At 38.1% G+C, this 121,896-nt stretch overlaps 6 protein-coding genes across 7 annotated transcripts; 4 read left to right on the top strand and 2 right to left on the bottom strand.

Moving 5' to 3' along the window:
* The first annotated feature begins 17,629 nt into the window (after window positions 1-17,629).
* On the top strand, window positions 17,630-21,430 carry LOC100374179 (uncharacterized). Its single transcript, XM_002737253.4, has 3 exons — window positions 17,630-17,880; window positions 20,342-20,555; window positions 20,983-21,430. Exons 1-3 carry the CDS (start codon window positions 17,820-17,822, stop codon window positions 21,284-21,286), a joined length of 579 nt encoding a protein of 192 aa, XP_002737299.1. The 5' UTR covers window positions 17,630-17,819; the 3' UTR covers window positions 21,287-21,430.
* Window positions 21,431-24,705: 3,275 nt separating this feature from the next.
* On the top strand, window positions 24,706-27,761 carry LOC100373125 (uncharacterized). The gene is made up of 3 exons (XM_002737246.2): window positions 24,706-24,966; window positions 26,540-26,768; window positions 27,082-27,761. Exons 1-3 carry the CDS (start codon window positions 24,909-24,911, stop codon window positions 27,359-27,361), a joined length of 567 nt encoding a protein of 188 aa, XP_002737292.1. The 5' UTR covers window positions 24,706-24,908; the 3' UTR covers window positions 27,362-27,761.
* Window positions 27,762-39,221: 11,460 nt separating this feature from the next.
* Window positions 39,222-43,839, top strand: LOC100373272 (uncharacterized). The gene is made up of 3 exons (XM_002737247.3): window positions 39,222-39,474; window positions 42,816-43,044; window positions 43,295-43,839. Exons 1-3 carry the CDS (start codon window positions 39,417-39,419, stop codon window positions 43,572-43,574), a joined length of 567 nt encoding a protein of 188 aa, XP_002737293.1. The 5' UTR covers window positions 39,222-39,416; the 3' UTR covers window positions 43,575-43,839.
* A 35,332-nt stretch (window positions 43,840-79,171) lies between these two features.
* On the top strand, window positions 79,172-83,219 carry LOC100373425 (uncharacterized). The gene is made up of 3 exons (XM_002737248.4): window positions 79,172-79,355; window positions 82,413-82,629; window positions 82,884-83,219. Exons 1-3 carry the CDS (start codon window positions 79,307-79,309, stop codon window positions 83,167-83,169), a joined length of 552 nt encoding a protein of 183 aa, XP_002737294.1. The 5' UTR covers window positions 79,172-79,306; the 3' UTR covers window positions 83,170-83,219.
* A 5,454-nt stretch (window positions 83,220-88,673) lies between these two features.
* Window positions 88,674-95,723, bottom strand: LOC100374327 (uncharacterized). 2 transcript variants are annotated; one of them, XM_002737254.4, is made up of 6 exons: window positions 95,616-95,723; window positions 93,687-93,840; window positions 92,919-93,086; window positions 90,728-90,874; window positions 89,304-89,327; window positions 88,674-89,183 (listed from the first exon to the last, which is right to left on the bottom strand). In XM_002737254.4, the coding sequence occupies exons 2-6, from the start codon at window positions 93,808-93,810 to the stop codon at window positions 89,110-89,112; spliced, it is 537 nt and encodes a 178-aa protein (XP_002737300.1). In that variant the 5' UTR covers window positions 93,811-93,840; window positions 95,616-95,723; the 3' UTR covers window positions 88,674-89,109. The 2 variants fall into 2 exon arrangements, with proteins under 2 accessions (XP_002737300.1, XP_077867493.1); XM_078011367.2 differs by having other exon boundaries at window positions 93,687-93,837.
* Window positions 95,724-104,194: 8,471 nt separating this feature from the next.
* On the bottom strand, window positions 104,195-116,539 carry LOC102808021 (uncharacterized). The gene is made up of 9 exons (XM_006819588.3): window positions 116,434-116,539; window positions 115,883-115,915; window positions 115,407-115,540; window positions 113,989-114,247; window positions 111,108-111,287; window positions 110,635-110,859; window positions 109,885-110,082; window positions 108,934-109,065; window positions 104,195-104,647 (listed from the first exon to the last, which is right to left on the bottom strand). The coding sequence occupies exons 1-9, from the start codon at window positions 116,537-116,539 to the stop codon at window positions 104,277-104,279; spliced, it is 1,638 nt and encodes a 545-aa protein (XP_006819651.3). The 3' UTR covers window positions 104,195-104,276.
* Window positions 116,540-121,896: the final 5,357 nt, after the last annotated feature.

Here is a 121,896-nt window from a genome sequence, read left to right as displayed (position 1 = left end):
TTCGAATGAGTTAAATAGTTTGTAAAGTATGAAAACCACCAAAATATCTACCAGCCCTCACTGAATATTTCTAGGCCTACCAACACATGACTAATTCGTATACAAGTATTTATGACATGGACTATGACTATACGATCTGGAATGTAATGCTTTATGTATCATGCTTTCGGTCGTATGTACCCCCCCCCTCTCTCTCTCTTTCTCGTGAAACTTCTAAAACCCGATGATAAGCCTCGTCTCTGGGGCAATGGTCGCAAGGTGGTGCAACACTGACGATATTCTACAGCACGCCCGTCATTACGTTTTCGGAACAGCGAAAATGATTACACAATTTACCCAATTTTGTTGAACATTTACACGGGATTACAGATTCCTTGCTATCTTGTATTGTATTCATTGTATTATACGAACCGTTTTCGATTTTTTAAAGTTGAAGAACGCTTTTTGTTTTTTTCCTCCGCTGAAAAGAACGTTTTGTGTTGATTTTCAGAAGTTATTTTAAAATGATTATAGACGCTGAATGTAAACCCCTTTTCAAACTGTGACTGAAAAAGTGCTATTGTGAGCCACTTTTACGGATTCAAGCCATTTGGCGACCCGCTGCCGAATGCCCGTTTAATGGAAGTGTACCTCACAGGAGATGGACAAAGGTTTCCGACATAAGCAATGTAATGCGGGCTTTAAGGCCGCAATACGGGAGACATTCACAATGATAGTGTGAACGTGGTTATACACACCGCAAGTAAAACAATAGTCCTATCCTATCCTTCATTCAAATTCCGGAATGTTAGGAATCTGCGAATTACACATTTTTCGTCATTTTCAATTAATCGCTGATTAACTTCTAAAACGAATGGGTCTTTGTTTTGACGCATTTTAAGCGTGGGTTGTTAACTAAGGTCGCGTTATTCACACGTTTTCGACATACCATAATTGCGTTATTCCATTCTAAAGTATGTTGCAATAATTAAATCTAGGAGTGGGACGCTTTTGCAGCAGGATATGCCGAATTTTCTAGTTCACTGCAGCTATCAAACTCTGTCTCAAACAAAATGTAGAGTTTAAAAGACGGCAGTCGTCGTGCCGCGTCCTGTTCATATGGGACTCATAGCGACGTATACAACGCGTGTAAAATACATTGTTTATTTACATGAAATTCGAACACGCGCTGCACGACGACCACCGCGCTTTAACCCTTTGAACGCTATCATTTTTTTCCACCAAAACCTTGGTGCAACATTTTGCCTGTTTTTATACATTTTTCGTCAATTTCTTCGATTATTTTGGACCAAATAGACATAATATTCTACTTGCTACAATTCTTGATCAAAATGTAAGAGAAATTTGAAGAAAAAAAAATTATGGGCTTAAATTTTTAGAATGGTGACAAAAGTTGACTTTGGCGCTCGAAGGGTTAACGATACTTTCTAATGACGTAATCTGATTAGTTCTGTGACCGTCCTGTGTCTGCTTGTTGGCGCTCAGACCATTAGTGGTCTCAACTTGAATGAGGTTTGCGTAACTCGGTTAGAGAAGACCGTGTTACGACACAACTACTAGTACTACTAGCTCGTATCATGGAAACGAGAAAAATCGGACGAATCTTGTGCATAAATGAAAAAAAAATGATAGCAGCTCACATCACACGCATTCATTAATTCTGACAACCGTTGGAGACAACGAACAGTTAGATAACTGTTAGTCGCTCCATGGTCACAGCCATTCATAAAGATATCGTTTTTTGTAGAAACTACAAAATTGTTCTAAATCTTCCATGACGTAATGGCGTGTAATTGTTTTAAACCAAACTTTCGTGAACACTTATTATCATGTTTACGAGTAAGGTAACTGAATTCCTGAAAGGACCATTTTATCATGATGGAGGGTCGGCAAGAGGTATTTTCGTGAGCTGTAGTCAATTGTTTTTATTTTCGTAATGTAATTTAAATAAATACAAAACGTACATTTGTAGACATGGGCAAGGTGTAAAATGTAATCACCTATTTTATTCGTCCGTAATTTGTACAAAGATACTATTTTTTGTAAGCGTATAAAACATTTCCCACATTATGAATGTCGTAATTCGAACGCAATTTCCAATTTTGTTTCTTAAACGCAAATTATCAAAAATATTATAAAAATGTAAAATGTAATTAAGAATTTGCTTTACCTGTAAAGTGTAAAAACCTATTTTTTACTGTAAATGGAACTTTCATTTTATTTCCTGTAAAAACGTAAAATGCCGTTCGTATTTCCTGTAATCTGTACCAGCTATCCCCCGCCCCCTCTCATGATGATATACTTGTAGTCTAGAAATAATACGCGGAGACTAGTACATGTACCAGCAACACACCGTTGTTAGATAGCAGAAGATGTTGCCAACACGAAGGTTGCGAGATAATACAATTTCCACGGAAACATTGACAAAGTTATTTATTACCCTATCGCCGGTTTTGGCCAATTAGGGTGATTTTAAGAGAGAAAATGTATTGTGTTCCTAAACAAGGTTGTTTTATTCCCAAGACAGTTTTTTCTTAATAACTGTTAAATTAAAATTTCACTGGATCAATGTTGGGTGGCTAATAGGTGACTGCGGCGTTTAAGATGACGGGCAGCGATGTTTCGCTTTATCACCACAGTCACGGTGTACGTGGCCGTGAAAAAAAAACAATAAGCTACAGGACCATTCAGTGGGGGAGTGCCGAGGGACAATTGAAGAGCTGTCAGAAAACAATCCAATTGAATGATTAATATGAGCTATTCTTTTATTTTATTTAAACAAAGTGCCCGGTAGTCTCATTTTTAGATGTCAAGATGTCAAGTCCGTGGAAGGACCGGGACAACGACGTTATATTCAAATGAGTTCGCTAAATTCCGTTTGGATTGTTGTCTATACAGCAACTTCAGTCGTCATGGTCTGACTCGATTGGAGAACTTGAAGTTTACTCAAACTTCGGCAGTTGAATTGTGCGTGTAACTTTATAAGGTCACCGCGGGCCACATGAGTTTATCGACTCAGTTCCAATGTGTATTTAACGTTCGCCTGACAGTCTTATGTCAACGTACAGTCCGCCAGTGATTGAGAACCGTTGTCTAAGCGGCCCAAGCAAGCTCGGTCCGTGTAACTTGATCGCATAGAAAAGAACTGTCACGTCATACATCAAGTCCAGGTGTGCGCTGAATAGAGGAATAGTTGCCGTGTCGCTTAGAAAAGCGCTTTTAAAACACAATAAAAGTTTGGAAGCGATAAACAAAATATTGACGAACGTACCGGTGATAAAAGTGCAGTTGAACGTTTTGCTGTTTTATGAACTTATGATACGATGTTTGTTGTCGGTATGGTGGAGCTTATAATTCTGCTTGAATGAGGTCTTTTTCGTCTTTTCTGACATTTCTGTGATATTTGTGACTCATTGTCGCGTCATTTTGGGGTTTTTGTCGCTGAAAAGTCACGAACAGTTGCACATACCGCAGGGGAAAAGACGAACATGTTCTCAAGTTATGGAATCACAGTAACGTAACGGTTTTTAAGGGGAACAAGGTTCAATACAATACAGGCAATTTTTGCACTGCAATTATTTTTTATAATACTAGTATTGCAATTGAATGTTTTAATGGCGAGCGGACGCCATCTAGAATAAAAGCAATATTTAGTTCAATACTGTCAACACAACACACCCATTCTCTTGATTTTTATAAATGTTTATACATTTAAATAAGCATGGTGGTAGCAGTATCAGTCAATACAGTCAAAATAGATACAGCGGTATAGCACCTGTTAGTTCATGCAAACCATTCATTTTAAGTCAGTCTAAAATTTGCTGTACCACTGTAACTTTATAAATGGCAGTTGAATCCAACTGGCCAATCAACGAGAGCAGTGCGCAATGACGTCATTTGCAAATGTTATTCCATAGGCCAATAAAGACCTCTCGTTTTAGTTTGAAAACATTTATAATATTTATACGAAGTTAGAGGAAAGGGTTTGTTGTGTCGTCGGTGGTTAGTTTTCTTTATATTCGCCACATTCTTTCTAGATTGACAATATTTATGACGGATAAATGAACCTAGACTTTTTCAAACCTGTCTTCATCTCCGTTTCATTTGTTGGTTACCGTGACGTTTTATGCTGTCGTTCAGCGCGCGTTCCGTTTCCGGACAACCAACAATTTACTGATTTCACACGCGTTGTACTCATCGCGTGGGACCCATGTCGAACACGACGCGGCGGGACGATCGATACGCTTTATCAACCAAGTTGAAGTTCTCCGTGCGTATCCTAGCAGAATAATGATGAATTTTAGTGCCCGTGGCAACTGATGCAGATAACGCTACAAACAAGAGTTCGGTTCACCCAATGCATGTATTGAAAATCCCCAGGGCGGATTTACGGGGCCGTACGACGCCCAAAAACATTTGTTACTCGTACACGCATCAGTCAGAAATCCACCAGCCGACCCTATCCCCATTGCGGTCAATGTGGCAAATAGTTTATGGTGACAGACTAAGCATAAACGGGACGGATAAAACACAGAGATACAAAATCACAAGAAATTCCTATTTCATATTGACGTGTATGCCACCGCATTCCAGTTTTTTTTTTGTAAACTCACGCCACGCCGCTTTACAATGGCCAAACACGATTAACAGTGGAACGTATAGCAACCACAAAATCACCGATGCATTCCACGTGAATTTGGGCAACGGTGCCAAAAGTCAATAAACTTTATTTGGCCGTGGGGGGGGGGGGTTCACTTATATAAGACAAATATACGTGACGTGCCGTCGAAATGAGGTACTTTTCCAAGATTATTCCCTAAACATGAGTCAATTGTTTTCAGAGATAATTCCTAAACTTGTGAAAGATTTGAAAAAAAAAAAAATAGGGTTTTCAGGGTAAATTTGCAAAAGAATTGCCGACCTGAAAATAGTGTTTTGTATGTATTTTTTCAGTCCAAATTTTCGCTAGCACAGGGGCGATGTTTTAAGTTCCGTCGGGTGGAAGACGCCGTCAATTATCTTGAGTGCCCTCTTCTGAGTTGGCCGTTATGTTACGTCTGTTCTCGTCGCCGGATCGTACTATTTGGGTGGCACGGTCAAGCTGCTGACGGGCTATATGCGTTGGAGATAAAACATTCTTATGATCTTTTTCTGCGTGCACGCACTAGCAGCCTCGCCAGCTGACGGTGGTATCATGATATTGTACGCGTTGGTGACAAGGGCCGACGATGACTAGGTCCCAATGAACTTGGATTTGGAAATTAAATCGAAACAGGAAGAGTAACATATCGCCGTATTTATCAACTACGAAATACACGCACATTTGATAGAGGAAACAAAGAGTAAAACCACCCTCACCCGGGACCCCGGGACCCTCACCAGGCCAAAACTACGTGACAGGAAATTGAAAAAAATGATATTTTCACAATTAGTGTCTCCACCACCTCATCTTCTGTGTTTTCAATGTTCTATTATTATACTTTATTGAGAGTAAATTCCTGGTGAGACTTTTTCCTTTCTTTCCCAGTTTCTGAAAACGAGTTGCAGTCACTATGATGTCGGGGCATTCTGCCCACGCATGGGAATGTTTGTCAAATACGTATTTTTTTTCGGGTACATCGGCGAATCAGGTGATGTCAGAAGTGCCAGGATGTGCGACCTTCAGGGGTCATTTACAAGACATATTCATGAATTACTAGTAGTATATTGTCTTGGTCTTTGTAAATCACTTGTTTAAGTATTTACCTACAGGTTCATGCAATTTAGGTCGACACACAGGTCTCTAACGGGCATCTGACACAATTTTCACAAAACACATCTTCCTTTGATGTCATCACGTACTCTCGATGTGTGTGCTGGCCCTTTCCTGTTTGAAGCATTATGGACGTCGACTACGTTTTCAAGACAACTTACAAAGCTGACAAAAGAAATACTATTTGTTTTGCTTTCTAACATTTATTTTTCCCACATCAAAATGCACAATGCGCCTGTGTCAAATATAGCTTTAAAATGTATCTGACAAATATGCCGCTATCATGAGAAAACTAAGGTGTCCGATTTGCCACCTCGTTCGACAGCACTATTTGTATTCCCCCCGCCTGAAGTGAAAAACACACTACTTCGGTCGATCAATTTTGAATATAGGTGACGTATGTCACGCACAGTCAGTTGATGGGGCTCAACTTGAACTACACAGCATTCTATGTACAGTCGTTGAATCGTTATATCATTACACATTGCGAAGTATTTTAAAGCAGTAAGTTGGAGCGTGTCCACTTGAATAACAAAGTGGGGGACTATATCCAACCTCTTCATGTCTATTAAGTTGCTTCTTCTCACACCTGGCAATCGAACACTGCAAATAGTGGGTCTCATGTGATAACAGTCCCAGGTACATTTCTATTATTGGTTTTAGCGAAGTTTTAACAACGTTGGGAATTCTTCAGTTTGAAATCAGTGATTCGGTGTCAGGGTGTGTCCCTCTTTACCCTGAAAAATGGTTAATTGTTTTTACTTTACTTTAGGGGTCGACTATTAGAAATTCTAAGGGTAGTAAGCGAGGGGTCTGCGCCGACATATTTGCTAACAAATTTTTACAGGGAAAATGACAGTAAAAGCTGTATTTATTTGTTTTAATCCCACTCACATTTAACAAGAAAAATAAAAACAAATACACCATAAAAAAACAAATTTAGTTCAAAACTACGTGAAGGAAACAGATAATTTTCACAGTTCTCCAAGCCCAGAATGTATAATGGTCATCCCCTTAACTTATCAGGATTTTGTACACGTTCTGTCCAGATGAAAATGACATATAGGAACGTGTTCGTTGTGATGGAAACTTGCACAGGATCTTGTTTGTTATTTTTTGATATCCGATTCAACCTGTTGATAGCAAAACACACTTTCTCAAAGTAATGTACACGTTTCTAGCTACATTCTCCACAGTAGTGTATTACAGAGTAAAACTTCCGAAAAAATACGAAAAAGAAACGAGAATCGAAACTGTGGTAGCGAACACGTGTATGTTCCTTGGCAACACATCAATAAGAAAGTATTTCGGAATCGTCAATTGAAACACAAACACGTTTCTGTATTATTGATAGTAGGCATTAAGGTTGGTCTATGTGCGTATCCATTTTAACTGCACAATTCTGTCATCACGCGAACAGTTTATTTTGCGCCGGAGTGTGACGTGAGAGTTTACCTGAGTCTAGCTCGGCAACTTAAAGGTATGATAAGTCACATATACTGTTTACGCAGCCGCGGTCCCAAGGCTACGGTGATGACAGCGTATATACTTACCTGATAGTACAGGTAATATAATTCTTCGCAATAGCTATACGGGGGGGGGGGTGTAAGTAAGGTAGTATTACACTTGCATACAGTCTCTTGCTTGTTTTTTGGTGTTTTTTTCAATACAATAAAATATTATTTATGAGTGTATAAATGCGAAAATCGGTAAGAAACAAGAAACTGTATGCAACTGTCTATCACGATACGTGAAATAAATAATAATAACCAAATATGTTAATACCACCAATTATTAGTTTATCTCCGAAATGCAAGAAAAACCTCAAAAACTGTGCTCGACGGTATCGGCGTTCTTTTTAGTGACAATCAATTTCAATTGTTATTTTTTTTTTAAACCTTTAATTTTTTTTAATTTTTTTAAGTTACTCGAAATAGGTAGTTACAAATAGATTTTGAGATAAAAAAAATGTATATACAGATACCGAATTTCACTTATCTGCGAAATTAAAACCCGGTCAATAATTAATGTCACAGTAATACTAGTTGTCATGGTGACACTAAGGCCCAGACAAAAAAACTATGCGTTTCTGGTCATCGCGCGCATCATGCGTTACAGCTTCTTTTTATGCCAGTGTGTTTTGTTCGAATTTTTGTACAAAAACAAAATAAAAAGTACTATTTTAAAGATAAAATGATAAAAATGTGCGTATGCGCATCGATTTAAAAAAAAAAAATGACTAGTAGAAACCTTTTTCAGGGGCCTGGAAATTTACTGTGAAAATGACATGATCCCAAAACAGATGCATGGGGCTGATATTTCAGTACATTTTGCTTAAAATTAACTTAATACTACGGAGTCAAAGATGTTGACAGCATCAAGCTGCCCTTCTCAGTCGGCACCACCGTCGTCAGGGAAAACATCCTAGTAGTGCACCGTAAATTCCACAGACTCTTTGAGTCGGCCGTTTTACGGTTTGTTCGGTGCAATGGGACAATACACGAACATGCCTCCGCGGCAATGTCAACGATAAACTTGAACAAGACTGTTAACTTCTTTGTGTGCTGATTTTATTGGTGTCTCCGGTGTGGTCCTGACGTAGATACGAATTCCTTGCAATGTTGTAATTTTTTCGTAAACGAATCTACAATCGTTGGATGTCTGTTTCCCGGTCACCTGGCATTCATTCTAGAAAAATGTTCAGCGTTGTCGCGAAACATAAGAACAGATACGGTGAGGACACTGCAATATTGAACAACTTGAACTCTCTTAGACGGTAAATTCACTAGCGATCTGTGATTCATCGAATGTGACGTCACGTGACTGTTATGAAACGTTACGTGCCATGCGTGATTCACACGTAGATCCCGCGAGAACAGAGTATTCAGTGTAGGTATCACACTACAATTAAACTCCCCATAGACGCATTAAAAAAGAAAATGACATTAGTTTGTTCATTGAGCCAATGGGTCCAGTACACTAATGTTTAAATATTACAATTATTTTTGAAATTAATCCTTACTTAATAGAAGTCTACTTGTAAATAAAAATATCCAGAATTTATTCATTTTGCTCTTGAAGGCAATATAAGGATATTGACTTTAAAAAGTTGAAGCCTTATTTTTGAGAAAATGATGTGTGTATCATCAAATTGGTTGATCTCATCTTGTAGGCTGGTCATATGCTGAAGAAATTTTATATTGTGCCTGATGGGGTATTTTATTTAAATTCTGGATATTTTCTGATTAGGTTTATACCTCAACGTGAACAAAATGATCCATATACATGCATGTGCCGTGATATAGTACGAAACATATGCATGTAGCCATTTTTTGTCATTAAAAATGTGATGCAGATAAATTTGAATATTTTTTTGCATGTTTTTTTCCCCCGACATTGCGTCTGTATGGAAAAAATCATTAAGGTACGAATTTTCATGAAAATTAAACTCTGTTTTGACAGCCACGGTCTCTTTTTTACATCAGGGAAGATTGCGGCATTGTTATGTAACTGCGTTTTACCCTCGGTAACTAAGTATAATAATAATCTGTAAACCAACAACGTTCCAACATATAAAACAGAAAAAAAATGATATGTAGTATAATAAAATAACAAATAAATCAACTTGAAAAAAGTTCACATTATTACTATTTCCAGCCTGAGGAACGAGGCTAGAACAACACCCGAACAATTTGAAGAAATTGACATTAAGTTCTAAATTGGCGTGCTTTGGCGAAGTTTGCGGTGCATCCGTTTTTCTACATCACTTTACTTGACTTCCCGACTTCTTACCCATATCTGGACTCCTGGTTTGTCACGAAATCAAAGCCCACTGATTTTGTAAAGCAAAAACCGCAGCAGACCGGTAGCTGCAATGACTTTCTGACACACTGCTCACTTTGAAACCGAGTACCGCGTGAAAATGTACCGGACAGCTGAAAGCCATGTTCATTTCGTCTCAGTGGTCATATTATCGAACACAAAGTGAGTTAGACCATCGCCGATATTGTGTGCATTGTTACTATAGCAACGGAACTCAAACATTCAAAACAATTTTGGTTGTTGTGAAATGAAGTCTAACAAGACTCGGCATATGTGGACAATTACAGTAAACCAACAATGGAAGGGATGCGGGAAACAGTTATCGTATCTTAGCTAGGCTCTTTGTTTCTGCTTCACTCCTTTGACATGTGTCAGCGAAATGACTTTCTTCCATCCTTTGTTCATTCATCCCATCATCTAACCGACCCACCATCCCCCAATCTGCTCAACGGTTTGGTATATCCCTATTATAGTTCTTCAAGATGGGCGATACTATTCGCTTCACGGGTCAGGCAGCTATATAATATTGGTCAAGCTGACACCGGCTGTTGGGCGGGTTCTCGCTAGAGTTGCTATAAAGTGATCTCATATTCCCACGGAGCCGTCGCGCACGTTAAATGGCAAGCATGCGGTGTGTTATGTCCTGTTCCTATGGCAATAACTAAAGTCATCGCCACACCACGATTCAATGCGCGCGTCATCTCCATTCGCTGTTTCTTGCCGTCGTTTAAAGTAATTTAAACTAACTTTTCATTGGTCTAAATAGTTGTCAAAACATACAAGGACAGATTATCCGGATGACTGGCTGATGGTAATTGGACATTCTGTGCAAGTGATGTCATCTTTTTGTCTGCGCATCCTCAGTAGTGTTCAACCACAAAGATATATGCCCAAATAAGTCTCACAATGCCTTATTTGGAAATGCAGTTTTTGTCTGCGCATCCTCAGTAATGTTCAACCACAAAGATATATGCCCAAATAAGTCTCGCAATGCCTTATTTGGAAATGCAGTTTACGTGCAAGCACATCTCGATCTTATCAGCATTTCCTTTGCATGTTTCCCGCTCAAATTTCGTTTTTGTCATAATTGGTGAATACAGCCACACTCTTGTGGTGTTGTGTTATGTTGTGTTATTTTAGTCTATTTCCACTGTCAGTGGCTGCTTTACTCGTTTAGTCAACATTTCCCCCAACGTTTACAAATAAATTCGCCTTGTTTTTTTCAAAAATGTTATAAGCAATGAATAATTAAGTCCACTTGGGCCAAAATTATTAAAAAAAAAATATTGAAAGATATATAAATATGTGCAAAAAGTTGCATTGAAGTGGTTTGTCTCAAACTACCACTGGACGTCATCAAACCTACAAAATATCTTGACGGACAATTTAGCGGTAAAATAGGGTATACCCCCGAGGGATTAAAGCCTATTTCCCCCCAAAAAAATATTTGCGCAGCAACTATTATGAACGTTTCACTGCATATTTTATTATTGTTTTCAGACCAAACGTAATTTATTATTGGCTATAGGTCTTGATCAAAATTGTCCCAAAAAAACTTAGTTTTTTGTGAAATATGATAAAATTGAGGTAATTCGGCGTTCATCAGAAATCATGATTTTCCACTCCTAAATCCCAATTTCGGAAGTCATTATTCGACTAAGTCGTGACCTGATTGGCTACTCAACCCTAAGGCCTATTAATCTGACCAATCAGGGAGCAGCTTGTTTATTGACAGGTTTTTTTCGAAGTATCAAACTCTGGCTTGTATATATGCTATACAACTAATGTGATATCATGCTACTAAAGACAACGGCAGGGAAATCGTTTTTTTTTTCTTATGGGACTACAACGCACCATGTGCTTTCAAAGTCACGTACAATGTCAGACAACGTCCCTAAATGATTGAACTTCAGTGGTGATGCTACAGCATCTGTGTTTGATCAGAAAGGACAAAGACGGAACCTGGTCAAGTATTGAACTGAATAAAGCCCACTTAAGGTCAAGTTGGGATGTGAGAACGTTAACTTGGTCATATGACTTGTGGTACTACTAACAGCGTTTTTGTTTAATGCTGTCGTACCGGGAGGAGGGGTTGCTTGTTTTAATATTCAACGTCAGACCTGGAAATCATATGTAATTAACTAACGTTTACGTCATTCCTTCCACCAAGAGTGAAGAAATACCATAAAAAACAACACGTGCTGTCCAACCCATCGCTGGTAACGAGTGCATTGTGGGTAAAGAATGAGGCGCCAATCGAATTCTTGTTACTTGCATAGATGTTGGGGCATTCAAATTGTTCAAAAAAAAAATGGTTTATCCGAAGCAGATTTAGTGGCACCACGCTTTGGTCGTGATTTTTCACTTGACTGGAAACCATTTGCATTGTATTTGTTCATGTTGATCGGTGTAATCCGTATTGTAACTTCTGTAATCTGTTCATTGTTGGTGAAAACGGTCAGTTAGAAGTGACTGTCGTCTGCGAGATATTAATAGTCTTTGAACAATGTGCGGACATATATGTTGAATCAAAGTCTTGTTTTTTGTCCCACATCAACTAAAGTTTTTTTTTTTTCATTTAAAATGAACAACCAAAGAAACAAATTTATAAAATCGTGAACTGAACTGTGTCGAAACGTTAACGAGCTTTTATCGAAATGAAATGAACCATTGTTTCGAATGGCTTACTTCCAAGTTAGTGTCTCCTGTCATCAAATCAACGCTGCGAGTTGTTGCCGCGCTTAACTGCATGGCACATTTAAAGCGCGGTTGTCGTCGCGCAGCGCGTGTTCGTATTTCATGTAAATAAACAATGTATTTTACATGCGTTGTATACGTCGCTATGAGTCCCATGTTGAACAGGACGCGGCGCGACGACTGCCACGCTTTAACTGATCATACAAGCCGACGATAAAACGGGTCCAAGCGGCAATAATAAGTGCACGTCTGTTTCAGAAAAGGCCGTCGGGGATTCAACAAGTGGTTCTCAGTTCCTGACCGCTTTAGTATTTCGTCGCTTGATGAAAAGCGTTCCAAAGCGCAGCCGCTTATTTCCAAATCTGTGTTAAGTGACAAAACATGTAATTCTGAAATACTATCCCAAGATACAAATATATGGCTTTTACCCCCCAAGGAAGCTCAATCAAGGAGTCCATCTCGCAACAAAAATGTTTGATTTTCCATCGATAAGCTGCATGGTCGTTAATAAGAAAAGGAGACACTGGTCGTTCACGTTTTATGGGAGTAGGGTTTCAACGCTTTTAGCTAGCCCGTCACTGATACAGTTTAAGTTTTCATTCCGTAGATCAACTGAACATGAGTGGCTATTCTCGGTACGGTGTAGTTAGTAATCGGCTCCAATAGAAGGGCGTGATCTCGAGAGCACTTTAACGACCTCTACCATTCAGTTTTAGAATAGTCCCCCTCAACACCTGGAAATCTTATCCTAAGCCGTTTTTTTTCGGCAGACGTCTAACTCCGTTTTCAGCTAATGGGGTATTTAGTTTGTTAAAAAGGTCACGATTCTGGCATTCTTGTGTGAAAGCAGTTGAGTATCAGACCCAGTCAATCGCTGGATTTTCTGGAGTGTATAGAATTTGGAATTTCGAATATCTCTTAAGCACTGGCGGCCAACGGAACGATGTTTTTTTTTTGTTTCGAGTTGAATGACTCATAATTGAAAACGCCCTCAGTGTTACGAATCGTCCAATGATATCGTATAGCTAATGATTTATTGGTACTCCATGCTTTTCTAATTTGGAAAAAAATACTAGATAATAATAGATATGCATTACGGTGCCCTCTTCTTGTTTGCGTCCTGTAAATAGAAACTGGTGTGTTTACTCGTTTTACACAACATCTAGTCGACACAAGTTCATACTCGCTCGCAAATCAACAAACGTCCCCCACCCATTCTGCATTCAGCACGGTTTCAAATCGATATCCATTCATACGACAAAAAATCTACCAATCAGTTGATTGCAGAAACGATATGTTTTTCTGTAACCGGTGAATAATTTTGAATCTATTTTGGTCCCGACATCTCATAAAATAAAATAATTTACTCTCAGCGCAACAAAAGCATTCCTTTCCTCATTATAAATATTTATAAATGTTATGAACTGAAATTGAAACAAGACTGGAAGACCGAATAACATTTTCAAATGACGTGGTTACACACGACGTCCATTGATTGGCTTAACTGCTGTCGAATTTCATAAAAATGTATAAAAAATAAGAGAATGTTTTTGTTGTACAGTACAGTACAGTACAATGAAATCGAGCACAAAATTCAATATAAATACACTGGTAAGTTGTATACTTGGTTCGACAAATCAAGTGCGAGATCACCGTACGTACCAGTCAGTGGTCACGTGGCTTGCTTCTAGTGCAAAGTTGCTTGTTTTTGACTACATGGGACAATAAACTCGTGATTGTACAACATCGATACTGAAGTGGTTACGTTTCTTCCCGTCGTCGAGTGCAAACACAGACTCGAACTGGTGATGACTGACATGAGGCCAATGAACAACACTCGACACCGGCAAACCGTCGTAACTCAATACTCGCCAGACGAACAACAAAAGAAAGCGATGTTTTCATTTTCGCTGTTGGTTTTCACTTTTTTTTTGTTTACATCGCAATTGTTATCGTGTCCCCTCCAGGAAAGTTTTGAGAGCACTATAAAGTTCCTTTCGTGTCACGATACTGCACTAGATGTCTGAATATAGTGATTTTGACATCAACTGTTTTTTCCCAGGACGAAATTTTGCAGTTTTTTGGGAAATATTTTTAACCGGAATTCACATGTGACTATTACTCATTGTACTTATATTTAACATATTTTAAAATCCGTTTCTTCACCAGACTTTACCATTTGTTGAATGTTTATTTATTGTAAAAAAAAAAAGAAAGAATGGCAACGAAGACAACAACACGGCAGACGGACTCTAAACAGACGTCAGTTTACTGGAAATGAACGAGGCGTGGGAGTAGGCGATCAATCACGTAATAATACGAGGAATTCTTAGTGCCATAACAAGCATAATTTGTGTGTCACCTGAGTGTTATGTAACACGGAGCAGATAAAAACCCATACCACCACAGTGTTACGTCATATACTGCCGAACATTTTTTACGCGCTGCCTGGAGCCGAGGTTCTCCTGAAATTTCGGGGTTATATACGACGGTCCGATAGCTAAGGATTGTGAGGTAGCAACGGTTCATTTTGACAAGTTCACGTGTGTATTTTCGGAATTTATATTCAGTCCCTCCAAAAAAACCGACTGAGATAAAAAATCCTGACAAATTGGAGCAAATGATAAGGCGGTGTCAACAAAATTAGCATACGAGGCGCGTGCGATGATTATTTGCGTACGGTGTTTAGCGCCAGAGTAGCATACATTTTGCGACTGCGGCTCGGATTGATACATACATGTAACTCTGACGGTAATTACTCGTGTCCTCTGCTGACGTCAACCTAAGATAAATTATAGCGGGATTATGCATAACATTTCAGATTTAACAGATTTAAACTAACGTGATCAGGTAGAACTAACGTATTTTTAACTTTTCGAGTAGCAATATTTTTGAAGTAACTGACAACGAATTTTTCAATTGAAATTAAACTCGAAAGTAGGTATGTAATAAATATTTTTATAAACAAAATCAAATAAATTCTTATGCTTCGATACACGGATACGTGAGCGACAACTGGCTAATGATTCCTTTAATTTTCCGTTGAAAATCGCGGGAATAATATGGGTAAATCGCTAAACTTTTCGAAATTGCGAGAAAAGGATGGCACTATCGCGAAAAAAGCAAATCAACAAGTGGTTGTGATGCGCCATTACCCACGTGGTTATCTCGCGATCTCGGCACACAGGTCACGTGACTCGGAGTCGTTGTTTTATTTATCCAGGACCCAGTCTCTTGTGAACCGGTCTGGCCAGATATCGGAAGGGATAACTTTATAGACAGCTGCACGGAGTAGTTAACAAACTGTTAAAGCTTACCATATGTGCGCAAATGACATTCGACTCTAATCCAATTATTTCGATGTTTACAAATAATATTCGCTTTGGTGGAAATAGAGAAACGGCGTCAAGCTCTATTCAGAAAACGCATGCACGGTTCGTGTGTTTTAACACAGATCCTAGTGGCCTGTATTTGTCAGCCCATGGAGCTCTAAGGTCAACTGAACGGTACAAAATATCCGACAATGACTGGAACAGAACGGCTTGTCCGGCGTTCAGGAGCTATCTTCACGTTATTTTGTTTTTTATTCAACGTAAGCTTATTGTTATCGGCCATTCTCTAAGTTTTATTGATTTTCTTTCATTGATGCAGTATTAACGCTTTTTACACGAATTCTTGTGCAGGTGGTGTAAGTTCAGTGTGGTTTTCTTAGAGTATATACAATGTACGTCATAACTTCGAAACCAATTTGAAATCGGAAAGACCGTGTGTCAATATACACATACATGGAAAGAAGGATAAACACAGGGTTATTTTAGACAGTCGAACAAAAGATGACCCGATACCCCTGCTAGGCCCTATGTACATTGTAAGACGGGCAAGCGTTCTTTTAGAATAATGCTGTATATAGTGGTATTAACATATTTTGAGCCAACTCCGGCAATACGGACACCAGCAAGCTTCGCGAATGATCATTTCCCCCGCATTGAATAAATTGACAAAACAACAACAAAAATCAACTCATGTTTGTCAATCCGAATGTTTTCGGCAACACCTTGTGTCATCCGATCATGTTCGACAACATCGTGGGCCATCTAAAGAGTGTTCGGCGGGCAACATCGTTGGCCACTCGAAGCGTGTTCGTTTTTTTTCTTTTAAATATATTTCTTTATATGACGAAGACGATTATTATTATAATTTTAGCAAGTCTACAATGATATCACACCCTTTTTTTTATATTTAATTATTAAAGTGACATATAATAGAGCAACACACTATTTCCCCAACACGGCAAATCTTTAGGTGTTCTACACCCCCCCCCCCACGTTGCTTCGTGAAGGACACTAGCAATATGTCACCGTATAAATTTCGCAGTCGATTTACCGGCTGATATATTCTGATTAAATTCAAATACTCATTTTGGATTATAAATGACACATCAAAAAACAAGCCTACCCGAGCTGACGTGCGTTATTCTGTACCAATCGGGCTGTTTGATATTCGCGTTTTGATTTTACCGCCGAGTATCCGGCCCATGTCAGTAAGCTTGGTCACGTGGTGCTGAGTTAAGATGCGTCACATTTTCGTTACGTCACATACTTAACGTGCACAGTATTTGAAGCGCATTATTCGGTCAAGATATTCTTTTTAGTACCATTATTCGAAACATGATGCCAAGCGATCATTATAATCAGTCCTCAAAGAAGTGTATGTTTAAATAGTAGGGTACCTTTTGATATTGGGGGGGGGGGGGTTGAAAATGTTTTATTTATGACTTTTGCCCAATTTGCATTATCCTGTGGCCGTGCATATTTTTCCTTCATTCACTCATAACATTTTAAACCCCCCTCCCCCCACTTGATGTAGAGGAATTCCTAATACTAGTAATGCTCTTTACAAACGTAGTAAGGGAGACGCTTTACTTCCGGTGTCACAATTGGAAAAAAAAGTATTTCATTTGTTTTGTTTTTTCTGGCCAGTGGTTTTTTCAAGTTGCCGGTGTTTTGTTTTGTTGCTAAAATCGGCATTTAATCACAAGCCTAACAAAAAGCCGAGTGGTCTGACGACCAGAATCGGGCATGCGGAAAGTATGCAACCAAGCTACGTGCACCCACGGCACCCATTTGATGTAAAGCGCCACCTATCTACCATACGCTGAAATGTTTGTCTCATTAACTATTCATCGCCCCCGCCCCGTCATCAATATTCACGAAGCATTCAAATACGGGGTCAAACTGGAAAGAATACCCGGATGAACGCGCAGTAATTTCGCAAACCAGGTGAATAGCGACGCGGTTTTTGACGTTTTGAATATGTATTGGAATCGGGGGTCTCGCTTTGATAATAGACATGTAAACAGAGTGGCGTTCCGGGTTGACAGTTCGTGTAGCAAAATCATCGTATCGAATGACAAGCGTAGAAGTTGTAGGCGATCTACGCAGGCAATTGTTCGAGGTAGTTTGTGCAAAAGCTCTGCTCGGAGTATGTCACGGGCTCGGAAATCACAAACCTAACGTGCAACAAGTTGTCAGTTCAACATCACCGCGAAATGACGCTCAAATGTAACATTGGAAGGAAACTGATCGTCGTACTATTGATGTTTTTGCATGGTAAGTATCTTGTCGATCCGTTATTTACCAACGGGGTTGCGTTGAACTGAACTTGTTTTGTTATATCCAATACACCCAATATCAACTTCAAACGGCCTGAATGACAAAACAGACTATTTTGGGAATACGTTTTAATGAAGAAGCTATCAACACTCGCTAAAAGCTAGAAATTCGAAACATTCGCTCTAAAAAATTATTCGACTTTTTCGAAGCCGAAAAGTTCCCTATTAACACACCTAACCATTGTGTAGCTGGTGTTTAACACACACGGGTTACGCAGTTCGAATAACAACTCAATAACGTCATTTAATAACCGAGGTGGTTTCGCATTGCATCTTTCACCGCTACAGTCATGATTGATGTTTCGATTTCACACTATGAAAACAACATCAAGCTAACGTGAAAAGAGATCACTTTAAAGGCAACACTCGAAGTTTTTCTCCCAAAACGCTAGATGTCGCCCACTTTCAAGTTAAACGTTAGGTTACAGAGATTTGTTTTTTCAGCACTCCCCGTCGTGCGTGATGTGACCTCAAATCACCTTGTCGCAACCTTTGACCCCTAGACGTCAAGATGCAGGTGATTTCTGAATTAAGTCGAGACGTGGTCTATTATTGCACAGTCAGTGAATTTGCGGACGTGCGGTGACACAACGAATAAATGCGATGACGCAACATTTTCTCCCGCAGCCAATGAGCTTAGATGATGAAAGGATTCAAGTTGTGTACGCTGTGCGACGACCGTGGCGTACCAATATTCATTCCAGTGGAAGAGCTATTCGACGTCACGCAAATATTAAAAAAAAATATCACAGTGTAAAATTACAATAACAAATTTCGACCGACGTGTATAACAACAATGGCGTTGTTGTCTACGCAGTTTGTCCAGTATAACTCCCAATTCTTCAAATACCCACACACACACATAATAACGTAAACAGGCACGTTTCTTTGCAAGTTTCTTTATCTCGGGTTTCTGTTATTATAGTTGCGTGGCAAATAACATAGACATACATCCGCTAAATATTTCATTTTAAACTCTCGTGAAAAAATGCCAGAATCAGTCTGTTTTCACAGGTGTCGTGGTGAAATAAAATAAAGCTGTCACCGTGGCAACAGCAGGGTGTGATACTCCGAGCTCGTTTGCTTGAATTAACGCACCACAGATACACAGAAAAGCACGCAAAACTTAACGCGTATAAATTCGTACAACTAGTCTTAATATGCCGTTGCGTGGGTCCAGTTTGCAAACAACTTGACTCTCCATATAGGCGGAAAGGTTTCCTTGAAAACGAGCAAACACGACATGCAAAATAGATAAACTTCTCACGGGCAAATTTCTAATATCCCTTTGAGCATGTGCAGTAGCAAACAACAAGAAACATATTGTAACTTTTAGACTTGCTAAAGAAACACTTCGCCTATATTAGACAATAATTGTGAACCAAGCTCTATGCGATGTATAATGTAACTGACAGACCGAACAAAGAAGTAAATAAAGAACGCACACACATACGATCAGACAGGCTTGATGTACGTAGTCGAATACGCGTGACCTTAGTGACCGACCATGGTTCTGTTATTAGGCGGATTAGACATCGTCTTTGTCCCGTGCTCCATTGCACATTTGGCCACAAATGACCGTTATTGTCGGGCCCACCCCAAATGGTAAATTAAACAAACCATATCGACGTCTTCGAGTACAGACAGGCTACAGGACCGTTTTTTTCAGACTCATAGCCGTTGATTTAAATACGCGTTTTTTGTATTAGAGGCGAGACGGGGAGGGGGAGGGAGGGTTAAAGCGGGGGTGTCGTCACCTACGCATGCGTTAGGTGTCCGTAGCGTGTCATTTTTACAAACATGCGTCTACCCATGAGCCTTTGCGTTTTTAGCGCGTGTTGTTATCGTCGTTTGGACTCAATTCCCGCGCGTGCGCAGGTGACGACCCTCCCGCTTTAAATTATTGCACTGTAATTCATTTGTATAATTAAAGGCACATCATTTTATTTAGGTAGATTTTTGGAGTTTCAGTTTAATTTTTACTATAAGCATACATTCGAACCGACTTCGGCACGTACGTTGGTATATCCATCCGCCTGAGTGCGTTGGTCCAGCATATAGACGGTAGTATGTAAACACATGTTATGATGAAATCGAATATATTTCAAGTGAATCCGGTTAAAGGGCGGTAGTCGTCGCGCCGCGTCCTGTTCGATATGGGACTCATAGCGACGTATACAACGCGTGGAAAATACATTGTTTATTTACATGAAATTCGAACACGCGCTGCGCGACGACTGCCGCGCTTTAATTCCAAGGTCGGTCATGGCAATGAACCATTTCAATATATCACTGTCTGCATATATTATATCAAAGTCATTTTTGACCACCAATTTACTATGTGTTTTTTTTTCTCAAACAAAAACAACCTTTCAAACTCAATTCATCTTTTTTCACAGCTTCACTGTCGTTATCCGAGGTAACAGTTTTCACAAACTCAGTTCTAACGACCGAAGATGGAAACGACGAACAACTTCTTTTCTGTGGTTACGAAATCTCACCGCTAATAGAGGGCGCAGTTATATCAGTTGATTGGAAGAACGGAGTGCATCTTCTTGCTCGAAAGACAGTCGGCGGTCCGTCGGCCGGGCATATGACGACCAACTATCGCAAGTACGTGGATAGTCTATGTAGCGAAGGACTGTGCCTTTTAATGTCGTTTATTGGGAGTGACGACGGTGATACTTACGATGATATTATAATGAGGTTGAACGAAATGAAGATGAAACAGTGGCACTCAATGTTTTTTTCTTGGCGGCGGCGGGGGGGGGGGGTCGTTAAGACATCAATATACCAATATTATTTGGAGCATCCGTATTACATTAGTAATGCGTGTAATCACAAAGTACTAGTAATTGTACGGGAAGAGCGGGCAACGAGCCTGAATGTGGCGGTCCATCATCATGATAAATCATCTTCTGTGGTATCATGACCATTACGAAATATTTTTTCAGGGGCGATGTTCTGCAATTTCTGTAACCTGTACCGCAGTATTTTATAGCTGTATTAATACGAATTGTTTTTATTTATTTCATTCTAGGTATAATATCGTTAATGACGCTACACTGCAGATTATCAACATCCGACCGACTGATACCGGTACATACACGTGCCTCGTGGTTGTATCCACGCCGGCTGGGGCTTCGTTCACCGACACGGCTACCACACAACTCACGGTGGTCGACGATATCACGGACAGTGGTAACGCTAACCCAAATGGGGAGAACACCAATTCGACGAGGTCAGTCGCGGATGCCGGCGGTACAGCCGCTCATGTGCGAGTACGAACTATGAGCAAGATTTTTATCCTCGGGTGTTTGTTGTTACGGAGTATCATGTTTTGAACATGTGTAAATGCGAGACTAAGATATCACAAGCTCTCCTCCACTGAGAAGAGTTGTGCCACCAAGGCGGGGCCAGGGGATGGGCACATTGGGTCGACAGTTTATATTCGCAGTGACTTTATAAGTCTACCTAAGCTAGTGACAAATCGCAATACCAGCCATTTTAACTTAAAGGAGCTAGTTTGTCATTTAGAAGAGTGAAACATGTATGTGATTTATATTGTCGCGTGTCAGCTAGTGTTTTTAGGTGAGATTAGGTCTACTAGTATTTATTGCGAAATTAAGCGTACCTATTATTTGTGGATATATATAATTTGACGTTGGTGGCGCTATTACAACTAGGAGCCAACCGGTACATATATATATAAATATATTGCATGGCTTTTGAAGTTGTTTGCTAATAAATTACAATGTGTAATTGCTACATTTCTTTTTCAATGAGTAGTATTTAGTCTTTACATTTGCCGTTACATGTGAGATTCGGACGCGTTGTTGTTATACCGACTCGGGAGTATAAACAAGGTATCTCGGGAGAGGCCCCGCTACTACCCGCTACGATCCTGTGATTTCATGGGCGCCCGATGAGAACTTGCAAGCGAAAGTCAGCTGGCATTGAATACTAAACTAAATGGCACTACTGAAATATACACCATTGAGTCGGTCATTTTGAATCAGTCCGAACCCAAAAATGGTAAAAAACAAATCTCACAGCCACAGTGGCGTTAAGCCATCCGTCAATGAAATTCAACTCATGAGCCAATAAGCGACGGCCTTACAGATGCACGGTAATATTTCGGTTTCACCTGGGGGGATTGTTCCAGGATCTGTACCACCCGTATTTTTGTGGTAATAACTTCGACTTAAAAATGAAATAGAAACGAACTGTTCTGAATTAATTACCCAGGCAACCTCGAAGAGTGCAACAGCGCGTGTGATTTGGTTGCCTAGGAGAATGAAATCAACACGGTGCAATATTGTACAAATTGGATAGTTGTCTGACTCTTTTAGCTTGCTAGGGGTGTACCATTATTTATGGGGTGTGATGCGGCAGAGTGTGAGGGGCAGAATTTGAATCCCTTTATTTTGAAAACAACTTGCAAAAGTTGGCTTGCAGTTTCACTAATTTAGGTTGTGCCATACTGGACCTAGTTCATGACCGCTCCTATTAAGTTGAGCGCTGTTGTGCGATTTATTACTTTCTATAGTGGTAGTGTATTCATTTGCCGATTTTTTAAAACTCCAACACGGAATGTGAGAGACCAAAATACAAATAAAGGTGATTATGTATTGTACTTATTTGTGTTAGTGCATCTGTGAATACATCTCAATTTTTAATATTATGTACACTGTTGTGTAACAAAAGAAATCGGAATATTTGTACGAGCTCGGTTATACTAACTCTAATTATAATTGGAGTAACTAAGGTTAGCAAAAGAGTTGGAAAACAACGATGACAAATTGCATATCGTCTGTCTTGTCACCGGTGTTGCAGTTATAATAGTTTCATGAATAATTCATGTGGCATGATGATGTTCTATTATAAAGAATATAAATAATCTGTTTACTACTTGACATTAGTAGAAACAAAACAAGACAAGCGAATGGCAATCAAAATGCACAGAATACGTGTAAGAGTAAAACTCTACTTTCAAGTATTTTACACTGTCGTATACAGTGAGTATTTTAGAATGTATTGCACATTTTTTTCGGTGCGAACGAGACAGAACATTAGTGACGTACTCGGACAATGTTTCCACGTGACACTTAGCGCGCAAGTCGTTTGTGATATGAGCAATTATAGAAACACCATAGGCCAACAGAGGGCGCCTACGGACGTAACTGCATGAATTTCGGTCACGGTTGTCTGCTGCATTCAAAGTAATTGACATCGTGATTGGATCGTGACGAAATAGACACACCACCATTGAAAGATTGGAAACGCATAACTGTGCTTAAATCATAACATGGGACGGTCATGGACGTTAACACCGTGCGTAAAATTTGAATTTGTAAATGAAGCACTGCACTTATTTGGCTGGGGAATATTTTGTTTATTATTAAATTAATAACAACCCACTTTTAATGAATTTGACGACGTTATTGCAAAATGGCGATGTACACACGAAATGGTGACGTATTTACGGTAAACAAAAAACAACATAGTCTATTATCTGTATTCGGAACCGTGCGTCGTTTTTCAACATCGATTCTGTCGTTTCCCAAAGTCTCCGTTCTCAGTCAAACATACTCAATTCGTGATATGAAGTGACAGACTGCTAATATACACTGAAAATTTGAAGTCAACTTGTTACAAACTTATAATACATACATTACCAATATATATAAAGTTTTCAGCCATACACCAGGCAATGTTTTTACATTCACATTTTACATTTTTACACGTCGCGGAATTGGCACCATCTTGGGACTAAACACTAGCAGTATCACTCGAACTAGTCTAATAAAATCCTCACGTGACTGTTTTATAGATTTGTTTACATAGGTATGTCGATAAATGTTTTTGCAATAAAAACAAAACTCAACTTTCACAATATTGACAGTAATGCAAGCGCACCTGTGCTTAGCCCTAAGGTTTAAACTCGACTACCGGATGTTTGACTACTTGTTAAAAACACATAAAACAATTCCAATATTTTCATATATAATTTTTGTTTTAAAAAATATAAACAAATTATTTTTAGTCATAGCACATTTTATACTATCTTCCTGGTTTCGTAAGTTTGAAATGGTTGTCATAAAATATAAAATTTGTTGAAAATAAAAAAAAAATATATTAAACAAATTGTTTTTTAGTCATAACACATTTTTGTAATTTATAAATGGTTGCAATTGTGTTATCTCTGTCTGGAGGGCAGATGAAAATATACTCCCTGAATCCAAGAAATATGGCCACGAATTTACACCCCAGTACGTGCTGCCTCTATTATAAATGCAAGGCGTTTTCCAGTTTTCTGAGATTTCATACTTTTACTAACCCTGTATCTATAAATAGCACAACATGTCTAGTCAAAACAGAAAACCAAGTACCTTGTTACTTACTGTTATCAATATTAAGAAGTCCTAACTCGACCCCTTACTATAATACAATACGCTTTTGGGACATGGTTCAGCAATAGGTAACGATCGTCTGTGTGCGTGTTGGAGTGAAGAATATGGGGTTAGACCGACAACATATTAACGAAGGACTCTTGTGATTATTTAAAAATATGCAGCAATTATAATCAGTTTAAGCGCCACCACTTTGTGAACGGGAATTATCAACATAGTACAGTATTTACTACTATGCCCATATAAGGAAATGACCAAAGGTCGCGCATTCTTAAATAGGCGTGAACAGGCTATTCACCTGAGTGTTTTTTGTTCGACCAATCACAATTCTTACAATTCATTGGAATCCTCTCCTTTGACGATGAATGAAGCTCATAAGATAATGACGTCACCAAAAGGGCGAGACCTGTTTGTGCTTTGAGTAAACGAGACAGTATGTAGAAATGTTGATACACTAGTTTGGATTGACGCGAGCGAGAGTACACATATCCTGAAAGTTGTTACTGGTATCTGAGTACCCGTTCATCGAATCGAATCTATATCCAGGAAGACAATGGAACGTTTACTTAGGACCACACTCATACTATCGTGTCTGTTAGCGATTTTTCAAGGTAGCGTGTAATTTTCTTTCAATTCGCACTTTCACCAGACCACCCAGTACTTCACCGATTAGCCATGGTGCCATGGATGTGCGGTTTCCCGACACGGATCGCAATGGTGTGTGTATGTATTTGCGTGTGCACGTAGAGTGACTGTGGTATGTGTGTGTGTATACAGATTGTAAATTACTCATCTAAATTCTCCAAGCATGACTAAAACTCGTGCTCCGAGTGAGCGTAAGTGAATGATGTGGGAGGACTTTAGGTCAGTGTACTGTTTAAAGACTAATTTGCCTATGAAATACAGTCTAACAGTCGGTGTGATCAATCCATGGTCAATCATAGTGGATGTTTTGCATACGGGTTCCAAAAACACTGGAGCAGAGTCTCAAGGTTGCCAATTATGTCCTAGCGGTCAGACCAGTCTCCGGAACTGAAATTATCATGTCGGGTCATTGACCAAGGCTACATTCATTTGTCAAAACCGAGTGAATAGCTGCGAAAAAAAAATCTAAATGGCCCAGAGCACTTAATAGATTCACAACACCAACATCAAGGTGATGTCTGTGTAAGCACTGTCGTGCCTCGAGGACTTGGTGTAAACACAAGTGACTGTGGTGCAATGAAACGTTTCATCTAGACTATGTAATATACAATACTTTATTTTATATACTAGTAATAGTTTTGACACTAATGGGGCGGCGGGTGGGATAATTAATAACAATAAAATAATCTGACGTCATGTCACACCTGGCCGTCACAAATGATATACACCGCTATTTTCATTAATAGGAAAGCAGATAATGTAATACCTAGGACGGTGGACGGTATTATAGCCAACGTTTCAGTAAGTTTATTTGGGTTCGAGGCCTTGTGTGTGAGGTGAAGCCCCGACAGTTTCTCGTCGTAAATAACCAGCAATAGACCACTTGTGTATGTTGCGCCATCTATCGACGATGCGTGTGTGTGTGTGGCGTAAATGTCTGTATATTGCGGCATCCATATTGTTTTGATCTGCTACCGTCTGTAAACAAAATCTTGTTTTTTTTTATATAAATATTTGCAGTATTCTGTAACGTCATTACACCCACTCTGACGTCAGAGAAGCGTGCTGTTGATAGAGGGCGCGACTAATGGGCAAACTTTACACTATTGGCTAACAACACTTGGATTTGTAGCCCAACAAAAATGGAGCGTCGTTCAAACCATGATCACACGTGACACATTTGAAAGTTCGATGAAAATTTTAACTTGTTAGCTATGTCCCATGTCTCCATTTTATATTAGTTTTAGACGACAGTGACGGCGGTACGGGGGGCAGAGGGGGCAGTCACCCCCTCGAAAAAAATGTTCAGGGCGTCGCCTCTCCAAAAAGCTGAAACCCTTTGTGTCGGCAAAATTTGCCCCTCAAAATGCAGGAAATAGCGTTTCTGAGTGTCTAGATTTCAGAATATTTATGGGGGAGCATGCCCGGACCCCCCAGTAAAGCTTTTCACCTCCCGTGCACAATTTCTGTACAGACAGTTTAGAACAATATGTGACTGTTGAATTGTAGTTGAAACGTGTAAGTATTCTTCATACACAGGTCTGTTCTGCAACGGCGCCCTCACCGTGTTGGTCGATAACGACAAAATTGGTTACATTGGCCAGACGGAGCTTACGCTCTACTGCAGTTATAGCGGCGGCCCTGATACTCCGGACACGGTGACCATTGAATGGCACAAGGCTGACGATACTTTGGAAAGTGGCTGGCATTTGGTGGCCCGAGGCGGAGACGGCACCGGTGTTGTTCATACAGTTACAGACGATGACAAGTAAGAGACGTTCTGTTTTTCTTTGAATATGTAAGAAATGAAAAAGGTGAATGTTAGTGTGCCATCAACGACAGACATATGATTAGCATCAGCGGGAACCAGCCAACCAAATGACGACCTTCCTTTCACTCATTACGTCATATGAGTACTTTGTCACTAGAGGGCGCCACTAAAAAGATGGTAAATCAGTGTTTGAGTGGAATCGATACTAAGTTACCTAGCGGGAGTGGAATGGACACTATCATGACAAAACTATTAAACTTAATAAACTAACAAACATGTTTATTTATATTTTTCGTAATTACTTCCATAGATACGAACTGATGTTGGCAACGCTAAAAATTCTCTCACTGGACGAGGCTGATACTGGAAGGTACAGGTGTTCAGTAACCGTTGAATATCCGAGGGAGTCGGCGGAGGGCGCTCTAAGCCTGAATGTCATCGACGGAAGTAACCAGCCACAGCCCACAACAGGTGCCGAGGGAACATCTGGAAATCAGGTTGTCGACGATAATGGTGGCACCGCTCGGGGGAAACCCACAAACATTTTACTTGTTTTTAGTGCTCTGTTACTGTGCCGTTATCTTTTGTAAATTTGACATATATGACATGAATTTTGCCTGAATCCCGTGGCAAACTATTTACTGAAATTGATTACAAACATTGCGTACCGAAATATATCGTCTGCCGGGTTTTCCCGCCAATCACTCTTGTTTGTTTTGTAAATGAAAATTTCGAGAGTTGTTATCACATACAACGTAGCATTGCGCCACCGTTTCTCTGAAACCTCAGCCCAGATATATAATATTTTAATTTTATTTCGGTGTTTAAATTAAATAACTCGAATAACCGGGACTTTTGCCAGAACTGATCAAAAGTCACATGGTCGTTTTATAAATGTTAAAGGGGAACAAAATAGAGCCTATTTTGGTGTTTGTATTTATCAAGTTATGTATATTGATAATAAATTTGAAAAAAAAAATGAAAAAAAAATGATTATCTTCAGAGTTATGATACTAATACTAATACTAAAACGTCATAGCTTTGAAAAGTACCCGGATGTTAAATATGTTCGTTCGTTAATTATTCCCCTCCATGAATGGCCTCCATGGCAAGCACTTCAAATGCCTATCCAAGCTACAGTTATAATTAAAACAAAATTAAACCACTGCAATATTATTTCGAATACAGTTTAGAATATACACAACTATAAATTAAGGCCGCATTTAGGTTCGCTTTAATTATGACCTCGCATCAAGTTATTGTCTCTAATTTCCTCCAGTGTGTGAGTGCAGATCATAACAAAAAGCGACACTTTCCAACATTTTTTTTTTATTTCGATTCACAGTTTACTTACTGATTCTTTTTTCTATTTCGGAATAATAAATCAGTTACTGGCCTTGGCTTTGGCCAATGTCAAAATTATCTTTCCCCATGTGACTGTTGTTGGTCTCTTCCTTCGGCGTCGAGCAATCACAACCAACTGGGGTCGATAATTCATCATATAACCGTATAACGTCTACCATTCTTCAGACATGCGCAGTTACATCGCTCTTGAAAAAGCGATGAACTTAAGTATATTTTGTTTTGTTTTTATTTTTGTATTTAGAAAAATACACCTTCGTGATATTAGGTAGTATCAAATCTGAATTATGTTTAAAAATGTGAATTACAGTAAGAAATAATGTTTTTTTTTTTAAATGCATGTTTGTGTTTATATTTAACTGTTACATTTTTCGCTTGAATTAAAAATATGAATCAACTATTTTGCATTAAGACCAATGCATGATGGTTAAAGGTTTTCATTAGGAAAATAGACTTTTAATTTGGAATTACGTGACGATATTTAAAACTCCATGAATTGACATGACGATCGGGATTGTTGGCGCCAATTTGTCTCATTCATTCAGTGGATTAATTGAGAAACGCCTTTCACCAATTCCATGAAAAAACCTTATCAAAAAAAGTTCAATGAGTTTCATTAAGAAAACTACCGGTATGAAATTGGTAGAGTATAAACATAGGTAAACACCGCACAGAAGATTATGTCTACTGCGCCCTCTTGAGAGACTATAATTCTATAATTACTACTATAATTCTGTGTTATTAGGAACGTATTTGTATTGAAAACATCTTGAACTTGATTATATCGCGTAGAATTATATCGTACAGCTTACATCACTGTACACTTTATATGAACTTGATTATATCGCGTAGAATTATATCGTACAGCTCATATCACTGTACACTTTATATGAACTTAATTATATCGGGTAGAATTATATCGTACAGCTCATATCACTGTACATTTTATATGAACTTGATTATATCGGGTAGAATTATATCGTACAGCTCATATCACTGTACACTTTATATGAACTTAATTATATCGCGTAGAATTATATCGTACAGCTTACATCACTGTACACTTTATATGAACTTGATTATATCGGGTAGAATTATATCGTACAGCTTATATCACTGTACACTTTATATGAACTTAATTATATCGCGTAGAATTATATCGTACAGCTTACATCACTGTACACTTTATATGAACTTGATTATATCGGGTAGAATTATATCGTACAGCTCATATCACTGTACACTTTATATGAACTTAATTATATCGCGTAGAATTATATCGTACAACTTATATCACTGTACACTTTATATGAACTTGATTATATCGCGTAGAATTATATCGTACAACTTATATCACTGTCCATTTTATATGAACTTGATTATATCGCGTAGAATTATATCGTACAGCTTATATCACTGTCCATTTTATATGAACTTGATTATATCGGGTAGAATTATATCGTACAGCTCATATCACTGTACACTTTATATGAACTTGATTATATCGCGTAGAATTATATCGTACAACTTATATCACTGTACACTTTATATGAACTTGATTATATCGCGTAGAATTATATCGTACAGCTTATATCACTGTACACTTTATATGAACTTGATTATATCGCGTAGTATCGTACAGCTTATATCACTGTACACATTATATGAACTTGATTATATCGCGTAGAATTATATCGTACAGCTTATCTCACTGTACACATTATACGAACTTGATTATATCGCGTAGAATTATATCGTACAGCTTATATCACTGTACACTTTATATGAACTTGATTATATCGCGTAGAATTATATCGTACAGCTTATCTCACTGTACACATTTGAACTTGATTATATCGCGTAGAATTATATCGTACAGCTTATATCACTGTACACTTTATATGAACTTGATTATATCGCGTAGAATTATATCGTACAGCTTATAACACTGTACACTTTATATGAACTTGATTATATCGCGTAGAATTATATCGTACAGCTTATATCACTGTACACTTTATATGAACTTGATTATATCGCGTAGAATTATATCGTACAGCTTATATCACTGTACACTTTATATGAACTTGATTATATCGCGTAGAATTATATCGTGCAGCTTATATCACTGTACACTTTATATGAACTTGATTATATCGCGTAGAATTATATCGTACAGCTTATCTCACTGTACACATTATATGAACTTGATTATATCGCGTAGAATTATATCGTACAGCTTACATCACTGTACACTTTATATGAACTTGATTATATCGCGTGGAATTATATCGTACAGCTTATATCACTGTACACTTTATATGAACTTGATTATATCTGGTAGAATTATATCGTACAGCTTATATAACTGTACACTTTATATGAACTTGATTATATTGCGTAGAATTATATCGTACAGCTTATATCACTGTACACTTTATATGAACTTGATTATATCGTGTAGAATTATATCATACAGCTTATATCACTGTAAACGTTATATGAACTTGATTATATCGCGTAGAATTATATCGTACAGCTTATATCACTGTACACTTTATATGAACTTGATTATATCGCGTAGAATTATATCGTACAGCTTATCTCACTGTACACATTATACGAACTTGATTATATCGCGTAGAATTATATCGTACAGCTTATATCACTGTACACTTTATATGAACTTGATTATATCGCGTAGAATTATATCGTGTAGCTTATATCACTGTACACTTTATATGAACTTGATTATATCTGGTAGAATTATATCGTACAGCTTATCTCACTGTACACATATGAACTTGATTATATCGCGTAGAATTATATCGTACAGCTTATATTACTGTACACTTTATATGAACTTGATTATATCGCGTGGAATTATATCGTACAGCTTATATCACTGTACACTTTATATGAACTTGATTATATCTGGTAGAATTATATCGTACAGCTTATCTCACTGTACACATTATATGAACTTGATTATATCGCGTAGAATTATATCGTACAGCTTATATCACTGTACACTTTATATGAACTTGATTATATCGCGTAGAATTATATCGTACAGCTTATATCACTGTACACTTTATATGAACTTGATTATATCGCGTAGAATTATATCGTACAGCTTATCTCACTGTACACATTATATGAACTTGATTATATCGCGTAGAATTATATCGTACAGCTTATCTCACTGTACACATTATATGAACTTGATTATATCTGGTAGAATTATATCGTACAGCTTATATAACTGTACACATTATATGAACTTGATTGTATCACGAACATCACAATTTGTCATTCAGGAAGTAAAATTAATGCGGGGAGTTCTGATATGTACATACATACATCCTCGTCCAACGACGCCAAAAATAGAACAGTGTAAACGGTCAAACGATTTCCACGCTTGGCGCATGGTCTGTCACAGTTGGTGTAAACACGTATTATACCAAAGTATCAACAGAGCTATGAAGTGAAAACAAAGAAATCGGACTACATGGCGTCCGATTCCGCACGACACTCGCTGTCTTTCACGAAACGCCATTATTCTATAATCTATTTTGAATAATCGAAATGATAAATGACACAAATATAGAATGCGGTGGTTGCTATACACCACCTGCCTTGGTACACAAACCTACCACGTTCATTACCCGAGTTCCCTTTTACAATGGCCATTGTCGTTGATGAATACAAAAAAATACAATACATATACATGTACGTGTAATTTGCTGCTATAGACTTCGTATGTACGAGACTTCACGCAATTATAAGCAAGATTACTTATTTAAAGCGGGAGGGTCGTCACCTGCGCACGCGCGGGAATTGAGTCCCAAGCGACGATAACACACGCTAAAACGCAAAGGCTCGTGGGTAGAGGCTTGTTAGTAAACAGTGACACGCTATGGCCATCTGAGGCATGTGCAGGTGACGACTCCCCCGCTTTAACTGATAGCAATTAACATATAGCAATTATATGTTAATCCACGAGACGTATATAATTCCTCATTCTTCGCAGCTTGCGTAAATTCAAGTTGAGTTGAACCTCCACATGCCGCCACCTACTATACGGAGCCGGCTGCTCCAAAATCATTATTTTGCAAAACTGAAGGTGTTTTTCATTCACTACAATGTACGTACCTATTAATACTGGCAACACGCGTGTTCTGACAAGTAATAAATGAACGACATTTTATCACGGAAATACAGAGAATTTTCTGGGGCCATGGGAATCCTCACTGATACCGCTATGGCCATGATAATCTGCCAATCACGTTGAGGGCGCTGTATTCAACTACCACCAACATCGAAATATTTTTAGCAGAATCCACATGTCATAAAACATGATTGATCGGTAAATATTTAGACTAATTATCATGATAAATATTGTTTACATTAGACCATATTGCGTATTCATGGCCTTATGAAGTTGTTTATAAATTGAAGGTAAATATAAAAACGTTTATTCATATAATATTATACTAAATGCCGTGAGACCGACATTAAAAAATACATGTACAGAAAGTGGAGAGATAATTACATAATAAATCGAAGGGAGTGTTAAATTCGACACTGTAGTTGAGCAACGAAAAGACGGAAGACGTCACCACGCCGTAATTTTGTACTGGCAACCATGTTTTAATATTCAATTTAAAAAGAAAGACCGATTAGGAGGCTAGCCGAACCTTCAATCACCATGTATCAGTGAAATGAACATGTCACTTTGCGTGGAATCCAGGGTTCACGTTCTGTTTTGTTTTGTTTAATTAAAATTTCCGAACATATGTTGAGTTAATTAATTCGGGATACTATCCTCGACATATTTTCACGTCCGTATTGGTAGCAGGTGTCAACACGTCGCTGGGCTTTGAGGTCATATCTATTCTCGCAAATACCTCGGCTGGTCTATTAATAGCACGTGACATCATCAGGTAGGAATGTGTCGGGTCTATTGTCTGTAATGGAGTGTTAACTTGCCCGGATACAACGTGAATGAGTGACAGTTTCCGAACTGTCTGTCACCGTTTAGTGTCTGATTTCATGACGACAAACCCCTAATAACATTTCACTCTCAGAGCACTGTAAAATATGCATATGTATTACTGCGATGTTTGTTCCACGAATCAACTATGGGCTTAATTTCATTTCCGAATATTTGAAATATGCGAACACCTTGTTTTCTGCTGTCACCGCGCTCTGTGGAGCGAATTCCTTGTTCTTAGTCACGCCACAGCCTATCAACAAGACGGATTTGTTGTCATACTACGATATGCAATACCTGCTTTCTGACAACACGATTTTCAGAAATCGTTTGGGGCAATGAATTTAAAAAAGGTCCTACTTTATTTTTTCTCATTATTTAATATATTTTTAATTATTTATTTTCATCATACACTATCTTTTACTTCATTGACCGTTAGACAGTCGTGAAATGAGGGTATGAATTTGGAAAACGCATCCACACTGAGAACGTTACAGAAATAAAATTATAACAAATAAAATAAAATAAAAACACGTTTACAAGTTTTTTATAACAACATCGTCACGAACCCGTGAACACGTGTCTGGCTTATGTCAGATGTACATAATGTTAAGCTCCTTGGATGTAATGAGAGTATGGTCGTTTTTTACGACCACCCCTTATCGGCTTTAAGGACGACCGAAATACTGGCTATTTTGTATGTACTCAGTGGCGTGCAACGAACAACATAGTTACAAGTTCATTGTTTCGAGGAAACAATCACACCCTTTACATGTTGAAGTTTAAAGGGCGGTAGTCGTCGCGTCACGCATGCGCGAGATATATGGGTCTCGTATAAACAAAAATGGCGACTTTGACTGTTGCGCAGATCTACGAGTACAAACTAGAAGGTTACCTAGCTTTAATTAGGTATTTGTTTAGGTGATTGGAAGGTATGGAAGGAGTCACCGGGGGTAATCAGTGCAAGTCGCACCCAGGTCAAACCTCATACTTGTGATTTCCACCAGAAGAGCGCATTGGATTGTGGGAAGATCAATGTTTATCAACACAAATGTCGGACATGCGCAGCGCGACGACCACCGTCTTTTAACTACTAGTATTTGCCAAATAAGTGAAAACGGATCCTTGTTTTTTTCAGTGGATAATTATATTCAACTTTTCAACAATGCACGCAGAGATGAGAAGAACAATACGTAATCGTTCTAAAACTATGCTATTGTTTTACCGCATTTTTTTTTTAAAACGACGTCCGATTAATCACTATACTACAGTGGATGTACGCATAATATTCATGCAGTACTATCGACAACGACTAATTCCACACACAGTTGCCAGATGTTGTCATGGGAACAGCCGGACGCACAAAGACACGTCTGGCAGCTCACTTAACAAGAGTTACGTACGAATGTTACATTTGGCGAATACATTATCTAATATGGTGTGCGAACACGGTGTGAATTAGAGAATGGGAGGTGGGTGTCATACACAGGTGTCAATGTCATACGCGTAAAAAGCAATCGTTTAGCGAGGAACTGAAACACAGAGATTTACACAATCGCTTTTGCATCTTTTGCACACTGTGAATTGGCACAACCACTATAATATAATTTAACCATAGTTGACGTCATCTGTGAGCAAATCCGTGATTTCACTCACATGATTACAATGCACAACATTAAACAGTCATCCAGGCAGCTACCTTTTTTGTTTCACAACGTTGTCCTATCGCCATCAGTATCGATGACCACCCGTGATATTCCGTGGTAACAGATGGTTCGTCGTATTTTAATTTGCAGACACGGAAGCGAGTGAGAATCATATTATGAGTTAATTTATTATTAATATAATTATATTCCACTTGTAATTACGTTGCCAAGGTAACCGTATTGTTGATAATTTGACGTTCTTTAAACACCTCGGAAATACATTTACCTGCAATTATCCAGAGCCATCATTATACTATAAAATTATACTATAAATTTATTTTCACTATGATTGGAGCAATATTTCTGGGTTTTAAATTCACAGACTTTTATTTCTCATGTTCACTTGCATTTAATTTAGCAGATATTACTTATCAATGAGAACAGTGAAATTCAAAACCAGTGATTCAGTGATTAATTGCCACATTAAAAATGTAGCTGATTATTCATCGAAACTTCTTTCGCCGATGTTATCTTTATCATGTAAATATTATGTGAGTGATAAAACAAAGCCCGAAATACGTGTACGCATTCGTTATGTACGTGATTAGCCTGTACAAACTCCGGGATCTGGAGTACTTTTGTATTTAGCCTGACAAGGTTGCGCGAGTTGCGCCCTCCGCGGTGCTCCAACTCCAACACAGTGAGGTCTGATGCCGTTCGGCCGACGAGGGCGCCATTCACGCCTACATTTCAGGCTATTATGTATTATAAACAGTCAATAAGTACTGGTGCTTGCGTTGGAATGGTGGATTAGGGCTACGGAATGCTTCAGTTATGTGGGTGGATGTTTTTCTTTGAACACGGTTACCCCAAGAAGAATGCGGTGGCAAAATACCGCATTTGTCTGAGAATGAGCCAATCATATGGAAAGTAACATACTTCGATTATTTGTTGTGACTGGTAACATCATTAATGCAATTGGCAATGGAACCACACAATGTTGGTTTCATAACATACTGTAAAATACTTTATTTTAGCTGAAATTACTGAAAATGCTTTTTGAGTGTTTTGTATCGAATTTATTTTCACTGATTTTTGATGAGTTGAATGTGAAATATAAGAAAAAAAAAGTATATTCGCTGGATTTTATTTTCACTGAACCATCCTTTCAGTGAAAAATAGCGAAAATAAACTCCAAGCAGAAATAAAGTATTCTACAGTAAATTATCATCTGTATCACGTAAACAAGAAACATGTAAATTATAAAAAAAAATGACAATAAAATATTATTTTATATTATATTATGAAGGCCTTTGCCGCATTCTGGCCATGCTGTGTGGCGCGTATCGCGTGGACGGGTTTCACGTTCTCTGCACGTAATAAGCTCGGTTATTAAGCATCCTTTTTTGGGGATGCCCGGTGGCCGAGGGGAAGACGTGTAGTGGCGTGAAGCTAGGCGATTAGGTGCCGTACGCGAGCGCCGGTTCGAGTCACGCACGCAGTACGTATTTACTATAATTAGACATAGTCTTTACCTTGCCGTTTATTCGGTGTTATTTGCTTACTTTACTTCCTATGTCGACAGCAACTATGAGTTTAAAAATTATTTCTCAGTACTTATTCACTGTTAAAATGCTGTACCATTACTTTCACCATCCTACTACAGCCAGATCTGAAGGCCTTTGCCGCATTCTGGCCATGCTGTGTGGCGCGTATCGCGTGGACGGGTTTCACGTTCTCTGCACGTAATAAGCTCGGTTATTAAGCATCCTTTTTTGGGGATGCCCGGTGGCCGAGGGGAAGACGTGTAGTGGCGTGAAGCTAGGCGATTAGGTGCCGTACGCGAGCGCCGGTTCGAGTCACGCACGCAGTACGTATTTACTATAATTAGACATAGTCTTTACCTTGCCGTTTATTCGGTGTTATTTGCTTACTTTACTTCCTATGTCGACAGCAACTATGAGTTTAAAAATTATTTCTCAGTACTTATTCACTGTTAAAATGCTGTACCATTACTTTCACCATCCTACTACAGCCAGATCTGAAGGCCTTTGCCGCATTCTGGCCATGCTGTGTGGCGCGTATCGCGTGGACGGGTTTCACGTTCTCTGCACGTAATAAGCTCGGTTATTAAGCATCCTTTTTTGGGGATGCCCGGTGGCCGAGGGGAAGACGTGTAGTGGCGTGAAGCTAGGCGATTAGGTGCCGTACGCGAGCGCCGGTTCGAGTCACGCACGCAGTACGTATTTACTATAATTAGACATAGTCTTTACCTTGCCGTTTATTCGGTGTTATTTGCTTACTTTACTTCCTATGTCGACAGCAACTATGAGTTTAAAAATTATTTCTCAGTACTTATTCACTGTTAAAATGCTGTACCATTACTTTCACCATCCTACTACAGCCAGATCTGAAGGCCTTTGCCGCATTCTGGCCATGCTGTGTGGCGCGTATCGCGTGGACGGGTTTCACGTTCTCTGCACGTAATAAGCTCGGTTATTAAGCATCCTTTTTTGGGGATGCCCGGTGGCCGAGGGGAAGACGTGTAGTGGCGTGAAGCTAGGCGATTAGGTGCCGTACGCGAGCGCCGGTTCGAGTCACGCACGCAGTACGTATTTACTATAATTAGACATAGTCTTTACCTTGCCGTTTATTCGGTGTTATTTGCTTACTTTACTTCCTATGTCGACAGCAACTATGAGTTTAAAAATTATTTCTCAGTACTTATTCACTGTTAAAATGCTGTACCATTACTTTCACCATCCTACTACAGCCAGATCTGAAGGCCTTTGCCGCATTCTGGCCATGCTGTGTGGCGCGTATCGCGTGGACGGGTTTCACGTTCTCTGCACGTAATAAGCTCGGTTATTAAGCATCCTTTTTTGGGGATGCCCGGTGGCCGAGGGGAAGACGTGTAGTGGCGTGAAGCTAGGCGATTAGGTGCCGTACGCGAGCGCCGGTTCGAGTCACGCACGCAGTACGTATTTACTATAATTAGACATAGTCTTTACCTTGCCGTTTATTCGGTGTTATTTGCTTACTTTACTTCCTATGTCGACAGCAACTATGAGTTTAAAAATTATTTCTCAGTACTTATTCACTGTTAAAATGCTGTACCATTACTTTCACCATCCTACTACAGCCAGATCTGAAGGCCTTTGCCGCATTCTGGCCATGCTGTGTGGCGCGTATCGCGTGGACGGGTTTCACGTTCTCTGCACGTAATAAGCTCGGTTATTAAGCATCCTTTTTTGGGGATGCCCGGTGGCCGAGGGGAAGACGTGTAGTGGCGTGAAGCTAGGCGATTAGGTGCCGTACGCGAGCGCCGGTTCGAGTCACGCACGCAGTACGTATTTACTATAATTAGACATAGTCTTTACCTTGCCGTTTATTCGGTGTTATTTGCTTACTTTACTTCCTATGTCGACAGCAACTATGAGTTTAAAAATTATTTCTCAGTACTTATTCACTGTTAAAATGCTGTACCATTACTTTCACCATCCTACTACAGCCAGATCTGAAGGCCTTTGCCGCATTCTGGCCATGCTGTGTGGCGCGTATCGCGTGGACGGGTTTCACGTTCTCTGCACGTAATAAGCTCGGTTATTAAGCATCCTTTTTTGGGGATGCCCGGTGGCCGAGGGGAAGACGTGTAGTGGCGTGAAGCTAGGCGATTAGGTGCCGTACGCGAGCGCCGGTTCGAGTCACGCACGCAGTACGTATTTACTATAATTAGACATAGTCTTTACCTTGCCGTTTATTCGGTGTTATTTGCTTACTTTACTTCCTATGTCGACAGCAACTATGAGTTTAAAAATTATTTCTCAGTACTTATTCACTGTTAAAATGCTGTACCATTACTTTCACCATCCTACTACAGCCAGATCTGAAGGCCTTTGCCGCATTCTGGCCATGCTGTGTGGCGCGTATCGCGTGGACGGGTTTCACGTTCTCTGCACGTAATAAGCTCGGTTATTAAGCATCCTTTTTTGGGGATGCCCGGTGGCCGAGGGGAAGACGTGTAGTGGCGTGAAGCTAGGCGATTAGGTGCCGTACGCGAGCGCCGGTTCGAGTCACGCACGCAGTACGTATTTACTATAATTAGACATAGTCTTTACCTTGCCGTTTATTCGGTGTTATTTGCTTAAATTATAAAAATGTTGATGCTGACTAATGGAAGAATGCAGCGTCGTCTGCCATGCCTTAAATTGGGGGTCACACAGAAGGGATCAGCAAATAAATTACCTGACTTACACCCTTTTATGATCCAACAATGAAAGAAATCGCTTTACGAAATGAAAGGCGAATGGCGTTTCAGTGGAACAATGGACGAGGGACCAAAATGGGCGCGTCGTGCGGGGGAGTCATACACAGGGCTGTCTGTCACAGCTTTGCATTCTGGGATAGTTTGTCAACAAAGGTCGTTCTGTACACGCATTGTAACAGCGAGAATACGGAGAGAACTGCCAGTGTATGGGGGATCAAGAGTGAACACAGATTCCTGCGACTCTGAACCGCTAACTTCGGATATCTTCGGTCAGAATAACCTATTCGTGAATACCCGAGCGTCCTCGAGTCGTCGGAAATTTCGATTACATCCATACGCCGAGAGGGCAAGAGTGTTTTGGGAAAATCGCTAAAATGTTGTCATTTTTGTCACATATGTCGCTGATCTGTTTTCTGTGTATATTGTCATCAGGTAAGAGTTTGTCATTTTTTCTACGATTTACCGGTATTAATAATAATGACTTCGTAATCGATGCTATATGGGCGAGGCGGTGACACTACATAGAGCCGTAACATTCTAAATATTTTGGTTCGTACGTGTCCAGGGTACGATGTCGATTGAAAAGAGATGGATTTGCCGGGCCCAAGCTGGATCCTGCATTCAAATGCAAAATAGTCCATTGTTAAAAAAAAAACGTTCTATGGCTATATCGTCTAAAACGGGAACTGGGTTCATGCCGGTACTAGTATTATAATGCATGGGACGACTGCATATATATATATATATATATATATATATAGCGAGATAGAGTGGACAATCGAAAACGGTTTTTATTACCATTCGATCTCTCTTTATTCACATATGTTGTGATGAAGCACACCCCGCACCATTCAGGCAATAATATAATATTACGCAACCTCGCAGTAAACACCAGTACTAATGTTTAGAATAACATCCAAGCAAACCGTATGAACCGAATATGCACACGGTGACCTGGCGAATGCTTTCGGCTTGGAGAAGCGCCCACAAGGACATGAATTTAATATAAGCACTGTGGCTGATTTTCGCATCGTTGTTGGTTTATATTAATAGATAATGGTGGAATGCAATCAATAAAAACGACATGTTTTATTGACAATGTTGACGACAGCGTATATTGTGCGGAATCGGCATTTTAAGAAAGACAAGTACGCCCTCCTCACCGCCGATAAAATAAACGCGCCCAATAAGAATCCTTCAACAAAACATTACGTACTCATCGTCAACGAGGCGTCATGGACATAACTTGCTAGTTTAATGCCTACAAGTATGCCGTGGGAAGCCCTGAGGAACTCCCGTTAGGAAATACACTTGGGTGAACTCAATGAACGCGTGGCTATATAGCGTACATTTCACGCATTGTTTAGCAAGTCTAGGACACTTCAGTTCGTCATCCAGTAATGACTTCCAAAGTTACCATTCGTATTTTTTTTGCGGTGTTTGCACAAGGTCAGACTGTGGATCCATTACATCTTTGTATCGATCCGTGGCTGTCGATGCAAATACATACCCGTATAAAATAACACAATGCACAATTATAGGAAAGCTACTGATATTAAATGAGATCGTCCCCATAAAGACCCCTGTCCCGATATCACTACCTTTAATGTAGCATAAATAAACACAAATAACGGCAACATTTATACAAGTTAAAGCGGAGGAGTCGTTACCTGCGCATGCGTCAGATGGCTATAGCGTGTCATTGTTTACAAACAATCGTCTACCCCGTGAGTCTTTTGCGTTATTAACGCGTGTTCTTATCGTCGTCTGGGACTCAGTTCTCGCGCGAGCTCAGGGTCACGACCCCCCCCCGCTATAAGTCATATGCCCGAATGCGCTATTCGGATAAGGTAAAAGAAAACCAGTGTTAGCAATGTACAAAATAGGGCGTAAATGGCATTCTTACGAGAGGTCAACAAACGTTATATAGGTAGCTGTTAAATTATCGGTGTTTACACCACCAACTATACAACAAAAGTATTTCCGGCACAGTATATTAGCCAGGATATACCTATCAACATTGCTAAGAATTACTTCCTATATACATGTATATATTTATCAGATTCCATACCAGGCGTTGGCGGTGGTCGTCGCGCAGCGCGTGTTCGAATTTCATGCAAACAAACAATGTATTTCACACGCGTTGTGTACGTCGCTATGAGTCCCATATCGAACAGGACGCGGCGCGACGACCACCGCCCTTTTATTAATGTAATGGCATTTGAATGAGTCATTTAAGTGATAAAATTTATTCAAATTAAATGCATGGAACTAAAAATAAAATGTTTAGCTGAATAGACCATTTTCCGTTCACTGCGAGAATCACGCGTTATGCGTGAAATCGAACGTAAAAACAGGACAAACAAAGGTCATAGCGTTGTAGTGGCGTCAAACATTGCGTGGGATTCGACAAACGCGAAAGTATTTTGGCGACATTTCCATGCTTAATAATGTGCTGTCCACATTTGATGATAGGCAATTTCGATTAAGTAAGGATATTCGGAAGCAATATTCCTCTGTCGAAGATCGGCCGGTCGGTGTGAGCTACGAAATAAGGAAATTCGAGTTCAAAATCAAATCGTTCGATTTTTGCGGCAGACGTTCGACGCGCGTCTTTCATGCATCTCGCGAGATCTCGCAATTGTACGGAAAATCAATTATTATCAAATGGAACCACGTGGATAGGAAAACCGACTGATTACAAATACAGATTACAACGAATAGATCAATATAATAAAATACTGAACAATGTTAAAATCAGTTCAATAATCTTGGCAAGGCACAGAATTGGACGGGAACGTCAATCTGATTCACATGCAGCTGACTAATACGAATGAGCCGTTAAGCCAACTTTTCAAGCGATGACCTCGTTCAACTACAAAGTTAAATTGTCAATTGTAAAGAGCTATTTAACGTCATTGTGTATATAAGCATTGGTTATACGACATAACGTTCGCATTTGTCACTGTCCCATGAAAGAGAAACGAGGGCAATGACCCCACTTACAAATAAATTAGTCTCAGCGGAGTAATTGCCTGAAGGTGCATCACAATACAATTAGATTTTACACAGGCGACAAAATTAAGAACATCTTCAAAAGCAGGGACATTTTTAGACATGGGGAAAATGATTTGGACCACCATTTTGAATGTTATAAAACAGTATTTTTTTTAAATAAATAAAAGGTAATCCTCAATGTCCAATGCAGCAAAATCAACTACACTGGTCACGGTACTGGGAGTACTAGTATTAAAAACAAGTTCACTCACCTGTAGTTGTATCACTCCACCATTTGAAAACTAGTTCCGGTATTACATTGAATTATACAGTTTAGAATAAACAATAGTATTTCTTGCAACAAGCTGGTTCAATTTTGAAAATAAAGGAATTACATTTGTGTATATCACGTGACCTGGTGCGAAAAGATATATATTCTGTATGTCGTCCGAACAGTTATGTGCAATGTAGATCAAGGTGTGATAAAATTGATGGCATATACTAACTGGGTTTACTGGAAGAGTTCTTGATCAGGCACGGGATCAGACAATCGATTCTTTTGGTCGACCAATCACGTGAGTGGACCCCTTAAGTGACGTGAATTGAGAGCGTGCATCTTATAGAGAATAACTTTACGCTGTTTGTTTGTTCTCAAATTCCCAGTTTTAAATTGCACAAATTTTCTCGTTGCCACGTCCGATTCCGCCATATTATTATCAAACCGTTGTAAATACGATCTGCGGCGTGCTAATACATATTTTTTTTTTGTATTTCAGGTTTCTTATGTTATGCCGAACTAACTCTGACCATCGACAACGACAAGACAGGTTTTATTGGCCAATCAGATATTACGTTATATTGTGAATTTAGCGGTGCCCCGGAGGCTGGCGAAGGTTTTGTGGTTGATTGGTACAAAGCGGACGAGTTGTTAGAAGGCGGTTGGGACCAGCTTGCTAGAGGTGGCGAAGGAACTGGCGTGGTTCCTATGGTCTCCGAGGACAACAAGTAAATATTGTTTTAGCAATCGCATACGTGCTTTCGTTGAATTACTGGTACTCTCTATCCATTCGATGCGCATGCGCATTTGTAAATGATGTCAGCAGTCGTTAGGATAGGAACCCGGCGATTTTTTTCCCATCATGCTTATATACAACAAGTGACTAGGGGTTGTCCGAAATGAGATTGCACGTAGCACTTAGAGTTATTATGTTATGTTAAGTTTCCTTGAAGTTGAACATTTTTTCTCTCTCTTTAGGTACGTAATAATAAATACAGCGTCTCTGAAGATTTTGTCGTTGGACGAGGACGACGCGGGCGTATACAGATGCACTGTGACGGTTCTGTCTCCGCTCCAGACAGCTTCTGAGGAAGTCGCGCTTGACGTCGTAGATGGCAGCATGTATCCTCATGATGACGGTAGTCAAGAACAAGCATCAAACACAACGGTCGTAGATGGCGCTGTTCACATTTCGACGAACATCTTTTACGTCACTGCAGCGATTCTGTTTAGTATATTTGGATTTTTTGCATCGTAGTGACTAGTTGAAGGCAGTGTATATTTATAAAGGACTACTACACAAAGGAGTTATACCACCGTTTATGGATATACCATGACACTTTTAATTTAAATAAGTTTATAAGCTACAGGGTCGATAACAAACTCGAAATGACTTTATTATTATCTGTTGAACGCGAACGCAATGAACTTGAAAGAATACATAAAATATTCGTGGTTAATTCGAAGCATATACATACAAGGCAGAATTTTATACATCGAAACAAGACCTGTCAACAAGCTGCTCTCTGATTGGTCTCAATATTCGGTTTTAGGGTTGGTTAACCAATCAGGTAGCTTCGCATTGGCTCAGAATTCGTATCGGTGTTAACACCGCCCTCAAGCAGAAAAGGACTTGTCAACAAGCTGCTCTCTGATTGGTCTGACTATTCGGTTTTAGGGTTGGTTAACCAATCAGGTAGCTTCGCATTGGCTCAGAATGCGTATCGGTGTGAACATCGCCCTTAAGCAGAAAAGGGCGTACGTGTCAACGAAAGGATTGGTACACGGTCGTTTATGTTAAACGGCTGCTGCAATTTCAAACCATGTCAGATTTGCCTTCACATAACTTCTGGAAGGAATACCTGTTTGTGTCAGCTATATTTTTACGTGTCGGGGCTCAGGTTTTCTAAGATGATTTTAAACCGTCAAGGGAAAGCATTTTACCGTTGATGGCGCTATACAAAGCGATTAGTATAGGAATGCAAATTTATTATAAATATTTATAAATTTTTTATCAAGCTACATCAAAATCATAAGAAGAAAGTTTCTTTAGTTGAACCAGACCTTTACTCAATCAAGACCGATTTACTCAGAGCATAGGTCTCATCATCACCACAATGACAATTAAAACCCTTCAAACTAATCTTTTGGAGATATATTTTTCGAATATTACAAGTAATGGTAATATTGTCACTACAGTTTGGTACCTAATATTTAAAATGTTAAATATATCCATGCAGGGGAATTGTCACGATGGGTCAAAGGTCACATTCAACGTGAAATGCTGGCGGTATTCATCCGCGGTAATCATCTATGCTGTGGTCTGTGATTGGTTAAATTTGTTGTTTACCATCATTTGAAATGTATGAAACATTTATGAATACTTTATATAAAAAAATCACGCCTATTCTAAACGCTAATTTGATTTTGTAAATAACATTGATGTTTATTTGTTCGTAATTTCTTTATTCAATTTTTAGATTGGTTGATTTGTAAGCTTCTCGCTAACAGTTATTTCAATATCAAAATTCCCATAGATATTCGTCTCTTACAGAAAGTACCAGGATGTGTGGGTCTAAATAAATACCAGGATGTATGAGCTGTATGGGTCTAAATAAGTACCAGGGTGTGCGACCCTTAGGGGTCAAAATAAGTACCAGGATGTGTGACCTTTAGAGGTCATAAATAAGTACCAGGATGTGTGACCTTTAGAGGTCATAAATAAGTACCAGGATGTGCGACCCTTAGGGGTTATAACTAAGTCCCAGGATGTGTGACCTTTAGAGGTCATAAATAAGTAACAAGAAGTGTGTCCTTTGAAATATATATATCCGCTTCTCCAAGCGGTTTGTAAATACAACTGGAAATGAAGATTTATGTTTAAAAGTATTTTTGAATTATTTTATTTTACACAAACACTGCCTGTTTGTTTTGTCATCCTAACTACACAGCGATGTTAATTCTACCATTTTTCTTAGGGTTTGTGTTTGTATTGATTTGTTTAAAATTTTATTCATGTTTTGGTTATGCCGACCTAACTTAGTCGACAGGTCGTGCATTTTTAAGCTGTGTTATTTTTCAGCATGTTTACTTGTTTAGAAAACTGCTATTTACTTGATATAAAATACATTCTTGCCAACCATTCTTTGTTTTATTTGTATAATTATAAAATAATCGACACTTTGAATTTTATAATTAAGGTAAAATTTGAGTACAGCAAAGTGGGAACGCTCGCCTCTGTGTCCCTTCAAATCCACCACTGCACAACTCCCATAAGCGAACACGTGATAATCAACCCAATGCAACTAATTTAGCGTTATTTACTATATCCATCTTGAATACGACAGTTTATTTATATCACGTTTCATTCTCTAGATATTCAACTTTTCACCAGTATTATGTATTCCACCATTTCGGTTCTCAGCAAAGGAATATGAATAAAATATGACATCATATTCACTGTTGTGAGAAATTGAGAAAATTATTTCGTCTATAACTTCAAAAGTTGTTTTTCAATTTGACTGAAAGTTTAGAACATGGTAGCACATACATGTACTGGTGCCAAACATGCCTATACAATTTCTTGGCAACAAAACTGATAATATTCATTTTTGTGTTGTTCTACCAAATGCTCAAATTTCCTAATACTTTATACAATTTATTGATGCAAGTAGGTTATATAGATGGTATATAAATCTGTTGGCCACAAAAAGGGGACTAAAAAGTGTCATTATATTTTTAACAACTAAAATAATGATTTTAATTTTGTTACATTTGTGGCAATATCTTCACTTTATGTGTATTTGTGAAATTCTAATTTCCATTACTATGAGTATATACATGAGTTATATGCACACCGCAAATTTTAACTAATTCGCATCAGTATTTCTCACGTTATAGATGAAAGCATTTTCTCAATTTTTCACATCAGTGGATATGATGTCACACTTTACCCACAAACAAGATGGCGGACGACATAGTATTGGTGAAAAGTCGAATATCTGGAGAAAGAAAAGTGATTTACAAAAACTGTTAATTGCATTCTTCTACATTTGTGGAGCTCTTTCCTTGGGGAGCATCATGTTGTTGGGCTTGACTTCCTCTTTAAGCGGTATTCAAGATGGCTGCCCCATATAGTAAATATCGGTAAATTAATCACACCTGTAAAGCTAACACTGCATGAATGTCACTGCGCCATTACAAGACCGACTGAGTTGTTCTTCCGTTCAATCAGCAAATCAAACATAAGTTGTAATCACTCAAGGTTCATTTATTTTAGAAATTATCCTAAATTAGATTTCAACTGTGAACACATGTCTTGATGCTTAAAGTAGGTTGTTACCGCGAGCATTCACATTCAATACGGTACAACCCTGTCAAGAGGCTCCAAAATATAAAGACACCGTGACCAAACCGTACTTTTACCCCGATTAATACAATGACTCAACATCCCAGAATATAGAGCCTCAGGCCGACACGTCTTACAATCTATGTCTGGTATACGAACACATACCCCATTGCATTATATCACAGCACAGTATTAAAACGGGGGAGTTGTCACCTGCGCATGCGTCAGATGGCCATAGCGTGTCATTGATTACAAACAAGCGTCTACCCATTAGCCTTTGCATTCTTAGCGGGGTAATATATTTTGGAGGGCATGCCCCACCGTCACTTAATATATAATTAGGACCAGGCGTTGATTGACAAACAATCTTTACAAATCATAGCAGACAGTTGTGCTGCATGGGAGGGTTATTATATTTTGGAGGGCATGCCCCACCATCACTTAATATATAATTAGGACCAGGCGTTGATTGACAAACAATCTTTACAAATCATAGAAGAGAGTTGTGCTGCATGGGAGGGTTATTATATTTTGGAGGGCATGCCCCACCATCACTTAATATATAATTAGGACCAGGCGTTGATTGACAAACAATCTTTACAAATCATATGAGAGAGTTTGCTGTATGGGAGAGGTATTATATTTTGGAGGCCATGCCCACCGTCACCTAATATATAATTAGGATCAGGCGTTGATTGACAAACAATCTTTATAAATCATAGGAGAGAGTTGTGCTGTATGGGAGGGGTATTATATTTTGGAGGGCATGCCCCACCATCACTTAATATATAATTAGGACCAGGCGTTGATTGACGAACAATCTTTACAAATCATAGGAGAGAGTTGTGCTGTATGGGAAGGGTATTATATTTTGGAGGGCATGCCCCACCATTACTTAATATATAATTAGGACCAGGCGTTGATTGACAAACAATCTTTACAAATCATATGAGAGAGTTTGCTGTATGGGAGAGGTATTATATTTTGGAGGGAATGCCCACCGTCACCTAATATATAATTAGGACCAGGCATTGATTGACAAACAATCTTTACATTCTTAACAATATTGCGGAAACCAGATTTGTGGAAAGTATTCAGTTTCATACATGATCTACATTCTACACATGTACTCCTACATCTCATCACCAACCACCGCGCTAAATTCATACACCGTATACTTAACGTCTTCAAGAATAAAAATTGCATAAATATAACGAGTCAAATTGAAATTATGCTTGCTTTTCCAAATTGAATTATGTAGTTTATAGTTTTGATCATGGCAAGAATTTATGTCTAGTCAGTGACTAATAAAATACGCTATATACTACCAGTATACTAATATGGGAATATTACTGAATACTCCATTTTTTTTAGAGAATTGGGCAAGATTTCATCATCTACAAAGTTGACCCTAAGTGAGGTATAATACCCAATGTCATTAAATGGTGGTAAATCACACTGAGAGATTGTTCATCTGATGCAATAGTGTGAGAGCAAAAATTCAATCAAAATCCAACAGTTACATATTTTTTTATTTCTGAACTTCAAATAGTAGCATTGTATATGTTAATATATTCATTAATCTACATCAATTATCTGAGAAATGGATGCAAAAGTAATTCCTAATTTATAGATTTGCTGACAAGTTGAAACCCTTACAAGTTGCATGATTTATCTACAGAGTACTTTGACATAAATGAGTATAATAAAATGGTCTGGATATTGTCTTGATATGTCTATCAAATTACAGTTTGTTATATTCAAGATTATAAACAAGTACAATCAAACAATCATAGTTTTGAATAATGTTGCTTTCACCACCTACATCATCATCAAGTGTTACAGCGCGACTTGTATAAAAGACTTATTACATCTTCTTGATTCCAAGAAATTACAACACAATGTAATAATGAAAATAAAAATAACCAATACAAAACAACAATTTTTTTTTTAGTTATACTTTTCTATATTAACCCTTTAAAATAGTTAGTTATTAAAATAGTTAGTTATTAAAATAGTTAGTTAAAATAGTTAGTCAAACGTAAGGCCAACAACAAAACCTGATCAAATCCTGTAGCCATTATAGTATGTTGTTATATGGTATAAATGTATGGTTCAAAATAAATTGAAAAAAAATCACAAATTTTTGCTGGAAAATAATGGCATTAATACTAAACTGGATATGGTATATTTGACATAAATGCTGAAAAATAAGCAATATCTGTAATTCACAAAATAACAATGTTTCTCATGGTTGCACACTTTATTTTTTTGTTGTTATTACAAGTGTAGTAAAAGACCCCCTGGGTGTATGCCAGGACGTGACATTAATGTCTTTATTGTATCAAAATTGGGGTGGGCTTTGCCCCGGCATGAGCGCTTACCTGGATAAATACGGAAACACTAAACTGAATATGCAATAGCTGATTTTGCACTTTTTTTTATAATAGAAACATAATGACTTTAAGAAAAGGTTTAGAACTTTCAAAGACAATGTGGATGACAAGAATCATTATGTTAAAAAAAAAAATTGACATAGTAAAATAACTGCCTAAAACTATATAAGTGAATTTAAGTTGATTTGATACCTCTTCTTGTGCATGGTATCTATGCACTCAGGGGAATCCAAAACTGGTCTATTCATTATTTATAAAAAAATAAATAAAAGTTTTGATGAAATACACTTCTAATACTTAGATATTCAATCCCTCAAATAATACTGCATCGACTGTATTAATCTCAATGTCCCTTGCAGAATGATATAACATGAATTGTATAAACATTCCGAAATAATGGTGCAGTAATGTACAAGGAAAAATACACTCGCCATTTTATTTTATTTTATACTTGTTCCCATTGTCAGTAGTATTTCTGTCAAGTTTGACCCCATATATTGAAAATTAAACTTAATTGACATTTATAATAGTGACTGATAAGATTCCCAAATTTGAAGATGATCTGATAGTTATTGTGAAATTAAACCAAAATACTGAAAAATATACATGGAACCTGGACCATAATAAAACTTGGCGGAGATATTAGACTGATTCATATACTGTGAAATACTTTATTTTAGCCGGAATTACGATATAAAAGATTTTATTTTCACTGAATCAGTATTCCAACGAAAAACCTTCCAAGCCGAAAGTAATAGTAAAGTAATATCCAAATTTGATAGAAATTTGATAACACTCAGTTATTGTAGCTACAAGAAAATGTTTATAACAGTCAATGACAACAGCAATCAGAATAGACATTTCCCTCTCACATATCTTGCCCTTCATCTACGATGATATGAAAAAGTTCTCGTACACTAAATAGTACACGACAGAATATAATCTGTTCAGAATAAAAGAAATATGATTCAAGAAGGAAGTTTCTGACAATGTTCTTCACAACACCACCATATTTTATCCCCACATGCTACAGGATATAACGCTCCAAAACTTTCATTTTCATCAATCTTATTGAGAAACTGTGAAAATTCCCGTCGAGTGTATTTGGGCTTGTCTGATTTTAAGACAATAACGTTGGTTGGTTCTGGTTCATCCATGGCATCAGCTAGATTGGGACAGGTTGCTTTGAAATCTTTCAAAAATGCTGACAAAAGTTGTGATGATTCGTCAGCTGCCATTGAAACTGATTCAGCCACTGGCAGTACCGGAGTCACCAAATGTGACAACTTAGCAAATACTCGTAGGAGTCTCACTATGTGTTTCCCATACTTTTCGATGAATGGTTTTACATTGTGAATCCTATAGCCTGGTGAGCTTAAGAAATGAGGCTTACCGTAATTCTCGCAAAGTAAATGGACTGCATAGCCATCACGAAAATGCGAATAAATTTTCAATTTGATCTTGCCCAACAGAGACAGATTTCCTGAATTGATTGGTAAAACAGCAAAAATACTTGGATAGTCCGTATCTTTCGATGCCATTGCATTACTAAAACCAGGATTTACAACTTTAGGTTGGGAAACTCCAACACAACACAATAAATCATTGTGATCCTTAAATTTATGTCCTTGAAATGACTCGCAGAAATAACCCCCATGAGATTTTGTCATATAACCTGGGTCATACTTACTATCTATTAGACAAAATGAACAAGTCAGGAAACACTTTGGATTCAAAGCTCTGTAAGTTGAATCATTTATTGCACTGTCAATCATGTCTTTAAATACAGGAACAGTGCAACAAGGATGGTCACCCCTCACTGTTAAAAGAATAAAGTTTAAATGATAGATCAGCTCGAACCGAACATGACAGTCTTCTTCGGATTTTTCAGCTCTAACACACTTGCCACATGGCTTGAAAGTAATTGATGTCTGAAAAACTACATTGTTACGCGTAACGAAAGGATTCCTTCTAGTTCCGTTACTGATAACATTTACTATGACATCACAGAACAGCAAAGGTGGTAAACATTCAAATTTATACATATAGCTGATTTGCTTTTCTTGACCGACTGGAAATGGTGGCCAGTTTTTGAAGCATGGTTCACCGATTTTTAATTTTGTGGGTAAGAGCCAACTCTTAATTTCTGCCTCCTTGGCAGCTGATGCATACTGAATCAGAATACAGATCTTCACTTTAATAAATAGCAACATCAATGAATCACGATACTTACTATCAATGTCCTTCCATGCAACTGATAGTTCTTTTTTGTAAGAATCCCTTCAGGTGCTATATTCTTTGCATTGAATGATATCAGCTTTCGCAGTTGGTTTGCTAACCACTGTGGGCTGAGTACAACAATTGTGCCATCAGTATTTGACTTACCTCTGTATCTGTGCACTATATCCCCCTGACTACTTAGGAACTGAGTGACATTATAGATTGACCTAATTGATGTAATACCTACGTTTGATGCAATTTCCTTATACTCATGGAATTCTAGTATTTAGATGGTTCTTTCAGTTCTTTTTGAATACAACTTTTCACGGAGTGCCATTTTTCTGGAATCCTAGGGTAAGTATCATTTATAATATCTAATGCAGTTTTATTAATTGATTCGTTCAGTTGGGAAATGCATGCATTTTCCCCTTTTACCTGTTCAGGAAAATCCTCAGTACCAGATACTTCATAATAACCAGTTATGTGAGGAACTATCAGGCTCATCTGGTGATTCATTCTTTTGTGTGATCCCGACTTAACAAATTTAACTGTTTTTTTTTGGAACCACTTCAACATATCCAGCATATCCTTCATACTTACTTTCCCTCTCACGATTCTTAACATACTGACATACTAAGCAATTCTCCAAATGGCTGTGTGCATGGTAATCAGTATGTCGCCTCTGAGCATTATCTAACAACCCACGAAACTGATACCATATTGTATTCAACATACCTGGAGTTAGTTTATCATTATCTGCATGAGTGCCTACCAGTGTGCATCGTGAATGTGGAGCAAACACATGAATTGTTTCAAGCCAGAGTGATGCCCGGCCTAGCAGACTGTCAGATGTTAGAAAATTTCCTGCATCAAATTTACTGAGGTCGAAAACAACAAGACAACTTGTGTCATCTGTCATGAATAATGAGTGAGATTCCAAGAAATCAACATCACCAGCAAAATAAAAACGCAACGTACATTTCTTTGTCAGCTCAAGCTCAGAAACTTCAATTCCATCAGTTTTCTCAACCTTGCTGATTGTTCCACCAAAGGCATTTACAAGAGTGGTCTTAGCAACACCTTCATGACCAACAAGTATTAGTTTAACTTTTTCATTAGGAATCATACTCTCATCATAGAAATCTTTCAAATAAGATAATATTGCATCCTTTCCTTCTTTTAAGACTTGCCTTGGTATATTACTGATAGGGCTTCTATCTACATTGAAATGTTTATATTCAGCCACTGTACTAAGAGATGGTGGTAGGCGTCTTATATTATTATCCTCAATATCAAAGCTTGACAACCCCTGAATCTTGCCAATATCCTCTGGTAGACGCGTGACTCCACTCTGCATAATATACAGAGAACAAATCCCTTTACTTGTTATCTCAAAATCACACTTTGAATTATCAGCTTTCTCAAACTTACACTTACGCATGCAAAGGGTTTGGATTGGGTTTTAGGATATTAATATGCCATGGTGCTGGTAGATCATTTAACTCAATACATGCTAACATTTTGGCATTTGGAGACAAAAATGAAATTACTTTGTTTGCACTAAATGATGCAACATTGATCAGTATCAAGCTTCTACTAACTGTTAATCTGTTGATTACTCCAATATCCATGTTACCCAAAATGAAGCTCTTTATCTTTCGATCTCTAAACAATTCAGTAGTCCTCTGAAACGCTTGTTGATCATTCACGATAAACACTGATATATCCCAGCCATCATCATATCTAGCATGGAGTTCTTTTTTTATCGATGACAGATATTTCTCTTTGGCAAACTTCCTCATCCTTCTCAAACACTACTCTCTGAAGAACTAAATCGTCACCAAAGAATTCCTAGAAAATGCATAAATGAGTATGTAATTTATTTTCACATATGGCATAACGTATTGTCTCATGAACATGTCAGATGACATATATTTTACTTGGTCAATCATGCTGTTTAATTTGACTGCCCCAGTATCTACAACAGTTACCATCTGTCAGGTAGTGTCTGGTGTGAATTAAAGCTAAAACCCTGCTCCATTACATTATTAGCCTCCACCCGGACAATGTCCAGGAAGGGGCTTGTAGTTTTGCCTTCGTACGTCACAGGTACCCAAGAAACTTAGCTTCTATATAGATATATGTGACAGGTACCCCAGAATTGCATATGATTAGGTTTAACTGTTGTACTTGCTAAATTTACATAGTTATACAATTGTACATTTGCAGACATGACTTTAGACACTGCATATTTTAAAATATAACTATGATATCAGCAACCCTTTTACAAAAATAGAATGTTCCACATTATCAATTACAATTGAGCAGCAAAAAAAAAAAACTCATCTTTTAAGCTGACATTGTGGAGTGTGAAGGGGATATGAACTACTTGCATGTATTTCTTCGAATTGATACAATACTTACCAGATAGATTTAAGCTATACGCGCGAGGTACCCAACAGAACGTGGGACCAATACTTGAGAGGTACCAAACAAATCCTCGGACATATACGCGGGAGGTACCAGACAGAAATGTAGGGATATGCAAATTAATACCCGATAGATAAGCGAATTTGCATGTCAAATATGTATACTCAATAAGTACGCAGGAAACTATACCCAAGAAGTACTCGAGAGATACGCAGCATATACGCGGGAACTATACAAGACAGAAGAAAAATGTTCATAAGGGTTGGTTCCCAGTCAGAAAATTAGTGATGACAGCGAGGAGAATACAGCCTCTCAGAACTTCCAGCAGTAAAACTATGGGCGAAATGTTTACTGCAAAAACATGATGGCGTAAGGTTACAAGTTGTAATAAGGTTGTCAAAAGGTCATTTCCAAAGGTCACGTTTAGTGGTAAAAAGTGGTTAGTTATAATATACGTATAGAGGTTGTAAATCTCACACAGAACTATATTTAGCTCAATTTATATGAAAGATTTATTTATTCAAAGTGGGACATAGAATTTTAACTGAAGCAGCGACTATACTTGGCATAACTTAATACTAGTACTTAATTTTGCCAACTAAAAATAAAACAAATTAAACTCACCTCTTCACTTTCACTGCTTTCAGATGTTGAATCAGCATCCTGTAGAGAAAGATAACATCTCATCTGTTATGCATATTATATATATTTGGTAAAAACTGTGTCACATACAATTGGTTGTAGTGCATACACTCATGAATGATGTCACTGAAACTGCTACATATATTTCATAATGTTCATCGGTTATGCAGAGTTGTACACCAGTCACCAGCTAGTTGTGCCACATGATTCAAAGGGGTTCTGAAGACAATCTGTTACTAGTATGCAAATGCTGATCTGAGAGCTCCAAGGTACTTCATATGAAAAGACTACTTCTTCAAAGTGGGACAGAGTATTTTTACTGGAGTAGTGACTATACCTGGCATTAATTAATACTTAATTTTGCCATCTAAAAATAAAACAAATTAAACTAACCTCTTCACTTTCACTCGTTATGGAATTAGGAAACAATTCAAATGGTGAATCAGCAACCTGTGGAGAGAGATAACATCGCATCTGTTGTGCATATTATATATATGTGGTAAAAACTTTGTCACATACAATCGGGTTGTAGTGCATACACTCATGAATGATGCATCTAAAACTGCTAAATATACAGTAAGACCTGTCAAAATCGACCATGACTGGGATCTATGGTTGGTTTTCAGAGGGAGTCAATGTATTCAGGGTGGGCGTGACTTCGATTGAAACAACAATTACGTGTACTGTAAACACGGCACAATTGAAAGACACCAGAGTTTGCCTCTGGTGAATATATTTACATTTATTGTATTGTTTCAATAATTTACCAAACAAGACAAGAATATTATTGTATGTACATAAAATTAATAAACATTCAAATAACTGTTCGAACTGAACGGGTTAGTACCATGTATCATAACTGAAGGCGTCCATTTTGAATGACATCACAACGTAAGCCACTGTCAAGTCACTGTCGTCGTGGGGGTCGATAATTTGACTGTCGTTGCAATTTATGTCATCGTTGTCTGTAGATTCATGATTTTCTTTGTCTGCAATACAATTCCCAACAATCTGTTACTGCCACTCGCCGTCATACGTTGCTTCAGTCGGTATACGTTCATCAAAGTGGAGGTATTCATCAATGTTACACTGTGTTTCCGGGTTTGCTAAATGAGGTTTCCGATTTCTTTGTTGTCTAGCTGCTAGCTGTCATCATCAATTGTAATCTTGAAGCCCTCTTTACGTTCGAAAGCACAAAATTATTGTTCAGAAACAAATTGTCATGGACATGTATCCTAACATGTATAAAGTATGTGTCAAATTCAAATGAAAACTGACAAAGCATGTCCAAGATACCACATTAAAAAACAAACAAGATACCTGCCAGTCGGCCATCTTTGATCCAATTGCGAAAGAAATTTCATGAACATGTATAATCTATGTACCAAGTTTTAATGAAAAACTGACAAAGCATGTCCAAAATACATTTTCAAAAATCAAGATGGCTGCCAGTCGGCCACATAAAGTAATACGCACATGCAAAGAATGAACAGAATCTGTCTGAGGATTCTAAAAATAAGACTCTGGACGGATGCACGGACGGTAAGATGACATGTATCCCAACATGTATAATCTATGCACCAAATGTGAATGAAAACTGACAAAGCATGTTCAAAATACGACATTTTCAAAAAACAGGATGGCTGCCAGTCGGCCATTTTGAATCAAATCGCCAAACAACTGCATGTGTATATGTGCCACATAAATTACTAGGCACATGCAAAGAATGAACAAAATCGGTCTGAAGGATTCTGAAATTTGACTCCGAATTATAAGTCCCCGTTTTCGGACTTCATTTGAACGGGGACTAAAAAGACAGAAATTGGGCAGTGATCAAAAATACAGGTCATGAACTTTGAAGTATTGCATGCTGTTATTTATTTGAAAATCATCTATACTACTGTAAGTACAACAAGTGAATTTCCTTACTGACTCCAATAGTGCACCCATTAAAAATAGTTCATCTTTTAAGAATATTAAGAGAAATGAAATCACTTACCCTATCCTGGATATCCAGAGCTGCTTTACTGTCTACCAACAATCTAGCAATCTCCGCTGTGCCACTCTCTGCACTGCTATGTAATGCAGTCAATCCATTCTGAATATCAAGAGAAATGAAATCATGAACAAACAAACCACATTCAGAGGTTTATTTTCAAACACTTCAGCACTCAGTTTGATTTTTCCTATAAAAAGGAAATGCATATATTGACATTACTATTTGAATGCAGTAAAGTTTTGTCACCTTCCACAAAATCAAGCTGCATAATTTTTTCACCAGAAACAAATTTAAACGTTTTGATCATAGCCTCTAGCAAATGTGAGATTGTGTCCATTTGGTTCAAAATAAACAAAAGAATTGTGAAATATTGTAAACAAATTGGGCTTATGACATTCAAAAGGTTAATAAATGAATGTTAGTTATTACAAGTATAGAAAACTTACCTCATCCTGGATATCCAGAGCTGCTTTACTTTCTACCAACAATCTAGCAATCTCCACTGTGCCATACTTTGCACTCATATGTAGTGCAGTATTTCCAAACTGATTATTAAGAGGAATGCAATCATAAAAAACAAACCGCATTCAGAGGTTTAATTTCAAATAATTCAGCACTCAGTTTGATTCTTTCTATGAAAAGGAAATGCATATATTGACATTACTATTTGAATGCTGAAGTGAAGTTTTGTCACCTTCCACAAAATCAAGCTGCATGATTGTTTCATGAAAACATCTCTAGAAAATGTGAGATAATGTCCATGTTGTTCGAAATGAACAAAAAAATACAAACAATTTTGGCAGGAAAAATTGCGTTCAAAGTAACGAATCAATTTTACCGTAGGTGCAACATCCCCCAAATCAGCCATTTGGTCAGCTAAATGTCGATGCAACATCACAAAAATCTGTTTTGAAAACACAGACAGTGCTGCACATTGTTTCAATTTTGGCATTTGTCAATGACGCGCGACCTAACCATCCAGTGATTCATGGTCGCAAAACAGAAAGGCACTGAAGGCCGACTTATAGGAGTATGCGGAGATGTTGCACCCAGTTTAGTACATATACAGAAGACTTACCTCATGCTAAATATCAAGAGTTGTTTTATTAAAATCACACGCATGAGTATGAACTGAATTACACCATAAACAAACAATTTGAAACCACATTGAAAAATCTAGTTCCCAACACGCATTTATGAATATGATAAACACTGCTCATCCTGTACACAAAATAAAATGTTCGGACATATACAGAACCTGTGTAAATATAGCCAGTACACTGTAGCCTCGTTATAACAAACTATTTGGGGGACATAGAATTAGTTTGTTATAGTGAAATGCTCACTATAATGAAGCACATAATACATTGGGTTTGTTGTGAGCGGGAGACACGCTATGTGTTCATTATATCAGGAAATTCATTATAACGGTGTTCATTATATTGAGGTTACAGTGTATATGTTTGAGTTTTATAATAGTCTAGTTTTTTGTTACAAGTGAATGTGATTCAACATTCTAAACAATAATCAGAAATTTCTGTTTTCGTACTTAAAATCTTTTCAATTTTTGGTTGTCTATAAAATGTGGAACCAGAACTAGAATTACATAACTGGAATATTAAATATTATTAGGTTTTGATCTTAGGTTGAACATACGTTAATCTTAGTGCCAAGACATGTTTAATTAAATTGAAATCTTGTTTAGGTTCAATTCCTAGTAGGATTACTTCCATTTAGAAGTTGAATGGATTTGTAATTAATTTGCACTTCTGAATGCGCTTGTGCCTGTAAGTGGCTAACCATTATTAAGTCTGGAGATAAAATTGGATTTTTTTTTTGAAAAAAAAGCACTTCAATCATGGAAAAATACAGTGACAATATAGTAGTATTGTGACACGATTTCACAGGGATTAATGCAACTTTTGTCAGTCACATTTTAAAGACAATAACTATATGTGCAGTAAAAATGCGGAAAATTTAGGTGCACTCGATATCCATCTTCTGATTGAAAACAAAGAAGAAATCAAAAGAAAGAGTACCCGATTTTTTCCCATGAAAACCTATTTTAACATACCATTCAACGCCAAATACAACTCGTGTTCATAAATTACCCCAAAGTAACCTCAGCACTTTTATTGCACAACTAACCAGTCACAAGCAATAGCCGGAAATGGCCGTGTCAAAGGTGTGTTAACTCTAATAGTTGAAGTTTTCAAGAGCGTACAAAAAATTGCACACATTTGAAGAGAGAGAAATATTCACAGCAGCAGCATTCTTGGATAACATTTAGCTCAAAACTGTTCGAATGAACAAAAGTTTCTAATGGTCAATCCATAAACATACCATGTCACAAAATGTTGTTATGTAAACAAAGTATTCCCCTAAATCTTCAAATATAAATACAGACAGATTACGAACATATAAACACGCACACACACTAGACTCGAGCTCACGACCACGGCAGAGCATTTTCAGAAGACGCGCGCCTTAGTACGCTTCATTACAAACAAACTGACCATTAAAAAGTTGTAATATGAATGAAAACATATATGTTAAAAAACTGTTGTTCGTTACTGTAATATGATAACTGAATTAAAATGTCCTGTAAAATAAAACATAATTTTTTTACAACACGCGCAACAGTATTCTTCGATGACACTAAAGCACTATTACGCATGTGCAGTGATTGTTATTGTGCGCACGAGGACAATCTGTGCACATGCGTATCAGAGATGACACACTTTTAGTTCGTGATTAATCATCAGCAACATAGAGTTTTTAACAGAATGTCATCTTATACTGTATTTTAAGTGTACCATATCAACTATATGTCTAAATCACGCACCTTATTCTGTTCATCAACACGACCAGCTGCTACATAATTTCTAATGTCGTCCAGATTTCCACCCATAACAATCTTTGAAATGAAAAAAATTACATTACTTTTCAAAAATGTAAGTGGTCAATCATTATTAAGTATGGAGATGAGATTGGAAATCTTTGTTTTTCACTGATCAATGAAAACACATTTGAATCATAGGAAAAATACAGTGGCAATGTAGTAGTATTACGACACACAAAAATACACAATTTCACAGGAATTAATGCAACTTTTGCAACTAACAATTGACTACATAATTTATAATGTCGTCAAGATTTTTACCACGAACAATCTTTGAAATGAAAAAAAATGACATTACTTTTTGAGTCAGTGAACACCAACAAACACGAAACTAAGTGTCGGCTTGTAAAATTGTTATCGGCTATAAACTGCTATACAAAATAAAGAAGGAAGTTAGTTAATTTTAAAATTTATAATATCAAATATATTTGATTTTATTGATACAAAACTGGCTCAGAATCCTTTAAAACACATACTGTTTTCCTACGTTCGGTACTCTGATAGCATGATCCAATAATAATGGAAATATGGCATAGAATCTTTAATTTGATTATTGACTCGCATCACTTCGAAAAAAATAATAGCACTGATGTGAGATTATGCGTGTCTGAAGTGCATGTTTGAGTCACAACCGACTTAAAATCGTTATAGATTTATTTCGTTATTTCTTGGCATTCTCGTTATTTTGGATGTAACTATATTTCCCCTCTATCCACAGAATCCCCACGAGACCAAACAATGAATACAAATACTACAGTAACCACCATTTTGGACTAGGCAGAATGGTTGTTTCGCTTCGCTCACAAGCAGCCGGTCGGCTGGGATAGCTCCGCTGTAACAATGCACATTTCAATTAATAAAAACTGAAGATATCATTAGAAAATGGACAATAGGTATAGTATCAAAGCAATCAACTTTGCTGTTTTCAACAATAATTTAAAAATATAACTTTTTACCAAAAATGACAAAAATATTCACCATAATTAGAGAATTGAAGATATCATCATGAAATGAACATATCTAAGAGAGGTCTATCCAAGGTACATATACACCAACTATCAAAGCATTCAGACTTGTAGTTTCCAAGAAGAAGTCAAAAAAGTAAAACGTTGATGCTGACGCTGACGCTGACGGCCGACGGACAATCACTCATATGATAAGCTCCGCTCGACAGCGGAGCTAAAATCACATTTTTATCAGATAAAAATGTTTCAAAATAAAACAAACATTGCTGATATTGATATTTATTAGTCGTGTCCAGGCGACGCCAAGTACAGGCAGAGATTTAGTTTTAATAAGTTTTCATATCGACTAAACCCATTTAGGTTAACACCTAAACTTGTTATGAATATACAATTCTGTAGTCTTTCGAATTATGCGAATTCGTATAGTCCAGATTGCAGAAAGTGCTCATCGTCAGTTTATTTTAATTTCTCCCCAATAATGTCTCTGGGTGTGCTCTCGTTCATTGTTATGTCGGAAATGAATATAGTAGGAAATCTTCCAAATGATAATTGTATACAACGGTATTTTGGACGCTTAGCCCGAGCTAAGAATATGGGCGTTGTTTCTAAAATATGGGCGTGGTCCAATCTGACTTAATATATTTCATTTGTACTACATATTATTATTATTATTATTATTTATTTTTATTATTATTACGTGCATCTAATGTTCTACATGTATTACTTTAACTATCATCACATACATGTACCTTGTGTGTTTTTGCGATTACCAAAACTTTTAGAATACCGACAGCAAATAAATGATGAGTTCAAGAACGTGTATGAAAATTAAATAATAAATAAAAGATATTTGAAAAAAATAAAGCACAAATTATGATTTTATTTTAATCAGATTTTTGTAACTCGGTAACAGAAAAAAAACGGAATCATTGCATCTACTTTCTGCATAAAATCGGTCAAAGCATGTACTGTTAAGAACGTATGGAAATAAAACCAACATGGCCGACAGTTGGCAAACACACTGATGTGCATCAGTGTATCGATGCGTGTCTAAGACAGGGTTCATGACATGTTCAAATTTTGGAATTTTTTTATGAAAATCAGTTAAATTTTATGGGGTCACCATACACGCCTACATCCTAGCGACTTTGTGATGTTTAGGTCGTATATGATGTCCTCTAATGGAAAAAAATATGTTAACATTGAACAAGTTGAAATGACTCACAGGTCATTTGAGGCAAAACAATGACGCAATTGTCTTCAATAACGAAAACGGCAAACATTACAAGGTCTACGCATTGTTTCAATACAACCGTACCTTTTTTTCTGTAATTTTGGTATTCTTTGGTTAGCCTACCGCTGATTTGTATAATTTACTAATTTAAAAAAAAATGGCGTAATCGTCGTCTTCGGTTGATATATTCAGTAATATTAGTTTTAACAAATTTGATTTGATTGACACTACAGCGCAAATATATTTGATCATGGCTTAGTTTGTATAAATAACGATGGATTTAAATCGTTACTCGATTTGTACAATATCCATATTGAGAAAGATATCCTAAGAGCAGATGTAGTTGAATAGATGAATAATTAACGGTTGGCCCGAACGCACGGAAACGGTTGGAGGCGTGGCCTGTTCAAAATGTGTCAACAACCAATCATAGACTGGTTACAAGGTTACGACTCGTTTGGCCTCACTCAACTGGTTCGTAACCAGTCTTGTGATTGGTTCATGACAAAATATTGGTTAGTGAGTGAAATATGAATGTCATAAATAATTCAATTTTTGAAACAACAGAAACTAACACATAATAACGATAATCAAATTTGTGTTTGAAGTTCGAAAGTACTTGCGTAATTTCCGGTTTCAACTAGTTCGAAAATAGAACGTCCTTGAACGCGATAAAATCGCGCGTGGAACGCCTTCCGAAACAGACACTAGCAGCGTAAACTAATATTGCAAATTTATACAATTTGGGCCCAGTTTATTCTTACAAGTTTTCTAAGTTTCATTTATCATTATTTAGTTAACAGGCCCATGACACGATTTAATATTTCTGTAAAATACGTGACAAACGACGACTGACTTAGAAACGTTCGACATTTCGAACCAACTCGCAGCACACCTTGCGCGATATGCGTCAGATCGGCAAAGAAGACGCCGACCTGCAGCGTCAATGCGTCTCCGGTCTCTGTGTTTTCCTTCTTCGGATGTCTTCCGAACCAACCCGAAATTGGTCTGGTAGCGGTTACGTCATTATATAAGAACACACCAGGTGATAGTGATATAAACACCGCGGTCATTGTAATATTTTGTCTACTGGGTGTTTGTAGTCGGTATAAAGATTCACTTCAACCGGACTACATTGCACTAAGGTGCACTAAGGTGACTCTCAAACTTGTTAGTACAGTTCCTCGCCGTCGTTGGCCCCATGACGTGACGCTCTACCTCCCTACTCCTGTCAGGGGCGGATACAGGATTTTTTATGGGGGGGGGGCAAACTTTAAAATCGCCAGACTAAGTTAATGATTTTTTTATATTATACAAAAACAAATTGGATGAATTTGTCAAGGGGGGGGGGGTTGTGGTCCGACCTCCCCTAGATCCGCCACTGCATGTGAGTACTCAACGATCGTGGTTAAATAAAAATCCCCTGTACACAATCACGTCAATCAAACACAGTCAGTCAGTCAAGAATTTGAAATAAATATTACCTCTTCTATTGATTTTTCCCAGTTCTCCGGTCGCACATGTGAATCGTTTATACTGCGTCCACTGAAAATAAGAACAGATTTCAGAAGATTTCAACGATTGCTGAAATAACTAAATTAGATTTATTACAGTTTGAATGTTTTAATTCATTTTTTCTTAGTTGTGATTTCCAGCCATTCTAACCTGTGCCTAGTGGTATCAAAAATGACCTCGTTCTAAAAATTGTACGTGAATCCATAATTGAGTTATAAATGAAAGGTCACTCCCGAAATTACTGTTTCTATGTCAATCAGACACACATGACATTTAAACCTGGGCATTTTATTAAAATCTGTGCATAATTTTTTCAGTTATGAATGTAAAATATCCAAAATTGTTGTTTCTATAGTAACAATATCTGATTCTTCGCTCATCGCCTGCTGTATGGGCTCTAGATATAACAACATTGCTTTGACGGTGGACTTTTATTTCGTTCTCAGGTCCCAAGTAAAAAGCTTGTAAATGCATGGTCACTAATCAATTCATGAAAGTGAACAAGAAAACGGATAGAAACAATAATAAAAGTTAAAGTGCTGTTTCTGACCAAAAATATCCTTAACTTCTCGCGACCGCAAACAGATGGCATGCAAGTCGCATTATAAGAGCCTAAAAACAGGTTTTACGACTAGTATCCGTGTGTACAAGGAACAGTTCAAAGTTCGCTGCATACTTGGATGCAATATATTCGGTAAAAACAAGCGAGGCTAGTCAAAGCTTGGTTTTGTGGGCAACGTTGGCATGTACTACTGTTTCTTCTGTATACATTATTTACTGACAGTTAAAGTGCGGCTCGAAGATGTTAGTTACAACGAGCGTAAAATAGTTGTACACACCAAACCTCAGCGCCTTACTTGAACACAAGTAACCTGTAGAATGCTGTGTGGGTAATATTTTTATAGTGATTTTCGTTGCATTTGCAGCAAATAGTTACCAAACAATGAGAAATCTATAGGATTGAATATACCTCTCAGCTGGCTTCACATGCATAGTTCAAGCCTGTCTAACCGGTGCTTATACCTAGATTTAGTTACGGCACCTAGACGGTCTGTGGTTACAGCTTCATGTTCCGAGTCATCGCAAGAAATTGACATTACAATAGAAAATGCAATTAATAGCAAGTAAAATTCCTGGGATTGCAACATAGATTTTGAAGTCACTGATGTAGGCATTGAATAACTTCAAGTTGGCATAAAGACGAGGTAGTTTATTTAATCAGTGCTGAACTAGAGGCTGAAATTATAATTAAGTTCGTTGTCATATAATTTGTTTATTTCAATTTCTCCTGATTTCAAATAGAATACACTGGTGAAAGGATGTTTTGGGGGTGTAATTTACATTGTGTATGGAGTGGTAGGGTTGGGTGTCATATAATTTGTTCATTTCCAACTCTTATGAACTCACTTAATTTATTTTCGATGAAAAGTTTTCAAGCATTACGTGTGAATCCAAGTTTTAATGTGCTGTGTCAAGTCTCAATAGAGTCTGAGGGAATGTCATTTTCACTGGAATTTATTTTAACGGGAAAATGTTCACAGTGAAAGGAAGTATTCAACATTGTTACATGTATACTGCAGTTTATTTTGATTCGTCCCTGAAATCAAAATCGGTATTTCCACACTCCATATGCAAATGAGACCTGAGAGCAAATAGAGTAGTCTGTTCAGGAGTAGCGTTTTTCGAACATAACAGAAATAAACAATATTTAGAAGTACGATATTTTACCCTTGGGGTACATGAATACTTGCAGAGTGAAATGAAATTTGAACAACAGTAATGGTACTTCTAAGCAGTCACTTATTTTGACTAAAACTAATTTGCATATCACCCATGCAATGATGTTTTTGATATTTTCACGATCAATATGCAAATGACATGGTATTGGCGATCTACTCCACTATGATTGCCCTTAAAATCACTTTAATTTTGTGTATCTGTGTGTGTGATTTTTAGTGTTTTCACGTATTAATTCTTCAGTGATTTTTTTGGTTTGGCCGATTTCGCTTAAACTTGGCAGGTAGGTCACACCTTCACTCTAGTTATTAGGAAAAATCAGAAAAAAATGCCCACCGTTGCCACAGCAACAACCACAAAACTGATTTTGGGATAGCTTCGCGCTAAATGTATCTCCTACAAATTTTGGATACAACACCTCAGACCTAGCTAATTTTACTCAGCTTGAATATGGGCACAAAGTTACTATTTGTAAAATCTAAAAACAAATTCTGACCACCGTTTTCATGGAAACAGCCAAAAACTGATTTGAATATCTTCACGCCAAATGTATCACACCCTACATTTCTATGATTAAAAATCATGAACGTAGCTCATTCTACTCAGCCTGAGTGTGGGCAACAATTTACTGTTTTATGTCTATTTTTATTACTGAGAAGATTGACCCCAACGTTGGGGTAACTTTTCACTAGCAACGGCTTTTAACTTCTCTGAGATTTTTTTGGGCTTGGCTAATTTTGTTAATACTTAACAGGCAAGTTGTACCGTCACTAATTGGAAAAAAAAAACAATCCTGGCCCACAGCTGCCATGGCAACAGCAAAAAACTGTTTTTTGAATACTTTCGCCCCAAATTTATTACCTCTCACCTGTCTTGTAATCATGCCTTTTATTTTGGCTACGTTGCACACCGGTAAGAGACCACCGACGCCGACATTGTTACACTGTATCAACGTAATCTCAACGCACTTTGAACTTTGAATGAAATGTAAATGCTGCTTCCAATCTAGAAAATACTATCGAAAAACGGTTGCATTTAACGGCAGAATACGTCCTAGCAATAAAATAAAATTGCTAACGACTTAATGTTTTTTTGCGAACTTCGTATACGGTGCCCGGTTTTAGTTATAAACCGACGTTACCTTCACGTTCATGTCCTGCCATTGCAACAACCAAAAACATATTGCTTGTTTTCTGAGCGGAGCGGATCGCGAACCAGCCTACCAGCTTGTTTTCATTGGCAAACTCGTTCGGCAAAATTGTTGGCATATTAGGTGTACATCACATGGAATACTATGATTGAGAGAACTTGATGTATTTTGCGTTTTATACAATCCGAAGTCTCTTGGAAGATCCACCGCAGTAAAATTAGCGATTGCCATGGAGGGCACAACCATCAATAACAAAATACCAGGAGGTTTCTGCTGGCGACGTTGTGACGTTACCCAGTTCCAAAAAAGATTACCTACGCCAAATGAGCAACATTTCAACCGGTAATCAAGATTCATTCAATCCACGGCTAACGAGCAACACAGTCAGTGGAGTACCGCAGTAGCACGGCATGTTTGCCTTCACCATTGTATTCAAATGATCACGTGGTGTGCCGTTCTCATTCAAACCCGGGATTAGGGGAGTTTCAGTGAAAATAATATCACAAATCATGCAAATTCAACATTTTCAAACCAGTATACTAAAACAGAAAGGCTTAGAGATGCAAAAGAAGGATAGATGTTACTTTTCAGTATACACCGCTCTGTTGATACTATCCCTCACATATTCTACTTCCAATTATTCCTGCGTAAAATGGACGAGCCTCTTTTCATGTTGACATTCAGAGTAAGATCACGTGACAGGCTGTTAAAATTGGCTGTTGCATACTCTTTCGCCGGTCTGGAAAATGTGTTTAATTAGCTCTCATACAAGCAACAATGCAGATTTCCCAGTGGGAGTGAAACTATTCGACTCTGCCATTAAAAAATAGGGATGTTTTCAGCAAAAAACGAAAACTCTGGAGTGCACACAACACACTGAATTTCGGAAAAAATCTTGCATTATTTACAGCAGCAGAATCCCACAGAAATATCAGACGAAACATGAAAAACTTGGTATCACCCACCCCTGAAAACAAACGCTTAATACCACGATGAAGCGTTTGGTAATAATATCAATAATTTAAAAAAATTTTGGAATTCCATTAAATGTACATAGTATATGTTCGGATAATAAGTTTACTAACAAGGTTTATCATTTTCATAAAACCTTCAAAATATAATTAATTTGTTAAGTTAAAGAGCATAAGTATACATGAGATAATAAAGTGTCCGATAACAACAATGAATAAAACATTTGACTGAACACTCACAAGCTAATAATAAATAAAGATGTCTGCAACCTGTCTGATTGAATCATGGGTGTTTTGGTCCCAAAAATGTACCACTTAAAAAAATTAAATGAAACGTTGTGTACTTCAATTAAGGTCCTGTGAGAACAACCCAGTTTTGAAAAACAGTAAATGGTCATTGTTGGAACGAGTAAACGGATATTGTTTGGCAATGTTGGAAACAAAGATACGTGTAAACGGGCACGATTTGGAACAAAATAAGAGTACTTTGTTTGAAATGGACATTGTTGCGAACAAAGACACTTGTAAACGGGGTATTATTTGAAACTTAGAAAGAGTACTTTCCTAGTATATGCTGAGAAAAGCTGTCTGCTATTGAAGGTTATTGGACTTTTAGAACAAAAAATTAAATAAATAAAAAGTACTCGGCATTTATTTAACAGTCGTGAATGTAATCTGTTTAATCGACTCCAAATAACTAGTGTTTGTAGCTTCAAATCTTTACATATATGAGTTGTTTATTATTTTATTATTTCCATATGTAAACAAATTACTGTATTTATTAGATTGCATTTATGAAATTTCAAAAATATAAACATCATTACGAATGCCATTGATTTGGATTCGCATGGAATGCAAATAGAGAACGCAAATCTCAATACATTGAACTTCGATTCGGTTACACGATATCGAATGCAGTGGAGACGAAAGCTACAGATGAGGCATAGTTTACGGAGTGTTCAGAACTACAGAAGTAAAACAATACTTACACATTCACGCACTTCTCAATAGAACATACACTTCTCATGGTGTTCAAACGACGTGAAAATAGTCTTTCGAAATAACTGTTTTTACCTCCATGATTACGTCTACGACAAAAGGGGCGTCACCACTGAGGCGGCTTAACTTATTTAAACATACTCTTGACTCGAACGGCGTCTGCACGTAGGACGTGGGTTATAACAATTGGACATTAATGTTTATCGTTTAAGGTAGCGAGAAGGTTTTGTGACGTTTTTAAATAAAACATTCTCTGTCTGTTGTCTCGTTCAGAACAGTAATTTAGGTTATATATATCAAAAGACTAAGTATAGAGGTGCAAGTTCGCACAAACTGGACAGACATTGTTTACATAATTATCACGTGACATCAAAAATGGCGAACCTTATAAAAATGACTAAGTACGCGATTGCGAGAGCACACTGTGGAATTTCCTGGTGAAATTTACGTCATGCATTGTCCGTAATCAAGTCCATTGAAATGCGTCTCCGATAATCAAAAGACCTATTTTTCCGATTTCTATGCAGGTTTGTTTTTTTATCCCCAAATTATTTCATACTTGGCACCTTTAACAGACTATTATTCTGTGACAAAGCATTTTCTTTAAAAACCCAGACATATTTCGCACCATCATTACCTTTTGAACGATAACTGCGAGTTTGAATGTCCTAGTCCGAACGCACTTGATTTGGCGGCGGTCCCAATGAGTCCTACTCGATCAAAACTTCAACTCGAGAAAAACGCGAAAAACAGTTTTGGTTAATAAAACACTGTAGATTTGCTGCATTATTATAAATATACACTAAAATTGGCCAAACATATTAACCACTGATATCATAGAACTCATAAAGAGTGTCAGATAATGAATAATTTCGTGAAAAATGAAGAAAACTGCTGGCATTTGAGTCCGTACTCCAGGAACGTTCGGGTTTTCCATTGTTATGCAAACGAACAACGAGGGATAATCCTCTGACAAACATTACTGTCCCACTGTACACGCTGACAGTTTACAAACAAGCTAATCCTTCAAGTGTCTCAGATAAGACATCTAAACACGGTTTTCATGGTGAAACAAAATGGCCGATGTTTGAAAAAAAATTGCTGTGTCAGAGTGCGACACTGAGTGGCAGATTTTTCTTTGCTTCGTCTGTCAACGCTTTCTTTCTTTTCTTCGCCATTGCGTTAGAAAACAAATGTATTAGTAAAATAGAATATTGACTTGGAAAATAAAACGATTTAAAAGAAAGTTGTGCAAAGTTACAGTACTCCTTTCGCACAACCCCCCGCCCGCTTCCGCTTTCCAATCACCTTTTTCTCTCGCTTTTGCGACCGCTTGTTGAATTCGACCGGGCAATTTCCGCTTTATTTTCGACCGCGCAAACCCCGAAATATCACCGCCCACCTGCTCGCTCGCGCGCATTTAAAATTCAGACTAACATAATAATTTCCGAGGTTCACATTGTCTTATAATTGTCTTTCTGTTTTTTATATATGTTGAACAGCTGACAAAAGTTCAAATACTTTTTGTTTTAACTATATATAATTATATGCACGCAACCTGACCCTTTGACCTCGATTTGGCTTGGACTGAATATTTTATTTTAAACAATATTCTGACGTGAAATACAAAATGTATTTCAACGCAAGTACGACATGGTTGTCTGGGGTTTCTTTCCTGATTGTTGAGTCTTCGCAATGTGTTTTGTATAATTATTGTTGTTTTCCCCCGATGCTGAAGGACCGTAAAGCTAAATGGCAGTTACATGCATGAGCTGAGTGAAAGAAAATATTTCTAAGCCTAAAATAAAACCTAATATTACACCTCTTTGTGTATTTGTTAATTTTACATATGTTTGTCATGACAGTATGTTTGTAAATATCTAGAAAAATCTCGTCTTTCGTTGATAATTTCGATTGTTTGTTTGGAATGTCGATCCCCGTTGGTTTCTCCATACTGAGTTTAGGAAGGGCGTCGATCAACACCGTGACAATTAGCCGAGAGAAGACAAACATTGACCGTAATTCATGGGGATCATGTCCGTAATTTGTGGACTGAAACCCCAAATAATTAATCAAGTATTATTATTTTAATATATATTTTATTTTACATCGCAAAACTAAACCATGCCCAAAACAGAGCTAGAGTTGTTCGCTGTGAAACAACCGCATTGAAGATGCAACTTCAACTAGCCATTTCTTACCTTGAAATAAAAAAATAATAATTCGAAGAGCATCGGGGAAAATATTAATAATCATCCTTATCAATCGCTTGCTTTATTTTATTCGAATCCATGAAATTCACGATTTTTATTTCTATTTTTATTGACGTAAAACACTACAAGGTGTTATACATTTACATGAATTATAGGTGTATAATTGCGTGGTTGTAAAATTTTGGTAGACTTTGATTTCTTTAACAATTCAAGGTCCCCAAAAAATAATCTTGTAAATTCACGATAGACATAGTATGGTCACTAACCAATTAATATTGGTAAAGCGAACAAGAAAACAGATAGCGGTGGGTTTCAAATAGTGGTTAGTCAATTGCTGGAAAAAGACGACATTGACATTTTTTATGTTCCCCTGTGAGTTACTGTACCCAGATACCGTAGCACCGGTACATCGTCGAAAAACGAAAACTGGTGTGAACTTGTTCTACGTCTAAAACAAAGGAGCTGGAAGTCAAGGAGATTTTTATATCAGATACAAACAATATGAAAATAATTTATTTAATAAGCTAAGTATGAAAATGATCAGATAGACAACGACAGACTGCACACCTTAATAGAAAAAATAAGATATTCAACTGAATTTGTTCACCCATTGAACATTGAACATTTGCTTCAAACAAAAGGCGAACAATATAAAATTGAGACAACCAGCTGCCTAACAAACAACGTGGAGCTAGAAAGGGATCCATGCAATCAGTAAGAACCAATTCTCATTCAACTTGTTTGTGCTGTACTGATTTTTCTTCTCTTATATGTATTTCTTTTTTCTTTAATGTCATGCAATTAAAATCCCAATGAGAATACGAATTCAGTAAAGATTATTATTTTCCCATCACCATAGCATATGTCATGTTAATACTTGCATTATGGCTGTTCGTTAACAAGGTTGTATGAAATTGACATATTAACCTGGCACGACTGTTGAAAATGTTTCGTTTATCACCATTAACTAGTATCTGATGGTTACTATGGAGGGTTCTATTTGTTTATTTACAGTAAACTTCGCGATGAGTGGCTTTAGCAGTGAATAGCTTTCGCTGTCACTGGCCATTTCTATTGGAGTTGGGACTTAATGTTTTATGTTTCATGAACAACTGGTGATAATATGGGAATACCATCCCTTGGAGCTGTTAATTTGTCCTCACGACCTGTGCAGTTGTTCTGGCAGGAGTTTTTAAATAAGACCTATGCTCTGATGCTGCCCATATTTTCTTACTTCGAGCAAGAACCATTTATAGAATTTTGTGATTTTTGTAAAAAGTAATATTTTATTTATTTTCTCAAAAAATCTGCCCGACCACAGGGCTAGTAAGTAAGCCATGGGTCAGGATAGGATATCGTGCACCCCCACAATTTTACTATACCACATTTGTTTAACCACTGGGGTCTACTCAACATAAATTCAAGTGATAGCAGTGAATAAACTGGAACTGGGCTCATTGTTCATTTCCCACATATTTTGGATGGAGCCCTAAAACAGTCATATTTCTGCCATTGTCCCCACACAAAATGCTAATCATATTGCCATGACTACTATGATGTATAAATAAGTAGCAAGAGTAGCAACTTGTTGGTAAAATTGAAATAAAATAAAATTGCATAACGATGGCCATTTTGAAAATTTAATGAGCAAAAAGGTTAATTGCAATATTATCATGTGTAATTATAGGTTTGCTTGGTCATTTTTGCCATTTATAAAGTCAGAAAATCAACTGATATTAAGTGATTTAACCCAAGCCCGTAGAGATAGGCCCTTATTATTATAGTCCGGTTTTTAGGGGCCCAAGCCAGAAGGGCTAGGCCCCTATTATTATTGTTCGTTTGTTTAGGTGCCCAAGCCCATAGGGCTAAGCCCTTATTATTATCATTTGTTTTTTAGGGCTAGTCCCCTATTATTATCCTCCATGTTTTTCTTCTTCTTTCATCCTCTTCTCTCTTCAAGCTCCATCACTTTTTTCGTCAAATCTTTTGAGAAAATGGCTGTAACTATAAACCTGAAACTTTGCATATTGATGCAGACCAATGATAACTGGTGCAACCTTGTTGTGGACTATGCGCATGTAAAATTTTGGCTTATTTCGTCTAACCGATCTTGAGAAAAAGTCGATTAAAGGAAAGTGATCATTTTCATCATGTTCTAGGGTTCTAGGAATCCCGATTTTTAGCGGTCACATGATTTTGGCCGCCATTTTGGATTTAAAAAACACACAGGAAGTAATTATTTTCACCATGTTGTAAGGGGATAGTCATCTCGTTTGTCTGGGTGTAGCAACATTTGACAATGCACTTTCTAATTCTAATTTTTGCTGCCATTTTGGATTTTGTGAAAACGGAACTTGTGCAATTACTAGTACATGTGTTGTATTGATCCGATGTGGCTGAAATTGTGTATGTGCATTCTACTCTTTCGACGCACTCATATATATAAATAATATGTCTGGCCATAGATCCATATGAGAAAAATAATATAGTTTTGATCAGTCACATGATTTGGCCGCCATCTTGGATATTGTGCAACAGAAATTGTTCAATTACATGTGTTGTATTGGTCCCATTGAAATACAATTTTGTGCGTGTATTCTACTCCTTAGATACATTCTTTCACCTGAATGGCACATGGCTAAGTCATGTAACTAGGCGCCCCGAGGTGGGGGGGGGGGTCCAACATCATTGATAAGCATAACAGTTGTATCTCAAACACTGTTGCAATTAGGAAGACGAAACCTGTGTTATTATGATGACGTTGAACAAGAGATTTTATTAAAATAACAGATGGTCATATATGGTCACGTGAACTCATTAATATGCATAACTGTCATATCTCAAACACTATTGCAGTTAGGAAGATGAAACATGTGTTACCAGTACTCTGAAAACGTTAAACAGGTAATTTGATTAAAATGACAGATGATCATATATGGTCATGTGAGCTCATTAATATGCATAACGGCCATATATGTAACACTGTTCCAGAACAGGAAATGCAACCAGTGCTATAATGAACACATTAAAGCGCGGTGGTCTTCGCGCAACGCGTGGTCGAATATCATGTAAATAAACAAGGTATTTTACACGCGTTGTATACGTCGCTATGAGTCCCATATCGATCAGGATGCAGCACGACGATTACCGCCCTTTAAAAATAGGAGGTAACTAAAACATACGAGATTATCATATATGATCATGTAACCTCATTAATATGCATAAGTACACGGCTCATTATGTATTCTGAAAACTATATTCTGCTAACCGTACCACGTAAATACATGAAACCAACAGCAGTTCGACCTCATGTTACTGATGATTCAAACAACCTGGTTGTCTATCATGTGACCTTATTAATTATGAAACATAATCCTGTCAGCTTGGGCTCCGCTGATGCCGCGTGCGGCTTTAATTATTTATTTGATCTCTCTTTAGTGTCCAATTTATCCAACAAGCGCAATGCATTTTGGGACTTCATTGAGATACAGCCCATCCTTTGAATATAAATATACGAATGGACAGATTTGTACACCAACACATCAGGGGCGTCGATCCATTCTGAAAAGTGAGGGGGACACTTTGTGTCCGCGTAAGCGGCCAATGTCCGCGCTTGCGCGAACAGGGGGTGTCTGAGAGGGGGGACTGCCCTGTGTTCCGACATCTCTATGTTCCGACACCACTATGTTCCGACACCCTTATGTTCCGACACACAGTGTACTTGTGTCAAACTTAATCTGACTAGCCGTGCGTGACCTTTTACTACCTTGATATAACCAGGATGTCCTGTGGGTTAATACTGGAAATCCAACTGTAGTGTAGTCCGGCCATGATGCTCGAAAGTCCGTGAAGGCGGGATCTAGCATAATGTTATCGGATAATCATCAGAGAATTATCAAACAATGTTGCCCATTGTATCATTCTAATACTTCGACAATTATTTGACAATATCCGTGTCTGTTGGATGTGGTTCCAACCTTCAATTCCAACCTCCAATTGCCTAACTATCGAAGTTTTAGATCGATAATTATCGGAGAATTATTTTACCTTTTTTTATGAAAGTTGTACTTCGATATTCATCAGTCGCGGAATTGCAAGGTTGCCGTTTACATCCGGTAGCACCTTTCCAAGTTTATCTACATATTAATTAAAATCATTTATTTATTTATTTATTTATTTATTTATTATGCGAGAGATGAATAGGCACTGCATTTAGCATTCCGTAGTGTTTGCATAAGTTTTTGAGATTGCCAAAAAATACAAAGGTTTCACACTATCTCTTTCCATTTCTATATTGTGTGTTTTCGGCCAAAATTCCTTGTTTACCTCCACACGTTATACGTTTTCCTATCAATCTAAGACATTGATAGGTCTCAGAGAATTAAACCACCACCCAGCTGTAGACCCTGTCTAATATCAATCTAAAACATCGAGAATTATCAGATATTTATCCGATAATTCAAATGTACAATAGGCCGGCTTCCTCTAATGCGAGGATATTGCACAAGTTTATACTACCTGCCAATTTGATGCATAATTCATCGTTCAAGGTTAAGGTCCATATTAGACAGATTTCCTTAAGGAAGTCAGAAAGCACTATTCTATTCTATTCTTCGTTGTTCCATTGCATTGTCCTGATATTCCTCTTTATTCTGAAAATATTCCCATATTTTACACTCATAAATTACAGTTGATATAATACACAATTTAAATACTTATCCTTATATCTGCCAAAACATGTATATCCCGTATTTATACTTTACATTATTTCTTTGTCAATATCCTTCGTGTTCTGCAGATGTATTTGAAACTGCCTATTCGCTCCATTGTGCAGTCGTCGATTTTGTATTTCACGTTTGTGTTAATTACCCAAACTTCTTTGCCACATAATGTTTAATGTACTTGTGTAAATCTTAGGTCAGGCAACGTCTCGCCATCTATTTGAATTCCATTTTTATCTATATGTAATTTCTTGGCAGTGTAATAGCGTTCTCTTAAATAAATAAATGACTAAATAAATAAGTAAATAAAATATTGAGAAAGCATAAAAAGACTTATTTTCAAATACATGAATATGTCATGACTAATTCATTTTATCATAGACAGCATTTGCCCAGAAAATGCCATTTGATGATTTTGAATATCGTATAATAAAGTTAATGAATTCATAATGTCAATAAGTAATGGATTATACGATGTAATATCCAACGTAATACTTGTACGCTACACCAATATAGCTTTAATTTGATATATAACACGATGGTGTTTGTCTGAGGTATTGCTATTTAATATGTGACAGGCTAATACGTAATTATATTATATTCCCTTTTTATTTGACGCTGTGTATAATTTTTTAAAGCTAACATATCTACCCTGATTTTCGGGGGCAAAACGGCTCAGATTCTACAGCCAAAATTGACCAAATTAATTCCCATGTTTCTGTCTATTGTATGGCATGTACATTTGACAGCCTTGTCTTAATTTTATTTGTACAGTCAGTATTCTGTAACTAGACTGATCGCGCTGAACAGAGAAAAAACATGTTGCTTTGTACTACCATGAGGAGGGGTATTTATTCAATTTTAGCTTCCGACCACTAGCGTACATATTTCCATTGAAAATATGGCACATTCTGCGGGCCGGCTCAGAATTTATTGGATGATCGTCGAACATAAAAGTACTAAACAATGTAATTTAGGTCTCCCCGAGTACAAGTTGTCAGGAGCCCACATGAAGACTGTCAGGTACATAGTTTATTGTTGATCTGAACGTTTGGCAATAATTAAAAATATAAGTATTTTGCGTCTGAAGCTTGATAGGATACATCGCGTCTGAGAATATTGCCGACGAGGATTCCAAAAACACCTCCATGAAAGCCCATGGTCAGAAGAGTGGCAAGTATTATAATCCGGCATAGTTATTTTTTAATGTAAAGAAATGTAACATTGTGTTACAAAAGGTGAGCGTAGAATAATATTTGAAGAAGAATAATGATATTTTTTCTTATAGTAAAGAGATAAAAACGCAGTGAAATGTCAAAAACGTTTCTAAAATTTCGTAGGTGTCAGAACCTATTAGCATCTCAACATAGGGTTGTCGGAATATAGGGTTGTCGGAATATAGGAATGTCGGAACATAGGGGTGTCGGAATATAGGGATGTCGGAACATAGGGGTGTCGGAACATAGGGGTGTCGGAATATAGGGATGTCGGAACATAGGGGTGTCGGAACAGTGGCGGATCCAGAGGGGGGGGCATGGTCCCCTCCAAACGCATGAAAATGCATCTGGATTACGCATAGCATTGTCTGAATCGCACGGTCCCGTGTATTCGACCTATAGGCCTGGACCCCCCCAATACATTTTGCTGGATCCGCCCCTGTGTCGGAATGTAGGTGTGGAACCCCGAGGAGGGATGTGTCCCCCTCGAAAGGTGTGAATTTTTGAAAAATGCAACCAAAATGAAGTCATTTAGTGCATACTTGGGGATTTTCATTCTTGATCATTAAGAATACAGTACATGTACAGAGAACCAAAGGCCTTACACAAACGCAGGCTTTGATATTAGCCTATTATTGATATTTGGGTAAGTCAGGAAAGTGGAGGGGACAGTTGATATTGTGTCCCCCACCCTTCAGAAAGTGGGGGGGGGGGACTCACTGTGTGGTATCATGTATGCATATGTTGGGATGCAGTTTGAATTGACCTTAGTTGCAAAATGACCGAGATCTCGTTGAGAACGAGAGAGTTGCGTGACTTGTTTTCGTCCCTCAAATAGTGTTCCATACTCTCCCATTATTGTGTCCACTGTTCCCCTGATATATATATTACCATGGTGACCGGAACAGCGAACACGATGACGGGAGAGAATAGAACATTGTATTGAGAAGCGAAAACAAGTCTCGTGTCGCTCTCGCTCCCAACGAGAACTCGGTGGCCATTTGAACCTTAAGGTCTGTTCATATGATGGTGTGAGGTTTGAAATGTGTGAGGCAGTCGTGAGTAGGGTTAGGTTCTAATTTTGTCGAATCAAAGTAAACAGTATTTTTTTTATTACAAACAGAAAGCCTCGGTTTCGGTCTGATCTGTGATTGCTCAGCCTTGAAAAGAAAAAATAAGGTCGTGATCTATGCTGGATGCGATGAAGCGGGAAAGCGTATGTCGCAGTATATCACGTGACATCTATAACTCGTCACAATTCAATTTAGGTTACATATCACAGAGAGTGTTACAATAACAACAAATGTGTGCTACACGCTGTGACTGTTAACTATTTATGTTAAATACGACACCGGAATAGCAAAGCCTCAAATTCTGTGTTATTTTGGAACGACGGACGGACAGCAATGTGCAATAGACAACATTTATTATGGTAATATAGGAAACACCACGTGACACTGTTTCGACAAATCATAGCGCAATGTGAACGCGTGATGTATTTTAACATCCATTGGTGTATTTAATTTTTGAAGGTTTATAAATAGTAAATGGCTGTATGTAAATTTCGCAACTTAAAATACAATTTCTTAAAACTGTAGACATTAAGATAACCGTTGAACATTAACTCCGGGGTGCTTAGGAAAACATAAAGGAAAAATCACAATTAAAATCACACTCTACTGACTATGATTTAACACATATTTAGGAATCCCAATCTAAGTAAACGGCATTATAATTCGTACACATTTAGATCATTGCAAAATACAGACAGATACTGTCACACGGTAAACATTTACATGTCGAGATATTGTATTACCGCGCGCTGCCCAATATGAAACGGCGCGTTCTCATTAGTCGATCAGTACACCATGCAGCCATGTTATTAATGGATCCACCACAGCGTCATATTGGATGAGAAGGGAATACGGCAAGAGGCGAAGGCGAGGCGAAGCCGTGAAGGTTTTTTTTTACACTTACATTTTCTTCCACCTTTATTGTATAAAGTGTATTTATTTTCGTTGTATTTTTCGTTGTACACACTGTATTTACATTTGCATTTTTCTTCCATATCGAAGTTCATAAAGTATATTTATTTCAGGTTTTCAATGCCAAAAAAAAAAGAAAAAAAATCTGTGAGGGAAAACAGTAAATAGAGAAGCTATGACGTAATAAAAAACCTCTCCCTCTAACTCTGATAGTGGTGATTTATAACGCGCAATAATGGGCAGTGCCTCTCTATTTAGTTCCGGAATATATAGATGATCACTATTCCTTAAAACGTTACTTTAGAGCACCACGGTCATCGCCTCGCGTCGTGGGTCCCATGCGACGTATAAGATAAGGCGACCTGAAAAATCAAAGAAATTTGAAAGCGCGTTGAACGACGACCGCCTTCATTTAAGCGTTGTCAAAACTCGAGGGCTGGCAGACTGAACAATACAATACCCCCGTTTTCATGGGCACACACAGTAAAGCCCTGCTAGTATAATATCCGAGGTTTACTTATTGCATAACCATAACCATAACTGATATAAATAGGCTGACATTCAGACACGTAGTCTCTTTGAAGAAACACAAAATGAATGACACTTATGCGACCTCGAGTATAATGACTTCTCAGTGGTGGAAATACCGTCATTTTAACAATAGAACCTTTTTTCGCCAGGGTTATGTCTGCACGGACTCAGGATCATCTCAGGACAATTATACTGTTATTTTTTTTTAGGTTGTGTTCTCTGCTATATTACTGGTGTGCCCGCGTCTGTTTGTTTTTACGTGATACATGTAGCAAGCACATGATAAACGATCGATTACTAAATACCAGTACTATAATAAGACATATTGTAATGTATACATACACGTCGACCCCCATTCGGAGGTCATCCCTCAGATGGCACGCCTGGAATTACCAGAACCTGGCCGGTTAGTACGGTGGGGGAAATATTACATTCGCATACTGATGGGGTCTGGTTATGTAGCAGTTATGAGACAGGCAGAGAAGATGAAGTTTGGAGATTGGTGTAACTGTAAACCAGAACAAGAACGACGTTCCGCTAACGGTACAAGCTCAACTTTAAACACCAAACATGTACGTAGTTTCAGCCATATCTGCTAAATACCGCCGGTCAATTAATATCTTGATTAAGCCATCGGTGTCTGGTTATGGAAAGTGTGATCACCGCTCCTAAATCACGTGGTCTAGCAAAAACGGCGGATCTTCATCGCTTTCATAATTCCGCCACTTCACTGCTCAGCCATCTGGGAAATAAACAGCGGACGTTTTTGCGAGCACACACCCTTTCATTCACACAGTAAGAAGGATTAAGACGACATGGAGGCCGACAAGAAAATGTTGACAGTCACTATTCTTCTCATCGGAGGTAGGTTTGCGCGTATGAATAATCCCGCAGGAATTGATTCGAATCCCCTTTGACTGGTTTGACACCAGCTGACACATACAGACGTGCAGTCTGTGCATCGTTTATTCAATTCATAGTTCATTTGAATGGGTCTTCTAATTCGTGTTGTGGTTTAATTCATGTCCATCATTACTATTCGCTATAGGGCCGCCTATCGCATCGGAAACTGTGAGGACACAAGTTAGGCACATTGCCGACGGAGGACTTGACTCGACTTCAGCGACGGGGTGGCTTTTGTAGGCCACACCTTTGAGGATTCGTGACTGAACTGAATAAATCCAATACAGGCATGATTAAAAATATTTTCTCTTGATAAGTCGGATAAATGCCGATTTGTCTTACGTAGTGATTATTAAAATGAGATCACCAGACCCCGATCGATTTCTGAATATCAAGACAATTGGGCTTACCACAGAAATTTAACACGATTTTTGAAATTCATGTGCAATCCAAACGGTTAACAGCACGATGTACTTTTCCCATTGTATATCGAGAATGTTCATTCCAGTCATAATAACTGTAATCGCGTTGAAAAACTACAGAACAAAGAAATAAAATGAAATAAGATAAAGTCTGTTGGCTGACTGGATGTAATAGTTCACAGCCCTGGTATGCTTATGTCGATATCTTGGAATCTATTTTGTCGCTTCATGTACATTTCATGATTTTTAACGAATTTTACTGAATAACTAATGCGTGGTTCGTGACTTTCTCAAAATGTTATTTATTTATTTTTCCTCAAGTCGTGGCAAATCGAGGAATGTGTAAGATTGTCCGATTCCCGACCTCTGAGTCACGTGACTACACACCGACAAAACATCCGTGTACGCAAGTTGCTTTGCGATTACGAGCAGACGCCATGCGGCGAAGTAGTGTCGCGTTTGTAATATAATATTCACATATTATTCATATATGTTTATTATGTATCCCTTTATGCTTGCGTAAGAGAAACACAGATGTGTATATTAGTCACCGGCGTAAATGAACTTAAATATGACGGAGTTTGAGCACCCCGCCCGCCAGAGACGGACCAAAAACGGCCCTGGACTTTCCCGCCAATAGGCCCACCAAAAAAAAAAAAAAAAAAAAAAAAAACCCGGGGGAGCAGTCATTTCTGAATGTTAACCATTAAAAGATGGAACGATTAGTGCCGAGGAAAAGATTATCAGTCCGCAACTGCCGCCCAGCCCTTGAAGGTGCGGCACCGGCGACTAGTCACAACGGGGGTTGTAATGCATCGGCATTCTAAACATAAAGGGCGGCAGTCGTCGTGCCACGTCCTGTTCGATATGAGACTCATAGCGACGTATACAACGCGTGTAAAATACATTGTTTATTTAAATCTCAGACTGTATTACTAGTCTGAGTTTAAATGAAATTCGAGCACGCTCTGCGCGACGACTACCGCGCTATAAGACACATCTAGTGCTTCTCAAGTTGAAGTGCGCCATTTGTGTTGATAAACGTTGATTTTCTCACAATCCAATGCGCTCTTCTAATGGAAATCACAGGTATGAGGTTTGACCTGGACGCGACTTGCACTAATTACCGCCAGTGACTCCTCCGATATCTTCCAATCACGTAGTAAAAAATGCCTAATTAAAGCTCAGTAACGTCTCAGTCGCCATCTGTTTATATGAGACCCACTATATCTCGCGCCACACGACTACCGCCCTTTAAGCTTATGTTTCCATAAATTGTACTAGAAATTGTACATAAGATCACGTGACATAAACATGCAACACTGACCAAGTTTCACTGTGATAAGAAACAACGAAAACTGGGTTCGGACTTAGGGGTCACCGAACGGCCGATCTGCAGATACGCTTCCGATTCAGTTATCCGAACTGTCGGTCATTGACTTTTGTGCTATTTTATTTTACGGGTGAGATCATGAATATTCATAAGTCGATCATGATGTAGATTATTAAATCCTTATTTTTGTAATACCAGGCATATCTTGGCACTTGTTCGAATTTCATGTAAATAAACAATATATTTTACATGCGTTGTAAAATAGTACGTCGATATGAGTCCCATATCGAACAGGACGGGCGACGACTGCCATCCTTTAAGAAAGAACTAGGTATAAATCTAGTGACCGGATAAAATTATATGAATGCATGGATCCTGGTTCGAATTTCACATGTTATTAATAATACCAGAAAACCAATCCCATTGTAATATTTAATCACGCGTAACACAAGCCAAAATATGTACCAACAGTGAAACACTAGTATCGCAGTTTTATGTAATTTAGTTGCGTTGTCTTTCGGAGTCAATGTCTCAGATTTATTCATATGACGGCATCCAAATGGACAAACAAAAATCAGATCGTTGACGATTTCTTCTTGATTGCTTTGAGAGGTCAGAGTGTGCCAGTGCTAGATAGACGCCATTTTGTTTCAGTACGCACAGGCGCAGCACATCTGTACGTGTAAAGAGCGAGCATATTTCAAGATTCAAAATAGAAGGAAAACCTATATTTTTTTTTAATTGTTGCTTGATACTGGATTTTAATTACCAATTAGGATTATGATATATTGTGAACTGAAAATTTTTTTTGCAACTCCCATAATTGTATTCGTTCTATTAAAGCGGGGGAGTCGTCACCTGCGCATGCGTCAGATGACCATAGCGCGTCATTGTTTATAAACAATGTTCACCTATGAGCTATTGCATTTTTAGTGTGTGTTGTTATCGTCGCGTGAGACTCAATTCCCGCGCGTGCGCTGGTGACGACCCCCCCGCTTTAAATATGAAAACAAATAATAGGCATGCGCAGTGGGTGCTATTGTACGTACCAAAAACAATCAACGCACGTGTTTATTACGTGATGTCATTGTTTTCACAAGACGTTGCAAGAAAAACTTTTAGTTCATGATAAATCATAACATCCATGCTCGCATCCATGCCGTATCTCGCTTTAAATGTTATTGAATGAATAACGAAATATGTTCTTTGGTGTACATCATCAAAGTCAGTCTCAAATTCAGTTCTCCGCTGTTTGTTTCACAGCACTCATTTCCACCGTGACGTCAGTGGTTGTCACGGTGAACCAGGAACAATCGGCTCAACCAGGTGACGGATCTGTTGCACTTTACTGCGCACTCTCAGATATCCCAGATGGTGCCATCACGACGACAGTGGAGTGGCAAAAATCAAGAGAAGACGGTTCAAAAATGTTCCTAGCAAGATCTGTCAATCCTGGCCAAATGACCTCAATTGACCCACGGTAATCATGACAATTTTATTTATTTATTTATTTATTTATTTATTTATTTATTTATTTATTTATTTATTCATTTATTTATGATTGAATGTTACGGCTTTATTATGTTTCACAAAACGTCAGCTATAATCTGGATTAAAAAAAAAACGAGAACAGTGTGTTTTAAAACCACTTTAACGTTCATACATGGTTAATCAACCGTGCCTATATACGACTCCCTCATACGATATGTTGTATGTACAACTTTGTTTTTTTAGGTACGCAATTGTGAACGAGGGCTCTTTGAGCATTTCCGATGTAAACGTTAACGACACTGGAACATACTGGTGCCAAGGGCGCGTCACAGTGACCATGTCAGACGCACAAGAAGATACCAAAAGCACCATGCTCCACGTTGCTGGGCCAACCACGCCAGAAGCCCCGCCAAAGACTACTAAAGCGGCAGAAAAGACAGACTCGCCCGACACTGATGGCGCCACCACGCGACAATACCGGATTTCACTGATTTCCTTCTGCTTTGTATTGATATCATTTTTGTATTGAGGAATATGTTAGCACATTTAATATAGTATGCCATCCGAAAAACAGAATAATAGTGATCTTGTGATTTTGTTATCTTAAACAATTAAAGTGCCCCATTTGTCTTACTCGATATGGGTCCCATGCAACGTGATCAATTTCTCTTCTTGAAATAAATAGCTGTATTATTTCTATTCTCGGGGGCGGACATCCGGGCATTTTCACCGCCTGGCAACCATCACGGTGAAAACAAAGGCCGAAATTTGATAGAAAACGGTACTTTGGGATGGTTATTGAGACTCCCCTGAACAACGATTATTCCGTTGGAAGTTAGAACATTGTATATATACAGAGCCGGCGGCACGAAAATTTTAATTGGGGTGGGGTTTGCGAGATCTGCTCACCATCCTTTGCGCCCGGAGGCGCAAGCGGTCGCGCATAATTTTAGGGGGGTGCCGCCGCAACTGATGGGCGACATTTTGTGTTGACACGTCCATTCAAGAGAAATGTTTTCAATAAGTTTAATTGCCGTATGTACACTAGCATAGAACTACAATTGATTAAATGGAATTATAACTCGGATATGCTGATGCATGGAAGGTACTAACGTTAGTACCTTCCATGGTTGATGTATCACTCCGCACCGAGGCACACAGACAGTACTCTGGGGTTGTTAAATTGTAGTACAATTCAAATTACTTTATTTCAGGTAGTTCAGATTACAGTGCGTTATTTGTACTTCACAACTGCGTTTACAGCGTAAATTTTATATTGTTTGTCTTCGGCAGATTCAAGTCATTATTCGTATTCGATGGCAATATTCTCAAAGCAGGGACGAAATGTGCCGTTGGCGGCGTGCTTGCGCAATTTCTTCGATGTTTTACCCAAAAAAAAGTGTTATCGTCCGATAACGGACAACGGACAACGGAATCATGTCCTGTTACTGTTTGTTGACACGACAAACATTCCAGGGAAATCGATCACTAGAGTTGTTTGCTTACCTGCGTTATTGATTCCACCTTGTTGATTTAGAACACTATGCGAGTTCGTAACGCTGACGTCTAAAACCTGCCGAGTATTGTACATCGGTTTTACTTTCCGGGCAAAGTAGTCACAAGTTCACTCCGGGCGATTTTCGCGTTGCCTTGCGAATTGAAATTCAAAGTGTAAACAAAAGATACACTTTTTGCGTGTATGGGGAGAATAAACAAAATTTCCGGAATTTTCCATTGAACAGCGGGGTTCATAGGTCGATCATTCGACCTTGTATCAGGAATTTTCATAGCCTGGCAACCTACAACAATGGACGAAAACTCTCAGAAATCTGTACTTTGGAGTAGTTGTTGCGATTCCCCTGAAGAGGTTGTTCAGGTTTGCCTAAAAGTTGAGTTTGTGTCGTTTTTCTCGACTTTAACTGTCTTCACCGGCTCTTCGACCAAGAGATCCAAATCAGGTACGCACAGAGCCCGTATACATACATTGTAAAGTGGAGTGTATACCCGGGGTCATTAAATCCAAATCACATTATGGGGTAGTAGTTTTTAGCTGTTTGGTCTAGAATGGAGTATAGATGCTTGCCTTAAGGTCCAATATCCGGTTTGCCTGTCTAGGATGGGGGTCTGTTTTTTCCATGTACTAAGTATTTACCTGAGTTTTAGTACTTTTATTGACGAGTCCGGGTGATGAGTAGATTCAACATATAACTGAATAAATTGAGTGACAATTTGGTCTCTGATGGGATATACAAAATCACTATTTGATCTATAATGGGGTATAGTTTTGAAGTGAAAATGGTCTATGATGGGATGGAGTTTTAATTCCCGGCTGCACAACCCTACCAAACTGAAAGGCCAGTGCCTCCCGGGTGCGCGTCCTAGCAACATAGGACGTAGCTCCGTCTCAAAACTAAGTGCCGCGCATACCTATATGAAATTAGAAAACCATGTAACATTGCTTTTTACCTTGCCCATACCATCAAAGATGGAAGGGAAAGGTATATTAAGGGAAAAATTTTGTCCGGCGTTGTCGTTGTTGTTGTTGTTGTCGTTGTCGTCGTCGTTGTCGTTGTCGTCGTTAATAATTGTTATTGTGTGCATAATAACTTTACTAATTCTATTCCAAACTTCATCAAACTTGGTCACCTTATTCATCAGTATAAAGTCTTCCCTGAGTTTGAACAACAGATATCCTGTATGAAAATATCATGCAAAAAATGAGAAAATCTGATAAAATATTTTGACTGTTTCTACTTGACTGATCACTGGTGATACACATCAAAGGTCACTTATCTCAGTGGAAATATGCATTGTTGTATGTGTTCAATGAAGCAAATGATTTATCTTGTAATAATATCCTTGGTAATGTATCTCAGAATCCCATACTGGGTTTCAAAACCAACTCATGGAGAGATTGCACAGTCTGATACACATTTGCAAACCTACCAATAAATTCTTTACAGAAAACAAGATGTCAGAAAATCAATATAAGCACTCCTATGAACTGGGTGCCAAACTTTGATCAAGATCTGAAGGTAATAGAAAATCTGTTTAGTTCAAAGTTATCAAATCAAAAACAATACATAAAAAATACATAAAAAGCAAAACATTTCATCCACATTTTAAAAAGAAAATTGTTCTAAAATATATGTATTCTGTATTTGACAAACAGTTCATTCGACAAATGAAAACTCACAGAAATATGTTTCAGCTATTAGAACAGAATGATATAGTTTTTATAATACTGGTTTAAAAACGCACTTCAAAGATTGCAGTGTTTGAAGATGTAGATTCTCAGGAGGCAACAGTACTGTTGACTTCTCCCTCCACTGGACACCAACTAACTATTTAAGTTGATTTGCATACAAAGCAGAGCTTGCAACATGATAGCTATTCATAAAGAGTGTTTTTTTTTACTTTTCATATAATACAGTAGTCACACAATGAGGCAGTTCATATTTGTCTCAGTGAATCATTAATTTTTGACAGACACCTGTACAAAATACTTGGACAAAAGCCAGCTAAGATTTTTTGTTATCTTGTATGTTTTATGAATCTATTCACGTCTAAATGCAGCACTTTATTTTGCGATGAGGCATTTGTTTTTATACTAAAATATCTGAATTACTTTGAATAAAGCTGGAAATTATGTCCCTTAAAATAATTAAACAAATAAGGCACCAATATAATGTTTTTGTAAGATATTTACATCTTTTAAGGACATTCGGTAGACTGATTCCCCACTGTTGGTTTAACCCCAAAACTTGTTTGTATTCAAAATTAATTATGACAATGCATATTTATATTGAAACAAACTATGATAAAGGGAATTATATTATATAACAAAGGGCAAGATCACCAGAGTTCAACTATGTTATTTATCGGGATTGGAACTGTTTCACTTTTGTTTGTTTGCGTTAAAGCCCGCATATACGTACACGTCAGTAATTTGGTGTTCGAAAAAAAGTACGTTTTGTGATTAAAGATGCAAGGAACGAACGATGGACGAAAACATTATATATTATATTTCATGATTTTAATAATATGAGGTTATTACGAGGATATCTCAAAGTATGCACGAAGACAGTACAGCGGGATTATCGACCAACACGCAGCGGTGGTCGATGCGACGGCGTACTATCTGAGCGCATACTTTGCGGTATCCTCGTAATAACCTTATTATCATACATCTTTTCCTCCCAAGGATAAATCATGGGAATACCGAAATCCAAAAAGTTTAAACAGTTTAAACGAACTTCTTTGTGTGGAGTCCGGTCAAACCCTGGGGGCTGCCATGTTTGCTTTTATTATTAGAGGACGCGTACGTGCGTAATCACTCCATATTTGGAATTTGCATTTCCTAATATGGTAGAATGAAAATACCCCGTAAAAGACCGCATAATTATAATACATTATTGCATACTGCTATAATCAGAAGACCGATCTCGCGAAATAAACTTGAAGCAACTCATCGAGTCCACGCATAATATGATTGAAAAAAAAAGATCCACACGCCATTACCATCAATTCGAGGCACATGCGCATTAGCATGGTTATTCGTTTCATCAAATTAATACCACTACAGACGTGACCATTGTGATAACGGTTACCGTATTGTATTACAAACTCAACTTATTCTAAATTACTTAACGGATAACAATTGTCGTTGTTTCTGATTTTTTTATTAACTTGATAATGAGCACACTCACAAGTTTTGACAAAGATAGTATTAGTAAAATAAAAACTGAGCGAATCGTCTTATTTACAAGTCTCATGGGACACTAGATCACATTTATAACAATAATGGAAAGTGTATTCTTTATTACGTTAATTATAGAGTAATATATGAAACGATGGGATTGAATATCTCAGGATGATTAAAGGAAACATCAATTTAAAATACATAATGACCCCGAAAGAAAAATCTTCAAAAAATGTAAGAGAACGCAATGTACAGTTTTTTTATATCACTTTTCATTCTCTAGATATTCAACTTTATATCAGTATTATGTAGCCAGTCATTTTGGTTCTCAGGCAAAGGATTATGGATAAACTATGACATCATTCTTTTCTATGCAATGTAAAATCATATCGATGCTGTGGGCGGCGACGGCTGACAGATTGTTTTGGTTCTGTGGCTCTCATGGCACGTGCAACTGACATTTACTGACTTTTTACTATTCTGACGTGTTCTAGGCTGTATATAACAGTCAGACAATGACAAGTAATTAGGTTGATATTAGTAAACAGCCCGGGGCATAGTCTTTATATGAGTCTGAATCAGTTAGGCCCTGAAGAAAGTGTCATCACAAAGTATTCCATTAATGAACGAAATTGAAATAATACAAATAATCTGATAATTATTGACAAGTTGACAATCCCTAATATTGCTAAATAGCCAGTTGTGAACTTTATTAGGATTCCCGCATGAAGTTACACAGATAGAGAAAATGCAGCATTCTAGCTAGGAAAAATATTGATTTCTTTTGTCCAGGTTATATAATAAATTATGAAATAATTAATAATTGATTTTTTGTTAGTGTATATTTATTTATTAAAATATGTACACATTATATCTAATTGGGCTGGGAGTTGCCAAGCCAGTTGTGAACAAATATTTTCGTAAATAACACTGACCGTGAAATACGCCCTTGAGAAGTGTTACTGACGGAATATTTTATATTTCAATTTTAATTAGTTGTATTGCAATGCATTGGTAATAATGTAAATATATGTAAATTTGTTTCGTATTATAACTTATCTATATTGAAAAATTGTTATGGAGATTATTAATTTCAATAAACAATATTCAACCATTCTTTGCAACAGCAATAAGATTATTAATTACAGCATGTTAATAAGCAGTATAAAATACATGATGCAAAGCCCATTATAAATGGTCAAATATTTATTGGTCTTTGCAATTAGGGGCTCTATCGGAGCATGGGTCTTATTTTGGAACTCCTGCCAGAGCAACTGCACAAAAGGACAAATTAATAGCTTCTAAGGACGATATTCCCAGAATAGCACCAGTTGTTAAAGAAACATAAAACTTTAATTCTCAACAACGATGAAAGGACCAGTCACTGCGACAAAGCCCTACTCCCCGCGAAAGCCACCCGATACGAAACCCACTTACCGCGAAAGCCACTTATCGCGAACCTACTAGTTTTAATTGCAAATATATTCACTTTTGTTTTGTTTCACTTCCAACGCACTGCCACGGACGAGTTCCACTACGAAGATCTAGATCTCGGAATCGAATGTAACACATGTTTGTGAAAATAGGCTGTGTCACTGGCAGAAATGTTCGTGATATTCTGGGTTTAAAATTTAATAGAAAAGAAAAACAAACACACACACAAATACCCGCACACGCTGTAAAATATCCCAGCTTCAAGCTCACAACAGTTGGGCACACTGTATTTATAGGTAAACCCGATTCGTCACGCGATAGATGGTCACGTGATTACCACTGCGGTTCAAAATCCCGGAGATTTTTCTGCAACTCATCCCGTCGCTCCTTGTCTGATAACCTACGACCTAGGAAGTGAAGGACAAGATAGAGGTGTGAAATTGAGATTATAACATACGGGTTACAACACAACACGACGTTACTTGTTGTCATGACGATTTTATTATTACGTGGTGTATATTACTTACGTAGGGGTCCTTTTGGCGCCGCAGCTATAAAGAAAATACGATTTACAAGTAAATTGTTTGAAATTACAAGTATTAATCATAGCAGTATATACAGTAGGAGTGTATTATCACCTCGATCGGGCCAAGATTAATTTCGATAATCAGTTACTTGATGGCCGAAGTGTTTTTAAAGCGCGGTGGTCGTCGCGCAGCGCGTGTTCGAATTTCATGTAAATAAACAATGTATTTTACACGCGTTGTATACGTCGCTATGAGTCGCATATCGAAAAGGACGCGGCGCGACGACTACCGCCCTTCAAGCCAATGATTTGAAAATACATGTACACGATTCAGTCAACTTGATGAGGCGCGCCCTCAACTGTGAAGATGTTCACCGTGACGAATGGCAATAGACGACTTTCCCGGAAGTAGCGAGACTGAGGTGCAAAAATACTCCTGCTTTGTCGTGGCGGAAAATACAAACATGTCGGTTTGCTAATAGTCGATAGAAGGGAATTTTATTTTTGTGACGTCGATTGGTGCACCCAAAAACATAATATCTAGCGCGAAAGTTTACGTTACACCCCAAAACGGCATGCGCGCTTGCGAAACGCCGTATTTTCGACTTCCGGGAAAGTCGTCTATGTTGTCTTTTTATAGCCAGCTTGGTTCGGGCGTTGAGTCGAAGCACAAGGCAGAAATTGCTACGATGAAAAAACCTGTCAACTAAAAAACTGCTCTCTGATTGGTCTCTGGTTTGTAGGTAGTTTCAAATTGACGCAGGCTTGGTCGTTGTTTGACGTTCCAGTAAGGCGATAGGTCACGACAAATGTTATTTTTCTCCAATTTACAAGTGCTTGAATGGAGCAGCTATTTACACAAGCAAAAACTAATTGACTGTCGTCTGCGTACTTTGGTCAAGCTGGCGCCATTAGTTCGGAAGATCGTTTACAGCAATAACCAACGGAATTCATCACTGTAGCGCCATGATTACGGGCATTACCAGTACTCACACTCGCCACCTGCGCACGCGACCGAAGGCCATATCTTTTCGTTGTTTACAAATATTAAAAGCCACGAGCGTTTGCGTTTTTAGCGTGTCAATTTCCGCGCCTGCGCAAATGACGGCTCTCCGCTCCGCTGATGCAATTTTGGTGAGCTTGCGTCTGCGCAATTTGTGATCGGATTTATACACCATACATCAAAGTCACACAAGACGCGAGACTGCATTTTTGTACTTGATCAATTTAATATTATTCTTGGTGCTACAGTGTATACTAAGGAGAAGACAGCATTTCCGGTTGGGAACTATACAATAAGTAATTTATGGTCAATATCGGCTTCTTTAGCTAACGCGTCATCTTCTTTTGACACGAGTCTATGTTACACGAGAATACAGGAGATTTTAAGACTCGTGGCATTAATAATAATAAGTATATACTTACCCACAGGAACGCTTCCTCTGCGCTTAGTTTGCTTGGGGCATAATCTTTTCAATTCTTTTTCTAATTCGTCCATTCTGGACTTGAAATTGGTTGGGCTGGAGAAATCAAAATAAAGTCTACTTCCATTGATTACCCCGGCCCATCCATCTGTAAGGTTATGATAGATATTGAGAATGGTTATCAAATGAACCGCAAATATTGCATTTGTCACGTTCTGCTCTATTCAATTAGTGAAAAAAAATAATTGGTGAAGATATTTTCAGGCAATTTGTGCATCTACGTCACTGCGGAAGAACCAGTTAAAGCGCTGTAGAGAGGGTTGACGAATCGCTATTGCGATATAGTTTTATACTGATTCATAAACACGCTATTCCTATGAGTTGCGTCCTCTAGCGACGCAGGTTTATATGACGTAATTGGTACCGTTGGAAGGAACGTCGTTCATAGTAGTGTCGATATTTTTTTGATTTGTTGTTGCCTGACAATAAAAAAATGCCGTTTTTTTAAATGTAAATGATGAACGACTACACAATCAAACACAGTTATCTATTTGAACGATAACCTACGTCATGTTGACGTCACAGAAGAGCTTGGTCGCCAGAGGGCGCGACTGATTGAAATCTTATTATTGAATTATATTATAAGGTTATTACGAAGATACCTCAAAGTATGCACGAAGACAGTACAGCGGCAGAATCGACCGACGCGCAGCGGAGGTCGATGCGACAACGTACTGTCTGAGTGCATACTTTGAGGTATCTTCGTAATAACTTTATTATTATACATCTTTTCCTTCCAAGGATACATCATGGGAATGCCGAAATCCAAAAAGTTTAGAACAGAATCAGCGAACTTCTTTGTATGGAGTCCGGTCAAATCCTGGTAGCAGCCATGTTTGTTTTCATTATTACGCGCGTAATTATTCCATATTTGGAATTCGCATTTCCTAATATGGTAGTATGAAAATACCCCGTAAAATACCGCAAAATTACGGCACGCTGTAACTTATGGCGTTACAGTGACAGATGTATAATAATAGGTTATATTTCAAGATGTATCATCCTTCAGTAAATTAATAAAACTTCGTACAAGTTTGATTCCAAATTCAAATGTGAAAATCATTTTTTTACATGGGGGTTCTTTGGTCGACAATCATTTTTAAGTAAAGTGTGCTCGATGTATATTTATATATTGCCACTGTATAATATAATGACATACACTAGCAGGCTGTCAAAGTGGCGGAGTCGTCACCTGCGCATGCGTTAGGCCACACTGATTTAATGTTATGGATGACATCCTCTGAAGACCCCAAAAATGCGAGAGGGCGAAAAAAAAAATTTCTGCCAAAAAAAAAAAAAATCCTGCTAAATCCCTGGCCGACGTCAATTGCGTACCAGTCAACAACAATTCCGCTGTTTTTCCTCTGAACTTTTATGCTCACATATCTTGGTGGCGTGGTCGCCATGTTGGAATTCCCGGCAACGCAATACGCATGTGCAAAAGATCATTGGCGAGTTTGGAGGTAGTCCAAAACGAGTTTTACGACAAGCCGGCGCTTTGCGACAATATGAAAACCGATCTGTGGGGACAGGCGAAAACTAATGCGCGCGCGGATGTCATCCATAAAATTAAGTTGGTGTGGCCTTAGGTGGCCATAGCATGTCATCATGATTGTTTACAACCAAGCGTTTTCCCATGAGCCTTTGCGTTCTTAGCGTGTTTTGTTATCGTCGCTTGGGACTCAATTCCCGCGCGTGAGCGTGTGACGACCCCCCCCCGCTTTAATATTGCTTTCAGAGCGTTTAATCTTTCGTCTGACGCTTGGTAACCCAGCCTTGCAATGCAACCGCTGTGAGGGACAATCCATCAAACTACGTATGTCCGGGCGGACATCCGGGCAACCATCACGGTGAAAACAAAGGCTGAAAACTCTCAGAAAACGTTGCTTTGGGATGGTTGTTCAGACTTCCCTGAACAGTGTATCAAGATCACCCCTGTGTGTGTAACATATATAAATTTGGTTGTTCAGAATTACTTCAAAGTTGAGTTTGTGTTGTTTTCTCGGCCTTAGCTACTAGTATTTTCACTGGCCTTTCGCCCGGCGTTCCACTGACGTCCGCTCGCGCAGAGCCCATAGAAAAACATGGTACAGTGGGGCGCATATACATTGCAGAAAAAGAACGATACCTACCAAGTTTTAGACCTTCTTCGACAATTACAGTGAGTATAGGTTTCTGGGTTTGATCGGCGTATCCAGCCTCTTTCTCGCAGTTACGAGATTTTTTATAGTTACTGCCAACGCACATCAGCACCGCCATAGCGCCTTCAATGCCTGTAGCCATAGCCCGGTTCACATTTCCTAAGAGAGTATCGTAAAAGTCACGTCGTCAGAATGGTGCTCACGAGAGACCGAAGATATCAAATTTGTTTTTGTAAGGGGATTTTTGATTGGTTGACGATCTTTAATTTGTCGTCATAGATAATGTGCCAGGTAATGTTAGGGGCAACATATTTACAAGCACGTGATACATGTAGATTCAGCAGCACCCAAACACATGATAACTGTGGAAAATCCGGCGAAAACCAATACCCTTATTTAGAAGCAACGACTCGAATATCAAGAGACACGACACATAAATCATAACCAATCAATTCCTTCACGTTTGTTGATGTTCATTTATCTGTCGCAGTATATAATATAGAACAACCCGTTTGATTGGCTAGCTAACAATACTGGGATAGCGCGCTGATTGGTGGTGCATACGAAATATCAGAAAAGGAAAACGGAGACAACACGTACACGACATTTTACCAGATTACTGTAGTCGAGCAATTACATGTATAATCTAACAATTAGCCGAGTAACTTATGACGTCATCAAGCAGCCAATCACACTAATCTAGTGCCGCAGTGATCCTCAAACGCCAACGGCCAAGGGCGATTTAATGTAACATCTTACCGCTCATCTGTTCGACGTCCATCCACGTCCTAAATCCTCGTCGATCGAGCTCTGTCTTGATTTTTCTCACCAGTTCGGGTTTATCACTCCAACTATATGATAGCATCACGTGTTCCGTCGCCATGGTGATAAGCTTGGCTATTAAATGTACCTACTGGATAGAATGATCATTGCAGAGTGATAGTTTTAGTTTTTATGCCGGATGCGTGCAAGGAGAGAAAGTGAAAAAAACTATTCATTTTCGATCAATCACGCATACATTATTTTCTCTACGCATGCGCATTTGTACAATGCAAATTCGCTGCTTTGTTGTATACACCGGTCCTATAAGTCGCGCCCTCTAGCGCTGACCGCTTCTGTGACGTAGAAGGTTATAAGGGACGCCGTTCACGGAGTTGATATTGTTTTGCTTTTTTATCCTTCCGACAGTTGAAACTAGTGTGTTGAGAGATTCACTATATTTTGACGAGCGACTACGCAACCAAACATAAATGTCGCTTTGCATTACGTTATTGTGACGCCACAGAAGCGTGTACTCAAAAGAAGCGCTGCTCAAATTGAATGTACTAGTATTTGAAATTAATCTAATAGCAGGACGCATAATAACGTGTATCAAAACGCGGGTGTATTTCTCTCTGTTTTCAAAACAATATTTCGCAAATGAGGTATGACGTTTTGCCTGTAACGTAGCAACCAATCTTTGTTTATCTTGGTGAAAATCACAAGAAAAATAAAACTTTCAGCTACGTAAAATCATGCGCACGTGACAAGTTGGCAGCAGAAGCTATGTATGCACAATCGGCAGGCTTCAACAGTATGTAACACCGTATATGACGTTCTGCCACCGCCGATTCATTTTCAGCACTGAAAACGACATTATCGTCTTGACTGCGCATGCGTGTAGTGTATCTCGTAAAAGCTAGCAAGTACAGAAAATTGACAAAACTGAATTATGTGCAGCGCTTGTCCATTTGGTAGATTTAACAACGTTATGAGCGACTCCGCATATCACTATTTATGACCTATTTTCAACTTTTATTTTCTTAATAGTGGCCATTTTGGAATTGACCTATTTTTAGGTGGTTCCCCAAGTCCGATTTTGGTAAACTATTTTTTTCTTTAAAGTAGAGGTACTGAAGAGCTGAAAACCGCTAAGAAATCTTTTCCAACAATTTTGTTGAATCTCCATGATTAAAAAATGTTTAATGACTGGACTACACTGCGTGTTTTAAAATCGGTTGTACGTGTCACGTGATTGGCAAGCTGCCAAGCAGACTTGTCGATTTACCTTTGTTATGTAAACCATGTAAAGCGCAAAAATAGGTCAGCCAGGGCCGAGCAAGTATTGTTTCGAACGAACAATAGGATACTAGTACTTGTGTTTCAAGCTTGGAATGTAGAGTGAAAGGGGAGGTGTTATCACCACGGCTTTCGTACGGGGATTAAAGTGGCAAGTCCAATGCGAGTATGTGTCTAAATGTTACGCGGCGAATTCTGTAATTATCAAAGAAACACAAACTCGTACATTAAAGAAAAGCTCCAAAGGTCGTGAAACAACAATTGCGAGAGTCTTTAACAAATGTTTTAAAAGTCTGAGCGCACAATATGTATTCAGTCGGCGGCGATTCGTTTGGAATATTATGTGGCTTCAGTGAACCTGAGTGTTGCGAGCGTTAGTGAGTGATTAGCTGTATGCAAGCACGTCTGTTTCTTGCAAACCGTGTCCGGGTGTGCATGGAATCAATGATTAAATGACCACCTTGTTTGACTAGAACAGCTATTGTAGCCTGGTACGGCCATAGTCTACTTGCCCGCACTATGTCGCAGCATAGAGGGATAATAGGAACGATTCTCAGTTCAAACCTGACGCTCTATGAATAACGTAAACTTAAGCATTCCCACACAAGGTAAATCAAGTTATTTCCTTACCGTACTTTCCTAGGCGCTCGGGAATTCCAACGAATCCCGCCACGTAATCGCGGGGACCGGTTACGAGAAACGTGCTGTTTGGTGTGCTGTGCGTTTCGGTTGACCTCATTACTCACTGAGGTCAACCATATTATGTCAGAATAATCTCGTAAATTAATCGCACAATCGTTGAAGTGACATTGTTGCCGTGTTTATTGGAACTGGAAACAATGGACCCCCGATATTACTTTGTTTGAAGTTACGCTCTTTTCAAATACCGCTAAATGTTCTTCTTACGCCTTGGAATGTCTCTAACAGTTCTGTCACCGACCTCATAAATCCATTAGGCTCAATTAACTCTTCATGATCCCCATATCTATTCTACAATGATTAAATAATAAACATGTAAATATTAGTAATGCTTTATAATGGAGTCTGTCATCTCGAGTGACTCCGTTATTGCAAGAGCGCCCTCGACGTTGGAACAACCTATTCAAATTTTACGAGAAATAATTATGGCAACCGTTCAAAATCATTTGACTAAATTATGATATCAAAACCACATCAAGATAAATATTGATGTTGTTTGGGTCAATGCAGCGAGCGACACTTCATTTGAAAAGAACGTTATTTATTGCATGTGATAGGGTGTGAATGGAGTCGGCTTCCATGGTTCGTTCCGCAACGACGCCGCGCGTGAATAGGGTCGCGTGGGTGAGCGTGGTTTCGCAATGATGAGCTCTGGGACAAGCAAAGAGTCGAAGGGTTGGGGTGGATGTAGTTGAGCATTACTACACCTGTGCAGAAATGTCTCAGGAGTTAAGAAAAGCTAAAATAATGCCATTTTACTAAGCATTTTTACAGGTAGATTGCACGGGACGCCAGTTTTAGATTATTTGTATAGTTAAAACCTCAGGCCACTAAACTAAGTTCAAAATTTTCTCAGTACAGACTTGTACTTTGCATAAAAACATACTTTCGTGGAGCCTGTCACTGTCATTCACTGTTTCAATCACACCCAAATACGGGCAGACACTAAGATAAAGACTTTATTTTCGACTTTGTTAAATTCTTTCGTTTTTATGGAGGAAAATACAGTATTTATTAAATTTATTGCACACACGTGAGTTGTTGAACACACTACACAGTTTGTAATTTCATTCAGCTGCTTTCAGTTAAAATTCAAGACAAAAGAAACGCAACTTATAATATGGAGCCAGAAACTTATGTTTTGTCTTTATTATTCACGTGTAATCGGTAATTACATGTTTTTGATAATAATTATTGGTGTGCATATAAAATAATAATAATAATAAAAATGTGAATTATTCTGAATATATTTCTGAGTTTTCTTGTCAAAATCAGCTGTATTCAGTTCCACCCCTCAAAAAACGAAAGAATTTAACAATGTCGAAAACGGAGTTGGATCATAGCCAACTACCGTAATGCCCGGATGTAATGGTCAACACCCAAACGGCACCGTTTGATTACGTGACATCGTGTTTTTTTAAATATATTTGACTTTCAACCATCTAGATCAGAACGTTACAGTTCATTTTCCGTTTTTATTTAAAAACAAAAACAAAAACAAGTACATTTGTGATCATATACATTTATTTGTTCAGACAATACGTCTTTACGAGTTTTGTTAGATATTTTCAAATTGAATGCTCCGGGTTGAAGAGGAGGGCATTTACCTTATGTCTCTATTAAGTTCTTGTTCATCCTTTGTAGAACATTTTTGAGTTTTATTAAGATGTTGACACGCGTACAAAGGTATGCCCAGGATGTGAGTGACTACCGACAGTTGTCTGTATGTGTATCTGACAATGTGTCAGTTTCAGGCTTTCACCATGCGTTAAATTCTGTCTATGAATATTGTATTTCCACATTGTATTATATTCAGAACACTTTTCACAGCATTAATGTGAAAAATTATAGAATCAGTTGTACTTTTGGCAAAAATCCTGGAATATTAAGGTTACTAAGGTTACACTTAAAATCGTGGTTTCTACTACCAAATCAGACCTATTTGGGATGTTACTTATAGATCTGATTTCAGGGGATTTTTTGGATAAGATATACCATGAACCGCAGAGAAAACACTTATGATGGCTAAACGCGCCTGTGCGAGGTTAGCCGCACAAGTTCGCGTGAGTTTCGTCCTACGCGGGACCTTAAACCCAATACACGTCGGGTCTGATGCCGTTCGGCCGGCGAGGGCGCCACTCACGCCTACATGTCAGACTGGTGCGAGGTTTGCTGCAGACTGGATCATACAAAGTGGAAAGCAGCTTTAAATGTCTTCCTCTGTTTTCTGTTTTTCGACGTGCCATAGAATCGTGTGGGAATGTTCAAGATCACCAGTTTGAAAGATGGACCCATACAGATCGTCTGCAAATGACCTGACAATTTCAGTGTTGATTTTGAAAGGTGGTCGTCGCACCGCTTCGAATTAAAGAATTATTTGTTGATAAGTGAGAAAATCGCTAGAAAAGTAAAGTGTAAGTCCGCGAAATCCAACAAAGTTCCCAAAACAGGCTAGTTTCGATAGCGTATGTGAGCGCGGGTCTTACAAAAAATTGTGCACACTACGCACGCTCGTAAATCTTTCACTATAGCAGACCGGAATCCCGAAGTGAGTCTTCACAAGTCGCAAAATTTTCTCGTACATCTCGCGGGAGATTTGATTCACGACTAAAGTAATTTAATTTCTCTTTAGTGTCACTACTTACTGTCAACAACAACTCATCTTCACCGACGTGTCCAGCAACCAATTAATCCTGATCTACTGCCGAATTTTGAAATAACGGAGTCGAAAAGCGGCACGATATTAAATTACGTGTGTATCAAGTCATCCCATTGATCAACGACAATGCTTTGATCGAAGTCCGTGCACAAATCTCACCCTACGCAATTTGGAATTAAAAATCGTTTTTGTTTTTTTTACTGTAAACCCAGCATTCAATCAGTGTATTAGATGGTATTAATTCCATTCCGTATAGATGATGATGTATTGTGATATTTCCATGGAAACCATGATTTACGACATCCCATGATTACAACCGCTCATGTAGTAGTAATATTTTGACGTTCGAAGACTCGATGATGAGGTTTGCCGCCGAGGGCACCATTCGTCTTACAGGAATGTGACATGGCTCTTCGCCTGCTGGTTTAATATGCCTCTCAGCATCGTGACAACAGTATGTGGGAGATTCCTAATCAAAAAGCATCTACACCGCTGTGCCACTTTTCAAATAACACAATCACGTGTCCATAAGCAAGCTTGTTCGTGATACCCTACCCAGGCAGTATTTAATATCAAAGTCGTGTTGATATAATACTATCAATATTAAAGGTGAAATGAACACCGTGCTTTGCTTCAATTTGTATGTGTAGGTAATTGAACTCAGGAATTAATACATTATTATATTTAGTTTAGCTCCTGACTAACGGAAGTTGCTATATAACACCCATGATGCACCGGTCACCAACATCCGGTTTAGTATGACAATGGCGACAAACGAATGGACAAACTTACTCAGTCAATCCTTTATTCCTCGTCACCTCCCACAAGGTTAAATTAAGTGCATGTATGGACGATATGGTCTTAACATTTGACATGGTTTTTCAAGTTCTTCAACAGGTATTATCGTGCATACGTTTTCCTACTATATTATCATCACAATACTACATTATCACACATTTCGTGCATAAATGAAATAAACATGGACAAAATAATTTCACGGTTACCACAGGGAGCCCAGGAACTATGATCAACTGTACACAATCCCTATGAGCGGGGGGGGGGGTATCGGCTGGTATCTAGTGTAAGAAATAGACAAGGGATGAAGGCTCCAGCCAGCTCACAAGACTGGTTACCAACCACATCGAGGTCACGACTCGGTTAGCCTTGCTCAACTGGTTCGTAACCAGTCTTGTGATTGGTTGTTGACAAAATGCTGAACAGGCCACGCCTCCAACTGTGCCGTGCGTTCGGGCAAACCGTAAGGAATTCCTAAATAGAGTCAGTTTGTGTAGTTTTCTTGATTTATTCTGCAGATATCGGTAAAATGTAGGTAAGGCTTTGGCGAAATTTGAAGGAGCAACTAATATTCTTCAACCTGGTATTTTTTTTAGATTTTATTTTTCATTCTTTTCATTGTTTTTTCGAGTTTAAAAAATGTGAGCTGGCTGGAGCCTTCATTCCTTGTCTATATTTTACACTAGATACCAGCCAATACCCCCCCTCCCCCGCTCATAGGGAGTGCGCACAGTTGATCATAGTTCCTGGGCTTCCTGTGGTTACTAAAAAAGTAACCGTGCGTTTTAGCGTTATCTTTTTTCGGGCGCCATAGTTTTTATCATTTTTGTTGATAACTTTTGAACAAACTGTAGGCTTCATTAATAATTCGAAAAACAAAACAATATTAAAACAGTTTTGATACGAGTTTGATTTTGTGAAAGTTTACAAGAAAGGTACAATTTGGCGTTTACAGTGTGAAACAAGGAGTGGATATGACTGTAGAAATAATGCCAGTTTTTGTTTTAATAACGAAGACTTTACTTCTCGGTGCTCGACTGCACTCGCTAACTTTCTGTCAGTACGGAATACAAATTATCATTGGAATATGCCAGCCTAAGCTTTCGTCACGAGGAAACGCAATTAATTTGCAAATAGTAACCAAATTTGGATACACGTTTTTAAATTGAATAGTGGCAACATTATATTACATTAATTTCATAATGTCCTACTTAATTGCACTCTAAGTGCATCGTTTTACTTCGATTTGATGGAAGTAGCCATTAAAAGCGAGGTCGAATTATGGCAAACGGAACCCACGATGCTGAAAGCCGGGCTGTTATCTCGTATTAGTAATGCTGATGCTATTAACGGGTATTCCGGAGTCAAAAGTCCGACACAAAAATTGGACAGCGAAAAGCAATTTTGGTGAGGATGTAGCAGACATAACCCTGTGAATTTCACGAAGGCATGAATGACTGTTTTATATAACATAATGACATTTATAAATGTTTTATAAATTTAGAATGACGGTTGAAAACAACTTGACAAATCACAACGCGTTAATTGCATAACACTAAATCAATGATTGAACAAAACTCGCAAAGTATCATGATGGGTAATGGGGGGGGGGGCGTCCCGAATAGATTTTATAGTCGAGTGTATTCATTGGTTATGAATGAAATGCGAAGGTCTTCCAGAGTAACATATTTTATGAATATTGTTTAAATTTTCATATAACAAATATTTTATGAATATTTTATAAATTTTCATATACATAATCATACATCCATGAATTTATTGTATTGAACTGAAATTCATAGATGTTTTAAAGCTGATTTTATGTGGTAAATGCTCGTTTTAGGTGGTTGGGCAGTTTTGCTACCGAAAACAAATCTCCCTCTTTTTAGCACCATAATAGAACACGTCCAGTATCTTTCAAATGATCGGGAATACACGACAGACTGCGCATGCGAGGAGATTTGACATTCTATGGCGGTCATTGACCTTATAAAGAAAGAGAAATGAAAACAACAGAACACAACGTCATGCAGTGTTGAAGCGGGGGAGTCGTCACCTGTGCATGCGTCAGATGGCCATAGCGTGTCATTGTTTACAAACAAGCGTCTACCCATGAGCCTTCGCGTTTTTACTTGTGTTAAACGTTGTTAACGTTGCTTGGATCTCAATTCCTGCGCGTGCGCAGGTGAGGACCCTCCCGCTTTTATATCATTACCTTACGTCATATGAATTAATATATACTGATGAAATTGTTTGCATCTCAATATTTAATACTGTCTATACTCATAAATCGAGCGTTGTATGTTCACGCTACCCCGGATGTAGCCTCAAGAAGTAAATACACAAATACATCAGTCACTTGATTAAACATCTCATGTGGGAATATAAAACTATAAAAATCTATACAATATTCTGTTTACCATGGCAACAAGTCAATAATTACTCATACGTTATGTTACAAAAAAACAAAACTACAGTGGAATATGTCTAAGCTAATCACTTGGACGTCTGGCGCGAACGAATTTGTATTGGGTACTTGTTTTGGCAGGTATTGTGTATTAGAGTGCGCCCTCACTGGCAATTCAACATCTCGCCATTTTGTTTTACGTCCAATGTCATAAGCTACGTAAAACTCTGATTGGGCGCATGTTGTACTGGTACGTCCAATCAGATATATTTATTTTACCAAGGTCAACGTCTCGATAGAGCTACTTACGCGTTCGTGACGGAATTTATTTACACCGAGTTGGCGAAACAAGAATCTAAATCCCACTTGTTTTGTTTGTTTCGATTTTAGCTAAAATTTGTTTTGAGCATTTGTTATGCAGAATTGTGGTACAATTAGATGAACTCCGTTATGGCGCCCTCTCGCAGCAAGCATTTTTGTTCATCTACGTCATATTTATCCGCCATTTTGTCGTCTTTGGCCGAAGTTTGTCGTTATAAAACCACTAATATAAATCTCCAAGTTTTCTTTTGATATAACACAACCAAGTGTTAGCTGATAAACGTTCAGCTTTTATTATCGTGAACTCCATAAATTTTAGTAATCACGAGACGTTGGCCACGTGAGTCGTGAACGAACTTCGAAACGAACCTGCAGCGCCACTGGCGTAATCGCACAACATCATGATACTCGCACGCTTAAAATGCGCAAATGGTCTAATACAGACGGTGGTTTATCTGATATTCACCCGATGTGTCCGAAATATAAAAAAGAAAAATTCATCACATATCATTATTATAAAAATTGAAAACTAAAAATGTCAACAAATCTATAAAGCACTCTAAAATTAATTTTTCGGTAATTATCAAATATTTCTGAATAAAATACATTCTATTGAACTATGAATTACAAGATAGACACATATATAATATAAATTTTCCATCAAAACAGCGATGAAGACAAATGATTCAATAATTTACAAAATATGAAAATGAAAAACGGTATAGTAATAATCTATATTAGATATTTCAAAATGTATTCCTATAAAAATATCTAGTTACTTGTTGTAAAATTCTATGATAACGAGACTTTTTTGTAATCGTAAACTAAAAACCGCTAGCTACCTCTATACGAGAACAAATAAACTAGCCGAGAGCGTTCGTAACTAAAATATCCATGATACAGCCACTCTCGTCTACTGAACACGACGCAGGTACAAAAACGTCACAGAAAAATGAAACGTACAACCTAGCTTTTAATAACCTAATTTCCAGCGATGATGTTCACTCATCAAGACTAGAACTAATTAAAATAATAATTAATTATATATACAATTTAATAATTCAAGTATAGTACTATATTCTGCATTCCCTGCTTGTGAATGTTTGATAATATTTGGCACACGTTTAAAGCCTGAGTGACGGTAAAAATAGATTAAAGCGGGGGTGTCGTAGTCTCCTGCGCATGAGTCAGATGGCCATAGCGTGTCATTGTTTACAAATAAGCGTCTACCCATGAGCCTTTGCGTTCCTAGCGTGTGTTGTTATCATCGCTTGGGACCCAATTCCCGCGGGTGCGCAGGTGACGACCCTCCCGCTTTAAATTGTTGAAAAGTATGAGGTAGATCATTATTTTTTTGAAAGGTGGGAGCAAGAATTTACGACCAGATTGTTTCTTCATGACCCTGATTTTAATTTTTCTCAAGAAGATGATTTCAAGGTAGGTTAGCAACTTGAACCCCTTCCAGAAAAATAATGTCCACCCCTTAATTGTTCTAATGTGCACTACCTATATTGCTTCTTCGTTTTGTACTCTGGTGATGATTGATCACGTGACAGTTCTGATGTCACAATAGTATATATATGATACATCCCTGCCTTAATACCATGACTGGTGTACAAATACAAGTTCCACATTTTTGACAGCTTATAAAAACTGACACTAAATATTTTTTTTTTTCATTTTTACAAATTGTTGTTTACGGATCTGCTCTATATAAAAGTATTAAGTGAAACCTCGTTAAACAAATTACACGTTCCTCTGCATTCTGTATGACCTTGACCCACCTTATTGTCAATCGGTAATTATAAACCGACATGACTGACAAGGAGGAGTAGAGTGCTCTTGAACTTGTGCCCGAGTATATATTTAAATCCAGTGCAGAAAATAATAACACCTATTATGCAGGGGCGGATGTTCAGTTTGAAGGAGGAGGAGGGCTTTAAAATGACGTCATCGACGCAGTGCATTCTGGGATATATGAGTATGAGTAAAGACGACACGGTATTTTCGAGGAGGAGGGAGGGGGCAACCCCTGCACCCCCTCTAAATACGTCATTACCATTCAACGCCTTTAATGGCATCATATTATTTAAATCCCTCGGTGTTTTTGAATAATGTTTATAAGAAAAATAATCTATCGTCATTTATAAAAATTATTTTGTGTCGTAATAACGGCAATAACATCTTAACAGTGTTACTCACCACATTTTAAAAATACAAAACTTATAAAATTTATATAAATATATACTTGCCAAAATAAATAAAAAAACGAACCATTTTAAGTGTTGTGGTATTTAAAAAAAACGATCCAACCTTTGTTCGAAAATATTTCCCAAATGATTTATCTTTGAATATATCGCCAAAACTTGAACAGCACGTAGTGCGTAGCCATGGCAACATGTGTGGTGTTTTATATTTGCCCATATGCCTTGTGTGAAAAAATGTATTTGCTCTCAATTGCCCCTAATTGTTCAGCCTCCCTGCTCACCCCAGCGCGCTCTTGTGTCTCTCCCTCCCTACTCCGTCTTTCGTTTTCTCGCTGTTCGGCCTCCCGTCTTTTTCTCTCGTTCTCCAATTGTTCAGCCTCCAGGCTCTTTCGCTCGTTCTCTTGCTGTTCCACTTCCATGCTTTTCCTTTCATACTCTTGCTGTTCTGCGTCTCGGTGTCTTCTCCGGTGATCACGACGCTTTGATAAGTAGAACAACACGAATGCGGCGATTGCGCATACGGGGACAACAACTCCAAACGTGACACCAATTATCATTTCCAGTCTCGCTTTACCTGTCGACGCACAAGTGTAGAACACATGAGTATGTCGATTTCTCTTAGAGTAAACACATGTACAGGCAATGAGCTTAAAGGGTGGTAGTCGTCGCTCCACACATGCGCGAGATATATGGGTCTCATATAAACAAAGATGGCGACTTTGATTGTTACGCAGATCAACGAATACAAACTGAGATGTTATCAACCTTTAATTAGGTATTTTTTAGGTGATTGGAAGGTATCGAAAGAGTCGCCGGCGGTAATTAGTGCAAGTCGCGCCCAGAGCAAACCTCATACTTGTGATTTCTATTAGAAGAGCGCATTGGATTGTGGGAAAACCAATGTTTATCAACACAAATGTCGCAACATGCGCAGCGCGACGACCACCACCCTTTAATATTAAATGTAACGTTATAATTATCTCATTCATTACACTGATTCACCAAGACAACATACATTCAGCAATGGACATTCACCACTGTATCACATTTCGTCGGACCCAACAAGTGAGCCAGAAACAAGAGATAACAATATTTGGGAGAAAATATATCAATATCTAAGCAGGTGACCATATTTTCAGAATTCATACATATGCATGTAAAGTGGCTCCATCAAGGGATATAACATAATCAATTCATAGATTCATAGATTAGAAGAAATAAAATGGATTACATGGCTCACAACGAAAAACATGAGAACCCGCAGGTGTACTGCATCCATTGATTGCATGTCAACACGGACTGAGCAGTATGTACCTCGCATGATGCGTGGGCAGGTCAGTGTCTCGCATTGACACATGGCACCGTGTCACCTGTGACCGTGCCATTAGGACCGGTGGAAGTGTTAAACTAATCATTGTATTTTGAGTAACATATATTGATTAAATTTACACGACATATATGGGTCATATTTCTAAACATTGTCAAATCAGGTCAAACGTCTTGAGTCGAGTGACACGTAGTTTCGGTTCACGCGGATTACCTTTCAAAAAGACACTAGATAGACACAAATTTCGTACTTGGCTTGAATAGGCACTTTGTCGTGTTTTCTGGACTTTGACATTTGACCGTCTCCAAGAGTCACGTGAAAGTGTGTATCGTCATCCCTTGAATATAGTTCTACAATGACCACCTATCTAGTCTTGATTTCAATTCTGACTAAGTTGTAGTTTTGTACATGTATTAACACACGAGTTTAACCCCCGTTTCAGCGTGAGCCACTCGTTTAAATTTTTTTCTAACCACAGATCCAGGAAAATAATAATATTCTCCATTCTTTGCACTCGCTCTGATACATAGACGGATATGTTGCCATAGTTACTTCCTCTATTACTAAAGATGGAGTAAGGATGTTAGAATAGGTAGACTTCTTGTTTTGAGGTTGGAGGAGAATTGAGACATGAAAATTGAGAATTGAGTTTGAAAATAATCATTTATTTCTACCCAATAGATACACAATTACAATTGCTTAACTGTGATTGAAAACCCAGGATTGTTTACCTCCAGGGCGTTTTTGAAGAAGTACGCACTTCGTTTTATTTTTTTCGTTTCAATGGGTAGTATAAGAATTCACCGCTTGGACGATGACGGAGTGACTTGCTTGGAGCCGCTCTCGTACCGTATGCCGTTATATAGGCTATGGTGCTCCACAATGTGTGTACAATTCCACAAAAAGCTCATTAATCTCTATTATTATGCCAGGCGATGTGAGTTACATACCCAATCGTTGCGTCATTGACTGTTTATCAATAACAGAAAGTAGAGCAGATTAAAAATAACATGTTTTTTTTAGAACCTCCCAAAAAAACCTTAAAATAGTTGTCAGATGCTTTATACAGCATCGTAAAATATTTCATTCAAAACGCACGAAATACCCTTTGCCCCCTGTTATCTACGACATTAATCTTCTGCTGAGGCCTTTGACCGGGCAGGAAATGAGGTTAGTAAGCCAACGTGGGCAGAGTTTTAGTTTAATACGCACATCTTTATATGCTGTGTTTCGAGATTAGATCCTGTGTTATTTCTACAGTCATATCTCATCGTAGTATCGCTCACTCTTATAGGATAATATACGACTTCTATGACCTCTAAAGGTCACACATCCTGGTACTAATGTTGGTATGGAAATCGAAAATTAATTCATTTTATAGATATTTCAGCACTTGACTATTTATTTTATCTACTTAAGTAAAATGTTTTTGTTAGGAAAAAAAAATAACACATTAAAAGTTACCCAAATTGTGTTTGTCTGACCTTTAGGGTCACGAAAGTGGCCTATTATGCGACACTGTTTTGTGTGTAGGGGAGGTACTGCAGAAACTGAAAGATAAACTCGCAGTATTTTACGATTTACTGTGTTGTTGAATTCATAATTAGCCTCAAAGCATGGATACTGATTGTTAACAAATGAAAAATAATACTGGCATTCTTTAAAATACACCCTTAAGCTAAAGGGCGGTGGTCGTCGCGCCGCGCAAGTGTGTTGATAAACATTGATTTCCCCCACAATCCAATGCGCTCATCTAATGAAATCACGAGTACGAGTTTTGACTTGGGCGCGACTCGCACTAATTACCGCCGGTGACTCTACCGATGCCTTCCAATCACCATTACCTAATTACCATTCGTAACGTCTCAGTTTGTAGTCGTTGGTCTGCGTAACAGTGGCAAAGTCGACATATTTGTTCATATGAGACCCATATCTCGCATGCGTTGCGCGACGGCCACTGCCCTTTAAAGTTCGAAATGATGCGACCAAATGAAAGGAACACACTCGTACTCCTAGCGTACATGCCTAGAAAGAAATGAGCAAGTCAATCGCTATTGACGATTCTAACCTCAGTGAAAACACGTCAGATAAATAAAACGCAAAAAGAGTCTTTAAATTTCACTCTAACATGAAAATAATATTAATACAAATATCATGCCGAGTAATGAGAATTTATAACAGAGATCCCACTGACATAATATAACGATCGGCTTATTAAATGAAAGTGCCAACAAAGATAAATTCCGAACGACTGATTTCGTAACAGTTTCATCAGGAAACGTGACGAGTCCAACAATATAACTGACTGTTCTGTACCATTCATGGCTTTCATGCGTTTCTCACTTTGAAAGAGGAATTTCAACACAGAACTATATGGGATAATAATCGTGGACACATGGTATAATGTAACAATATTACTCAGCAAGTCAGATTACCCAACATCCCACTCGCACATCCGCTAACTAGTCATTCGGCCAGTCAGTCAAGAAAATAACACTGAATGCATGACAAGCTAAATACTATATTGAATGTATGTAAACTTGTACTGTGCGTGACTCGAACCACTGGCGGATCCAGAAATTCGGTAAGGGCGCGCGCTCATATTGACGTGGTCGGAAGCCGCGTCCTTGCACCTCCGGTGGGCTGGGTTTGTCAAATTGATTTGTCAATTTTTTTTTGCGGGCTGAAGGGGGAGGGAGCGCCGCGAACCGCCGCTCACGCACGGCACTAAATCACGGATGCTTGATAGCTGAGTTTATTACCACAGAGGGCATGAAACTTCAAATCGATCGTAGCCGACCGGGACGTTGGGCAAAGGTCGTCAGATCTGGCTGTACAGATGGTAAAACTCGAAAGCAATGGTGCAGCTTTAATAACAGTAAATAGTACTAACAAATAATATAAACTAATAGTCGCTAAACATACATATGTAATAAACTCGGTTATTAAGCATTCTATTCGGGGATGCCCTGGGCCTATGGCCGGGCGGAAGACGTATTGTGATGTGACGTGACGCGCTGTGACGTGGCGTGACGTGAGGAAAGGCCAATTGGTGCCGTTCGCGAGCGTCGATTCGAGTCACACAAGTAGTACATTTTTACTTCTATTAACTATACGCAGTATTGCGGTGCGATGATATTCCCTTGTTTTACTTCCTATGTTGGCAGCTACTATGAGTTTACAGCCAGCCAATCAGTTAGTCAGGCAGTGAGGGCAAAATCAAACTAAAAAATCCTCTTTCAAGACTGACTAAAGTTACATGACCCATCGTGGATATCTATGGAGTGCGTTAATTCAACAATCGTTCGTATATGGGCTTTGTGCTAGTAATATTACATCCATGGCCAGTCAACACGCAAACAAAATATGTATATCCGTATGTAAATATATTGACGATGAAACACAAACAAGCCTCAATGGTAGTTACAGTACCATCACATGACACGTAACCTTATCAGCTACTCAGTACAAACAATATTTTATAAAAAAAAATATAATAAAGAGCAATAAAAGATTACAAAAAAAAACATTACCTAAAGGTATACAAAAAGTAGCATTGACATCTGACATATCTCCACAGTGGTCGAGACAATCAGTCGAAAGGTAAGGTACGATGCAGTGATCATTAGCACACTTGAAGTCTTTATCCTCGCATCTTCCATCCTCTGAAACATCAATCACAAACGCAACATGTATTAAAACGTGCTCGGGATAATGAAAGCACAACTCAATTCTAGGAGCAATGTTGAAGCAACTGTTAGCTTCGTATACACACAGCGTTTCAAGTTCACTGCGAGTAAGGTTCATGACAGTACTAATAATAGAACTTCTCAAGTCTTATGCACGCCTACTCTAATTAATAGCAGGAGTATTGTCTGCTAAGCATTCTTCTCCTTGAGTGTATTTACATTTTGCTTTTTGAATGCGAGCTGTACATTATTAGCCAATCAGAGATCGCTCTGCATCACGCCGATGTTATTCTGTGCACACATACTTTTATCCATCGCCATGTGTGTTTAATCATGATTCTTTTGCATTCACAATTTGTCGGAACATACACTTCTATAGTATGTTTACTTTCTATGCTAAAAATAACTACTGCTTTTTTTAATTGTCAACTTTTAGATGACTTTAAAAAAACGCACAATGAAGAAGTTTTTATTGATGATGTATTTATCGATGGTGTATGAGAAATGACACTGGAAACGTCTCAGTGTGTACTCGCTGGTCAGTCAAAGTCGCCATTTTTGTTCACATGAGTCCCATATCTGGCGCATGCGTGGCGCGGCGACCACCGCACTTTAATCAAGTCGCTTTTAGACAATCTAAGATTTACACCAATCTCAACTATTACAGCGATATTCATATCTCCAAATCAATTACATACGGGCTATTGGTCGCTCGGATTTCACGGCTCAATTTCCAATTTGAAGTCTTAAAGGACACATGATAGGTTCAGTCAAATAGATTTGTAATTACATTACCTGCCATGTAATAAAGGGAGAATACTGCTTTAAAACCATTACTGCCTTCTGTTATGTTTTTAAGAGTTGACCTAAGTTCCAGAGACGAGGAGGCCATGAATGTTTTCTTCTCCACCCCATAGCAGGCACCTCCGAGAAGCTTATTAGCTTCGAACAGCTGCACTTTCTCAAATTGATCGGTGCACGGATCAATAATACCTGAAAATACACGAGGAATACACCGAGATTCGATCAGGGTCAGTTTGGGACATGCATTTCCATTATAGTGAGATTTATAATTATCTGGGCGAGCGAACACGAGTGTTCGACAATGTCTCCCAGGACCAGGACCAACGAAGTAAGAAAATTGATTTTTTATTTTTTGAATCATCAAAATTACGTTGTCTTTAGGTAGTGACATGAACACACACGAGTGTTCGACAATGTTTCCAAGGACCAGGACCAACGAAGTAAGAAAACTGATTTTAATTTTTTTGAATCATCAAAATTACCTTGTCTTTAGGTATTGACATGAATATGGCGTCTAATGAGTAAATGCACGGATTACTTATCTCTCTGAAATGAACATGTCTACGCTTAGACTAGTATCGATGTAAGTTGGTTGATAATTTCATTAAAGGATAATGCTGTTAGCTAATGCAATAATATATCACCGTCTTAGCTTGACAATACAACGACAAAACATGCATGAGTATGTTCTACCAGATTTTCCCGCATATCATTTAATCCCATTGTCGTTTTTTTTTTTACCTGAAACAACGTCCACTGCATCTATTGGGTACGGGTGAGTATCTTTCAACCAACAGTTGCCGTATTCCGTATCTCCCCTATTATTATCAAAGTCCCAAGCTTTGCAACCTTTGGTAGCCTTACATGACTGGCAACAGGATTCAGCACCTGCTGTTTTATAGTGATGCCCGTAGGTGATATCTCCACCTGGTCGACGAACACCCATCTCTATTACGCAGGTAATATCTGCGATACAAAATAGAAGAATAGGTATTACGAACGAAGTGCGCAAAGGGTGTCATTTTAAAAGATTTAAAGCGGCGGCAACATATTATCAATTGCTATTTCACCCATTCGATATGTTTTTACAAATTAACATATGTAAGATGGATCGATTTAGTATAAAATCGATCCAACAGAAAAAACACGCGAATGTTGGAATCGATCCCCGAATCACAACACTGATACTACTGATATTTAATACTTCTCTTTACCTGTTCGTTTTTCCGAAGACATTATAACATCTAAAACCGTCAGTTGTATGCGATTGAACCTCTGAAGGGGGTCGATGGTGATCGAGCAGTTTGATTTCGGAGGTGATTGCGACTTCTCGTACCCGGCATGGGAAATTATCACTCCACCGTATGACTTTGTGGCCTCGTGATCTCCACACACTGTAATGAAAATATGCAAATAAATAAATTGCGTTTGGTGGATACGACACAATGAGACACACAGTTACCTTATGATATGTTTTAATGCTCGGATAAAAATATCAATACACATCCCTTAAAACGATAACCTCTGAGAACGCGTACTTGAAATTATTGGAGTTATGCTTCGTATGGGAAGGGGATGTGCACACTTGTTCTTGTGGTTAATGCGACCACGTTCAAGGGTATGGTGGTTCTGCAGTGTTGTGATTTAAGTAAACCCGATTTTGTTATTTGTTTCTTTCGCTTGTTTTATGCGCCATGTATAAATTTTGATTTAATGAACTTAAGTGAACCATGTTAAGATCAGCCAACTTATTTGGTGTGGTCCCTCTACTGACTGAGCTAAGTGGGTGATTGGCGAGGGAATCCAACAAGTGGTCCATGAGTATACACGTATGTATCAAGTACACCGTGGATATCCGTTTGTTCTGCTCATTTTATCGCCACACTATCGTCACAAAAACAAATAACAGTTACATGACATACGCATGCACGCAGTAAACAAGGTAAGAATATGTGGAGAATCCTACCGAAACTGATAACATTGAAAATAAAAAAGATTAAAACTTTAATAAACGTAGTACACATTTTTCTAAAAACAGTACGATTAATTTTGATGGGCACGTTAAATCCATATATTTATGCCTCTTTTTGTTTATGCAGATTTAAAAATTTGTATTCCATTTAAATTCATATGTTCATGGCAGAATTTGGTTCGTCGAAAAAAAAACAAACTGTTAAACAAACTAGCTGCTTTCTACTTGGTTTCTACAGATAACTTTACATAACTCGTGAAATGTCATTGTATAATAATTTACTTATATATAAGGTCATTGACCCATATAATCCAATATAAGGGCGGTGGTCGTCATTCAGCGTTTGATCGGATTTCATGTAAACAATGTATTTTACACGCGTTGTGTACATCGCTATGAGTCCCATATCGAACAGGACGCGGCGCGACGACCACCGCCCTTTAATGAATACAGCGATAATAAGAAATACTAATATATTTACAGTAAGTCTGATATCTCATGCCTAAGATAAGCAGCTAATAGTTTTAAGATTACACCATCCTGTGTTTTCATTAACTGGATGAATTAGTCAACAGATGGTTGATCATAAAAGAAGCGAAGAGGGAGATTCAATGTGCAAAGCCCGTTTAAAATTGGCAAATTAAGACAACATAGAATTCGTCTTTAGTTTGGTTGGAATTGATCGAAGTGTGCGTAAGAAAATGATTTTTACAGTGAGAAATTTTCAGGTACAACTGACGTTTTAAAATCTAGAGAATTCATATGTCGTATTCATAATGCAAATATGTTTTAGATCATTCAGAGAAAAATATCCATGAATGTATTAATAATACTAATTTCTTGGGAATTTCAGACTTGGTATTGATCAAATGTATTAGCAAATGCTTCATATTCGCTACACGCGTAATTTGAGCCCAGACTCTTCTTTTATACTTACGAGGATAATACTAGTCACTCGTATTTCATACAAAGTGTTTTCGCCGCAGTATAAAAAGCAAATTGAATATCTCCAACATTAATATTACATAGTTGTTCGGTAATCTGGGATATGCCAAAAATGTCTGCATTTTTTAAACTTAGTATATTTCGATTCTCTCCAGTATTGTTATATTGGTGGTACCTCTCGGATTTAGATAAATGTCCGCCATTTTGAAATTTTGAAATCATTCATTCATTCTCCACGTGTCACAATATACATTTATAACATTCAATGAACGTTTGAATACCGTTCTAAAACATGTTCATTTTTTTTATTTCCAAAGTTTTTTTTCATACACACGAAATACACATGTATCAAATTCGAGAACTAGTCAAGGCAATTCATTGACTCGACCTTGAACAATTAATACTATATTTTCGGTGATTATAGGAGGATTGTCGTCGACTCTGCTGCTACAATACACATTATTGTTGATATATGTACAGATTACTCGAAATCAGTAATGAAAAATCAATATATTGTTATAATAAGGAGGGACCATGTTTTCATAAAAAGGGTGATTCCAGTGTCCATTTACTATATATGCCCGGAAATCCCCGGCTACTGAATTTAATTACTACTGCATAGACATGACGGTGCCTCTTGACAGTAGATAATGCAGTACTAATCAGTTTAGTAAACGCAAGTATTAAATTAGTATTTCCAGTACGAAGAATGTCGCTTCATTGTGTTCTAATTTATCTTTTCATTTTCTAAATCTGACAAGTTAGGCCGATTTGTAGGAATTTGAATCGATGTTTTGCGACAGTGTCTGTTTACATTTATTGAGAATAATACGATTGTATGCACGGCATTGGAAAATACGTAGTTTTCAGATTCATAAATTGGCCTGATCGTATGGAAAATACGTAGTTTTCAGATTCATAAATTGGCCTGATCGTATGGAAAATACGTAGTTTTCAGATTTATAAATTGGTCTGATCGTATGGAAAATACGTAGTTTTCAGACTCATAAATTGACCTAATCGTATGGAAAATACGTAGTTTTCAGATTCATAAATTGGCCTGATCGTATTATTTAAGCCCCGTTTATTTGCATAAAAAATCTCAAAGAATAATTGAAAATAATTCGTTTTTAGAAAATGATAGCAGTCGAATAAGAACACGACCCAGTCATACATACCGTAGTATTCCTTTCTTGTTGCATCGTAACTTCCGTCATCAGGAACTCTCTCAACAAATGCTTTGAATCCCGTTTTTTCTTCCGATCCGTCTGTTAAAAAGTTCATTGTCATTCTGTTGCCGCTTGTTACGATGTTATCGGGCGCTTTTTGTCCACAGTAAACACCTAAATCAAAAGAATATTGATCGCCATCTTTGATGAAAAGTCCGTCGTTCTGACAATTAGGAGAGTCTTCGATATCGAACTCCTCAAATTGAAGCTGCAAATAAAAATCCAGATATTTTAATTAAAAAATAATAAAATATCTTTAATTGATATATCGACCTACATAATCGATACACATCGCGAATTGTCCTAGTGACGCAGATCCATCTTATGAAAGAGCGTTAATGGCAACTGTCAAACCCAGCTTCCCGAAGTTTGAACTTTCACAGTATATCCTGGATTAATTTCATTCACTCACATACCAGCTTTTATTTGACCTAATCCGGCAGTGATTGCATTTACCGTAGTTGCTTTCAGTCTACAATTGCACAAATGCTAATCAGATTAGTAAACGATCCACCCACGAACACTCCGCCAGTTAATGCTAAAAGTGTGCCTTTTGGATAAAAGACCGCAAAGAGACGAACATCTTTATTTATCACAAAAAGCAATGAACACTGACAGTTTGGTTTGAGCTCCCAACAATTTAAATTCAAATATCAGGGTGACACAACGCGACATTCATCGGGATCTTGCTTGATTATTTAGATTTTCTCCAACTGTCACAAATACGTTTTATCACCAGGATTTCTAGCATATATTCCTGAGATTTACTATATGTAAATTTCTCGTCAAGTAATACGATATTGCGTCTATGTTAATAATTAGTGTTCATGCATATATTTACTTAGTTAATGCATGCACATAAGCAGTTCATGTGCATACCTAATTATTTAATATACATGTACATACATAATTTATTCTTACTGTGCATACGTAATTAGTTATTGTGCATACGTAATTAGTTATTGTGCATACGTAAATAATTATTGCAAATATGTGATTAATCAGCATGTATACGTAGTGTTGTACAATTAGTGTTTGTGCATACGTAATTAATGATTGTACATAAGTAGTTAACAATTCCGAGTCTGCATACGTATTTAGTTTTGTGTATGCGCAAATAATTATTGTGGATAAGTTACCGAGATTGTTAGTGTGTATACGTATTTAGTTAATGGGCATAGGTGATTAAATACTGTGCCACACGTAATTTGTCAATGTGCACACGTAATTAGTTAATGTGCATACGTAACTAGTTATTATTCTGCCCAATAAACACAATCTGTTTCGTAGACCAAGATAGGAGAACATATTTTGATGGATCGCTGAAATAAATAGCTTAATAATATTTATAATTCGATGCACCATACCATTATAAGGTATCCTTCATCGGTGTATATGTTATAGTTGCACTGATCGTAGATGTTGTATTCTGCCGGGTGGTTTGGCGAGACGATCGTCAGGCTTTCATCGCTGACATAAGTGGGCCCTTCGTCACAGATCACTGCAATGATTAAACAAATACAATGCATCGGAAGAAGTGTCTCACCGAAGTAATCATTTGGAAGTTTCAATTAATAGACATGGGACTAGAAGGCCACGGTTGGGTTAGCCTAGCATGATTGATTTTTACACGTCCCCCCCCCCCGCACAAAACGGGACTAAATAAAAACTCATACTCACACGCACGCACACATACATACTGCAAACTCAATTCGACCCGATTTGTAATAGTACGCTGCTATTACCAGAGCTTTTCACTACCCCTGAAGGATATGATGTACTTTGTTTAACTGTTTTTCCATATACAATTATGCTAAAATAAAAAAAAAGTGGATTATCTTACCGACGCCTTCATTGTCGGTGGTGGTTCTTTCTACTACAAAGGAAATGGAGAAATAAAGCTATTGTTAGGCAGTCACTCGTAAAAAAAATCTTTCTGGTAAGTCGCGCCCTCTGGCGATGGAGATTTTCTGTGACGTAATTAGGTCACAGAAAGGCCTTCCACATCATCGATATTGTTAAAAATAATATTTGTGGGAGATTTACTATACTTGTAATTTAAATTCCGAACGAACGCACACCCAAAGACATTTTGACGTCACCGAGCGTCACGTCTCACCAGGAAAAAAATGTATTACGCGATTCAATGAAAGAAATCATATATCAAATAAACTTTCATTACATTAACATTGTAAAAATATTTGGTATGAGGTAAATCATCATTATATTGAAGAGATTTTGTAGCAAAACTTGGATTTGAATTGGATTTGCGTCGTGACATTCTATGTGTCGTCCAATCCGTTATATATTTATCACGTCATCGAGCTCTTCATTTGAAAACAAAAATTGTTTGGCGTGGTGATTTAGACTCAACTTGAAAATTATTCATCTCACCTGTTACTTCTATTCCGGCAGCTCGGGTGACACCAATTTCTACTAAAAAAGTAAACAGATAGAAACACTGAAGATCGCAATCTGAATACGCGGATGAATACATCATTCTGAGGTGTAAGATTACATGTGATTATTTTTATATGAAAGCTGCAACAGGAACATGCATTGAGAAATTGTAAAAAAAAAAAAAAAACGATGAACACATCAGCACATCATGGATAGAAAAAATAGCTCTATCCTCGGGGGCGCAGCTACGTCACGGACGTTCTACGTTGCTAAGACGCGCACCACTGTACCACGTATTTCTATGGGCTTTGTGCGCGCTGCTGTGGAACGCCTGTGGAGCCGGTGAAAATTCGAGAAAACAACACAAACTCAACTTTGAAGTAATCCTGAACAACCAAATTCATATATGTTACACACGTAGGGCTAATCTTGTTACACTGTTCAGGGCACTCTCAACAACCATCGCAAAGTACCGTTTTCTGTGAGTTTTTGGTCTTTGTTTTCACCGCGAAGGTTGCCAGGCGGTAGAAAATGCCCGGATGTCCGCCCCCGAGGATTGGTAGATACTATAAAAGCATTTATTTTCACTGGCGTTTAATTTCGCTATTGTTACACTGATGCTTTGGGTAATTTTGCTGGGATTTAATTTCACTAACTTGGCGGGGAAACAATGACTGTTTTAGCTCTATTAACATATAGTGTTAACCGATTTACTTAATTTAGCGGATTTTATTTATCGGCGAAAAATTGTGAAATTAAAACCCAGTGAATAATCAATGCATTTACAGTACAAAAAAAGAATTTTGACATATAAGGTCAACAGCCTTGAATAGTCCTTATGGAATATATAATGTAATCATGTTTCTAATCGTATTGTATTTCTTCTTATACCCCTCGTTATTATTATAATAATTTTTAAAAAGTGCAGGAGGGAGATTGCGCGTAGTGTTATCTACTCGTTGCTATGGAGAAATGCATTCAAGATGGCGCTGGTTGCTAATTGCCTACTCTTTTTTAAAGGGGTAAATATTGAATTTCATTGTACATTAAGTTTTGTTACGTATTTTGCGCGTTTCGACATATCCGAGTATTGTATATAGTGTATATGTTGAGATAAGCTTATAATGAAAGAGGAGTGTTATCTCGACTTGGAATCGGTTGACAATGTGTTTTTCGGGTCGCTAAAATGTACGTCCACCTCTCAGGCTTTTGGAGCATTTGTATAATATCATTCTGTGTTCATCTCACACTACACGTCAGTCATTTTAGAACACACACTGACATCACGGATTTGAACGGAAATTTGAAGAAAAAAAACCATGGAAATATCTTTTAGTATTCCTCTCATCTCGTTACAGTAATAAACGACGTCTCTGCTAAAATTGATATTCAAATCTTCAGTTACATCGGCATTTATCTCTTATTTAATTGTTTCCTGAAAGGAGATCGAATAAAACGCAGTACAATTGGGTAACTATGGCGTACGCCCTGTGTGGTGAGAAATAACACGTTGTTCGTGACCCGGAACCCACATAAAAATCAATAAAAATGTATTCTATCACCATAGCAACTAAATCTAAATAGTTGATCCTGTTTGTCAGGAGAATTTCACATTTAGCATGCCTAAAGCCTGTTCACATTTGTTTTTTGTTGTTGAATGAACAAGATTAAAATGTGGTTCGCATTCACACAGTCAAAACGTCATTCTTTAGGCCGGCCTAAACCCTGGCCTTCTCTTTTCTTCGGAATGCAGATTTCTGATGTGTCGGACGCGGCGGACCCCAACGTGTTGTTTCTCTCCACCGATTTTTCTGTATTTATTCTTTCAGTTTGGTTTCCCTTCCATATAACAATCGGTGATTTTGTTTCCTCGGCAGTCCAATTGGCTGCTCACTCATTCATCGTCGCGATTTTTGCGATCATTGTGAAAAGGTTTTTGTGACTGTGCAACAAAGGCCACACACGTAATTTAGTAAAGGACTGATAGTGGCGATTACGCAATCAGATGCGTTTTACTGTAGTTAGGCCGGCATAACTTGGGGATTAAAATTAGGGCCGGTTCTGGCACCTCTTCCCAGGCATGAATCACTCAAGTATTTACGTTCGTGTTCACATACGAAATTTTGACAAGCCTAAAATTGTTGAAAAAATAAGGCCTGTCTTATTTTCCAATGTGAAACCACCTCATGCTCACTCAAATATATATAATATCGGCCACACATAACAAATACGACGTACATTTCCTAGACCGAATCGATTTGTCCATCTCTACTGAAGGCTTCATTCCTAACTTTGGACATGACGCATGGAACTTTTGCGGTGTTTGCATTACATTTCACAGTAAACATTTGAAATGTATCTAGTATCCAGTTTCCGCCCTGGTCAGAATAAACAAATTCCACATATTATACTGGTAGTGGGGTTTTGAGAAAAAAAAACACATTGCATCCGGGTTGCTAGTGTGATTTTGCTAAAGTTTAATTTTCAATTGGTGAATTCTCGTTCACTGCGAGATTTCACGTAATGCGTGAAAAGGCGCGAACCTATCGTCTGCGACAAAAATCGAAAATTTGATTTTGAACTTGTTTGCAGCTGTTTCATGGTTCAATGTCGAAATGCAGATCTTTTAGAGGAATTTGTAGTGTAGAAACATTCTTACCTCAGCGTTAAAATAATCAAAAATACAGTTTCTCGTTTTTCGAATCCTACGAGATGTGTTTACGCACCGTCCCTCAACACCGGTTGAGGGACGGTGGTTTACGTCACTACGACGCTATGACCTTTGTTCTTCCTGTTTTTACGGTCGATTTCACGCATAACGCGAGATCTCGCAATGGGCGGAAAATGGTTTATTGATGGTTACGTTACCAGTGTTTTTATTTTCCCAAACACTTTGGGCAAAAGTCTATATGATAGGAACAATAGTTTGATTATCGTGATTTATTTATGATTTCATTAAAGGGGCGCCATGCATATAGGTCTCATATGAACAAAGATGGCGACTTCGACTGTTTCACAGACCAACGCAGTACAAACGTTACCAAGCTTTAACTAGATAATTTCTTTGGTGGTTGGAAGGTAACAAAGAAGTCGCCGGTGGTAATTAGTGAACGTTGCACCCGGGTCAAAACTCGTACTCACGATTTCCTTTAGAAAAGCGCATTGGATTATGGGAAACTCATTGATTATCAACACAAATGTCGCGCGTGCGCGGCGCGACGACCACCGCCCTTTACATCATACCATATTGCTGTTATCAAGACATGTTTACAGAAAAAAATATTACCCAATTATGATCAAAGCTATCCACGTTGCCTCTTTACTTTCAATGTCACGTGACACACATATTATATTCCGATAGGGCAGGTAAATACTTCACTAAACGACAACGTCAATCTCGCAATTCTCGAGTAGGTAACGTGACCTTTAACCGTATTTACAAGTGGAGGCGCTCATCAATTATGATACAAATTCACACAAACTGGATCAAGAACACTCCCATCGAAATACTTAGTGCATAAAAAAGTTTCCAGATCGTAGGCTTGTCTGGCTAGGCTATAGACCGGCTGAGGTAAAATTTATTGCACCAAAAAATCTCTGGAGAAAAATTTCGTCTGCTCATTCATGTATTGAAATACACACTCTCTGTTGAAACAGATATTTGCATTTGCAGCGGAAAACCATTGCACCCGTGATTGCCCACAGTCTACCCTCGAGTATCTAGATGTATTATGATATTATGAGGCAGACAACTACTTTAAACATTTAACGTACGTCCGACGCTCAAAACCTCTGTTTTATATTTTAGTATAGGCACGTATTTGCTCATCTGGGGCTTCTGAACCCTAGTTTCCAAGGGCACAAAGCACGTCTCGTGGGGGTAATCGCGTGCTCTTGTGGAGACGGTATTAACCCCGATTAGACAGGGAAGTGAGTTATTCAAAAAATAAAAGTGGTGTCATGTTGGTTATTTTTCACATTAATGGTGCTTCACAGTGCCATATCGCGCATAACGTGAGATAAAATTACGCGGCTTCCGTGAAAATCCCTTAGGGAAACCCGGTGTTTTGATTTTATCTATCTCGCATGCACTGGTAAAAAAAAATTTAATCAGTTACACACGTACTCCGAGAATCGAGACTGGTCCCGGGATTATGTTTATTTTTAGATCTAAGAAACGATGCTACATTTTTGTCAATATATACGGGATTTTTTTTCAAATCGTTTTTCGTCATAAAACTTTTGAATTCATGTTCAAGTTGGTCAATGTAATATGACGTAATCAAGCTATGGTGCCATAAACACCGTGACACTGATTAACGGGCGCGTGGTCGCGCAGCGCAGTGTTTGATACAGGTTCTACGTAACGCACACAGCGAACAGGCGCTGCACGGCAACCTTCTCTAGCAAGAATGATTTTGTAGTGATCATCAGTCAAATAAGAATCAAGTTGAGTTAGGTTGACTGTTGGGAAAGTCGGTCTTCAATAAAAAAATTTAAATTGTGTGTGACTGCATAGGTCAAAGATGTTCTGACCCAGGATTTCCTTCGTTTTCACACTTAATTCGTTTATAAATTGTGAATTTCATTTTTCCAAATTACAAATGCCACGACTATAGTAAGTTGTTTTCAAGATCACTATATGAATGTTCTGTTGCGTCAATGGCGCGCCATGGAATTAGCATAACTCGTAGCCAATCGTCGTTGTCAATGGCGCGACATGTCGGCTTAGAGAGACCACAGCTGGATACATTCTTTTACTGGGATGAAATGAATACATCTAAGAGAACTGAGGATTTTTTTTTTCATTTGCAGTTATCGATATAGTATATCCATCGGTGTAACCATCTGACTCCTAGTCTGACCTATGTACTGATTGGTTACCAAAGGCCATAAAAAAGGATATTACTCAAAAGACTGCGAGTGAAACCATTCACCCAGGAGACAACGAAATGTCTTATTCATGTCAGACTTAGTGCAAAATGCTGTACATAAATTTCCTATTTATATGCATGTCTTGACTAAGTCGTCCACTTTGTAGGCACGGGTCATGTAATGTAATGTAACTATAAGACAGTCTCCCCTGAAGACAAATGCGAGGGATGAACCATTAGACACAAAAAAAACAGAGAAAAGTGATCATCATGGCGTGATAAGTACCATCTGTAAATATGCCTCTCTGTATCTTCGCCAGCCAAAGTCACGATTCGTTATCATACGGCCATTGCTTTGGGAGGCAGTAAACTGGGAGATCGGGCTTAAAAAGCCCGTAAATTTCAACCACGTCACCCAGTAAAAAGAATGTCCCTTCCCTAATTCATATGTATGTCATTCTTCGTTCGTAATAGAACTGTTTGGGATTATTGATTAGGTAATTTAAATACGGATTATAATCTGCATCTCTAGTTCATACTAATTGTAATGTTATTCATCCGGGTTGCGGTTTTCATGTTGTCA

Source organism: Saccoglossus kowalevskii, chromosome 5 (assembly GCF_978046115.1).
Source record: "Saccoglossus kowalevskii chromosome 5, keSacKowa6.1, whole genome shotgun sequence".
NCBI classification, from domain to species: domain Eukaryota; kingdom Metazoa; phylum Hemichordata; class Enteropneusta; family Harrimaniidae; genus Saccoglossus; species Saccoglossus kowalevskii.
This window is presented reverse-complemented; position numbering and strand designations above follow the sequence as displayed.

What these genes read in the sequence shown, in the direction of transcription:
- LOC100374179 (XM_002737253.4), top strand. Translation starts at nt 17,820, where the DNA reads ATGACGCTCAAATGTAACATTGGAAGGAAACTGATCGTCGTACTATTG. An exon ending in ACTATTGATGTTTTTGCATG is followed by an intron (nt 17,881 to 20,341) that starts GTAAGTATCTTG and finishes CTTTTTTCACAG; the next exon opens with CTTCACTGTCGTTATCCGAG. An exon ending in ATGACGACCAACTATCGCAA is followed by an intron (nt 20,556 to 20,982) that starts GTACGTGGATAG and finishes ATTTCATTCTAG; the next exon opens with GTATAATATCGTTAATGACG.
- LOC100373125 (XM_002737246.2), top strand. Translation starts at nt 24,909, where the DNA reads ATGGAACGTTTACTTAGGACCACACTCATACTATCGTGTCTGTTAGCG. An exon ending in TCTGTTAGCGATTTTTCAAG is followed by an intron (nt 24,967 to 26,539) that starts GTAGCGTGTAAT and finishes CTTCATACACAG; the next exon opens with GTCTGTTCTGCAACGGCGCC. An exon ending in ACAGTTACAGACGATGACAA is followed by an intron (nt 26,769 to 27,081) that starts GTAAGAGACGTT and finishes TTACTTCCATAG; the next exon opens with ATACGAACTGATGTTGGCAA.
- LOC100373272 (XM_002737247.3), top strand. Translation starts at nt 39,417, where the DNA reads ATGTTGTCATTTTTGTCACATATGTCGCTGATCTGTTTTCTGTGTATA. An exon ending in TCTGTGTATATTGTCATCAG is followed by an intron (nt 39,475 to 42,815) that starts GTAAGAGTTTGT and finishes TTTGTATTTCAG; the next exon opens with GTTTCTTATGTTATGCCGAA. An exon ending in ATGGTCTCCGAGGACAACAA is followed by an intron (nt 43,045 to 43,294) that starts GTAAATATTGTT and finishes CTCTCTCTTTAG; the next exon opens with GTACGTAATAATAAATACAG.
- LOC100373425 (XM_002737248.4), top strand. Translation starts at nt 79,307, where the DNA reads ATGGAGGCCGACAAGAAAATGTTGACAGTCACTATTCTTCTCATCGGA. An exon ending in CACTATTCTTCTCATCGGAG is followed by an intron (nt 79,356 to 82,412) that starts GTAGGTTTGCGC and finishes TTTGTTTCACAG; the next exon opens with CACTCATTTCCACCGTGACG. An exon ending in ATGACCTCAATTGACCCACG is followed by an intron (nt 82,630 to 82,883) that starts GTAATCATGACA and finishes TTGTTTTTTTAG; the next exon opens with GTACGCAATTGTGAACGAGG.
- LOC100374327 (XM_002737254.4), bottom strand. Translation starts at nt 93,810, where the DNA reads ATGGCGACGGAACACGTGATGCTATCATATAGTTGGAGTGATAAACCC. An exon ending in GGACGTCGAACAGATGAGCG is followed by an intron (nt 93,087 to 93,686) that starts GTAAGATGTTAC and finishes ATACTCTCTTAG; the next exon opens with GAAATGTGAACCGGGCTATG. An exon ending in GGCGCCAAAAGGACCCCTAC is followed by an intron (nt 89,184 to 89,303) that starts GTAAGTAATATA and finishes TTCACTTCCTAG; the next exon opens with GTCGTAGGTTATCAGACAAG.
- LOC102808021 (XM_006819588.3), bottom strand. Translation starts at nt 116,539, where the DNA reads ATGATGTATTCATCCGCGTATTCAGATTGCGATCTTCAGTGTTTCTAT. An exon ending in GTCTTCGGAAAAACGAACAG is followed by an intron (nt 110,860 to 111,107) that starts GTAAAGAGAAGT and finishes TTTGTATCGCAG; the next exon opens with ATATTACCTGCGTAATAGAG. An exon ending in CTCCCTTTATTACATGGCAG is followed by an intron (nt 109,066 to 109,884) that starts GTAATGTAATTA and finishes TTGATGTTTCAG; the next exon opens with AGGATGGAAGATGCGAGGAT.